Consider the following 144179-nt stretch of genomic DNA (forward strand, 5'->3'; position numbering starts at 1 on the left):
CTCTGTCTCAGAGGGCGGTGGAGGCCGCTTCTCTGGATACTTTCAAGAGAGAGCTAGATAGGGTTTTAAAGATAGCGTAGTCAGGGGATATGGGGAGAAGGCAGGAACGGGGTACTGATTGGGGATGATCAGCGATGATCACATTGAATGGCGGTGCTGGCTCGAAGGGCCGAATGGCCTACTCCTGTGCCTATTGTCTATTGTCTATAAGAGATGGCCAAATGACATAACTGCAGCAAATGTTCTTTTGGCAATATGTTTAAAGGTGTCAAAAAGCCACATTACCGGACATTCAGATTAGATGTATGTGTTGTGAACAGCAATGAAGATACCAAGTTTGTACGCACCAGATTAAATAACAAATTATTGATCGACGCTGTTTCCATCATTCCCACTGGCAATTGGGCAACCGTTAATTTCGAGCCCTGCTGTATGTTTTATCTTTGGTGTGCTAGTTGTAAATGTGCGCTGCATCTGCTAAATTATTTATTTTTTATGTACCCTGCTACCATATCTTTAATTTAAGTCCACAGTCTAGCATTTCCCTAATGCTGATGCCAGCCTAACTGATCTGCGGTTTCTCATTTTCTATCTCCCTCTCTCCAGAAATACTGAGGCGTCATTTGCTCTCTTCCAATTTGTGTGAACCATTCTGCAACCTACGGAATTTTGGAAGATGATGAACGGTGCGCCTGCCTGAAAGGCTACGGATCAAGTTCTGGAATTTGGGCAGCTATTTTCCAGCCGGCACGGACTCCATCTTCTATGTCGTAAACTCTACGATTCCTTGAAACTGGCAAGACGTCTGATTGGCACAACACAGTGGAAACCTGGAGCGATCTCCCCAAAAGGCTTTCTGGATGCTGTGGATCAGTTAGTACTTTCACTGCCATGTTCGATAAAATTTTGGTGGGAGGGTTAATGAGGGATTCAGAGCAAATGTGCATAAATTAATCTGAGCACAGGCCTTCCCTGACTAACAAATGGATTCCATTTGTACAGATGTTGATTTTTGTACGTCAGAAAATAGACAAAAATCACTCTATGTTTACCATTTTGTAATGAATGGCATTAAAAAACACATAATGCTGACAAGAAGGAACAATTGTTAAATGAGACAAAACTAGTTCTAACGTTCCTAGAAATGAACGTATGTATGTACATCGGACTTTTGAATTTAATAGTGGAGCTTTTCTGCATGTATGGGTTTCTCGTAAGTGGGGCATTTGTTACTCTGCGATGGCCTGTGTACTGCTCTGTCATTGTCTAATTGATTATGCTTTTAGCTTTGAAGGGGGATGTTGTGCAGATCATCTAATTGAGGTATAGAAAAGTATTTATGGCACGGAATATAATGTTATATTCAGGAGGGAGGGACGGAATGTTGAGGCACAACAAATTTGCCATATGCTTGTTTAGATTCTGTAATGAAGAATAAATTGTAATCTGGCAAGCAAAGTCATTAATGGATTGTCTCACGATTCCCAGGCATACTTTACACATGCCTGGCTATTTCACGTAATAGATCAAAAGTATTGCCTTTGATTCTTTTTCACTAAATCAGTATCTCTTGGTTGGAAACGTTTATGCCTTTGGCAAGACCCGTATATACGTGACCGATCTATAAACACTTATTTTAACCTTCTCTAAGCACGACAATCCCACTTACTTTGGATTTTTCATGGATGTGAAGCCTTTCATCTTGATACCATTCTTGTTGTTTAATGCAATCGAACAGACTTGTGTAGAAGTGATTTGTAAAAACGTAGCATACCTTGCTTTTATACTTTGCTTCTCTGTTCCAAAGGTTCTGTGTTCGTTTTTAAACTGACTACGCAACCAACTTGTTCTGCAATTGTTAAAAATTGCCTTTGTACATCTGCAGCGGTCTCTGTCCCAACATCCCCCATAAAATTGTACCATTTAGTTTACATGGAATTTTAGAGGTGAGAGCTGGTGTTACTGTTCCTTCTCCGTTGCTAATGTAGCACATCGTGCAGTGTAGCATTGAATCCACTGATGAGGTGATGTGGAATGCTTGGTTTTAGGTACTGGTCATTCCAACCAATGACAGGACTCAGTCACAAGTCATAGACAACTCTAGACTGTCATTAGAACATTGGACATTAAAAACTACTGTAGAATTGCATGTAAACATGGGTGACAAATTGGATTAATATTTCCCATCATTGCAAGCATCTGATAATGCCACAAAATACTCCTGCCAGAAATATGCAAAACACTTTTGCTTTAATTAAACTAATAATCCCATTAAAAAATCGCCTTACTTGCAAAGCCTAGATGTTTTTGTGTCACCGTCAGAGTGGTAAATGTGACGTATCCTTCCTGAGTAATTGATTTTAAATGCATTTACGTTCAAAAGTCATTCGAGTTTATTTAACCATTCGCCCCATTGAGTCTACTCCGCCATTTAATCATGGCTCATCTATCTTTCCTTCCCGGCCCCATTCTCCTACTTTCTCCCATAACCTTTGACACCCTTCCTAATCAAGAACATGTCAATCTCTGCTTTAAGTATACCCAATGACATGGCCTCCACAGCGTCGGAGTTGATGAAGTCGGTGATGGTGCTAGAGATGGTGGCCTGGTGCTCGTCAGTGGGGTCATGGTCCAGGGGTAAGTAGGAGGAGGTGTCCGAGAGTTGGCGCGTGGCCTCAGCTTTGTAGAGATCGACGCGCCAGACTACCACGGCCCCTCCCTTGTTGGCAGGTTTGATAACCCAGTCTGGGTTGTTGCGGAGTGAGTCGATGGCAGTACGTTCGGGGGGGGGGGGTGAGATTGGAGTGAGACGGGAGTGGAGAAGGTGAGGCGGTTGATGTCGCGACGGCAGTTTTGGAAAAAAAGTTCTAAAGCCGGAAGGCGACGATGGGGGGTCCACGAGGAAGGGGTTCGTTGGAGACGGGAAAAGGGATCATCGATAGGGGACGAGGACTCCCCGTGGAAGAATGCTGTGAGGCGGAGGCGATGGTAGAAGAGCTCCAAGTCGTGGTGGGCGCGCAAATCATTGAGGTGGGGACGGAGGGTGACAAAGTTAACGGCTCTGCTGAGGACCGACCGTTCGGTGTCGGAGAGGGGGAGGTCGGGGGGGATGGTGAACACACGGCAGGGATGGGGGTTGGGGCGGGAGGAAGGCTGGTGAGTGGACTGAGGACGAGGCGATGTGTGGTAGGGGGTGGTCAGGGGGTGGGGGGTATGAGAGCTGTAGTGTGGGTAGGGAAGACCATGGGTCAAATAGTTTGAGGGGGATGGGGAAGACACAGTGGAACAGCCACTGTGGTTAACAGGGTTGGGCAGACTGGCACTAGGACCCAGTGCCGTTAAACCCAGAGGAGTGGGGATCAGCAGCGTGGCGGCTTCAGGCCTAGTGCAGAGTCCAGTTTGCAGGTAAGGCGACGGCTGTGGGCTACTGGAGGAAGGTGGAGTGGCGAGGGTCGGCGGGCCCGATGGTAGGAGTCCGTGGGAAGTGGAGTCCGGGTCGGCGGGCGATGTGTGGGAGGTCCCGGTGGGCAGATGGGGCGGCTCGGTTCGGCCAAGCCGGTGAGGTGACGAGGTGAGTAGGGTGCGGTGCGGCGGCCATATTCGGGGAGCCCCGGTCCGGCGGCCATGTTCAGTTGGTCCGGTCCGGCGGCCATGTTAGGTAGGCCCGGTGCGACGGCAATGCTGGATGGGCCCGGTGCTGTTGTAATATTCGCAGGGCCCAGTGCAGCGAGAATGTCGGATTGGTCAGGTGCGGTTGTGATATTCGGCAGGCCCAGTGCAGCGGGAATGTCGGAGTGGTCGGGTGCGGTTGTGATATTCGGCGGGTCTAGTGCAGCGGGAATGTCGGATTGGTCGGGTGCGGCTGCGATATTCGGTGGGCCCAGTGCAGCGGGAATGTAGGATGGGCCCGGTGCGGCAATGAGGTTAGGCGGCCCCGGGGGCAGGTGAGGTTCGGCGGTCGCGTTATGGTCGCGATAGTCGGGGGAATCGGCGAGGGGGAGAAAGTCCGAGTTACCATTGAATCGGCGAGGCTGGGTGTCATCGGTGGGCAGGTGAAGATCGGTGGCAACAACGATGTGGAGGTTGGCGAAGACGGTGTCCTGGTGAGTACTGGAGGCCAAGATGGCGTCGCTGGACTCAGGCAGGCGGCGCGGGCCGGAGCCTGCGGGCGGTGGAGTCGCGGAGTGTCGGCGACGGGAGCGGCCTGGAGGCAGGCTAATTGCAGGTCCTTGGTGGAGTTAAGGTGGGCCAGGAATCGTTGATTGAAGAGGTGGATCTTCCGGCGGATGAAGTATAGTTGGGGTCCGTTGCAGGTCTGGGTGAGTGAGGCCCGAAGTTACGGGAGAGTCAATGCGAGGTCCTGCTGGTGCCGACGCATCGCGGCCAGGGTAGATCTCAGTGCCCGGTTAGAGAATTGTTGTGTATGCCGGTAGATAGCCAGTCGGTACCGATAGTCTGGCTTGGGTCCGTACTGGGAGGTAGGGAACTATCATATCTGGTAAATTGCTTATGACAAATGTGATTGAATTGTTGTTGGAGAAATTAGTTAATTCATGTTACTGTCATAATTAATCATCCCAACAGGATCAGAAACTCAACCACAAGTGATCATCATTTTAATACACCTTTGGTTTTGTTTATTAACTCCTGAATGTTCCTGATCCTATACCCACCTTTCTCAGCTGTGGTATTTTCACAATTGTTTATTGGTTCTTACAAATCATTTCTCCATGCTATTTGCTTTTAAGAACAAAGTCTTCCATGGGTGCCACGCTTTACCTACATACTTGTGCACTAGAGCATACTCCGAAAGGCATCATTGCTGTAGAGATGAGTTTTTAAGTAGAGATGGCCTCTTGGCTCCCGTCATCGTCTCACAAAAGACAGAGCACCTGCCTCGTAGTACATGTGATAATGTCCTGTTGACTTCTTGTCCTGCAAGTCAGTTATAAAAGCTAGTCCTAGCACAATGGAGGTGTGGGGAAAGAATATCTAGCTTGTTTCAGTGGAATGCAAAACAGGTGGGCTGCTTGGAATAATGATCTCAACTATGGGAATGCTGTTGGAGATGCATTAATTGATGCAAATGGATAGAATGCTATCAAGCTCCTGCCTTGCATCTGTTTGCAAACTTCGGGGCATGAGTAGATGGGTTACTACAATCCCTGACCAGCTCTTGTAGCCACAGTCATTGTGTTTGATCTAGTTGAGTTCTGGCCATTGACCACCCCAGAATGTTGGTGTGACTTGGCAATGCTAATGCGATTGAACATCATCTGCCTGCGGTTCGATTCTCCATTTTTGGAGCTGATCTTTGATTCTTCTGTGTATGAATGTTACTTGCCACTGTTTAGTCTATGCTAAATGTCATCCAGATTCAGCTGAATGCTGGACATGAACTAATTCATTTTCTAAAGATTATAGAGTGATACAGTGTGGAAACAGGCCCTTCTGCCCAACTTGCTCACACCAGCCAACATGTCCCAGCATTAGTCCCGCCTGCCTGTGTTTGGTCCATATCCCTCCAAACCAGTCCTATCCATGTACCTGTCTAACTGTTTCTTAAATGTTGGGAAAGTCCCAGTCTCAACTACCTCGTCTGGCAACTCGTTCCATACACCCATCACCCTTTGTGTGTTAAAGTTACCCCTGTAGTGGCACCAAACGTGGTGAATAAGGCCAGACGTCAGGCAGGTTCAAACAGTCGTTTATTCAGGTTCTACACATTAGGTTGGTGCGCTAACTATATTATAATTGCTGCTGTAGCTGAGCGAGGCTGTTTCCTCGGGCTCAGCTACCTGTTGACCGCTAAGATCTCGAGGTGAGATAACCTTAAGTAGCAGGACACTCCCTCCAGCTCATGACGTCACGCACCAGCCCTCGTACCTACTGACGAGGGTTCGACCATAAGTGACCCGTGTATTGGCTAATGCCACAGGATCCCCCCCAGAACCAGAGGAAGGAATAGAATGGCCGACATTCCAGTGAATATAAGCCCATTATCTCCCTCCTTCTGCATTGTATTTCACTCATTTTCTCTCATTATCTGACAGCTTTGTCTATTTTTTATTTCCAGTGTTTATCAGCCCATCCGCCAATAAAACCTTCTTGCCTGTATCCACGTCTAACTTGCTAGGCTTTGTCTCCTCCCACTTCTTTTTCAGATGGATAATAAAACATTAGGTTAGACCATTTTTCATTAAAAAGTTACAAATTAAGACCTGCAGTTTATTTTAATCTGGATAATTAGTCAAGCTGGATGATGAGTAGATTGGCATTATTTTTGTAAATGTTCACCTTATAAAGTAAGAAGCAACATTGAGGATATTAATACACATATCATGATTTAACATGGCACTGAAAATTCCTGGTAATATTCTTGTACCATATCTTATGTGCAAGATTGCAAAAAGCCAAAAATTACTTGCACCTTTTTCTCTCATGCTGTTTCCATGTCACAATAAAGTAGAATGAACAGCATTTGATTTTACACTAATGCTCCATTTCTAGAATTCAAGTCGCTCATCAAGGCCTATGCAATGAAACTAGAGAGAGCTAACTCTCTAAGGGGGTAGAGGAACTGAAATAAATTTTCATTAGGTGAGAAATAGTATTGGGTAGGCTAATGGGACTGAAGGATGACAAATCCCCTGGACCTGATGGTCTGCATCCCAGTGTCCCCAGGGAGGTGGCTCTAGAAATAGTGGACACATTGGTGATCATTTTCCAATGTTCAATAGATTCAGGATCAGTTCCTGTGGATTGGAAGAAAGCTAATGTTTTCCCACTTTTCAAGAAAGGAGCGAGAGAGAAAACGGGGAATTAAAAACCAGTTAGCCAGACTTCGATGGTGGGAAAGATGCTGGAGTCAATTATTAAAGAGGTAATAATGGGGCATTTGGATAGCAGTAAAAGGATTAGTCCAAGTCAACATGGATTTATGAAAGGGATATCATGCTTGAATAATTTTCTGAATTTTTTGAGGATGTAACAAGTAAAATGGATGAAGGGGTGCCAGTGGATGTAGTGTATCTAGACTTTCAGAAAGCCTTTGTTAAGGTCCCGCACGGGAGACTGGTGACCAAAATTAGAGCACATGGTATTGGGGGTAGGGTGTTGACGTGGATAGAAAGTTGGCTGGCAGAGTAGGAATGAACGGGTCCTTTTCAGGGTGGCAGGCAGTGGCGAGTGGAGTGTCGCAAGGCTCGGTGTTGGGGCCGCAACTGTTTACCATATATATTAATGATTTGGAAGAGGGAATTAGGAGCAACACTAGCAAGTTTGGGGATGATACAAAGCTGGGTGGCAGTTTGAACTGTGAAGAGGATGTTAGGAGGTTGCAGGATGACTTGGACAGGTTCAGTGAGTGGGCAGATGCGTGGCACATGCAGTATAATATAGATAAATGTGAGGTTATTCACTTTGACGGCAAAAACAAGGGGGCAGATTATTATCTCAATGGGGTTAGGTTAGGTAAAGGGGAGGTGCAGCGAGACCTGGGTGTCCTTGTACACAGGTCATTGAAAGTTGTCTGACAGGTCAGCAGGCAGTGAAGAAAGCTAATGGAATGTTGGCCTTCATAACAAGAGGATTTCAGTATAGGAGTAAAGAGGTTCTTCTGCAGTTGTATAGGGCTCTGGTAAGACCATATCTGGAATATTGTGTACAGTTTTGGTCTCCTAATTTGAGGAAGGACATCCTTGTGATTGAGGTTCACGAGATTGATCCCTGGGCTGGCGTGACTGTCATATGAGGAAAGATTGAAAAGACTAGGCTTGTATTCACTGGAGTTTAGAAGGATGAGGGGGAACTTATAGAAACATATAAAATTATAAAAAAGACTGGACAAGCTAGATGCAGGAAAAATGTTCCCAATATCCAGAACCAGGGGCCACAGCCTTAGAATAAAGGGGAGGTTATTTAAGACTGAGGTGAGAAAAAAACGTTTTCACCCAGAGAGTTGTGAATTTATGGAATTCCCTGTTTCTATAAGAGCCCCCTCATCCTTCTAAACTCCAGTGAATACAAGCTAAACTCCAATGAATACAGGATGCATGGTTTTACTGTCTTCGCCTATTGAAAGAATTAAACATAGCAGGTATGTGCAATATGAATTAGATAGCTGCTACCTAAAGATGCCAGTAAAATACAAATCAAGTCACATTCTTTCTGAATGGGGATTGTGCATTACATATTAAAACAAGTAAAGCTTACAGTTTGAAGAAAGATGCATGCAGTGATTTGTTCTTACCCAGTGACATAGTTCTCCAGCATTTTTAGTAGAAGCTTCTTTAAGAGAATATTTCGGTGCAGACAGGTTTTCTAACGTTGGTTCCTTGTCGTTTTCTTCAATTTAAAACCTTTTCTTATGTCGGACAGAATAAATTATTTTTCACACAAAGCGTCCTGTACAGTATTGCCATATCCCTGATCCTCGATTAGCAAGTGTACGGAAATAGTCTGCAGAGCCCGTATGCAAGAGGCGCCATATTTAAGTGCCATTTTAAAAGTCCACGCTCTCGATCTTATGACACATCCCGACACATCCTAGGCAGTTGTGGGCCTCCGGCCATCTCCTTCCTTGGACGGGGCCCGTTCCTTCTCTCCAGGGATGCTGACTGCGTGTGCTGCTTTTACTGTGGATCATGCATGGTATTGAAGATGCACCGAGCTGGCATGTCATCATTTTTGGACATACCTGAAGCTGCCCTTCTGCACTCCTCATTGAACTAGTCTTGATCCGCTGGCTTGACTGAAAAGAAGAGAAGAATGAGGAATCTGCTAAGTCATGACATTGTAGAATGTGGTGGGTTGTATTTCTGCTGATGCCCCACAGTAATTGTTGGAGAGTTAAGAGTGTTTAATTGTCGTACGTACCGGTAACAGAACGATTAAATTCTTGCAGCTAGCAGCTTAACAGGCTTGACTCACACACACAGATAAAACATGAATTAAAAAATGGAATACATTTATAACCATAATACTAGGTAGCCATAATAATGCAAAAGCGGGAGTCCTGCGCTCGGTCTTGCTGATATATAAGAGTCCACACCTGGATGGACTTGCAGAAAATGTGAATGTGCTCATGTATGAATGGCCACCTAGAACAGCAGATACAGTAAATGTGGTTGGAGGTGGTGCAAGTGAACCTCTGCCTCTCCTGATAAGGTTGTTGGGGTCCTTGGACGGAGTAAGTAAGGTTCTTTATTTGTCATTATAACATTTAAAACATGTACAACAAAATTAAAAATGCCAACCAGTCAGTGCACCATTCACACATTATCTAAAAGCTAACGATACGTAAAAGAGAAATATCTAAAATAAACAACTAAAGTAAATAACCTGAAAAAAAGCATAAACACACAACTATACATTCTTCTGTCGATTGCACAATCCCTTTGGTATGTAGCGCACCTGCGCTCATTTGGTGGCCATATTAAGTGTAGTTATTGCTGTGGGATAAAAACAGTTTTTGAGTCTGTTTGTCCTTATCCTCATTGATCTGTACCGTCTGTCTGACGGCAACAGTTCAAACAGGGAGTGTCCAGGGTGGGAAATGTCCTTTATAATGTTCTGGGATTTCTTGAGACAGTGGGAACTGTGTAGGTCCTCCAAGGTGAGGAGAGGGCAGCCGACAATCCTCTGGGCATTGTCAATAGCCCTCTGGAGCGCTTTCCTCTTAGCCGCTGTGCAGCTGGTGCACCACGCGCATGCACAGTATGTTAGGATGCTCTCTATGGAGCACCGATAAAAGGACAGCAGCAGTCTCTGGGTGATGTTATTCTTCCTGAGCACCTTCAGGAAGTGCAGTCTCTGCTAGACCTTTTTCAGCAGCGCAGAGGTGTTCACGTTCCATGTCAGGTCCTCCTCAATGTGGATTCCCAGGAAGCGGAAATCCGCCACCCTCTCCACACAGTCCCCTCTGATAATTAATGGTGTAATGTCAGTTTGCTTCTTCCTGTAGTCTATTATGAGCTCCTTTGTCTTTGAGGTGTTGAGGAGCAGGTTATTCTCTCCACACCACACTGTCAGCTGCTCCACCTCATCGCTGTAGGCGTACTCATCCCCCGCAGAGATGAGCCCCACCACCGTGGTGTCATCCGCGAATTTGACAATGGTGTTACTGTGGTGCAGTCATATGTATAGATGGTGTAAAGCAGGGGGCTCAGCACGCAGCCCTGTGGAGAGCCGGTATTGAGGCTGAGGGCCGTGGATGTGTGATGGCCCACTCTGACTCTCTGGCTGCGACCCGACAGGAAGCTATTTATTCACATGCATGTGTAGTGTGGAAGTCCCATGTCCCCCAGTTTGTCCACCAGTTTGTGGGGAAGGATGGTATTAAAAGCAGAGCTGTAGTCCACAAAGAGCATCCGCACGTAGCTCCCCGGCTGCTCCAGGTGGGACAGTGCAGCATGGAGGGCTGTGGCTACAGCGTCCTCTGTGGATCTATTCGCTCTGTACGCAAACTGGTGGGGGTCAAAGCTTTGGGGCAGGAGTGATGTGATGTGACCCCGGTCCAGTTTTTCAAAACACTTCATCACCACTGGTGTGAGTGCGACTGGCCGGTAGTCGTTGAGGCTGGAAATGTGGGGTTTTTTGGGCAAGGGGTCTATGGTGGAGGACTTCAGATAGGTTGGGACAGTGGATTGTGCCAGAGACTGGTTGAAAATCCTCGTAAAGACTCCAGCCAGCTGGTCTGCGCAGTCCTTCAGCACGCGTCCAGAGACGCTGTCGGGTCCAGTAGCCTTCCTCGGATTGATAGCCCGCAGCGTGCGCTTCACCTCATGCTCCTCTATTTTGAGGGTTAAGCTGCTGTGGACCATATGGTGTGAAGTGGCTGCCTCTGGTGCCTCCACTTCAAAGTGAGCAAAGAAGAGGTTCAGCTCCTCTGCCAACGAGGCGTCACCTTTAGCAGTTCCAAGGTTGGTCTTGTAGTTGGTGAGATACTGGATCCCCTGCCACACCTTCCTGCTGTTATTACTGTCCAGGTGGTCCTCTATCCTCTTCCTGTAGTCTAATATGGCCTCTCTGATGCCTCTCTTCAGGTTAGCTCCCGCCGTGCTGTATAAAGCCCTATCGCCAGACCTAAAAGCGGTGTTCCTCTCTTTTAACAGCCGCTGGACCTCCCGGGTCATCCAGGGCTTCTGGTTGGGGTAGGCCCGGATGCGTTTGTCCACTGTGAAAGTGTCCATGCAGTTTTTAATGTAACATAGTACACTGTCTCTGAACACCTCCAGGTCCTGGTGTTCAAACACATCCCAGTTGGTCCTGTCGAAGCAGTCCTGCAGCTGCTGAGAGGCACCATCAGGCCAAGTTGTGATGGTCTTTGTGATGCTAGGAGCAGTTTTCCTGAGGGGGGCATATGCAGGAATTAAAACCAGGGACATATGGTCAGACTGGCCCAGGTGTGGTAGTGGTCTAGCCCTGTAGCCCAGCATGATGTTGGAGTAGACCTTGTCCCGTGTGTTAGCTCCTCTTGTAGCACATTTAACATGCTGGTAGAATTTGGGGATCATTGCCTTCAAGTCCGCGTGATTAAAGTCCCCTGCTATGATGTGAACAGCGTCAGGATATGTGCTCTGCTGGCTGCTAGTGCTACCAAACAAATGTCCGATAGCCGAGTTAGCATTAGCATCCGGTGGTATGTATACAGCAGTTATCATGACGACAGTAAACTCTCTAGGGAGATAAATGGGCCTGCATTTAACAGTCACATACTCCAGGTCCGGGGCGCAGTGACTGTCTACAATCACTGTGTTAGTACACAAGTTGTTGTTCACGTACACACAGAGCCCTCCTCCTCTGCTCTTACCGGAGTCTCTTGTCCTGTCATGACGCTGTGCGGTGCAACCTGCTAGCTCGATAGCAGAGTCCGGAATGAATGAATGAAGCCAGGTCTCCGTGATCAGCAGAATGCAGCTGTCCTTCACGGCGTTGTTAGCTGCAGTCTGTAGCCTCAGTTCATCCATCTTGTTAGCGAGGGATCTGGCGTTGGTGAGAAACAGGCTGGGAAGCGGTGGTTTGAGTGGCTGCCTCCGTAGCCTGGCTAGCGCGCCGGCCCTACAGCCTCGCTTTTGCCTTCTCTCTCTGCGCCACCTTCGCCTCCTCCCCGCGGGGATGGTGATCCACGGAGAGCCGGGGCTCCTCGCTATGTCCACCGGGACCCTGTGAGAACGGACAAACTCCGCTCGTGACCAGCTCCAATCCTAAGGAGATCATGCTGGCCGTAGACGTTGTTAGCCCGACAGAAAGTACACAGGACAAAAAACAACACGTACACAAAAAGCACGAAGCACCGACCGAAAGAACATTGAGCTGTCGCAAATGTGTGCGGCGCCATCTTGTCCAGTGTGTTAGCTCCTCTTGTAGAGGAGGGAAGTATAGGTTCACCTCCTGCTCAGGTGTTCCAGGGGAAAGTACATGGAGAAGAGGAGGTTTGGGAAGGGACGAGTTGACCAGGGAGTTACAGAGGGAACAGAGGTCTCTGCGGAAAGTGGTGGAATTGGGAAGATGTGGCTAGTGGTGGGATCCCGTTGGACGTGGCGAAAATGTCGGAGGATTATCTGCTGTATTGGACGACCTGGGGGACTCTGTCCCTGTCACATCTGGGGGCGAAGGGGAGCAAGAGCGGAGCTGCGGGTTACCGAGGAAAGGTGTCTCTAATCAATGGGGACATCTCGGAGGTCCTGGTATGGAACACCTCATCTTGGGCTCAGATGCGGCGTAGGCGGAGGAATTGGGATGAGGGGATAGAGTCTTTACAGGAAGCAGGGTGGTAAGACATGTAGTCTAGATAGCTGTGGGAGTCATTGTCAGTTGATAGTCTATCTCCTGTGATGGAGACGGTGAGATTAAGAAAAGGTAGGGAGATGTAGGAGATGGTCCAAGTGTATCTTGAGTGCAGGATGGTAGCACCAATCCAGTCGTCAATGTAGCGGTGGTGGATGTGGGTGCTGCTCCTCTTGGCAGCTATGGCATTGCGTGTCTTAGCCCCATGGTGGTAGGGCAGGTGGCATGGTGCAGTAGTGGACCTGCAGCGGTCGATGTGAGGAGTGTCAATGGAGGGACTGGTCTGGAGACGTGCAAGCTTGTGATCCTTAGTGGAGCCCAGATAGGCACAGAAGCGTTTGTTGAGAGCGTGGATCTGGTATCGAATGAAGTAAAGTTCGGGTCCATTGCAGGACTGGTTTAAAATTGACGAGGTTTGTGATATATAGCGCGATGGTTGCTGCTAGTCTTGACCTGGAGGTCATGGTTTTCGGGCTCCTGTACCACTTACCTGGTGGTAGGCGTGAAATAAGAACATGGCCAGGGAGGTGTGGGTCTTTGATGAAAGTGCCTGCCCTTTTTGTGGCAGTGCCTCCAAAAAATCCCTTTGACGTTAGGGATGTTAGTATCTGTGATGATCCAGGCAGTGTCTACAGCACTCTGTAATCTCCATTCCTGGGCGTTTCATTTGCGAAACCAGGCCGCAATGCAACCAGTCAGTGTAATCTCTATCTGTGGACCTGCAATGGAGTATTTGTTGAAATAACAAATATCCTCAATCTTCCAAGGAAGTACTGTTGTTGATGAGCTTGCCTTGTGATTACATCAATGTACCAAGCTCAAGACAGATCTTCAGAAATATGAAGATTCCTGACCCAGGAACTTGCAGCTGTTGACTTTCTGATAGAAACTCAAAGAAACAGAAAATGCGGGAAACACTCAGCAGGTCAGTGAACATCTTTGAGAAGAGTAACAGAGTAAACATTTCAGGCCAAAGAGGCCAAGTCAAAACCAGTAAACTCGTGCATACCAAGTATTGAGCCTCCAGATTTATTCGGACTCCATCCCATTTAGCATGATTGCAGTGCCACATAACATGGAGTATGTTCTTGGTTTGACTTCCCAGCAATTGTGTAGTGGTCAGTACTCCCACTTAGGGAAGATGCATTGTCACAGTCCATTCTTGTGATGGTTGTTGAAGCAAGGCAGTTTTGAGTCATTTTGCTGGTGCGAAGTTGATTTGATTCATTATGCGGTGAAGATGATGTATTCATGCAGAATTGATTTGATGCCACGGACATGGCCACTGCTGCTGCCTTCAGAAAGGTCATCTTCCCCCAACAGTTTCTGAAATGTGTTACTGAGGGCAATGGCGACAGTACTGCCTGCACTGTGTGCCTCTTCCTTTGTCTTCCCTGTGGTCACAAAACTACCTGCAGCCTTCACTTTTTATAAATATAAAGAGCTTTCATTCAAACAAACACAAATACAGAATAATAATACAATCAAGATTACCATTGGCAAGTCACAATCAAACAGTTATCAAATTAAAATATTGTCAACTTCATCTCCAAACACTCGACTCCCCGTGGTGACCAACGTTCACGGAAGGCCTCTAGACTCCTCATGGATACCGTTTGCTCGCTGTGCAGGGACACATGGTCATGGACGTAGGCCCGTTAGAGGGTCAGGCAGTCGACTCGTGCAGAACCCTTGACTGCCCGCTGCTGGATCCGCGAATGGCCATCTTGGCCAGGCCCAGGAGCAAACCGTCAGGGTGATGCCACCTCCCTAACGACCCTACCCCCTCTACTGGGTGACCAAAGATCAGGAGCGTGGGGTTAAAGTGCAGCCAAAACTTGAGGAGCATCCCCTTCAGATACTCAAACGGGCTGCATGTAGACATGGAACACGGTCTCTTCCTCGCTGCAGAAGTGACAGGCGGCTGGCGAGTCCATGAGCCAACATAATTATCTGTTACATGCCACAGCTCTGTGGCACATAACAGATGCCACCCCACACATTCTCCACCCCAGGACCCCAATGATGCAGCCTTCATCTCTTTTTTTATTTTGAAATCTTTTTATTTGAATTTCACATCAATTTGCATACATACAATGATAACAGACAGTGACACTCAAAGCATAATTGTGCAACAGTATGTAAGCGACCCTCAAAGCCCTTACCCTTACCCACCTTCAACCCACCCGAATCAGGTCGGAACCAAACGGGACAAACAACACTCACATACGTACACATCCACACAAATACGTAGAGATAAACAAAACAAAATGTACTGGGCGGGGAAAACCCCCCCAAAACCCCCCCCACTATGAACAGTAAATAAGTAGGTAATTAAATAAATAAGTGTGGGGAGGGGGGGGGCTAAGGGGGGAGCAGCTGCAGTAAAGCAGGACAGTGATGGCAAGCACTCAGTCCTCTTCCGAATCTGGGGACAAGTTAAGAGATTTAACAAGTTCCAGGAAAGGGTTCCATGTGTCTGGGAATGTCTTGGTAGAGCCTTTGAGAGAGAACCTACGTTTTCAAGCTTTAAATTGTAGAACACCTCCTTAATCCAGCGGGCGTGTGTCGGGGAACAGGTGAGCCTCCAGTTAAGCAAGATCAGTCTCCTAGCTAACAAGGTTGTAAAAGCCAGAACCCGCTTCAACGTAACAGAGAGATTGGTGTTGGGAGGAATACCAAAAATGGCTGACAGTGGGTTTGGAGGAATAGTCTGGCCATAGGCTCTGATTATCACGTTAAAGCACTCCTCCAAAAGGCTGCTAGCTTAGGGCAAGACCAAAACATATGGCTATGGTTGGCAGGGGATTGATTACATCTGTTGCAGGTGTCCCTAACAGTGGTAAATTCTAGATAATCTTGCATTTGTGTAGTGGACTTGTGAAGGACTTTGCATTGGATTAGGCCATGACGGGCACATATGGAGGAAGAATGGATCAAATCCAAGGCAGAATCCCATTGCTGGTCTGTTAGTTTCGTATTCAGCTCGCCCTCCCACACAGCTTTTAATGAGGTATGAGGTTTCAATATAACCGACCCTAACAAGTTATACAAAACAGAGATGCAATTCTTCCGGTTGGGATCTAGAGCTAAGATGGTATCAGTCAGGGTTTCAGGGGGGCGATTTAGGAAATGGGGGAATGTCTTCTTCACAAAATCCCTAATCTGGAAAAAACGAAAAAGGTGGGAGTTTCGCAGGCTGTAGTTGGACGAAAGCTCCGCCAAGGACGAGAAAATGCCATCCTTGTATAGGTGTTTGATACTACTGATACCGTTACCATGCCAGGTTTTGAATGCGTGGTCTGTACTTGAAGGTTTAAAGATGTGATTTTTAAGCAGTGGGGTCAAGATGGAAGGGCCTTGTAAACCAAAGTTTTTCCTGTTGGCTCCATATCTTGAGCGAAAGGGACGCAATTGGGCCTGCACCCACAGATGTTATAGGAAGGGGGAGTTGGGAGCATAGGATAGACCGCAACCGGAGACGTGAACTTGCCTTTTCCATGTGTACCCAGGGCGGTAGGTGGTCGCAATCGTCATTCATCCAATACAGGAGTTTTTGCAAGTTAGCTGCCCAATAGTATCGCCTGAAGTCAGGAAGTGCCAGGCCGCCGTCACTCTTAGGAGACTGTAGTATCGCCTTTCGGATTCTAGCCGGTTTGCTACCCCATAAAAATTTAGATATTGTCCTTTCTAATTTATCAAAAAAAGATTTAGTGATAAGTGTAGGGACGTGCTGATAAAGATACAGGAATTTGGGTAGGACGACCATCTCGACCAGATTTATCCGGCCCGCGAGGGACAGCGGTAAAACTGACCAGCAGTCAAAATCTCTTTCAGCTTTCTCAACCAGAGGCAGAAAGTTTTTGCGGAACATATCAGATATAGGTGTTGTAATAAAAACGCCGAGGTAACGAAACCCGTCCTCCGCCCATTTGAATGAGGTTAAAGAGCGAGGGAGCTACTTTACAATTATACAATACAATACAATACAATACGGTTTATTTGTCACATTGCACATAAAGTGCAAGTGAAATGAATATGTCAGCAGCGGTACAATGATAAAGAACACACACAAAAACACAATAAAAATTTAACATAAACATCCACCACAGCTTTCATCACTGTGGTGGAAGGCACAGAACTTGGCCAGTCCTCCTCCATTTTCCCCCGTGGTCGGGACCTCAACCCTCCGCAGCCGTTGCTGCGGGCGTCCAGATGGTAAGAGGACAAGTTCCAGGTCTAGGTTAGTCCAGAGTCGGCTCTTCTCCACCAGAGACCGCGGCTTTAAGTTGGTGTAGGCCGCAGGCCGGCGGTCGAGATTTAAAGTTTAAAGTTCCCGCCGCGCCGCATCCAGAAGCACCGCAGGCCGCAGGGCCGGCGGTCGAAGCTCCCCTCCACGGGTGATGGTAAGTCGCCACCGCGCCCGCGGTGGAAGTTGGCCGCGGGCCGGCAGTGATGGCTTCTTCTTCCACCGGGTCCCCCATGAGGGATCCCGGGCTGTAGACGCAGCGCCAGCTGGAGCTGCGCAGATCACGCGCGGCTTCAGGCTGCCGGCTGCCCCGGGCCAGCGAAACGGAATGCTCCCCTCCAGCGAGGGCTCACCCACTCCATGCCGAGAGTCCACGCTGCGCCCGCCGCTGAAGCCCCGGGCGCGTCTCCGGGAAAGGCCGCGCCGATCCTTGCTGTTAGGCCACGGGGGAGGCGACCTGGAAAATGTCGCCTCTCCATGGACGAGGCGGCCGAAACGGTTTCCCCCACACCACCCCCCACACAAAACACACAAAGAAACATTAAAAACATACTTTAAAACATACTAAAAAAAAAAAAAAAAGTTGAAAAAACGAATGCGCTGCTGACAGGGCTGCTGCCATTGCAGCGCCCCCACCGTAATTGGTAATCGCTCACTTTTTTGGTAGTTAAGTTTATAACCAGAATACGCACCGAACCGTTCCAAAATATTCGTAATCACAGGGAGAGAGCTGACTGGATTTGAGATGTACAGGAGCAGGTCATCCGCATACAATGAGACTTTATGAGTTGTGTCGAACCGTGTAATACCTTTAACGCCCTTCTCTAAGCGTAACCAATCCGCCAAGGGTTCTATCGCGACTGCAAACAGAAGTGGTAATAACAGGCAACCCTGCCTGGTACCTCTCCGAACGGGGAAGTGGGGTGACAGTGTGCCGTTTGTTTGTACTGAGGCCACCGGGGACGAGTATAACAGACTGACCCAAAGAATGAAACTATTACCGAGGCCAAACCTGTCCATCGCCTCATATAGGTACCTCCACTCGACCCTGACGAAAGCTTTTTCGGCATCGAGAGAGACCACTATCTCCGGGGTCTCACTACTCGGTGAATGGATGATGTTAAGGAAACGCCTAGTATTGTGGGAGGACTGTCGGCCTGGTATGAACCCTGTTTGGTCTAACGAGATAATAGAGGGCATCACTCGTTGAAGACGGAGCGCAAGGGCTTTAGAGAGGATTTTGAGGTCCACATTCAGGAGTGAGATTGGTCTATAGCTACTACAAAGCAGGGGATCTTTCTCCTTTTTAAGAATTAGGGAGATAGTAGCCCACGACAAGGTGGGCGGTAGGCGACGATGTAGAAACGCCTCATTGTACATATGTCTCAGGACTGGTGCGAGGAGAGCAGAGCAAGCTTTGTAATATTCTACAGTGAAGCCGTCAGGGCCGGGCGACGTTCCGCTTTGCAACGCTGTGATGGCTGCTTGGACCTCAGCAACAGTTATGGGACCACCCAAGTCTCTCGTGGCTTCATCGTCAATTCGGGGAAACGTCATACTACTGAGCATGTCACCTGCAGTGGGAGGACAATCGGAAGCATATAGTTCAGCGTAGAATTTAGCAAATGCTTCATTAATTCTAAGAGGATCAGTATGAATCTCCCCTAAGCTGGATCTAATGGCTGGAATTAGCCGTGAAGTCGCCTCGGTTCTGGCCTGATGGGCCAGGAGCTTCCCAGCTTTATCCCCAGATTCAAAAAAGTGTTGCCTAGATTTAAGCAGTCGGAGCTTGGCTTTATTAGTAGACGTGAGGTCAAAGTCTGTTTGTAACCCAAGGCGTTCTTTATAAAGATTAGGGTCTGGGTCAGATGCATATTTGTCGTCAATGTCCTTTATTTTTTGTAACAGGTCTGCTGTTTGGGACGTCTCGGCTCTTTTCAGGTTGGAGACTAAAGAGATAAGTTGGCCCCTAATATAGGCTTTTGATGCTTCCCAGAGTATACCTCTTTCTATGTCGGCGAATCATTCAGCTCAAAATATAAAGTGATTTGGGAGTTCAAGAATTGCATGTAGTGAGCCTCTGCTAATAATGAGGAGCTGAACCTCCACTGTTTAAAGGGATTAGTTTGTTTACGAAAGTGGAGATCGAGGGAAGTCGCAGCGTGATCTGATATTACGATACTGTGATACTCGCTGGATTTGATTTTGGAGAGCAGTCTGTCATCTAAGGGGAAGAAGTCTATACGGGTATAGGTGCGGTGCACGTGGGATAAAAATGAAAATAATTGAGTCGTGGGAAATGTATATCTCCATGGGTCTGTGAGCCCAAGTTGTTTGGTAAAAGCATGCAGAGTCCTACCTGATTTAGTTAAAGTAGAGGCTTTGTTCGAAGATCTGTCCAGTATAGGGTCTTGGACCAGATTAAAATCTCCACCCACAATGATGTGGTGATTTTCAATATTTGTGAGAGATGTAAAAAATTTGGATACAAATGAGCTGTCATCCCAGTTGGGACCGTAAATACTGGCCAATATGACAGGTGTGTCTTGCAGTTTGCCAGACACCATGACAAAGCGGCCAGCAGGATCCTCCACAGTTTTCTGTAGTTCGAACATAACGTTCTTACGAATCAGGATAGCAGTACCCCTAGCCCTCTCATTAAATTTCGAACGAGACAAATCTAAGAGTGTCGTTTGTGTTGGCCATACTTAGCTATATCCAAGTGAGTGAACAGAGCGCTGTAGTATGCAAGTCGAGACGGAGACGGAAGAGCGCATCGATGCCAGCTGCGGAGAGTAGGTGTGGGGGGGGGGGGGGGAGGAGAAAAAAAAGATACATACGCACGTACACACACAACAAACAAGCGGTACACATATCACTTAGCCATCTTTCAAACCTGAGTCCCCGGACCTGAGATCTCCAATGTCCCAACTGAACCTTGAGTGCCCATTGCACCAAGGTGCGTTGTCCTCGCATCCGCATGGAGTTATCCGATCTTAACTCCCAATATTTCCACCTCCCAAAGCAGCAAAATCGCTCAGTCAGTAAAGTAACATGGAGTGAAATAAATATAGTAATAATAATAATAACAATGATAATAATAATGTGAAAAATAGAAAATAGAGATAAAGTAAAATAATCATAAATAAATAAATACAAAGTTAAAATTATAGCCATAGTAGTTGCACTGCCAATGACATTGCTAACTCTAAAGGTAATGATAGTAGTAATGATAGTAATAACAAGACAAAGCAAATTAACAAAATGGTGATACTAAATAAGCAAGCCAACGTATAAGTGAAACAAGAATAGCTTCCTTTGGTATTACATAGTATATCTTAAAGTCGACAAGGTATAAAGAAAGAGTAGCGTTAGAGAAATTAGCAAGTTGCAAACTGGGCTCTTGGGTTAAAGCACAGGGCAGAAGAACATCAATTAAGTATGGTTAAACAAAAACGCTGTAGGAGCAGATTGGTGTAACACAGCCTTGGCTGTAATGAGTTCTTATCAGCCCCAGACAGTCCGCTCGGAAGACTAGTGTAAACAAACCAGCCGAATGCTGGCAACGTTAGCAGCCAGCTGCTGAAAATAAGAAGGCAGGGACCAGACCATGAACCACAGAGTGGGTCCCTTAAGCCTAATGTTATAGCATGTGCAGGGGAAGAACCTTTCAAGTATGATTACACATAAACATTATAAGGAAAAGTTGGTATAACATAGTCACGAATCATGGTGAGTTCTTACCAGCCTCATACATTTCGAGACAGGGGTCTAGTATAATCAGCAAGGCCGAACGTTAGCAGTGGCTAGTTGCTAAGAGCAGTCAAGCTAAAGTTAGCCCATAGTGAAACCATAGATTAACCGGACCCCTGTGCCACTCGGATACAGACGTACCGAGCGAAGTCAGTCATCTGTGGGTCCCGGCCTGCGTCGACGGTGAGATGAGATGAAATCCTGAGCGTCTTCGGGAGACGTTAGCCGTCGCCTCTTTCCTTCCCCGGCCATGATGAACAGCTTGGCCGGATAATGAAGGGAGGGTTTGAGGCCCAGGTTGTCTAGTTTCTTCATAACGTCTCGGTATGCGGAGCATTGTTCAACTATCTCGGGACTGTAGTCTTCAAAAATGTGGATCGGAATATCCTTGTACTTCAGCTTACCCCTCTGCCTCCGAGCCTCACGCACCACCAACCCGCGGGTCTGGAATCTATGGAAGCAGATCACAACTGCTCTGGGTTTCTCACCAGGGCTTGGCTTAGCTGTTAGCGTACGGTGGGCTCGGTTTAGCTCCGGGGCTGATTCCAGTAGGTGTTCGGCAAGAGTCTCGAGCAGGAGTTGAGAAAAAAAAGCTGTTGATTGGGGTCTTCGATGTTCTCAGGGAGACCGACTATCCTTATGTTATTTCGGCGACTCCTGCCTTCCAGGCCGATAAGCTTAGACTTTAGCTTGGTGTTCTCTTCGGTCACCGTAGTTAGCATTGTCGCTATAGCTCGTATGTCTTGGCTGGTGGTATTGGCAAATGACTCCAATGACGAAAGACGCTGTTGGTGATCTAAAATAGTGGTCTGGATATTGTCCAGCTTCGTTTCCAGTTTGGTGAACGCTGCGTTGAATTCTGCGTTGAATTCTGCCAGTAGCGATACCTTGTTCTCTGTTAACATGGCCGCTAGCGCAGCCATGACGGTGCTGGTCGTCGAGTCTTCCATCTTTTGCTCCTCTTTCTTTCCTCTGCCTGGCATCTTTACGGCGTGGAGAGTTGCTGTTGATGGTGTTTAAATATTTATGGGTACTGAGCTATAATAAATGTTGGAGGTGAACAAGTCGGGAGCGTGGAAAAGTGCGACTACTCCAACATGTCGCCGCCCCCGGATCTCCTTCATCTCTTTTTTTAAAAACAAATATTAAATTCCAAAAACAAAATCAACATACAAAGTAGTATAGCATTCATATCAAAAGCTGCCTGTATCGGCAGTATACATACAAAACAAAAACAAAAATTAAAATCCCGCCGTCCTTGTCTATAATACACTCGACCTTCCGCGGCGACCAGCGTTCACGGAAGGCATCCAGCGTCCCCGTGGACACCGCGTGTACCCTCTCCAGGGACACGTAACCCCGGAAAAGGGGCAGGCAGCCGACCCCTGTGTGGCGTCGACTGCCCGCTGCCTGGACCAGCGAATGGCCATCTTTGCCAGGCGCAGGAGCAGACCGACAAGGAGACCCCCTCCTCCTTCCCTCTAATTTTGGTAGGCTCCATCACAATTCTGTGCATATAGGATACCATCCGTGGTCTCACTCGGCATGTGGACGATCTCCTTTGCTGTTTTCTTTGTAAGACTCCCTGTTCTGGGATGCTTCCGTGAGTTCATAAGTGCTAGGAGCAGAATTAGGCCATTCAGCCCATCAAGTCCACTCCACCAATCAATCATGGGTGATCTATGTTTCTCTCTCAACCCCATTCTCCTGCCTTTTCCCATTAACCCTGGCACCCATACTAATCAAGAATCTATCTATCTCTGCCTTAAAAATATCCATTGACTTGGCCTCCACAGCCTTCTGTGGCCACGAATTCCACAGATTCCCCACCCTCTGGCTGAAGACTAAAGAATAAGAATGAGGATAAGGTGGAAATACAATCTTGGGACCATGTGGGCCCTAAGGATCTCAATCTTTCAAAATGGTTTCAGCTTGGTGTTCTTAAGGCTGTTAAACTATTTATCCAGTTTTAAGTACCAGTTTTCATTGGTAACCCCTGAGCAGGGGCCGACCCATGCACCGGGATATTTCTCCATCTCCCCTGGTTTAATGTGATCGATTGAGCTCTTGTTTATTGTCCAGTTATTTAATGAATTGTAGACATGTCTTTCTCGTTGACCACATGGAAACCCTTGGTCTTTTTCACATTCATCTCAAGGCCCGTGCCCTGGCAGAAGGTTCATAAGTTCATGTCATAGGTGCATAATTTGCGCACTTGGCCCATCGAGTCTACTCTGCTGTTCAATCATGGTCATTGGTGCAGAATCATCTATCTTTCCCACTCAATCACATTCTCCTCCCTGTAACCTTTGACATCCTTACTAATCAAGAACATATCAATCTCAGCTTTAGAATTACCCAATAATGATCTGCACAGCCGTCTGTGGCAATGAGTTCCACAGATTCACCACCCTCTAACTAAAGAAATTCCTCCTCGTCTCCTTTATAAAGCTACGTACATTTATTCAGAGAGGGTTTGCAGGATCTTTTTTCAGTCATTCCAATGAATCATATAACCATATAACCATATAACAATTACAGCACGGAAACAGGCCATCTCGGCCCTACAAGTACGTGCCGAACAACTTTTTTCCCTTAGTCCCACCTTAGGATCACTTAGGATAGCAATCTCATCTGCAAAGGCCACAGTTGCACAGCTAACCTGCTGTTCTCTTCCTTTTATCCATATTTTGTTTCCTTTTTGTTGGATTGTACACATAAGAGGGTCCATTGCTACGTTGAAGTGGATAGTCTCCATGAATATCACCTTGTTCTGTAAATGATAGGCTCTGTTTTCTCCTGCCAGCTTCATCCACCGTGGCTGTTTCTGGGTATCGATCCTTAACGAGATCTATAAACCTTCACAGTAATCGGACACATTAGCAATCTATGTCCAACAGAATCAAATGCTGTGGACCGGTCCACAAAGCCAACCACCAAATCTTTGTATGCCTTTTTGGCTCCTTTCATGACGTTCTGCATATTTGAGATGTTTTTATTAGGTCAAGGGGTTTCTGCCATGATGTCTTGGACAAATATTGGTTACCGTGCAATCTTTTGGCTATGGGTTTTGTGAAACAGACATAGTCTGTTTAGCCCATACAATATATTCCACCCCTTAGAGCTGTTTGCCTACAGCACCCATACGTGGCCAGAGCGTGCCATCTGGGGGGGTTCTCTACATACATATTCTTCCACAGAGTCCTGAGACGGAGAGCCGCCACCTGGGTACGCACGCATACCAAGGACTGGACACCCTCCTCTAACGGGAGACTCGGGACCGCTGCGGAAACCCAGTGCTTCCTATTTCCCCAAAAGAAATCCACCAGCTTCTTCTGTAAACAGTTACAAATATAGAAGGCGAAACAAGAGTAGCCAGCCGGTACAATAACTTGGAGGCCACCAGCTGGTTTATGACCAACACCCTCCCCTGAAAGGAAAGAACTCCAAGCAGGCCTGACCAGCGCCCCAGCCGGGCAACCACTTTCATCTCCAACTCCTGCCAGTTTGCCGGCCAAGCATCCTCAGTGGAACTCAGGTTCACCCCCAGATAGAGGAGGTGCATGGTGCTCCACACATACATTGTCATCTCCTCTGGCAGGGAGTCTACCTGCCACTGACCCACTAAAAGTCCAGAGCACTTACTCCAGTTAATCCTGGCAGAAGATGCAGCCGAGAAATTCTTCTGGCAATCACGCATCCTCCGCAGGTCACCAGGATCAGTGAACGTAAGGAATACATCATCGGCATACGCCGAAAGAACCACCTCCACCCCCGGGCCAGGTAGGGCCAGGCCTGTCAACCTCCTCCTCCGAAGACATAGGAACGGCTCCACAGAGACCGAGTACAACTGACCCGACATGGGGCACCCCTGACGGACCCCCCTCCCAAAATGAAAGGGAGGCAACAACACACCATTAACCTTCACAAGACACTCCACTGCAGCGTACAGAAACCGGACCCGGGCCACAAAATGCGGTCCAAATCCGAACGCTTGCAACGTCCCGAAGAGGTATTCATGCTCTACCCTATCAAAAGCCTTCTCCTGATCAAGAAACAGAAAAGCAGCTGACTGACCAGTACCCTGGGCTAGATGAATCAGGTCCCTAACCAGCTGGATGTTATCCTGAATGGACCGGCCAGGGACTGTGTAGGACTGGTTATGGTGAATCAATTGAGACAGCACGGAGCCCAGGCGATTTGCCATCGTGCAAAAACTTTATATTCTGTGCATAGGAGAGAGACCTGGCGCCAGTTTTTCAACAAGCGGAGTTCCCCCTTCTTGGGCAGCAAGACAACAACTGCTCTACGCCACGAGAGAGGCATCTGCCCGATTGCCATGCTCTCCCCCAGAACCAACATGTAATCACCCACCAGGATATCCCAGAAAGCTCTAACAAATTCTACCGTCAACCCATCCAGCCCGGGGGACTTGCCCCTCCTGAGCTAGTGCAGGGCACAAGTTAATTCCTCCAGTGATAAGGGGCCATCAAGAAGATCGGCCACCTCCCTATCTACAGTCGGTAGACTCTCCCACAGGTCCCGCTGAGCCTCCCCGCTGAATCCATCCGCGGAGAACAGGGACCCATAAAAGGACCTGACCAAGGCACTGATCCTCTCCGGATCAGTGACAGAGGAGCCATGGTCCGCTAGCAGCTCCACGAGCTGCTTGCGGGCTCCCCGCCCTTTCTCTAGAGAAAAAGAAAGGCAAAGCCCGGTTCAGATCGTGCAGCATCTGGACCCGCGACCTCATGAAAGCGCCTCGGGAACGCTTGAGCTGCAGGTACCTCAAGTCTTCCTCCTTCTCCTGAAACTCTCCCCATTCGCAGGAGTCATCACCCACCCGATCCAGGTGAGACTCTGCGTCCAGCAGCTTCCTCTCAAGCCTCTCGACCGCTGAGTCCCGCCGTCCGGTCGACCCCCACGTGTATTCCTTACAAAAGAGTCGGACGTGAGTCTTCCCCTCATCCCACCACTGCCTAAGGGAAGAGAAGCACCCCTGCCTCTCTCTCCACTTCACTCAGAACCGGCTGAATGACTCCCGGAAACTCCGATCCTCCAGCAGCCGGTTGTTAAAGTGACTGTACGCGGACCCAGCCCGAGCACGCGCCGGATTAAAGTCCACACGCACCAGACAGTGGTCCGGGCACGGCACCAGCCGCATTGAGGCCACTGAGACACGGGAAACATACGCTCCGGAAATATACATGCGATCAATGCGGGAACCACCTCCCTCAGACCTCCGCGAAAAAGCATTGAAATCAGGGTGGAGGTTCCGCCATGCATCAACCAACTCAAAGGAGTCAATCAACCCTCTCAGCTTCTTCGCTACAGCAGGGGCACACTGAGTACCAGAACGCCTCAAGTGTGCAATTAAAATCCCACCCAATGAAGACACACTCTCCCCTATCAATAGTGCTCAACAGAGCAGTCACCTACTGAAGTAGGCAGGCCTGCATCGTGCTGGTGCTGAGGGCATACACGTTAATGAAATGCAACGGCATGCCATCCAGGCTCACAGCCAAATGGAGCAAACATCCTGGCACAACTTCTTGCACTTTCAAGACCTCTGACTGAAAATTCGGGGCCAACAGAAAAGCCACGCCACCCGAATTTGAGCTGAGATGGGTCATATAGACTCTCCCTTCCCACTCCAGTCGCCAGGTGGGTTCGTCACTGTCAACAGTATGCGTCTCCTGCAGAAAACACACTGCAAATGTCCCCTCTCTAAAGACTCATAAATGCTGAAATGTACAAAAACTTCCGTTTAAATTGAATGTGGCTACTCTGAATATGCAAACACACTAGGTTGGGAATTTTCACACTCCCCGTAGACTCGAAAACACTCTCCGAAGAACGCCAAAATGTCCCCAAACTGACACTTCTCAGACTCAGGAAGATCACTATCCTTGTTGCCAAGGATAGCCTCGGGAGTCTTAATCATACCTGGCCAATCAGCCCACCGTCTTTTTGCAGCATCCGTTTTTCTTCTGACGGTACGGCTTGTTCTCAGAAACTCCCACACCTCATGGATAACAACTGCTTGAGACACGGCCTTGGACCCTGGGCACTCGGTCAACCCACTCACACCTGAAACAACAAACTCTTCTGCACAGTGTTCACGGTCGTTGTCAGAATTCGAAGGACCACAACTCTCTGAAAATTCACTCACCCCACTACACAAGTTGGCCTCGTCACTCTCCCCCTCCTCCGGCATGACACCACCCCCAGGATCAATGCCGGGGGAGGATCCTGATACTCCTGACGGCACCAAGCAGCCCATTGAACGGCTGGGCTCCTGCACTCTCCCATCACCCTCCACGTCTGGGCCTGGGGAAGAAAAAACAAAAGGCACCCCCAGGACCCGTGGTGCACTGGCACCCCTGGAATCCGAAAGAAGATCGCCACCCGAAACAGCCCCGAACTACTCAGCACCCAGAGTACCCTCTCCACTTACAACACCCAGAGGATCTCCACTTGCTTTTGGACTCTCCCCTGCTACCTAAGCCGGTGAGGCAGCACACCCCCCAGCACCTCCACTGGTTCTGATATGGAGCACAGACTGGAACAAGAATGCCCCCCGAACCTCCCCCTTCGGACTCTGCTCATCTCCTGTCTCTGGAGACATACTACCAGGGGAGCTTACCGCATCATCTGGTCTGGTATTACCCGCAGAAGATTCCTGAAACAGAGGCCCAACCTCCAGCCAGAAGAAATTAGTAAATGACCACCAACCACATCAAGGGTGGAAGGTCTCGAAATAGGCATCCCCCTAGCTTTGGACCCACGACCTTGCTCTTCTTCAGCAGGCGCATGCCTCCTTTTTATACCTCTAACATTCCCTCTCCCTCTCCCCCTCTCTCCCTCTCTCCCTTTTGCTCCTGAGCAGAGTCACTGACATGTGATTTGAGAAAAGAATGAATAGTCTTGGTTTGTTGGATGTTGTACCTATTTCTAGACTTAATCAGGTTGTTTAATGTTTGAACAGATGCAATTGTGGGTGGGCTGAGGGTGGAGAGCCTCTCAAGATATGGGTCAAGGTAACAATTAAAATCTTCGCCCATTGGATGGAATTGCGGTCTGGAAGCAAACACTTATGCGGAAATAATTTGGATCATCAATGTTTGGAACGTATATATTCAGTTGTGTGACAGGAAATGAATTAATATTTCCAGTGATCATAATATACAGTGGTTTGCAAAAGTTTTCATACACCTTGAACTTTTCCACATTTTGTCACGTTACAACCACAAACGTAAATGTATTTTATTGGGATTTTATGTGATAGACCAACACAAAGTGGTGCATAATTGTGAAGTGGAAGGAAAATGATACACGGTTTTCAAATTTTTTGACAAATAAAAAACTGAAAAGTGTGGCGTGCAAAAGTATTCAGCCCCCCTGAGTCAATACTTTGTAGAACCATCTTTCGCTGCAATTACAGCTGCAAGTATTTTGGGGTATGTCTCTACCAGCTTTGCACATCTAGAGACTGAAATTTTGCCCATTCTTCTTTGCAAAATAGCTCAAGCTCAGTCAGATTGGATGGAGAGCGTCTGTGAACAGCAATTTTCAAGTCTTGCCAGAGATTCTCAATTGGATTTATGTCTGGACTTTGACTGGGCCATTCTAACACATGAATATGCTTTGAACTAAACCATTCCATTGTAGCTCTGGCTGTATGTTTAGGGTCGTTGTCCTCCTGGAAGGTGAACCTCCGCCCCAGTCTCAAGTCTTTTGCAGACTCTTAACAGGTTTTCTTCCAAGATTGCCCTGTATTTGGCTTCATCCATCTTCCCATCAACTCTGACCAGCTTCCCTGTCCCTGCTGAAGAAAAGCATCCCCACAGCATGATGCTGCCACCACCATGTTTCACAGTGGGGATGGTGTGTTCAGGGTGATGTGCAGCGTTAGTTTTCCGCCACACATAGCGTTTTGCATTTAGGCCAAAAACTTCAATTTTGGTCTCATCTGACCAGAGCACCTTCTTCCACATGTTTGCTGTGTCCCCCACATGGCTTGCGGCAAACTGCAAACGGGACTTCTTATGGCTTTTTTTCAACAATGGCTTTCTTCTTGCCACTCTTCCATAAAGGCCCGATTTGTGGAGTGCACGACTAATAGTTGTCCTGTGGACAGATTCTCCCACCTGAGCTGTGGATCTCTGCAGCTCCTCCAGAGTGGCTGCTTCTCTGATCAATGCTCTCCTTGCCCGGCCTGTCAGTTTAGGTGGACGGCCATGTCTTGGTAGGTTTGCAGTTGTGCCATCCTCTTTCCATTTTTGGATGATGGATTGAACAGTGCTCCGTGAGATGTTCAAAGCTTGGGATATTTTTTTATAACCTAACCCTGCTTTAAACTTCTTCACAACTTTATCCCTGACATGTCTGATGTGTTCCTTGGGCTTCATGATGCTGTTTGTTCACTAATGTTCTCTAACAAACTTCTGAGTCCTTCACAGAACAGCTGTATTTATACTGAGATTAGATTACACACGTGGACTCTATTTACTAATTAGGTGACTTCTGAAGGCAATTGGTTGCACTGGATTTTATTTAGGGGTATCAGAGTAAAGGGGGCTGAATACTTTTGCACATCACACTTTTCAGATTTTTATTTGTAAAAAAATTAGAAAACCATGTATCATTTTCCTTCCACTTCACAATTATGCGCCACTTTGTGTTGGTCTATCACATAAAATCCCAATAAAATACATTTACGTTTGTGGTTGTAACGTGACAAAATGTGGAAAAGTTCAAGGGGTATGAATACCTTTGCAAGCCACTGTATATATGCATCAACAGGTCAAACAGAATATTTTTGGGTTGGGTCTGATAAAGGGTCCTGCACACCTTTGGAATGTGGAAGGAAACAAGTTCTATGAAACCCGGAAATAACCCATGCGATCAAAGGGAAAAGGAGCAAACTCCATATAGACAGCACCAGTATTCAGGATCGATTCCGGGTCACTGGCACTGTTAGGCAGCAACTTTACGACCATAGTCTTGAAGTGAATTAAAACATAGCTGTTAAGGGGGACATAGTGTGACTTAGAGATTTAAGACTGAAAATAGATAGTTTAATTTTTAGTAACCAAAGTTATCAACGTTTTATTTTTTGCGTGTTGGAAATCAAGATATAGTGGCACAGCTAGTAGATTTGCTGCCTCACACGCCAGAGACCTGTGTTTGATTCTGTCCTCGAGCACTGTCCTCGGGCACATTCTCCCTGCAAGCATGTGGGATTCCTCCCACATCCTAAAGACGCATTGGCTTTGTAGGTTAATGTGTCTCTGTGAAATTGCCCCGAATATGTAGAGAGTGGGTGAGGAAAGTGGGATAACATAGAACTAGTGTGAATGGGTGATCGATGGTCAGCATAAACTTGGTGGGCTGAAAGGCCTATTTCCATGTTAAATATCTAATGGAATTATGCAAGAGACCAAAGTGTGAAGATGTACTGGAAACCTAGAGGGCTGAAAGATTGGAGGAGGTGGCGTGAATGGCAACATTCATGTTTCTTTTTAATCTACTCTGACGACCACAGGTTAGATGGATAAATCGCAATCTGTGTTGCTGGTATTACATTTCATTCTGGCAGTGAATGCCACATGCAAAATTAAAACAAAACACCATAGTCCCCCCCACCCCCATCACCCAGTTCCTTTCCCCTCATCCATCCACTCATCTCCCACCCTTCCCAATTCCAAGTCAACCATTTTTATCTCCAAATCCATGCTCGTGCCACCCCTGGTTCTACATTTTATGCCCCATTTGCTCCATTTTGTTTTCTGTAATTATTATCTCCAACTCAATCACCTGCCAATTAGTCCCTCCTCACCTGGATAGAGAAAAATGCTGGGTGTTTTGTTGTAGTTCAATGTATACATTCTGCAAATAGCTGAATAAATGTAATTTTGTAAAAAAGACAACAGACCATTTGTCTTCACTGGCACGTTGTATGAACAATGGTTCAATGGTGGTTTATTTGTCACAAATGCAACTGCACAGTGAAATTATTTTTGCATATATTACACAGGCAGGTAGAGCTCCTCTAGTATCTTTGGTGACGTCGCTGAGCGGACCACGTGACGCCCCAACACGTCATTGAATGGACTTCACGTGACTTTCCCGCCCTATCAACGGACGGAGCGACACGTGACGTCATTAATGCAGTCACCACGTGACGTGAAGGTGATGGTGAGGATGAGGGTGAAGGTGAGGATGAAGGTAAAGTGAGTGTGAAGGTGAAGGTGAGTGTGAGGGTGGGGGTGGGGGTGGGAGTTAGGGTGGAGGTGGGGGTGGGGGTGAGGGTGAGGGTGGAAGTGGTGGTGAGGGTGGGCGTGAGGGTGGGGGTGGGGGTGGGGGTGAGGGTGTGGGTGAGGGTGAGGGTGGAAGTGGGGGTGGGGGTGAGGGTGAAGCGGGTTTCTGCTCCACGTCCGTGTTCGTCTGTATCCACCGGTCCGCGGACGGGGCTCGTGGCGGGCGAGAACCAACTGGTTTAGAAATAAAATTTGTTGCCGTGAAGGACGATCCCTGCGTTTGGCCTGAAGAGCGAGGGGAGGGGTGGGGAGGGGAGTGGAGGGGAGGGGAGGGGTCGCAGCGGTGGAGTTGCTGCTGCCTGACAGACAGACAGACAGACAGCGGCCGCCACAGATGCGGGTTCGATCCTGACTACAGGTGCTGGCTGCACGGCCTTGGCTCCTTCCTTCTCCCCTTCCACCCCCCATGGCCTCTCTGGGTTTTCTCCGGTTTACTCCCACACCCTAAAGTCGTCAGTCATGGAGGATAAGTGTACACATCTCTCTGCCGTGTACAAACGATGATGGTAATAGTAGAGTGAGACTTCCACTGCTGAATCACTATCGCTGAATTAAAATATGTACTCATTCCAGATTCTTTCATCTTCCTTCAGTCTGTACAGTAATATCAATCGGCTAATTGTGCTACAGATTCCTGCCCCTCCAATGGTTGTACTACTGATCGAAGAGGAGGATTTACCAGGAACCCTGCTGCGGTTATGTTGCATAGGTAGGTTCAGAGGTGCCATGTGATTATATATCCCATATAAATTACATAATTAAAAATCTGGTTATACATGGTTTAAAATTAATTTGCACAAGTTGTCCTTGAAAGCGAATCAGATGGTCGACACACTTTTACACACTTTTGCCAACGTTACTGATTTGAATGTTGCCAAATCAACCTCAAAGTTGCTGTTGTTAAGCTAAAGTTGACTGACTAAAAGAAAGGAATAGAACAAAGAACATTATGGCCCCATGGCCCACAATGTCTGTGCCGAACATGATGCCAAGATAAACTAATCTCCTCTGCCTGCACGTGATCCATGCCCCTCCATTCCCTGCATATCCAGGTGCCAATCGAAGGATATCGAAGAATGCCATAGAACTGGCAAAAAAACTCATAAATAACAAATTGTCGAGTTCAGCATCTTAAATTGTTTTACTCACTCCCCTAACCAGCAGGTAGCGAATCAAAGTACAGGTACTGCATTTCAGTTGTTTAGTCTTGGCCTTGATGCTTCCTGCAGCACCTAGTGATAATTACAGTTCTATAACAGCAGCAGGATTCTCAATTTCACTGCCTACTAAGTTGGGAAGCAGTTTTGAGTGACGCTAAATATCTTGGCTTTGGATTAATTCCAGAGGATCCTCGAATGAAATTCAACTGTTGCAGCTCTACTACGACACACATTGTTTGTAAAATCTTCACCCTCTCCTCTGATTATCTCCTCTTTACACTCTCAGTCCTGGTGCAGGGTCTCGACAAGAGACAGATTATTCCCATGCTTCCACAGTACTTGGAAATACCCGCTGAGTTTCTCCAGTAATGTTGCAGTATAATAATGCTATTGTCAATGATACCAGAAATTATTTTCTCTCCACAGTCAAGGATGGACAGATTGCCTCTTTAAAGAACATTGGCAGGAAATGCGACACTCGTGCCCTGATGTCCAAGGTAAAATAGGGGAAAGCTTATTATTGGAATTAGCTTTTATTTCAATGTATTACAGGAGTACAATTTACTGTGCCGTTGTGTTGGTTACTGCACTGGAGCTATCACTTCATATTCACTTTGCCCCTCATCGTTTAACCTCCCCACCATCTTTCAAATGAAAGAAAAACATTGTGGACGTTCCCCCAAACAATACGAGAGATGAGGCAACAGATGGTGTAATGTCAATGATAATGAAGGGATGTTGCTCATTTAGTGGAGATTACAGACTTTGTTTGTCTGAAAGGTTTTGCATGTTTTGGTCATTGTTCAATTTCTTGATCACTTTTAACAGAAATTTTCACCAACCAGCTTTTAATATTCATAAATTTGGAGACAAATGGATTAATTTAGCAATAATTTGTGAATCTTGTCCTCTCCATAATAAAGGTTGCTTAGCACTAGTGTATGGAAATTGCCTCTAAATTACCTACTTGTTATCTCATTGATAGCTTTGTAAAAGTTGTTTTACTCTCACTAAATGGAAAAGTATATTATGGTTTTCATCTTTTCCCGAAGTAAAATTTCACATTTTTCTACCGATACTTAATCATTTTGAGAACTCTTCTAGTGTTTCCATATTTTTTTTAAACACAACACTGCATTTTTGAAATGTTGGTTTTGTCCCACTTTAAATATGTTAGATTTGTTTTTTGCTTGGACCTTTTAATCCACTCCATGATCTTTTGTATATTTGTAAGTCCAAATTCATTTCCCTTTAGATTCTTAGATAGCTAGCCTAGAATTTTGCCACATCAGAAAAACAAGTGTTGCAAAGTTGAAAATTGTATTAATGTGACATCATGTAATTTGGTGCATTATTTTAGTGAGTGATTTGTTAACCTAACATCCAGCTCAGCAAAATAATGGCAAATACCAAATTCATCTCCAGGGAGATTTTCAATGACATTGGTCTAAGTAACGACTGCCATTGATCACGGAGAAGAGCCAGCTTTTATTAATCAAGCTGAAACTGAATATCATTAAACAGCAAATCAATGTTCTTGTAGTCTGATTGTTGCATGCTGTAAGCATGTTTATAGAACTGTACAGCACAAGAACAGACCCTTTGGGCCACAGTGTCTGTGTTGAACATGATGCCAAGACCATCTCTTGCTTACCTGTGTATTGAATCCATATCCCTACATTCCTTGCACATTCATGTGCCGATCAAAAAGCCTCAAATGCCACTATCATTTCTATCTCATCCCCAACCTTAGGCACTCAACCTGTGTAAAAAATGAAATAAAATAGATCTATAAAGATTGTCCTCCACATTGCATTCAAACTTTGCAGCCCACACCTTAAAGCTATGCCCTCTAGTATTTGATTTTTCCATTCTGCAGATTAAAAAGATTCTGACTGTATCTGATCTATGCCACTCATTTTATATACTTCTATCAGGTCTCGGTGAAACCTCTGAAGTTCGAGGGAAAACAATCTTAATTCTGACTAACCTCTCCCTGTCGCAAATACCCCCTAACCCAGACAAACTTAACAATTCCAGACATTTGCAATCACAAATATCTTATAGTGCCCCTGGATCTTACACTCCTAATCATAGTTCGACGACAGATGGCACAATGGGCTAAGTGTTCGCCTCGCGACCGGAAGGTAGCCGGTTCGAATCCCGCTTGGAGTGCATACTGTCGTTGTGTCCTTGGGCAAGACACGTCACCCACCTTTGCCTGTATGTGAATGTGTGTGAGTGATTGGTGGTGGTCGGAGGGGCCGTAGGCGCAGTTTAGCAGCCACGCGTCCGTCAGTCTGCCCCAGGGCAGCTGTGGCTGCAGAAGTAGCTCACCACCACCGAGTGTGACTGAAGAATGTTTGAATAATGCGATGTAAAGCGCCTTGAGAATTCTAGAAAGGCGCTATATAAATCCCATCCATTATAGTTGTCAAGAAGTTAGTCCTCAAGACAACATAGGTTAGTAATTATTTCTGAAGAGGCGTAATTGAGAATATCATTTTTTACACAGAGAGTGGTGAATCTGTGGAATTCTCTGCCACAGAAGGTAGTTGAGGCCAGTTCATTGGCTATATTTAAGAGGGAGTTAGATGTGGCCCTTGTGGCTAAAGGGATCAGGGGGTATGGAGAGAAGGCAGGGATGGGATACTGAGTTGGATGATCAGCCATGATCATATTGAATGGCAGTGCAGGCTCGAAGGGCCGAATGGCCTACTCCTGCACCTATTTTCTATGTTTCTATGTTTCTAATTAAAATTTCAAAGTTACTGAGTTTTGATTCTGCTTCATATGTGGAAAGAAGTATGACTTTACATGGAAGCATTGGAGAGGATACAAATATGATCAACAGGTGTGGTACCAAAATTGGGAATTACTCCTCAATTTTGAACAATGAGTTAATTTGGCTGGGAACAACAGGAATTTAACAAGATACTTGGGTTCTCCATTTCACCCACAACCAACCCTTACAGACAACCATGGCTTATTCCAGACCCAACCATATGTCACTTTAACCACTTCTTTGCTGTGGCGAGCCAGGAAAGGGATGAGGCCCTCAATCAGGTTCCCAGTGTAGTAGTGGAGAGGGCAGCGACTCATGCCAAGTTCCTTACACAGCAGTGTCATCACTGACATATCTAAACAATAAAGCAATGATGATCTATTTTAGCATAATTCCACTCCATTATTCCATTCCTGGACATATCCTGAGCAGTAAACAAGATGCTGCGTAGCATCAATCCTTTTACTTAGATCCTTTCACTTTGTTTGATTCTGTGTGGCACTTTAATGAAGGCCTTCGAAACATCTCTGGTTCTGATGTATCTTTTGCAGGTTAAGAGTTGTGTAGACGAGGCGGCCATTTCACCAAACATTTTCGCTTGTTTCGCCAAGGCCTGCATCTGTTTTTTGTGCCCTCCCCCCTGTTCTGTCTTTTCTCCCCCCCTCCCCCCCCCCCAGATGCACTCTAATTTCTCCCACCATCTCCCTCTTCTTTAACCCTCTACGTCCTATCTATATAGAAACATAGAAAATAGGTGCAGGATTAGGCCATTCAGCCCTTGCAGCCAGAACCACCATTCAATATTATCATGGCTGATCATCCAGAATCGTAACCTTGTTCCTGCTTTCTCCCCATAATCCCTTGATTCCATAGTGCTATATCTATCTCTCTCTTGATTTGCCCTACACTGCCACCTGTGGCAGAGAATTCCACAGATTCACAACTCTCTGAGTGAAAAGGTTTTTCCTCATCTCAGTCCTAAATGGCCTACCCCTTATTCTCCCCCAACATGGGGAACATTTTCCTGCATCTAGCCTGTCCAATCCCTTAAACATGTTATGTTTCTATAAGATCCCATCTTATGCTTCGAAATTCCAGTGAATACAAGCCCAGTCTAAATTCCATTGAATATAAGCCCATTATCTCCCTCCTTCTGTATTGTATTTCACCCCTCTTCTCTCATTATCTGACAGCCTTGTCTCTTTTTTATTTCCAGTGTTTATCCGCCCATCTGCCAATAAAACCTCCTCGCCTGTATACACTATAACTTGCTAGGCTTTGTCTCCTCCCACTTCTTTTTCAGCTTTCTCACCTTCCCTATTACAACCAAAAAAAATCACCTATTAATTCCCTTCAGTGATGTAGCCTGACCTGCTGAGTTATACCAGCACTGTATCAGGGCTTTTTTCTCTGTTGCCAACCGGGCAACCTAGGCAGCTTTTTCAGTTGCCAAATGACAGTTTAGGTGGTCATTTAAGACGGCTTGCATGGCGTGTGCGGCAATGTGCTCGGACGAAGTGCACAGTTACCAGTCAGAATTATGCTCATTGAAGCATTCACATATTATTTCTGCTTCAAATAAAATCACAAACTAAACATATTCACCAATCAAGACATGATATATCCCATAATGACATGCAGCAAAATTATAATACAGTATCTCAACTCTTTTTACACGTTGCAATGAATGCAATTTCTATTATTTCTTTCTACTTCCAAACAAATGTGGTTGGATGATTCAGCATATGATCAACCCGTGTCAATAACTCCTGGACCATGGTAACATATATGCTTAACCATGCACACTACAGATTGATGCAAGCATGTTTTCTGTGAAGGACCGAAAATTATCATGACATGGCCATAGCATGGGTCGTTATTGGTACATAAACTCACTTGCTTCCCACATAATTTATCCACAACAAAATATACAGGTTGCAAGGAAATTTCTAAAAGCATTTTATGATAATAGCTGCTAAAACCGACGATACCCACCTGACAGGTTAAACATTACACTAACTGACAAGAACTGTCTTTGAAATTCTCTGTCTCAGAGGGCGGTGGAGGCCGCTTCTCTGGATACTTTCAAGAGAGAGCTAGATAGGGTTTTAAAGATAGTGTAGTCAGGAGATATGGGGAGAAGGCAGGAACGAGGCACTGATTGGGGATGATCAGCGATGATCACATTGAATGGCGGTGCTGGCTCGAAGGGCCGAATGGCCTACTCCTGTGCCTATTGTCTATTGTCTATAAGAGATGGCCAAATGACATAACTGCAGCAAATGTTCTTTTGGCAATATGTTTAAAGGTGTCAAAAAGCCACATTACCGGATATTCAGATTAGATGTATGTGTCGTGAACAGCAATGAAGATTCCAAGTTTGTATTTAAAAAAATATATATGGATAAACGCTGTTTCCATCATTCCCACTCTAGGTGGCCATTGGCAATTGGGCAACCGTTAATATCGAGCCCTGCTGTATGTTTTATCTTTGGTGTGCTAGTTGTAAATGTGTGCGGCATCTGCTAAATTATTTAGTTTTTATGTACCCTGCTACCATATCTTTAATTTAAGTCCACAGTCTAGCATTTCCCTAATGCTGATGCCAGCCTAACTGACCTGCAGTTCCTCATTTTCTATCTCCCTCTCTCCAGAAAAAGTGAGGCGTCATTTGCTCTCTTCCAATTTGTGTGAACCATTCTGCAACCTACGGAATTTTGGAAGATGATGAACAGTGCGCCTGCCTGAAAGGCTACGGATCAAGTTCTGGAATTTGGGCAGCTATTTTCCAGCCGGCACGGACTCCATCTTCTATGTCACCAACTCTACGATTCCTTGAAACTGGCAAGACGTCTGATTGACACAACACAGTGGAAACCTGGAGCGATCTCCCCAAAAGGCTTTTTGGATGCTGTGGGTCAGTTGGTACTTTCACTGCCATGTTCAATAGGAATTTTGGTGGGAGGGTTAATGAGGGATTCGGAGCAAATGTGCATAAATTAATCTGAGCACAGGCCTCCCCTGACAAACAAATGGATTCCATTTGTACAGATGTTGATTTTTTACGTCAGAAAATAGACAAAAATCACTCTATGTTTACTGAATATAACATTATATTCCGTGCCATAAATACTTTTCTATACCTCAATTAGATGATCAGCACAACATCCCTCTTCAAAGCTAAAAGCATAATCAATTCTGTTCCTCTAATATTTTTCTTGACATTAAATTACACAATGACAGAGCAGTGGATTCCATTTGTACAGATGTTGATTTTTTACGTCAGAAAATAGACAAAAATCACTCTATGTTTACCATTTAGTAATGAATGGCATTAAAAAACACATAATGCTGACAAGAAGGAACAATGTTAAAAGAGACAAAACTAGTTCTAACGTTCCTAGAAATGAACGTATGTATGTACATCGGACTTTTGAATTTAATAGTGGAGCTTTTCTGCATGTATGGGTTTCTCGTAAGTGGGGCATTTGTTACTCTGGGATGGCCTGGGTACTGCTCTGTCATTGTGTAATTTAATGTCAAGAAAAATATTAGAGGAACTGAATAGATTATGCTTTTAGCTTTGAAGAGGGATGTTGTGCTGATCATCTAATTGAGGTATAGAAAAGTATTTATGGCACGGAATATAATGTTATATTCAGGAGGGAGAGAGGGACGGAATGCTGAGGCACAACAAATTTGCCGTATGCTTGTTTAGTTTCTGTAATGAAGAATGAATTGTAATCTGGCAAGCAAAGTCATGAATGGATTGTCTCACGATTCCCAGGCATACTTTACACATGCCTGGCTATTTCACGTAATAGATCAAAAGTATTGCCTTTGATTCTTTTTCACTAAATCTGTATCCCTTGGTTGGAAACATTTATGCCTTTGACAAGAAGCGTATGTACGTGACTGATCTATGAACACTTCTTTTAACCTTCTCTAAGCACGACAATCCCACTTTCTTTGGATTTTTCATGGAAGTGAAGCCTTTCATCTTGATACCATTCTTGTTGTTTAATGCAGTCGAACAGACTTGTGTAGAAGAGATTTGTAAAAACGTAGCATACCTTGCTTTTATACTTTGCTTCTCTGTTCCAAAGGTTCAGTGTTCCTTTTTTAAACTGACTATTCAACCAACTTGTTCTGCAATTGTTAAAAATTGCCTTTGTACATCTGCAGCGGTCTCTGTCCCAACATCCCCCATAAAATTGTACCATTTAGTTTACATGGAATTCTAGAGGTGAGAGCTGGGTTCCTGTTCCTTCTCCGTTGCTAATGTAGCCCATCGTGCAGTGTAGCATTGAATCCACCGATGAGGTGATGTGGAATGCTTGGTTTTAGGTACTGGTCATTCCAACCAATGACAGGACTCAGACACAAGTCATAGACAACTCTAGACTGTCATTAGAACATTGGACATTAAAAACTACTGTAGAATTGCATGTAAATATGGGTGACAAACTGCATTAATATTTCCCATGATTACAAGCATCTGATAATACCACAAAATACTCCTGCCAGAAATATGCAAAACACTTTTGCTTTAATGAAACTAATAATCCCATTACAAATTGCCTTACTTGCAAAGCCTAGATGTTTTTGTGTCACCGTCAGAGTGGTAAATGTGACGTATCCTGCCTGAGTAATCGATTTTAAATGCATTTACGTTCAAAAGTCATTCGAGTTTATTTAACCATTCGCCCCATTGAGTCTACTCCGCCATTTAATCATGGCTCATCTATCTCTCCTTCCCGACCCCATTCTCCTACTTTCTCCCATAACCTTTGACACCGTTCCTAATCAAGAACATATCAATCTCTGCTTTAAGTATACCCAATGACATGGCCTCCACAGCCACCTGTGGCAATGAATTCCACAGATTCACCCCTCTCTGACTGAAGAAATTCATCCTTATCTTTCTATAGGTATGTCCTTTTATTCCGAGGCTGTGCCCTGTGGTCCGAGACGCTCCCACTAGTGGAAACATCCTCTCCACATCCACCCTATCCAGGCCTATCATTGAAACATAGAAACATAGAAAGTAGGTGCGAGAGTAGACCACCAGGTCCGTCGAGCCCGCACCGCCATTCGCTCATGGCTGAACACTAAACAGACACACTTACCCACAAACAGTAGACACAAGACACATAACACAAGACACTACCCTCCCCTTTATACCGCTATCACCCCTTTCCACCCCAAGAACCTCGTGATCTCCTGGGGGAGGCAAAAAACCGGATAAAAACCCAGGTCCAATTCGGGAAAAAAATCCGGGAAATTCCTCTCCGACCCCAATCCAGGCGATCGACACTTGTCCAGGAGATCACTCAGGTCTTACTATACTAACCATACCTAGGTCCATATCCTGCCCTCTCCCCGTAGCCCCTTATCCCCTTGGCAGCTAAAAAACCATCTATTTTAGTCTTAAATATATTTAAAGTTTCTGCTTCCACTGCTCCCTGGGGCAGTGAATTCCATAAATTAACCACCCTCTGGGTGAAGAAGTTCTTCCTCATCTCAGTTTTAAAAGAGCCCCCCCTTATTCTGCAACTATGTCCCCTAGTTCTAGTTTCCCCGATCATTGGGAACATCCTCAGTGCATCCACCCGATCAAGGCCCCTCACGATCTTATATGTTTCAATGAGATCGCCTCTCATTCTTCTAAACTCCAAAGAGTAGAGCTCCAGCCTACTTAACCTTTCCTCATATGTCAATCCCCTCATTGCAGGAATTAATCTTGTAAACCTTCGCTGCACTGCCTCCAGGGCTAGTACATCCTTCTTAAGTATGGACCCCAGAACTGTACACAGTATTCCAAATGTGGTCTCACTAATACTGTGTACAGCTGCAGCAAGACCTCCGTGTTTTTATACTCAATCCCCCTAGCAATAAAGGCCAAAACTCCATTGGCCTTCCTGATTGCTTGCTGCACCTGCATACTAACTTTTAGTGATTCATGTACTAATACCCCTAGATCCCTTTGCGTTGCATTACAACGCAGCTCCTCCTCATTTAGAAAATAACTTGCCCTATCATTTTTTTCCCAAAGTGAATGACTTCACATTTATTAGTATTAAATTTCATCTGCCAAGTTGTTGCCCACTCACCTAGCTTATCTATATCCTTTTGCAGACTCTTCCTATCCTCCTCATCCCCTACTTTTCCTCCCATTTTTGTATCGTCCGCAAATTTTGATATATTACACTTGGTTCCCTCCTCCAAATCATTTATATAAATTGTGAACAACTGGGGTCCCAGCACCGACCCTTGCGGAACCCCGCTAGTTACCGGTTGCCATCCCGAGTATGAACCATTTATCCCCACTCTCTGCTTCCTATTTGTTAGCCAATCCTCTACCCATGCTAATATATTACCCCCAATCCCATAATTTTTTATTTTTAGCAATAGTCTCTTATGTGGCACCTTGTCAAAAGCCTTTTGGAAGTCCAAGTATACCACATCCACCGGTTCCCCTTTATCCACCCGGGTTGTTACTTCCTCAAAGAATTCGAGCAGATTCGTTCAACAGGACTTCCCCTTCACAAAACCATGCTGGTTCTGTCCGATGAAGTCATGTTTATCCAAGTGCCCCGTTAGTGTTTCTTTAATAATTGTCTCTAACATTTTACCCACCACCGATGTTAGACTAACCGGTCTATAGTTACCCGCCTTCTGTTTACTTCCTTTTTTAAATATAGGTGTTACATTGGCCATTTTCCAATCCACTGGGACCGTTCCTGCCTCCAGGGAGTTTTTGAAAATTATCACCAATGCATCCACAATCCCCACCGCTATCTCCCTCAAGACCCTTGGATGTAATCCATCAGGCCCAGGGGATTTATCCTCCTTCAGTCTCATTAATTTCCCTAATACCACCTCCTTGGTGATCTTAATAGTATTTAGCTCCTCCATTCCTACCGCCCCCTGTTTATCCAGCGTTGGAATATTTTTTGTGTCTTCTATGGTGAAGACTGATACAAAATACTCGTTTAATGCCTTTGCCATTTCCATGTTCCCCACCAACAACTCTCCAGTCTCACCCTCCAATGGACCAACGGTCACCTTAGCCACCCTTTTTCTTTTTATATAGCTATAAAAACTCTTACTATTAGTTTTTATGTTGTTCGCTAAATTCCTTTCATAGTCTATTTTCCCCGTCTTAATTAATCTCTTAGTTATTTTTTGCTGACCTTTAAATGCTTCCCAATCCTCTACCCTCCCACTATCTCTGGCTACCTTATATGCCCTTGCCTTCAGCCGAATACTATCCTTTATAGTTTTACTGAGCCATGGCTGACTGTTCTTACCCTTACCCCTTTTTTTCTTCATAGGAATAAATTTTTCTTGAAGGTTATACAGTATACCCTTAAACGTACACCACTGCTCATGTACCGTCTTATTCTTGAGTCTGCTATCCCAGTCAACTTTGATCAGCTCAGTCCTCATACCTTCATAATCCCCCTTATTTAGACTAAGCACCCTAGCCTGAGTTTCAACCTGCTCCCCTTCTATTTGAATATGGAATTCGACCATATTGTGGTCACTTGTTCCCAACGAGTCCCTAACTATGACATTTTTAATTAATCCTGCTTCATTACACAGGACCAGATCCAAGATTGCCTCCCCCCTTGTCGGTTCTGTGACATACTGTTCTAGGAACCCGTCTCTAATACATCATTATTCTGAAAGTTTCAATTAGGTCCTCTCTCGTCCTTCCAAACTCCAGTGAGAGCAGGTCTTGAGTGGTCAAACGCTCATACGTTAACCCAATCATCCCCGGGATCATTCTCGTAAACCACCTCTGGATGTTGGCACAGCCGGTCCCCACCTCGGATGTAGGCCCAAAACTGCTCACAACACTCCAAATGCAGTCTGACCAGTGCCTTCTAAAGCCGCAGCATTACATCCCTGTTTTTATATTCTAATTCTCTCGAAATAAATGCTTTTAGATCACTTGCCAGGCTTTGTTTTCTCCCCCTCCCCCCTCTAGACAAGCCTGTTGGACACCTGCTTCACACTTATGTTCTGCCTCCACAATCAGCAATACTGAAAAACTGCAACTCTTCCCGCCAGTTTTTAAAACGTTTTTCTTGTTAAAAAGCGGACTTACTTCCAGCAAGATGGCTCTTCTCCCTCTGGCTTCAGTTTTTGCATTAGAAATAATAATAATAATAATAATAATGGACGGGATTTATATAGCGCCTTTCTAGAATACCCAATGATCCTTTGCTTCCATTGTGTTTGATACTCCCACACTCTGGCCAGGGACCCCATCCACATCTGTGCTTTCTGCGGATTCACTCTCATGAAGTGAGCTTGCATCTCCCAAAGTAACTGTTGGTGCAAGTGCATCCAACACTAGATGGATTAGTTCAAATTACTCAGCATCATATCTGGTAAGGTACACAAAAATGCTGGAGAAACTCAGCGGGTGCAGCAGCATCTATGGAACGAAGGAGATAGGCAATGTTACGGGCCAAACCCCTTCTTCAGACTGATAGGGGGGTGGGGGGAGGCGGGGAGAAGAAAGGAAAAAGGAGGAGGAGCCCGAGGGCTGAGTTAGGAAGGGGAGGAGACAGCAAGGGTTAACAGAATTGTGAGAATTCAATGTTCATGCCACCAGGATGCAGACTCCCCAAGCGGAATATGAGGTGCTGTTCTTCCAATTTCCGGTGTTGCTCACTCTGGCCGTAGAGGAGGCCCAGGACAGAGAGGTTGGATACGGAATGGGAGGGGGAGTTGAAGTGCTGAGCCACCACAGGTATGTCAGGTTGGTTAGTGCAGACCGAGCGGAGGTGTTGGGCGAAACGAGCGCCAAGCCTACGCTTGGTCTCACCGATATACATCAGCTGACATCTAGAGCAGCGGATGCAATAGATGAGGTTGGAGGAAGGGGTGGAGTGGCGGGGAAGGGAAGAATTGTCAAGATGGCACAATGGGCTAAGTGTTCGGCTGGCAACCGGAAGGTAGCTGGTTCGAATCCCGCTTGGAGTGCATACTGTCGTTGTGTCCTTGGGCAAGACACTTCACCCACCTTTGCCTGTGTGTGTCCTTGGGCAAGACACTTCACCCACCTTTGCCTGTGTGTGTGGATGTAATTATGTGAAGCACTTTGGGGTCAATGCAAGTTGACTAAAAATGTGCTATATAAATAAAGAAAACAAACAAGGGAATTGCGGAGGGAGCGGTCTTTGCGGAAGGCAAACGGAGGGAGATGGGAAGATGTGGCGAGTGGTGGAGTCACGTTGGAGATGGCAAAACTGATGGAAGACTATTTATTGTATGTGCCGGCTAGTGGGGTGAAAGGTGAGGACCAGGGGGACTCTGCCCTTGTGATGAGTGGTGGGGGGGGGGGGGTGGGGAGAGAGAGCTGTATTACGGGATATGGAGGAGACCCTGGTGCGAGCCTCATCTATAGTAGGGGTGGGGAACCCCCGTTCCCTGAAGAATGAGGACATTTGCGATGCCCTGGTGTGGAACACCTCATCCTGGGAGCAGATGCGGCGTAGACGGAGGAATTGGGAATAGGGGATGGAGTCAGTGGGTTTATAGAGGATGTCGGTCAGAAGTCTTATCTCCTGCGATGGAGATAGTGAGGTCAAGGAATGGTAGGGAAGTGTCGGAAATGGTCCAGGTGTATTTGAGTGCCGGATGGAAGTTAGTGGTGAAGTAGATGAAGTCAGTCAATTGTGTGTGGGTGCAGGAGGTGGCACCACAGCAGTTGTCGATGTAGCGGAGGTAGATGTCGGGGATGGGGCCATGGTACGCCTCGAACAAGGATTGTTCGATGCACCCGACAAAGAAGCAGGTGTAGCTGGGGCCCATGCGCGTGCCCATAGCTACGCCTTGTATTTGAAGAAATGGGAGAAGTCACACGAGAAGTTATTGAGGGTAAGGATCAACTCCGCTAGGCGGAGGAAAGTATCAGTGGACGGGTATAGGTTGCTACTCCGGTCGAGGAGGAACCGGAGGGCATTGAGACCATCCTGGTGGGGGATGGACGTGTAGAGTGACTGGACGTCCATGGTGAAGATGAGAGGATGGGGACCTAGAGAATGGAATCCGCAGAGACGACGGAGAGTGTCTGAGGTGTCTTGAACATAGGTAGGGTGGGATTTAACCAAGGGGGATAGGATGGAGGCATGTGGAAATGAGTTTGGTAGGGCACAAACAGGCAGAGACAATGGGCCTGCCAGGACAGTCAGTTTTGTGAATTTTGGGGAGAAGGTAAACTCGGGCCGTGCGGGGCTGGGGAACGATGAGGTTGGAGGCTCGGGGGGGCAGGGCGTCGGAGTTGATGAAGTTGGTGATGGTGCTAGAGATGGTGGCCTGGTGCTCGTCAGTGGGGTCATGGTCCAGGGGTAAGTAGGAGGAGGTGTCCGAGAGTTGGTGCGTGGCCTCGGCTTTGTAGAGATCGACGCGCCAGACTCCCTTGTCGGCAGGTTTGATAACCCAGTCTGGGTTGTTGCGGAGTGAGTCGATGGCAGTACGTTCGGGGGGAGAGTACGTTGCGGCTGCGATATTTGGCGGGCCCAGTGCAGCGGGAATGTCGGATGGGACCTGTGCGGCGATGATGTTAGGCGGTCCCGGGGGGAGACGAGGTTCGGCTGTCACGTTATGGTGGCGATAGTCGGAGGAATCGGCGATGGGGAGAAAGTCAGAGTTACCATTGAAGCGGCGAGGCTGGGCGTCATCCGTGGGCAGGTGAAGGTCGGTGGCAACATCGACGTGGAGGTCGGCGAAGGCGGTGTCCTGGTGAGTACTGGAGGCGCTCCTCGTGGCCAAGATGGCGTCCCTGGACTCAGGCAGGCGGCGCGGGCCAGAATTGGGGCTGTTGAGTCGCGGAGTGTCGGCGGCGCGAGCGGCCTGGAGGCGGGATAATTTCAGGTCCTTGGTGGAGTTAAGGTGGGCTAGGAATCGTTGATTGAAGAGGTGGATCTTCCGGCGGATGAAGTATAGTTGGGGTCCGTTGCAGGTCTGGGTGAGTGAGGCCCGAAGTTTTGGGAGAGTCAATGCGAGGTCCTGCTGGTGCCGGCGCATCGCGGCCAGGGTAGATCTCAGTGCCCGGTTAGAGAATTGTTGTGTATGCCGGTAGATATCCAGTCGGTACCGATAGTCTGGCTTGGGTCCGTACTGGGAGGTAGGGAACTATCATATCTGGTAAATTGCTTATGACAATTGTGATTGAATTGTTGTTGGAGAAATTAGTTAATTCATGTTACTGTCATAATTAATCCTTCCAATCGGAATAGAAACTCAACCACAAGTGATCATCATTTTAATACACCTTTGGTTTTGTATATTAGTAATAATCTTTCAAAACTCTTTAGATTCTGGAGTAGTTTCTGAGGATTGGCGGGTAGCAAACGTAACCCCACTTTTTAAGAAGGGAGGGAGAGAGAAAACGGGGAATTACAGACCAGTTAGTCTAACATCGGTAGTGGGGAAACTGCTAGAGTCAGTTATTAAAGATGGGTTAGCAGAACATTTGGAAAGTGGTGAAATCATTGGACAAAGTCAGCATGGATTTACAAAAGGTAAATCATGTCTGACGAATCTTATAGAATTTTTCGAGGATGTAACTATGTAGCGTGGATAGGGGAGAACCAGTGGATGTGGTGTATCTGGACTTCCAGAAGGCTTTCGACAAGGTCCCACATAAGAGATTAGTTTACAAACTTAAAGCACACGGCATTGGGGGTTCAGTATTGATGTGGATAGAGAACTGGCTGGCAAACAGGAAGCAAAGAGTAGGAGTAAACGGGTCCTTTTCACAATGGCAGGCAGTGACTAGTGGGGTACCGCAAGGCTCAGTGCTGGGACCCCAGCTATTTACAATATATATTAATGATCTGGATGAGGGAATTGAAGGCAATATCTCCAAGTTTGCGGATGACACTAAACTGGGGGGCAGTGTTAGCTGTGAGGAGGATGCTAGGAGACTGCAAGGTGACTTGGATAGGCTGGATGAGTGGGCAAATGTTTGGCAGATGCAGTATAATGTGGATAAATGTGAGGTTATCCATTTTGGTGACAAAAACAGGAAAGCAGACTATTATCTAAATGGTGGCCGACTAGGAAAAGGGGAGATGCAGCGAGACCTGGGTGTCATGGTACACCAGTCATAGAAAGTGGGCATGCAGGTGCAGCAGGCAGTGAAGAAAGCGAATGGTATGTTAGCTTTCATAGCAAAAGGATTTGAGTATAGGAGCAGGGAGGTTCTACTGCAGTTGTAGAGGGTCTTGGTGAGACCACACCTGGAGTATTGCGTACAGTTCTGGTCTCCAAATCTGAGGAAGGACATTATTGCCATAGAGGGAGTGCAGAGAAGGTTCACCAGACTGATTCCTGGGATGTCAGGACTGTCTTATGAAGAAAGACTGGATAGACTTGGTTTATACTCTCTAGAATTTAGGAGATTGAGAGGGGATCTTATAGAAACTTACAAAATTCTTAAGGGGTTGGACAGGCTAGATGCAGGAAGATTGCTCCCGATGTTGGGGAAGTCCAGGACAAGGGGTCACAGCTTAAGGCTAAGGGGGAAATCCTTTAAAACCGAGATCAGAAGAACTTTTTTCACACAGAGAGTGGTGAATCTCTGGAACTCCCTGCCACAGAGGGTAGTCGAGGCCAGTTCATTGGCTATATTTAAGAGGGAATTAGATGTGGCCCTTGTGGCTAAGGGGATCAGAGGGTATGGAGAGAAGGCAGGTACGGGATACTGAGTTGGATGATCAGCCATGATCATATTGAATGGCGGTGCAGGCTCGAAGGGCCGAATGGCCTACTCCTGCACCTAATTTCTATGTTTCTAACTCCTGAATGTTCCTGATCCTATACCCACCTTTCTCAGCTGTGGTATTTTCTCAATTGTTTATTGGTTCTTACAAATCATTTCTCCATGCTATTTGCTTTTAAGAACAAAGTCTTCCCTGGGTGCCACGCTTTACCTACATACTTGTGCACTAGAGCATACTCCGAAAGGCATCATTGCTGTAGGGATGAGTTTTTAAGTGGAGATGGCATCTTGGCTCCCGTCATCGTCTCACAAAAGACAGAGCACCTGCCTCGTTGTACATGTGATAATGTCCTGTTGACTTCTTGTCCTGCAAGTCAGTTATAAAAGCTAGTCCTAGCACAATGGAGGTGTGGGGAAAGAATATCTAGCTTGTTTCAGTGTAATGCAAAACAGGTGGGCTGCTTTGAATAATGATCTCAACTATGGGAATGCTGTTGGAGATGCATTAATTGATGCAAATGGATAGAATGCTATCAAGCTCCTGCCTTGCATCTGGTTGCAAACTTCGGGACATGAGTAGATGGGTTACTACAATCCCTGATCCTCTTGTAGCCACAGTCATTGTGTTTGATCAAGTTGAGTTCTGGCCAGTGACCACCCCAGAATGTTGGTGTGACTTGACAATGCTAATGCGATTGAACATCAGCTGCATGCGGGTCGATTCTCCATTTTTGGAGCTGATCTTTGATTCTTCTATGTATGAACGTTACTTGCCACTGTTTAGTCTACGCTGAATGTCGTCCAGATTCAGCTGAATGCTGGACATGAACTATTTAATTTTCTGAAGATTATAGAGGGATACAGTGTGGAAACAGGCCCTTCTGCCCAACTTGCTCACACCAGCCAACATGTCCCAGCTTTAGTCCCACCTGCCTGTGTTTGGTCCATATCCCTCCAAACCAGTCCTATCCATGTACCTGTCTAACTGTTTCTCAAATCTTGGGAAAGTTCCAGTCTCAACTATCTCTTCTGGCAGCTCGTCCCATACACCCATCACCCTTTGTGTGATAAAGTTATCCCTGTAGCGGCACCAAACGTGGTGAATAAGGCCAGATGTCAGGCAGGTTCAAACAGTCATCTATTCAGGTTCTACACGTTAGGTTGGTGCGTTACTATATTATCTTTGCTGTTGTAGCTGAGCGAGGCTGTTCTCTCGGGCTCAGCTACCTGTTGACCGGTAAGGTATCGAGGTGAGATAACGTTAAGTAGCAGGACACTCCCTCTAGCCCATGACGTCACGTGCTAGCCCTCGTACCTAGTGACGAGGGTTCGACCATAAGTGACCCGTGTATTAGCTAACGCCACAGGATCCCCCCCCAGAACCGGAGGATGGAATAGAATGGTCGACATTCCAGTGAATATAAGCCCAGTTTAAATTCCAGTGAATATAAGCCCATTATCTCCCTCCTTCTGCATTGTATTTCACTCATTTTCTCTCATTATCTGACAGCTTTGTCTCTTTTTTATTTCCAGTGTTTATCCTCCCATCCGCCAATAAAACCTCCTTGCCTGTATCTAATTCTAACTTGCTAGGCTTTGTCTCCTCCCACTTCTTTTTCAGATGGATAATAAAACATTAGATTATACCATTTTTCATTAAAAAGTTACAAATTAAGACCTGCAGCTTATTTTACCTAGTCAAGCCGGATGATGAGTAGATTGGCATTATTTTTTGTAAATGTTCACCATGTAAAGTAAGGAGCAACATTGAGGATATTAATACACATATCATGATTTAACATGGCACTGAAAATTCCTGGTAATATTCTTGTACCATAAGTTATGTGCAAGATTGCAAAAAGCCAAAAAGAACCTGCATCTTTTTCTTTCATGCTGTTTTCATGTCACAATCAATAATTCAAGTCGCCCATCAAGGCCTATGCAATGAAACTAGAGAGAGCTAAGAGGGTAGAGGAACTAAAATAAATTTTCATTAGGCGATAAATAGTATTGGGTAGGCTAATGGGACGGAAGGATGATAAATCCCCTGGACCTGATGGTCTGCTTCCCAGTGTCCCCAGGGAGGTGGCTCTAGAAATAGTGGACGCATTGGTGATCATTTTCCAATGTTCAATAGATTCAGGATCAGTTCCTGTGGATTGGAGGATAGTTAATTTTATCCCACTTTTCAAGAAAGGAGCGAGAGAGAAAACGGGGAATTACAGACCAGTTAGCCAGACTTCGATGGAGGGAAAGATGCTGGAGTCAATTATTAAAGAGGTAATAATGGAGCATTTGGAGAGCAGTAAAAGGATAAGTCCAAGTCAACATGGATTTATGAAAGGGAAATCATGCTTGATTAATTTTCTGAATGTTTTGAGAATGTGACAAGTAAAATGGATGAAGGGGTGCCAGTGGATGTAGTGTATCTATACTTTCAAAAAGCCTTTGTTAAGGTCCCGCACGGGAGACTGGTGACTAAAATAAGAGCACATGGTATTGGGGGTAGGGTGTTGACGTGGATTAAAAATTGGCTGGCAGACCGGAAGTGAAGAGTAGGAGTGAACGGGTCCTTTTCAGAGTGGCAGGCAGTGGCGAGTGGAGGGCCGCAAGGCTCGGTGTTGGGGCCACAACTGTTTACCATATATATTAATGATTTGGAAGAGGGAATTAGGAGCAACACTAGCAGGTTTGCAGATGACACAAAGCTGGGTGGCAGTGTGAACTGTGAAGAGGATGTTAGGAGGTTGCAGGATGACCTGGACAGGTTGAGTGAGTGGGCAGATGCGTGGCAGATGCAGTATAATATAGATAAATGTGAGGTTATTCACTTTGGCGGCAAAAACAAGGGGGCAGATTATTATTTCAATGGGGTTAGGTTAGGTAAGGGGGAGGTGCAGGGAGACCTGGGCGTCCTTGTACACCGGTCATTGAAAGTTGGCTGACAGGTACAGCAGGCAGTAAAGAAAGCTAATGGAATGTTGGCCTTCATAACAAGAGGATTTCAGTATAGGAGTGAAGAGGTTCTTCTGCAGTTGTATAGGGTTCTGGTAAGACCATATCTGGAATATTGTGTACAGTTTTGGTATCCTAATTTGAGGAAGGACATCCTTATGATTGAGGCAGTGCAGCGTAGGTTCACGAGATTGATCCCTGGGATGGCGGGACTGTCATATGAGGAAAGATTGAAAAGATTATGCTTGTATTGACTGGAGTTTAGAAGGATGAGGGGGGATCTTATAGAAACATATAAAATTATAAAAGGACAGGACAAGCTAGATGCAGGGAAAATTTTCCCAATGTTGGGCGAGTCCAGAACCAGGGGCCACAGTCTTAGAATAAAGGGGAGGTCATTTAAGACTGAGGTGAGAAAAAACTTTTTCACCGAGAGAGATGTGAATTTATGGAATTCCCTGTTTCTATAAGAACCCCCTCATCCTTCTAAACTCCAGTGAATACAAACTAAACTCCAATGAATACAAGATGCATGGTTTCATTGTCTTCGCCTATTGAACGAATTAAACATAGCAGGTATGTGCAATATGAATTAGATAGGTGCTACCTAAAGATGCAGTAAAATACAAAGCAAGTCACATTCTTTCTGAATGCGGATTATGCATTACATATTAAAACAAGTAATGCTTACAGTTTGAAGAAAGATGCATGCAGTGATTTGTTCTTACCCAGTGACATTGTTCTCCAGCATTTTTTAGTAGAAGCTTCTTTAAGAGAATGTTTCGGAGCAGACAGGTTTTCACGTTGGTTCCTTGTCGTTTTCTTCAATTTAAAACCTTTTCTAATGTCGGACAGAAGAAATTATTTTTCACACAAAGCGTCCTGTACAGTATTGCCATACCCCTGATCCTCGATTAGTATGTGTACAGAAATAGTCTGCAGAGCCCGTATGCAAGAGGCGCCATATTTCAGTGCCATTTTAAAAGTGCACGCTCTCGTTCTTATGACACATCCCGACACATCCTAGGCTGTTGTGGGACTCTGGCCATCTCCTTTCTTGGACGGGGCCCGTTCCTTCTCTCCAGGGATGCTGCCTGCGTGTGCTGCTTTTACTGTGGATCATGCATGTAATTGAAGACGCACTGAGCTGGCATGTCATCATTTTTGGACATACCTGAAGCTGCCCTTCTGCACTCATTGAACCAGTCTTGATCCGCTGGCTTGACTGAAAAGAAGAGAAGAATGAGGAATCTGCTAAGTCATAACATTGTAGAATGTGGTGGGTTGTATTTCTGCTGACACCCCACAGTAATTGTTGGAGAGTTAAGAGTGTTTAATTGTCGTACGTACCGTTAACAGAATGATTAAATTCTTGCAGCTAGCAGCTTAACAGGCTTGACTCACACAAACAGATAAAACATGAATTAAAAAATGGTATACATTTATAACCATAATACTAGGTAGCCATAATAATGCAAATGCGGGAGTCCTGCGCTCGGTCTTGCTGATATAGAAGAGTCCACACCTGGATGAACTTGCAGAAAATGTGAATGTGCTCATGTATGAATGGCCCCCTTCACTTTCTCTAGAAACTCAGCGGGTGAGGCAGGCAGCATCTATGGAGCGAAGGAATAGGTGACGTTCCGGGTCGAGATCCTTCTTAGAAACATAGAAAATAGGTGCATCTAGCCTGTCCAATCCCTTAAGAATTTTGTACGTTTCTATAAGATCCCCCCTCAATCTTCTAAATTCTAGCGAGTACAAGCCGAGTCTATCCTTTCTTTCTTCATATGAAAGTCCTGCCATTCTAGGAATCAGTCTGGTGAACCTTATCTGTACTCCCTCTATGGCAAGAATGTATTTCCTCAGATTAGGAGACCAAAACTGTACGTAATACTCCAGGTGTGGTCTCACCAAGACCCTCTACAACAACTGCAGTAGAATCTCCCTGCTCTTATACTCAAATCATTTTAGAATTAGAATTAGAATTAGATTCCTTTATTGTCATTCAGACCTTTCGGTCTGAACGAAATTATGTTGCCTGCAGTCATACACAGAACCAATAAAAACAAAACATACAATAAACTCTTCTTCTTATCGAGTCCACACACAAGATTAGAAGTTGTTCAGCCGGAGCTGAACACACTTCTCGACATCTGCACAATGGTGTCTGTCTTGCGCTTCTTGTGCTTCTTGTGCGTGGTGGTGGAAAGATTGGTTGAAACAGGGCCGCGACGTGAACGCTCTTTCCTTGACCTCATACAATAAACACAAATTAAACATCCACCACAGTGAGTTCACCAAGCACATCCTCACTGTGATGGAGGCAAAGTCTTAGTCTCCGTCTCTTCCCTCCTTGTTCTCCCTCTGCGCTGAGGCGATCGAACCAGGCCGGAGATGCCGCTCTCCAGTCCAGCGGACCTCCGTGGTGATGTCGCCGCCGCCGAAAGCCAGAACGCCGTCCCAGTTCCAGGCCGCCGCCCCAGCTCCGGGTCCCACAGTCTCCGCTCCGGGCCGCTGCCCCCAGCTCCGGGTCCCGCAGTCTCCGCTTCGGGCCGCTGCCCCAGCTCCAGGCCGCCGCCCCAGCTCCGGGTCCCGCAGTCTCCGCTCCAGGCCGCTGCCCCAGCTCCGGGTCCCGCAGTCTCCGCTCCAGGCCGCTGCTTCATAGTGATAAACCTCTGGGCCCCACAAACAGGCAGGCAGCATCAACACATTACCCATTACTCTGTCGAAGATTTCTTCAAGCGTCAGGTCATGGATTGTCTGAGCTACATACATTTATACCGGATCACGTCACTGACGCTTCTCACCTGCTGTTGCGTGGGAATTTGGATGGGGACTTACCTGGAAGAGCAACAAGGACGAGCATGGGATAAAAGACAGGCTGAATAGTTACGGGTAGACTGTATATCCGAGCACTTAAGCTGTACGAAGGATCAAAAATTGCATGGGCCCTATAGAAGACTCCCTTCGCCATGGCAGTAACATCCCAGTCTACCGTTTTCAGAGACCGACCCAGTTGTGTAACACCGCGCTCACTGTTCCCCGATTACACTCGGTGACATTCACTTCACTCTCTAATATTCTCGAATTCCTAAACATCCATCCAACATCCCACTTTATTGTCCACAGATTCCCAATGGTTTTCTCCGTCTGTGGAGCTGCTGCTCTGTGTCGGTGACGAACGGGATGATCTCACTAACACTCTCATATTCCAGCAACAGGAATGGTTTATATTGGCAACTGGGAAACCTCCGGTGGCACAACCGGGCTCCGTGTAGACTGACGTTAATCACACTCATTGAACAAACATCTACTGTTAACTCTTTTGTGTCCGGGCACAAAGTGCCTCACGGAAAGGGCACCAGTCATCATATGTGATGATATCCATTCTTTATGTTCTGTCTAGTGGACAGTTAGTGCCGGGGAGCAATCTAGAGGGCTGATGATAGAATCCACACCATCTCTCCGCAATCCCAATAATTATGAGCAGTCGCCTGAAATCGTAATGTTCAGATTAATCGTTTCCATTGACGAGTGCATTTCGGGAATCTTGAATCATTTAATCTGACATCTTGACATGGAGGACATGCATTCGAAAATTAAACAGACGGACATGCACCATTCATTATATTTAAATAATGGATTTGGGGCCCAGCCAACCATCCGTTAACAAAGACATCCATCAGATCGCTTTTTTAAATACTTTCCGCTAACCTCAAACCCTTGTCGTGTTGAAGATGATATTCCGACCCTGGAGTCAAAAGTCGATCATTGCTCCTACAAATGTCCTGATACATTTCTTTCTGGTGACTTCTCAACGTCCATGGCTGTAGGGAAGATGTCACGTACTCCAGTCTCAAGAATCAAGAGTGTTTAATTGTCATATGTACAGAGAACTCAACAATATTTGTTTCCTGTAGCAGCAGACCACATCTGTAAAGACAGCGCACGCACACAGATAACACAAAGAACAAAAGAAAGTTCAATGCTAAAATAATCAATATTTGGGCAAATCCAAAGCTGGAAGTCTCAAGCACAAACAACACATTTTGTAGTTAGTCCATAGTTTAGTCGGTGTTTATGGTGGTCAAGAGCCCGGTTGTTATGGAAATAAACAGTTCATGAAACTGGGGTGAGCACAGTTTGCAGACTCCGATATTCTTTCTCGGAGTTTGGAGAGAAACAAGACCATGGACAGGGTGGTGAGGGTTCCAGATGATTGATGGTCGCCATTTCATGACACTGCCTCTTGTAGATTCAGTAGATGGTGGATAGTTCAGGTGATGGATAGGACAGGTCAATGGCCACCAGGTTGTTTAATAACCTACATTCCTGGGATTTTGAAATGCCGAACCAGGCCCTGTGGCAACCGTTTAACATGGTATCTACGTTGGACCTGTAGAAGATCGAGAGAACATTCGTCATCACACCAATGTCCTTTCTGCTCAACTCTAACAAAGTCATGTCGGTTATTTATTTACTTGATTTAATTTCTTATTTTGATTGCTTTTATTGCGTGGCTATTATTTTTACTCATGTTTTATGTCTTTTAATTTATTGTTGTATTTCATATGTAATTTTTGCGCCTCATGTGAGCTGTTATGTTGTCTGTTTATGATGTCTTGTTTATTCTTCTGTACAGCACTTTGGTCAACATTGGTTGTTTTAAAGTGCTTAACAAATAAAGTTGGATTGGATTGGATTGGTTGACTTTATGATTCCATGAATTTTCTGGGTCCACGACAGATCTTCAGAAATATTCACGACGAGGAACATAAAGTTGTTGACTCCACCATCGAACCGTCGATGAAGACAGGTTAATCGATCCTTGACCTTCCACTTCTAAAATCAGCAAATTACCTCTTGCCCGTGGGAAACACATTGACGAAGAGGGTGTGAGATGTCTTGGATTGGACCAGAGGGATAGGATGGAGTCCAGGTATGTGGAAATTAATTCAGTGGGGCAAGAACACGCTGAAACAATGGGTCTACCAGGACTGTCAGAAGAAGCACGTTGGGACAGGGTGGCAAATGTTGTGCCTATTTTCAAGAAGGGCTGCAAGGAACATGTGGGGAACTATAGGCCGGTAAGGTTAACATCTGTAGTTGGTAAGTTGCTGGAGAGTATTCTGTGGGATAGGATATCAATGAATAAATGAATAAGTTTATTGGCCAAGTAATCACATACAAGGAATTTGCCTTGGTGAATTTACAGGCATTTGGGTGGGCAAGGGCTAATTAGGGATAGTCAGCATGGTTTTGTACGTTGGAGGTCGTGTCTCATAAATCTGATTGATTGTTTTGAAGACGTGAGCAAAAAGGTTGATAAAGGCAGAGCTGTAGATGTTGTGTACATGGACTTTATAACAAGAGGAATCGAATATAGGAGCAAAGAGGTCCTTCTGCAGTTGTCCAGAGCCCTAGTGAGACCACACCTGGAGTATTGTGTGCAGTTTTGGTCCCCTAATTTGAGGAAGGACATTGTTGCTATTGAGGGAGCCCAGCGTAGGTTTACAAGGTTAATTCCCGGGATGGCGGGAATGTCATATGCTGAGAGAATGGAGCAGCTGGGCTTGTACACTGTGTAGTTTAGAAGAATGAGAGGATATCTCATTGAAACGTATAAGATTGTTAAGGGTTTGGACACACTAGAGGCAGGAAACATGTTCCCGCTGTTGGGGGAGCCCAGAACCAGGGGCCAGACACAGTTTAAGAATAAGGAGTAAGCCATTTAGAACTAAATCGAGGAAACACTTTTTCTCACAGAGAGTGGTGAGTCTGTGGAATTCTCTGCCTCAGAGGGCGGTGGAGGCGGGTTCTCTGGATGCCTTCAAGAGAGAGCTAGATAGGGCTCTTAAAAATTGCGGAGTAAGGGGATATGGGGAGAAGGCAGGAACGGGGTACTGATTAGGGATAGATAGATAGATAGATATAATTTATTGCCACACAACCAGGGTTGGTGGAAATTTGGGTTGTCAGCAGCAGTACAATAATAAATAACACACAATAAAACTGTAACACAAACATCCACCACAGCATTCACCACTGTGGTGGAAGGCACAAAAATTTGGCCAGTCCTCCTCCATTTCCCCCCCCGTGTACAGGACCAGAGTCCAGAGTCAGTCCAGGATCGGCTCTTCCTCACCGGAGACCGAGGCTTTAGATTGTTGTAGGCCGCAGGCCGGCGGTCGAGATTTAAAGTCCCCGCCGCAGCCAGAAGCACCGTAGACTGCAGGGCCGGCGGTCGAAGCTCCCCTCCCGGGGTGATGGTAAGTCCATGCCGCACCCGCGGTAGAAGTTGGCCGCGGGCCGGCAGTGATGGCTTCTTTTTCCCCCGGGTCCCCAACGTGAGATCCCGGGCTGTAGATGCCGCACCAGCTGGAGCTCTGCAGACCGCGGCTTCAAGCTGCGACTTCAGGCTGCCGGCTGCCCTGGGCCAGCGAAACGGAGCGCTCCCCTCCAGCGATCCCCAGCGAAGGTCGCCCGCTCCACGCCGAGAGTCCACGCTGCGCCCGCCGCTGAAGTCCCGGGCGTGTCTCCGGGAAAGGCCGCGTCGATCCTTGATGTTAGGCCACGGGGGAGGCGACCTGGAAAAAGTCGCCTCTCCATGGAGGAGGCGACCGAAGCGATTGCCCCCACACCACCCCCCACACAAAACACACGAAAAATCACAAAATACACACTTTAAAACATACTAAAAAATAAAAAAAAGCTGGAAAAACTGACGCGCTGCTGACATGGCTGCACACAGAGGAGCGCCCCCATGATCACATTGAATGGCGGTGCTGGCTCGAAGGGCCAAATGGCCTACTCCTGCACCTGTTGTCTGTTGTCTATTGTCTAGTAAAGCGTTCGACAAGGTGCCGCAGAGTAGGCTGCTCTGGAAGGTTCGATCTTATGGCATCCAAGAAGAGATATCAGAATGGATAGAAAATTGGCACCATGGACGGAAGCAGAGGGTGATGGTGGAAGGTTGCTTCTCTGAATGAAGGCCTGTGATTAGTGGTGTGCCACAAGGTTCCATTAGAATAATACGTGGAAATGTACGTTGTATAGTTTGGATCAAATATTGCCCAACTCACTGCTGACCGCGGCCAACAACACGACCACCTGCGAAGGGAATATTAAGGTGGCGGATGGTCACGGGTTAGTCATTAACCCGTAGGCGGAAAGATATATCAATGTTCCACCATTATCGTTACTTTCTGGGCTGGACAATTTAAATTGCACACATTTCCCGTGAATTGAGTGGGAAGAAAGCCAGACACTGGGAATGTACCAAATCCAAGGAGGGTAAATTCCTACTTTAATCGGCAGAAGTTTGGTCCATTGGGAGTTTTCTTCTTGCATTTCCACATCTGACCTGTCTGACATCTACAATTTTTCTTTCTAATATGCCAACGCAGTTTGATGTTAAGAAGGATGAGGTTTGGGGAGTCGTGAAGTGTATTGGATAAAATCCGCTGCATCTATTTCGGGTTAATGAGTGACGAAGGAAAGGAGATTGCACGAACATTGAGGGGGGTCATTCTCGAACCACTGGCGAGGTCCTAGAATGGGAACCAGCTAATGGTGTTCCACTGTTTTAGTAAGGGTGCAGGGATAATTTACTGAAAGATAGGCTGGTGAGCATCATGTCACCAATAGGGAAGGTATTGTAGAGGATAATTTAGGAAAGGATTTACTCACATTTGGATGAAAATTCGTTAATTAGTGGCTTTGAACGCGGCACGTCGTGTTTTACTCATTTGATCCAGTTTTTTTTAAGGAGATAACACATGTAATGGATTGGGATAGGATGTAGAATGTCTGCGTAGATTTTTGTAGTAAGCCCCTGTCTCAAGGTGCGAGTCGACCCACGAGTGACCCCAAGTGAAAGAAACAATCAGACTCGTGGTTGTGTACGAGATTCCAAGTTTATGTTCAAGGGTTCAACCGGGTTCCCACGGGTTTGACTAAGTTTGCCGTTTACTTGTCATTTCTAGATGTTCCAAGTTCCTCTCCCGAGTTACCACGTTTTACTCCCGAGTTACCACGTTCCCCTCCCGAGTTACCACTTTTCTCTCCCGAGTTACCACGTTCCACTCCCGAGTTACTCTTGAGCCAACAACGACTACTGACGTGTGGAAAAATCATCACATGGTGAAAATGATGTCATGCAGTTTTTTTCACTATAAAAAGCCTCCCATAATTAAATTTCTTAGAGTTACGGAATGAAGGTATATGGGGAGAAAGCAGAAACTGGGTGTTGATTTTGGATGATCAAAACGGCATTTGATCAAGTCCCCCGTGATAGGGGGATCCGAGATTAAGATGCACGGGTTCTACAGTGTTTTAGTCGTATGGATTTAAAACTAATTCATTGATAAAAAGGCAGAGGTTTGCGGTGGGAGAACGATGTCCAGGCGGGAGATCTGTGACCAGTGGAGTAACAGCTAGATTGGTGCTGGGACCTCTGTTGATATGACTTTGACATGAAAGGAGATTACTAAATAGTTGGCCGTAGGTTGCCGACGCCTGTCCTAGATTTCAGGCCTCATTGTGATCCCCCATGTTTTAAAAGCGATTTCCGCTTTGAAAGCAGCAATTCATTCACATAAACGCGTGTTTTTCTTTTGCATTAGACGGACCTCTTGTCATTAAGACCAGTAATCTTTATATTTTGGTGTACAGGGACAACAGTGGAGACGTTGAAGCAGGCAGGGTCTGTACAGGTTTACAGAGACTGGTTGAAAATGTTGTATAGGCCAGTGCCAGTTGTTCGGCACAGAGCTAGAGGGAAAAGGAGGAAACATTGTCCGGTCCTGGAGATTTCCGGCTTTTCTTTCTTCTTAACAGCCTCTCCATCTCCTCAATTTCTATTGTTAGTGATGGAGAAGTGGTCAGGTTGGTGTTGGGCATCAAGGAGGGGGCAGATAGTGGACGATGGCCCAGTCTTTACAGATTGGAGTCAGGCTGTAAGTGGGAATTAAGTGGTGGTTGGGGAGGAGTGGGTGTGGAAGGGTCCAGTCATGCTGTGAGGAGATGTGAAGTGTTGTTTGGGGAGTGGGGATGGAGTATCAGAGTTACGTTTCTGTTTGTCGAACCTGCAGTAGAACTCGTTCAGGTCGTTGGTCATCTGATTCTTCATCTCAGCTTGTACTTGGCCTGCCTGTAGAGGTCTGCATCCCTGCTCCTGTAGGCCTCCTCTTTAGACTGTCGGAGCTGTCTGAGTTCTGCAGTGAACCAGGGCTTGTTGTTGTTGAACCAGGTCCGGGTCCTAGTGGAAATATAACCGTCCGCACAAAAGCTGACATATGATGATACAGTGTTTGTATGGTCATCGAGGCTTGTGGTTGCTACCCTGAACACATTCCAATCCGTGCAGTCAAAGCAGAACTGTACGTTCTCAATGTCCTTGCTTGTCCCACTTTTCATTGTTGTGTCCACAGGCGTAGCAGCTTGTAGTTTCTGCCTGTAGGTCGGTATAAGGTGAACTATGCAATGATTTGAGAGACTCAGAGCTGCCCGGGGAACAGTGATATGCGTTCTTGATTGAAGTGTAACGGTGTTCTCGACTCACTGGTGGGGCGAGTCTGTATTTTGGAAGGTCTTTGCTGAGGTTAGAAACATAGAAAATAGGTGCAGGAGTAGAGGCCATTCGGCCATCCGAGCCTGCACCACCATTCAATATGATCATGGCTGATCATCCAATTCAGTATCCTGTACCTGCCTTCTCTCCATACCCCCTGATCCCTTTAGCCACAAGGGCCACGTCTAACTCCCTCTTAAATATAGCCAATGAACTGTGGACTCAACTACCTTCTGTGGCAGAGAATTCCACAGATTCACCACTCTCTGTGTGAAAAATGTTTTCCTCATCTCGGTCCTAAAAGATTTCCCCTTTATCCTTAAACCGTGACCCGTTGTTCTGGACTTCCCCAACATCGGGAACAATCTTCCAGCATCTAGCCTGTCCAACCCCTTAAGAATTGTGTACGTTTCTATAAGATCCCCCCTCAATCTTCTTGTTAAAGTTCCCGAAGCCAATGACCATGGAGTCTAGGAAGTCACTCTCTACCCTCATTACCTGGTCAGCGAGTTGCGTAGTGCCTCTGTACGCAAGCTTGGAGGGGGGGGGGATGTAAACTCCAACAAGAATAACAGAGGTAAATTCCATCGGAGAAAAAAAGGGTTTGTAGTTTATAAAGAAGGATTCTAGATTGGGAGAACATATGTTAGACAGTACCGTGATGTGGCTGCCCCAGTCCTGGTTAGATTAGAAGCGTATTCCACCGCCTCTTGATTTCCCTGCTGCCTCTACTTCACCGTCCGCTCTATGTAGTTGAACGGCATTGTCCACGGTCACCACAATCTCTAAAGCCACCTCTTTCAGAATCCTAGGGTGCAGTCCATCCGGTCCAAGTGACCTATCCACCTTCAGCCCATTCAGCTTCCCAAGCACCTTCTCCATAGTAATAGCCACAACACTAACTCCTAACCCCTGACTATGTTGAATTTCAGGCACGTTGCTGGTGTCTTACACTCTGAAGACTGATGCACAAAAGTTATTCAACTCCTCTGCCATTTCTTTATTCCCCATTATCACTTCTCCTGCATCATTCTCTAGCGGTCCAACGTCCACGCTTGCCTCTTTCATACTCTTTGTGTAACAGAAGAAACTCTTGCTGCCTTGGTATATATTATTGGCTAACTTCCCTTCGTATTTCACCTTATCTCCATGTGTTGTCTTTTTAGTTACCTTCTGTTGTTAATTAAAAGCTTCACAATACTCTGGCTTTCCACGTATCTTTGCTATGTTACACGCCTTCTCTTTTAATTTTATACTGTCCTTGACTTCCATTGTCAGCCACGGGCGCCTCTTTCTCCACCTCGAATGTTTCTGAATCGTTTGAATGAAAAGATCCTGCATCTTCCGGATTATTCCCAGAAATTCCTACTATTGCTGTTCCATCATCACCCCTTTCTAGTCAACTTTGGCCAGCTCCTCCCTCATGACTCTGTAGTCCACTTTGCACAGATGTAATACGAACATATCCAAATTCATCTTCTGGCTGTCAAATCGCAGGTTAAATATTATCACATTATGGTCGCTACCTCCGACTGGTTCCTTTACCGTGAATTCCCTTATGAAATCCAGTTCATTACACAACATTAAATCCAACACTGCCTTTTCGCCGGTAGACTCCACTGCCAGGTGCTCTAAGAATCCATCGCGGAGGCCATGTACAAATTCACTTTCTTGTGGTTCAGTATCTGAAGCTGATTTTCCCAGTTTTCCTGCATATTAAAATATTCCATGACGACTCTAGCATTTTCTTTCTTACATGCCGATTGTGTCTTCTGATATAACTTGTAGCCTATATCCTGGCTACTCTTTGGGGGCTGTAAATAACTCCCATTATGGTATTTTTACCCTTACAATTTCTCAGCTCTACCCACAAAGACTCTACATCTTCTGATCCTATGTCACCCCTCGCTAAAGACCGAATTTAATTCCTTACCAACATAACTACCCCACCCCTCTGACCACCTGTCTGTCTTTCCGGTACAACGTATAACCTTGAATATTCAGCTCCCTGCTCTGATCCTCTTGCAGCCACGTCTCTGTAATTTCCACAACATCATACATTCATTAAGGTGAGGGGAGATAATTTAATAGGAATCTGAGGGGGTAAGCTTTTCACACAAAGGGCAGTGCATACATGGAACAAACAGCCAGCTGGGTTAGTTGAGGCTGGGACTATCCCAACGTGTAAGAAACTGTTAGATATGTATATGGATAGGACAGGTTTGGAGAAATGCGGGCCAAACGTGGGCAGGTGGGACGAGTGTAGATGGGAAATGATGGCCGTTGAGGGCAAGATTGGCTCAAGGGCCTATTTCCCCGCTGTATCACTCTATGATTATGACTCATATTTGAAACATCAGGTTGAATTGCGGTCTCCGCAATCATGAGAGCTTCAGGGAGTTGTACCAGAGTGCTGCAAGTGATGGTCTCTGCTGTCTGCGGGGAAAGTGCTCGGGCCCTTTAAACTGGAGGGAAATGAGTGGGCTCTGTTTGATGTTCACAAAACGACGAGGACTGTTGTGAGACTGGACACTTGAAAAACATATCGCCTTAGCACAGGTGTCCATAATCGGAGTTGAGACGCTTCAGGTGACGGTTATGTGGGCATTTAAGTAACGGTTATGCCACCCACCCTGAGCTTCAGGTATACAACATGTTGCCTGATTTGGTAATGGATGTCGGCACTCACAACACTTTGAAAAACAATATTTAGATGAGCTTATGAAACGCAATGATAAGTAAGGCTGCCATGCGAGTGATGGAAAAATGGAGAATTGCAGATTGCTACATGTTGGATGGTATTGGTACCTTGGGCAGAATGTGCTGCTTCTGAATGTCATTATCTGTGACCCTGACTCCAATTAGCTCACGAGAATATCAGCAACCCCAACCTACAATCTTTGTTAATCCGAGACATATTTCACGGCAACTCTGGTGATTTGAGTCGCCAGGAGCTGCTGTTAGACTTTGAATTCCATTCATGATTTCTGCTGAGCTAAATGTATTCCTTTGTGGAAAAACATTGCATGGGAGGTTTCCTGGAGGCAGCCCCGGTACTGTCATTAATGTAGTGGAAATATAGTTGGGAGATGGCACCAGTGTACATGTAGAGCAGGTACTGTTCAACGTCAAGAACAAAAAAGGCAGGCAGACCTGGGGCCCATCCGAGAGCCCATGGCCACATCTTTAACTTGAAGAAAATGAATGGAGTTCAAAGACAATTTGTTGAAGGCGAGGATGTCTGCCAGGTTGGGAAGAATACTAGTAGGGTGAAATCAATTTGGTCCTTATTCGAAGAAGAAACTTACAACATTCTTAAGTGGTTGGACAGGCTAGATGCAGGAAGATTGTTCCCGATGTTGGGGAAGTCCAGGACAAGGGGTCACAGCTTAAGGATAAGGGGGAAATCCTTTAAAACCGAGATGAGAAGAACTTTTTTCACACAGAGAGTGGTGAATCTCTGGAACTCTCTGCCACAGAGGGTAGTCGAGGCCAGTTCATTGGCTATATTTAAGAGGGAGTTAGATGTGCTCCTTGTGGCTAAGGGGATCAGAGGGTATGGAGAGATGGCAGGTACGGGATACTGAGTTGGATGATCAGCCATGATCATATTGAATGGCGGTGCAGGCTCGAAGGGCCGAATGGCCTATTCCTGCACCTAATTTCTATGTTTCTATGTTTCTAAGAACGGGAATGCATTGAGACCTTCCTCGTGGAGATAGACACAAAATGCTGGAGTAACTGAGCGGGCAGGCAGCATCTCTGGAGGATTCTGCCTGTCACCCTCAGTTTCTCCAGCATTTGTCTCTATCTTCGATATAAACCAGCATCTGCGGTTCCTTCCTATACTTTCCTCTTTGTGGATGAAGGTGTACGGGGACCGGACGTCCGTGGCAAAGATTGTCTGGAAATTGAAAGTTATTGAAGAGTTGAACGGCGTATTATGTGTCTCGCATGTACAAGGAAGGGATTTGACAAGGGGAGAGAAGCAAGAATCTGGAGGGTATGGAGATGAGGTCAGTGGGGCAAAGCAGACAAACGCAGTGGGTCTGCAAGGGAAGTTCTGTTGGTGTATTTTGGGGAGGCGATATAACCAGAGATGATGAGATCATCTGAAGAAGGGTTTCGGCCCGAAACGTTGCCTATTTCCTTCGCCCCATTGATGCTGCTGCACCCGCTGAGTTTCTCCAGCATTTTTGTGTACCTATTGATCATCTGTGGGGTCATGGTGAAGGGGTAGGTATGAGGACGTGACTGAGAGATGCCACGGTGGAGGTCAGACTGCCTGGCTACATTTGGCACCTCCCTTGCCGGCGGGCTTAAAAAATGTTTGTGGTTTGTTGCTGAGTGAGCTACAGATGGGGGGAAATTTGAGTGAGTTAGGGTAGTCGAGGTGTCGCCAAGGGTAGACACAAAATGCTGGAGCAATTCAGCGTGTTAGGCAGCATCTCTGGTGAAAATGGATATGTGAGGTTTCGGGTAGAGCACCATATCAATTTGTTCCAGAGATGCTGCTTGACGGGTTGAGATGCTCCAGCATCCTTGGGTCCAGGTCTATAGCTGCCTGACAGTGGAAACATGGATAGACAGAGTGGTATTTGGAGCACTGTGTGCATTTTTGATCGCCCTGTTTTTGGAAAGACATGGAGGTTTTGAGAGGGAGCAGAAGAGTTTTAATAGTGGGCTGTCTCGATTAGTCAGCATTAGGTACAAGGCAAGGTTGAACAAACTTGGATTGTTATCGCTGGAACTTCAGCAGCTGAGGAAGAACTGATAGCAAAATATAAAATAACAAGGCACATAGATAGGTCTCACAGTCGAAACTTTTTCCAGAATATAAATGTCAAGATCTAGAGACCTTTTAGCTTTAAAGTGAGGTCGTGTTTAAAGGAGATGTGCAGGTGAGGTATTTGCACAAACTCGCCAGCCCACACATACCACAACCCCACCCCACACACACCCCACAGCACACACACTCACTTCACACACACATAATCCCACACACATGCCCGCCACCACACACGCATACATATTCCACCCCCCCCACACACACACACACTCACCACCCCACACACACTCTATCCCACATCCACCGCACTCACACCCACACACACACACACACACACACACACACACACACACACACACACACACACACACACACACACACACACACACACACGCACACACACAATGCCACAGCCACCACACGCACATAACCATTCCACCCCCACACACACGCACACACACAAACACACACACACACACACACACACACACACACACACACACACACACACACACACACACACACACACACACACACACACACACACACACACACACACACACACACATACACACATACACACACACACACGATGCCACAGCCACCACACGCCCATACCCATTCCACCTCCCCCTTCCCCCCCACACAAACACACACACAACCCCACTCCCGCCACACACTACCTCACTGGCACAGGTGCCATGTAGTTGAAATGAGGTTCAGAGAGATATATTTTCCACACGGACATGGTGGATAGAACAGACCATTGTATTATACACCTTATGGTAAATCGAGGGAAACTTGATCACCCGGGAAAACGGACGTAGACACAGCATCAGGCCGAAACTCCCAGCTAAGGCAGTGATGGGATGTGTGCCTTCAGCAGCAAGAGTGAGAGAATGAGAGGAACTCAGTCAGACGCACGGGGTGGGGATATAATCCGTAAACGAATCAGGGAGAATATTTTTCATTTTACCGTGAGCTGACACTGGCAATGAACGACTACGTCCGAATCTGCTCCTGTTTTTGACCTCGTGGATTCCACTCCGTATCGACTTTAAGGATATTTGGATGGAGTTCAGTCGCATTGGGGCACAGACGGAATGACTGAGCGCTTGATATTAAGCAACAAAATGCTGGGATTCTCATTTGGAAAGAAGGCGACGTGATTTACCATTGGGCATTTACTCGTCTGACCATGCTTGTGGAGCGAGTCTTTGAAGAGACGGACCTGAGTCCCTGTGACAGCAGCGCCCGCTCAACATAGGGTTAGGGTTAGGGTTAGACCGGCAAACAGGACTGTCAGAAGAAGCACGTTGGGACTGGGTGGCAAATGTTGTGCCTATTTTCAAGAAGGGCTGCAAGGAACATGCGGGGAACTATAGGCCGGTAAGGTGAACATCTGTAATTGGTAAGTTGCTGGAGAGTATTCTGAGGGATAGGATATCAATGAATAAGTTTATTGGCCAAGTAATCACATACAAGGAATTAGCCTTGGTGAATTTACAGGCATTTGGGTGGGTGAGGGCTAATTAGGGATAGTCAGCATGGTTTTGTACGTTGGAGGTCGTGTCTCATAAATCTGATTGATTGTTTTGAAGACGTGAGCGAAAAGGTTGATAAAGGCAGAGCTGTAGATGTTGTGTACACGGACTTTATAACAAGAGGAATCGAATATAGGAGCAAAGAGGTCCTTCTGCAGTTGTCCAGAGCCCTAGTGAGACCACACCTGGATTATTGTGTGCAGTTTTGGTCCCCTAATTTGAGGAAGGACATTTTTGCTATTGAGGGAGCCCAGCGTAGATTTACAAGGTTAATTCCCGGGATGGCTGGAATGTCATATGCTGAGAGAATGGAGTAGCTGGGCTTGTACACTGTGCAGTTTAGAAGGATGAGAGGGTATCTCATTGAAACGTATAAGATTGTTAAGGGTTTGGACACACTAGAGGCAGGAAACATGTTCCCGCTGTTGGGGGAGCCCAGAACCAGGGGCCAGACACAGTTTAAGAATAAGGAGTAAGCCATTTAGAATGAAGATGAGGAAACACTTTTTCTCACAGAGAGTGGTGAGTCTGTGGAATTCTTTGCCTCAGAGGGCGGTGGAGGTGGATTCTCTGGATGCTTTCAAGAGAGAGCTAGATAGGGCTCTTAAAAATTGCGGAGTAAGGGGATATGGGGAGAAGGCATGAACGGGGTACTGATTGTGGATGATCAGCCATGATCACATTGAATGGCGGTGCTGGCTCAAAGGGCCAAATGGCCTAATCCTGCACCTGTTGTCTGTTGTCTATTGTCTAGTAAAGCGTTCGACAATGTGCCCCACAGTAGGCTGCTCTGGGAGGTTAGATCTTATGGCATCCAAGAAGAGATATCAGAATGGATAGAAAATTGGCTCCATGGAAGGAAGCAGAGGGTGATGGTGGAAGGTTGCTTCTCTGAATGAAGGCCTGTGATTAGTGGTGTGCCACAAGGTTCCATTAGAATAATACGTGTAAATGTACGTTGTATAGTTTGGATCAAATATTGCCCAACTCACTGCTGACCGCGGCCAACAGCACGACCACCTGCGAAGGGAATATTAAGGTGGCGGATGGTCACGGGTAAGTCATTAACCCGTAGGTGGAAAGATATATCAATGTTCCACCATTATCGTTACTTTCTGGGCTGGACAATTTAAATTGCACACATTTCCCATGAATTGAGTGGGAAGAAAGCCAGACACTGTGGGAATGTACCAAATCCAGGGAGGGTAAATTCCTACTTTAATCGGCAGGTTTGGTCCATTGGGAGTTTTTTTTCTTGCATTTCCACATCTGACCTGTCTGACATCTACAATTCCTTCTTTCTAATCTGCCAACGCAGTTTGATGTTAAGAAGGATGAGGTTTGGGGAGTCGTGAAGTGTATTGGATAAAATCCGCTGGCATCTATTTCGGGTTATTGAGTGACGAAGGAAAGGAGATTGCACGAACATTGAGGGAGGTCATTCTCGAACCACTGGCGAGGTCCTAGAATGGGAACCAGCTAATGGTGTTCCACTGTTTTAGTAAGGGTGCAGGGATAATTTAGCGAATAATAGGCTGGTGAGCATCATGTCACCAGTAGGGAAGGTATTGTAGAGGATAATTTAGGAAAGGATTTACTCAGATTTGGATGAAAATTAGTTAATTAGTGGCTTTAAACGCTCCCGAGTTACTCTTGAGCCAAAAACAATTGCCGACATGTGGTAAAAATGATGTCATGCAGTGTTTTTCACTATAAAAAGCCTCCCCTGATTACATTTCTTAGAGTTACGGAATGAAGGTATATGGGGAGAAAGCAGAAACTGGGTACTGATTTTGGATGATCAAAACGGCATTTGATCAAGTCCCCAGTGATAGGGGAATCCGAGATTAAGATGCACGGGATCAACAGTGTTTTAGTCGTATGGATTTAAAACTGGTTCATTGATAAAAAGACAGAGGTTTGCGGTGGGAGAACGATGTCCAGGCGGGAGATTTGTGACCAGTGGAGTTACAGCTAGATTGGTGCTGGGACCTCTGTTGATATGACTTTGACATGAAAGTAGATTACTAAATAGTTGGCCGTAGGTGCCGACGCCTGTCCTAGATTTCAGGCCTCATTTTGACCCCCCCCCCATGTTTTAAAAGCGATTTCCGCTTTGAAAGCAGCAATTCATTCACTTAAACGCGTGTTTTCTTTTGCATTAGACAGACCTCTTATCATTAAGACCAGTAATCTTTATATTTTGGGGTACAGAGACAATAGTGGAGACGTTGAAGCAGGCAGGGACTGTACAGTTTGCAGGGACTGGTTGAAAATGTTGTGTAGACCAGTGCTAGTTGTTCGGCACAAAGCTAGAGGGAATGGGGGAAACTTTGTCCGGTCCTGGAGATTTCCGGCTTTTCTTTCTTCTTAACAGCCTCTCCATCTCCTCAATTTCTATTGTTAGTGATGGAGAAGTGGTCAGATTGGTGTTGGGCAGCATGGAGGGGGTAGATAGTGGACGATGGCCCAGTCTTTACAGATTGGAGTCAGGCTGTAAGTGGGTATTAAGTGGTGGTTGGGGAGGAGTGGGTGTGGAAGGGTCCAGTCATGCTGTGTGGAGATGTGAAGTGTTGTTTGGGAAGTGGGGATGGGGTATCAGAGTTACGTTTCTGTTTGTCGAACCTGCAGTAGAACTCGTTCAGGTCGTTGGTCAGCTGACGATTGTCCGAGGAGCGGGGGACTTTCCTCCTGTAGCTGATGATACATTGCAAACCCTTTCAAACTGAAGAAGAGTCACTAGCTGAGAACTTGCTCCTCAACATTCCTTTCCTTTCCTTGGCAGCTCTGATTCCTCATCTCAGCTTGCACTTGGCCTGCCTGTAGAGGTCTGCATCCCCGCTCCTGTCGACCTCCTCTTTAGACTGTCGGAGCTGTCTGAGTTCTGCATTGAACCAGGGCTTGTTGTTGTTGAACCAGGTCCGGGTCCTAGTGGAAATGTAACTGTCGGCACAAAAGCTGACATATGATGATACAGTGTCTGTATGGGCATCGAGGCTTGTGGTTGCTACCCTGAACACATTCCAATCCGTACAGTCAAAGCAGGATTGTAGGTTTTCAATGCCCTCGCTTGTCCAACTTTTCATTGTTGTGTCCACAGTCTTAGCAGCTTTTAGTTTCTGCCTGTAGGTTGGTATAAGGTGAACTATGCAATGATTTGAGAGCCCCAGACCCGCCTGGGGAACAGAACGATATGCGTTCTTGATTGAAGTGTAACAGTGTTCTGGACTCACTGGTGGGGCAAGTCTGTATTTTAGAATGTCTTAGCTGAGGTTAGAAACATAGACAATAGGTGCAGGAGTAGAGGCCATTCGGCCATCCGAGCCTGCACCACCATTCAATATGATCTAGGCTGATCATCCAATTCAGTATCCTGTACCTGCCTTCTCTCCATACCCCCTGATCCCTTTAGCCACAAGGGCCACGTCTAACTCCCTCTTAAATATAGCCAATGAACTGTGGACTCAACTACCTTATGTGGCAGAGAATTCCACAGATTCACCACTCTCTGTGTGAAAAATGTTTTCCTCATCTCGGTCCTAAAAGATTTCCCCTTTATCCTTAAACTGTGACCCGTTGTTCTGGACTTCCCCAACATCGGGAACAATCTTCCAGCATCTAGCCTGTCCAACCCCTTAAGAATTGTGTAAGTTTCTATAAGATCCCCCCTCAATCTTCTTGTTAAAGTTCCCCAAGACAATGACCATGGAGTCTAGGAAGTCACTCTCTACCCTCATTACCTGGTCAGCGAGTTGCGTAGCGCCTCTGTACGCAAGCTTGGGGGGGGGGGGGAGATGTAAACTCCAACGAGAATAACAGAGGTAAATTCCATCAGAGAAGAAAAGGGTTTGTGATTTATGAAGAAGGATTCTAGATTGGGAGAACATATGTTAGACAGTACCGTGATGTGGCTGCCCCAGTCCTGGTTAGATTAAGGTCAAAGGTCAAACACTTTATTTGCCATTTGTGCTTACACACATAGGAACTCTTGTGCGGCTATTCAGAGAGTCAAGTCAAGTCAAGTTAAAAATTAAAATTAAAAATTAAAAAAAAATTAATTAAAAAGACACACAGAAGACACATAATCCATATAAAACACATACCACTCCAGAAAAAAAAAGAAAAGAAAATGCCTAAAACCCTGTACAAAGGGGAAAGTGAGAGCATTGTAACTTGCACAAACCCTATATCAGGACATCAGTTCATTTTGTTTTGTTTTGGCCAAGAGTCTCACTGTTGCAGGGAAGAAGCTCTTAAAAAAGCGTGTTCTATTTGTGGCGATACTGTCCGCTCGTCTGTGCCTGAGGTTGTATGTGCAGTTTTTGTGTTTGAGCAGGGAGTGAGCTGGATGTAGTGTATCTCTGATGATTCTCTCTGCTCTTTTTTGACAGCGCTGTGTGTAGATTGTGTCCATGGAGGGGAGTTCAGTTCTGATGATCATCTCTGCAGTCTTTATGACTCTTTGCAGAGCCTTCCTCTCTGTCTGTGTGGTGTTTCCACACCACACCGTGATGCCTGTGGTGAGGATGCTCTCTATCAGTCCTTTGTAGGCCTGGGTGAGAGGGCGACAGTGCAGACCAGCTTTTCTGAGCAGCCTGATGAAGTACAGTCTCTGCTGGGCTTTTTTCACTGTGGCTGCAGTGTTCAAAGTCCAGTTCAGATCTGATGTTACTTGTAATCCCAGGTATCTGTAACTGTCAGCCCTCTCCACCACAGTCCCCTTGATGATGAGGGGCTGCAGGGGGGGTGGATTTTTTCTGAAGTCCATTATTATTTCTCTTGTCTTGTCTGTGTTGAGGCTTAGGTCGTTCACCTCATCATAGGCAAGAATGTCGTTCACCAGACTCCTGTAGCCCGACTCGTCCCCCCCCCCCCTTGATGAGGCCCAGGATGGTGGTATCATCCGCATACTTAATAATGATGGTATTTTCCTGGGTGGAGACACAGTCGTGTGTGTACAGGGTGAAAAGTTTGGGACTGAGACAGCAGCCTTGTGGTGATCCTGTGCTGACGGTGAGCTCTGCAGACACCCTCCTTCCCATCCTCACCACCTGTGGTCTTTCAGTCAGGAAATCCAAGATCCAGTGGTGGGAGTCGGGACGCCGAGGTCTGTCAGCTTCTCAGTCAGCCTGCCCGGGCGAATGGTGTTAAAGGCCAAGCTGTAATCCAGGAACAGCGTTCTGACGTATGTTCCTCTGCTGTCCAGGTGTTGCAGGATGTGGTGTAAAGCAATGGCCACTGCGTCGTCTACTGAGCGGTTGGGGCGGCAGGCGAACTGGAGGGGGTCAATCGTGCCCGGGACCATGTGATTGATATGTGTGAGAACCAGTTTTTCTAGACACTTCATGGCAACTGGCGTGAGTGCCACTGGCCTGAAGTCATTCAGGGTGGATGGGTTTGTTTTCTTTGGACCTGGTACAATGGTGCAATATTTAAAAATTGATTAGAAACGTATTCCACCGCCTCTTGATTTCTCTGCTGCCTCTACTTCACCGTCCGCTCTATGTAGTTGAACGACATTGTCCACGGTCACCACAATCTCTAAAGCCACCTCTTTCAGAATCCTAGTGTGCAGTCCATCCGGTCCAAGTGACCTATCCACCTTCAGCCCATTCAGCTTCCCAAGCACCTTCTCCATAGTAATAGCCACAACACTAATGCCTACCTCCTAACTATGTTGAATTTCAGGCACGTTGCTGGTGTCTTACACTCTGAAGACTGATGCACAAAAGTTATTCAACTCCTCTGCCATTTCTTTATTCCCCATTATCACTTATCCTGCATCATTCTCTAGCGGTCCAATGTCCACGCTTGCCTCTTTCATACTCTTTGTGTAACAGAAGAAATTCTTGCTGTCTTGGTTAATATTATTGGCTAACTTCCCTTCGTATTTCACCTTTTCTCCACGTATTGCCTTTTTAGTTAACTTCTGTTGTTATTTAAAAGCTTCCCAATACTCTGGCTTTCCACTTATCTTTGCTATGTTACACGCCTTCTCTTTTAATTTTATACTTTCCTTGTCTTCCATTGTCAACCCCTCTGTCTCCACCTCAAATCTTTCTGAATCGTTTGAATGAAAAGATCCTGCATCTTCCGGATTATTCCCAGAAATTCCTGCCATTGCTGTTCCATGATCACCCCTTTCTAGTCAACTTTGGCCACCTCCTCCCTCATGACTCTGTAGTCCACTTTGCACAGCTGTAATACGAACATATCCGAATTCATCTTCTGGCTATCAAATCGCAGGTTAAATATTATCATATTATGGTCGCTACCTCCGACTGGTTCCTTTACCGTGAATTCCCTTATGAAATCCAGTTTATTACACAACATTAAATCCAAAACTGCCTTTTCGCCGGTAGACACCACTGCCAGGTGCTCTAAGCATCAATCGCGGAGGCCATGTACAAATTCACTTTCTTGGGGTTCAGTATCTGAAGCTGATTTTCCCAGTTTACCTGCAGATTAAAATATTCCATGACGACATTAGCATTTTCTTTCTTACATGCCGATTGTGTCTCCTGATATAACTTGTAGCCTATATCCTGGCTACTCTTTGGGGGCTGTAAATAACTCCCATTAGGGTATTTTTACCCTTACAATTTCTCAGCTCTACCCACAATGACTCTACATCTTCTGATCCTATGTCACCCCTCGCTAAAGACCGAATTTAATTCCTTACCAACATAACTACCCCACCCCTCTGACCACCTGTCTGTCTTTCCGGTACAACGTATAACCTTGAATATTCAGCTCCCTGCACCGATCCTCTTGCAGCCACGTCTCTGTAATTTCCACAACATCATACATTCATTAAGGTGAGGGGAGATAATTTAATAGGAATCTGAGGGGGTAAGCTTTTCACACAAAGGGCAGTGGATACATGGAACAAACAGCCAGCTGGGTTAGTTGAGGCTGGGACTATCCCAACGTGTAAGAAACTGTTAGATATGTATATGGATAGGACAGGTTTGGAGAAATGCGGGCCAAACGTGGGCATGTGGGACGAGTGTAGATGGGAAATAATGGCCGTTGAGGGCAAGATTGGCTGAAGAGCCTATTTCCCCGCTGTATCACTCTATGATTATGACTCATATTTGAAACATCAGGTTGAATTGCGGTCTCCGCAATCATGAGAGCTTCAGGGAGTTGTACCAGAGTGCTGCAAGTGATGGTCTCTGCTGTCTGCGGGGATAGTGCTCGGGCCCTTTAAACTGGAGGGACATGAGTGGGCTCTGTTTGATGTTCACAAAACGACGAGGACTGTTGTGAGACTGGACACTTGAAAAACATATCGCCTTAGCACAGGTGTCCATAATCGGAGTTGAGACGCTTCAGGTGACGGTTATGTGGGCATTTAAGTAACGGTTATGCCACCCACCCTGAGCTTCAGGTATACAACATGTTGCCTGATTTGGTAATGGATGTCGGCACTCACAACACTTTGAAAAACAATATTTAGATGAGCTCATGAAAGGCAATGATAAGTAAGGCTACCATGCGAGTGATGGAAAAATGGAGAATTGCAGATTGCTACATGTTGGATGGCATTGGTACCTTGGGCAGAATGTCCTGCTTCTGAATGTCATTATCTGTGACCCTGACTCCAATTAGCTCACGAGAATATCAGCAACCCCAACCTACAATCTTTGTTAATCCGAGGCATATTTCACGGCAACTCTGGTGATTTGAGTCGCCAGGAGCTGCTGTTAGATTTTGAATTCCATTCATGATTTCTGCTGAGCCAAATGTATTCCTTTGTGGAAAAACATTGCATGGGAGGTTTCCGGGAGGCAGCCCCGGTACTGTCATTAGTGTAGTGGAAATATAGTTGGGAGATGGCACCAGTGTACGTGTAGAACAAGTACTGTTCAACGTCAAGAACAAAAAAGGCAGGCATACCTGGGGCCCATCCGAGCGCCCATGGCTAACTCTTTAACTTGAAGAAAATGAATGGAGTCCGGACAATTTGTTGAGGGCGAGGATGTCTGCCAGGTTGGGAAGAATACTAGTAGGGTGAAATCAATTTGGTCCTTATTCGAAGAAGAACCGGAATGCATTGAGACCTTCGTCGTGGAGATAGACACAAAATGCTGGAGTAACTGAGCGGGCAGGCAGCATCTCTGGAAGATTCTGCCTGTCACCCTGAGTTTGTCCAGCATTTGTCTCTATCTTCGATATAAACCAGTATCTGCGGTTCCTTCCTACACTTTCCTCTTTGTGGATGAAGGTGTACGGGGACCGGACGTCCGTGGCAAAGATTGTCTGGAAATTGAAAGTTATTGAAGAGTTGAACGGCGTATTATGTGTCTCGCATGTACAAGGAAGGGATTTGACAAGGGGAGAGAAGCAAGAATCAATGTGTGTGGAGATGAGGTCAGTGGGGCAAAGCAGACAAACGCAGTGGGTCTGCAAGGGAAGTTCTGTTGGTGTATTTTGGGGAGGCGATATAACCTGGCACTGCGGGGCTGGAGACTGTTGAGGGAGATGGTCAGAGATGATGAGATCAGAAGCAGTTTGGGAGATGGTGGCGTGTTGATCGTCTGTGGGGTCACGGTGAAGGGGTAGGTATGAGGACGTGTCCGAGAGATGCCACGGTGGAGGTCAGACTGCCTGGCTACATTTGGCACCTCCCTTGCCGGCGGGCTTAAAAAAATATTTGTAGTTTGTTGCTGAGTGAGCTTCAGATAGGGGAGATTTGAGTAAGTTAGGGTAGTCGAGGTGTCGCCAAGGGTAGACACAAAATGCTGGAACAATTCAGCGTGTTAGGCAGCATCTCTGGTGAAAATGGATATGTGAGGTTTCGGGTAGAGCACCATATCAATTTGTTCCAGAGATGCTGCTTGACGGGTTGAGATGCTCCAGCATCCTTGGCTCCAGGTCTATAGCTGCCTGACAGTGGAAACACGGGTAGACAGAAAGTGTGCGTGTGTGTGTGGGGGGTGGAATAGGTATATGTGTGTGTTGGCGGGCATGCATGTGGGATTATGTGTGTGTGAAGTGAGTGTGTGTGGTGTGGGGAGTGTGTGGGGTGGGGTTGTGGTATGTGTGGGCTGGCGAGTTTGTGCAAATACCTCGCCTGCATATCTCCTTTAAACCCGACCTCACTTTAAAGCTAAAAGGTCTCTAGATCTTGACATATATACTCTGGAAAAAGTTTCGACTGTGTGACCTATCTATGTGCCTCGTTATTTTATATTTTGCTATCAGTTCTTCCTCAGCTGCTGAAGTTCACACGCCCACCCACACGTACGCGCATACACAGACGCACACACACACGCACACATACACATGCACGCACACACACGCACGCGCACACACACGCGCGCACATACACGCACGCACACACGCGCGCGCACACATACCCACACACGCGCGCGCACACATACACACGCACACCTACACATGCACGCACACACACACGCGCGCACACACACGCGCGCACACACACACATACACACGCGCACCCACACACATAAACACCCACACACACGCACACACACACACACACGCACACACACAATGCCACAGCCACCACACGCCCATACCCATTACACCCGCCCCCCCCCCACACACACACAACCCCACTCCCGCCACACACTACCTCACTGGCACAGGTGCCATGTTGTTAAAATGAGATATATTTTCCACACAGACATGGTGGATAGAACAGACCATTGTATTATATGGTAAGTCGAGGGAAACTAGATCACCCGGGAAAACGGACGTGGACACATCATCAGTCCGAAACTCCCAGCTAAGGTAGTGAGAGGATGTGTGCATTCAGCAGCAAGAGTGAGAAACATAGAAACATAGAAAATAGGTGCAGGAGTAGAGGCCATTCGGCCCTTCGAGCCTGCGCCGCCATTCAATATGATCATGTCTGATCCTCCAACTCAGTATCCTGTACCTGCCTTCTGTCCATACCCCCGATCCCTTTAGCCACAAGGGACACATCTAACTCCCTGTTAAATATAGCCAATGACCTGGCCTCAACTACCTTCAGTGGCAGAGAATAGTAAGATTAAACTAGAACTTAACAGTTTGAAGTTTGATCTTTATTTTATGAGGAGTAACGTTGAGTGATTACGTGAAGAACCCGCCAGGACGCATGCGTGTCAATCTTCAAAGCAGCGGTGTGAAATCACAGATGACAGTAAATGAACTGAACATAGTAAGATTAGAGAAATAGGATACCAGTTGAACTTTATGATCGAGGGTGGGCGTGGAGGGCACGTAATCCCTCAAAGTTACTCCTCGTTTAATCTTACTATTTTACTTCGGAGTCATGTGAGTGACTACGTGAAGATTTTAAAGCTCTGTGATTTCATGCCGTGGAAAAGAGTCCAGGCGTCATACACAGCACAAGTGGGCCAATGATGAGTGAACATTAATAGTAAGATTAAACGAGAACTTACCAGTATGAAGTTTGATCTTGATTTTATGAGGAGTTACGATGAGCGATTACGTGAAGAAGGGCCGTCCGTCTGCGTGCGCGTCAATCTTCAAAGCAGCGGTGTTAAATCACAGATAAAAAGAAGACCTGAGAATAGTAAGATTGAAGAAACTAGAACTTCCATGTGACCTTGATAGTATGAGGGTGGGAGCGGTGGGCACGTAAACGCTCATCGTAACTCCTCATAAAATCAAGATCAAACTTCAAACTGGTAAGTTCTCGTTTAATCTTACTATTTTACTTCGGAGTCACGTGAGTGACTACGTGAAGATTTCAAAGCTCTGTGATTTTACGCCGGTTACGAATCCAGGCGTCACACACTGAATGGATTGACCATGGATGCGTGTAATCATTAAAGCATTCAGACATTACGTAGTTAAGTAAAGACACTGATGCTTTAAATGAAAGAAAGTTTTTAAAACTTGTTCCCCCTCCCAACCTTGGGGGTAAACTAAGGGACAGAACTTAAAATGGTACGTGCAAACACCCCCAGTCTGGTAATAGGTTTGTTATCAAACCGGTGGACCGTTATTTCATTCGTCCATCCTGCAGCCACTAGGATGTCATCAAGAGGCACGTCCATTGCTCTTGCTGCCGACGTAGATGCAGCCGTGGTGTAGTGAGATTTAGCCATATGAATGTTCACTCTGTTACCGCCATTACCCCCTTTGACCATCTCGAGATGGTTTGTGTTAACACCTTCTGGTCTGTTCTGAACCTCTGTGGTTCTCCGTAACTCTCAGATAGTGGTGTTAGTATGTTACCACACACACAACCGTAGGTCATCTGGATATGCCAAGAACTGGATCTCCATCCTGGCATTCCTGGCCTGCTATGTTTTATCAGATTCCTGATTACGAATGTTATGTTGTTCATATTGGTGGTGATGTGGTCCAACCGTAGCTTCTGCAGTGTCTGGACTCTTTGTCAGTATACCACCTTCAGGGTTAGTTATAGGCGATCCCCACTGTCAAAGTAGGGTTAGTGCCATGCTCACATCCCATGTGTCCGTGTACCTTAGTCTTAGAGGTATTAAATTGTAAATTCCCTTCATGAATTTTGTTGTAAAGGGGTGCGTTCCTATCGACCCGTGCCCTGCTTCCAGCATCAGATAGGAGAAGAGTGCGCCTCTGGCACTATAGATTGCACTATAACTTTGTTTATAGTTATAGTACAGAGTTGATAGGAAACTCCAAGACATCTGTTATCCGAACTGTGTTGTATTTGTTCGGACAGTCCTATGCCTTGAAATGGCCTCCTCAGAATCTGCAGACCAACAAGTTAATACGTTCGTGTAGTGGATGATTACTCCCTGTAACTGGGTTCACTAGGAGGTCCCTGCTCTTGGGTACAGCCATAACTGGCTGGACTATAGTTCCTAAAATTTTTGGGAACCAGGCTTGAGTAGGCCAATCTGGCACTACCAATATGCCTGTGGCTTAGTCTTGCTTGATTTTGGTCAAGCATCGGTTTGTGAGACACATTTGCGGAAAGCATGCATAAACAATCCTCCCCAATTTAGGGAGAAAGCATCCACTGCCTTTGCTCTTGGATCCTGCTTGCAGGACACATATCTGGGTAACTGATGGTTTAGTCTAGATGCAAATAGATCAATATCTGGTATGTCAAATCGTGTATTTATTTCATTAAATACTGTCTGATTCAACATCCATTCTGTGTTGTTATTAAACATCCGTGATCGTGACACCGTGTTATATCTACCTTGTAGATTTCCCAAATATTCCTCTTGATACACCAGTGCCAAATGAGGTTCGTCAATCTGTCGTAAGATACAGATTTTACACCACCCTTGTTAATGGATATGTGCCACCACAGTGGTGTTATTAATCTGAATTTGAACAAGCACCGGTCCTATATTGCTACAGAAACCCTTGAGTCCAAATTTTGCCCCCAACAATTCTGGGTAATTGATTCCATATGTTGGGGAATTACAGACTCCTGCTCATTCCATCTGCCCCCACAGCTCTGGACTGTGTTAGTGGCTCCCCATCCTTAGCCGCTTGCATAGGTCTGAAGAACCCTCGATGGCTTTCAAGCAAATTTTACTTTTAGTTTCCTTACGTTCGTTATCCGTCATAGTTATTCAACAATGGCCTCTGCTGGCAATCCAAAGTTTTGCCAATTTGGCCTGCATGGAATCTGAGAATTTGTTCCTTTGCTCGCTGTAAATTCTGGTAATGCGAAGGCCCATACGTTCTGCTGGAAATGCAGTTACTATTTGCCAATTATACTCGCTGTTTGCCTGATAGATGGATAGTATTTGACTATCAGGTCATAGCAGGCTTGATTTATATAGTCGTTTGCCCCTAGGCAAAGTCACCAACATATTTACTGTTTTTGATAGTAAATTCAAGGTAATCAATTACCCTTGTAGGTGTCAATTTTGATTTAACTGGATGGATGAGGTAACCAATTCTATCAAACAGGGTTTTGGTTTGCTTTGACTGATGCTTCTGCCAATTCTTGGTGACTCCAAAATGAAATAGTCCAAATATGCCATTACTATGTGGTTCTGAGACCTTTGTAGGCCCAGAATTGGTTTCCGTAGTTTTGTCAATAGTCTAGGAGCTGATGTCAACCCATTTGGCAGATCCATACCATCCAGCTAAACTTCAAATATCTCCTGTTCTTAGTGAATACACCGAATAGTATGCATCTTTGAGGTCGATGCTTGCCATGTGACCATTTTATAGGATGCTCCTATAAAACAGTAGTTAGCCCGTTACAATATTACTGTTTCTAAAAGTTTGTACTGCACAAATGAGTTAAACCTGGATGAAGTGACATCCTCCATCTGTCACATGTCCTGAATGGGAGTCCTGCCCAGAAATACAGGGCCTGCCTCGATGACAATTCCAGTCCAAGTTCCAAGTCTGCTTGGAACCTGTGTATGTTGTGCAGTAAAAATTATCACATGTTATTATCTGTTTTAAAACCAGTTCTGAAATTTCATGTTATTGTCATTTTGAACAAGAACATAAGTGTAAATTACCAACATGTAACTGCTCCACAATCCCTTGTTTCAGTAAACCCAGACCCATCTACCTCCATGGCTACCGGTGGTCTTGTGGTAAGCCCAAAGGCCCCTGATGCGGGTTCCTTTTCTCTCCTTGATTGGGAGTAGGACTGGTAAGGAAGTGTAGATTCCATGTTTCTCCTGATCTCTGCTTGGGTCTGGTCTGAACCTCATCATACTGAACCTGCCTTGTAGGACAATTCTGGCCATTATTTTGAGTCTGACTTGAAAGACGACTCTGATCATATTTCCGTGCCCAGCTTTCAAGCTACCACCGGATTCAGTGAACAGCTTTCCCCTTGTGGAGGTGTGGGGTGTGTTGTCGCCTATGCGGATATTCTGCCAACTGCTGGCTCTTGAATCATATGCATGCTTCAGTAAATTCATACTTTAAATTCGAGATCAGTTACCTACTGATCATTCATACTCCCCTCCATTGAGAGTCAGGTTCGTAGGCAGCCCTGAAAACAGGTGCTGCCACAGGCCCCTGAGCATATCTGTGCTGACATGTTCCTCTCCTCAGAGCAGGAGGCATTTGTGCAGCCCTGGACACATGTGCTGCTGCCTGCTGGTTCTACATAATACCCGGGCTGTCAAGAGCTAGATTCCATCCAGGGAAGCACCCAGTGGACCTGGATGATTGCAGAAGCACTTATTTTCTGTTTGTTAGTATGGAAGCTTATTATTCCTTTTATGTAAAGCATTTTGGTGTTGACTTAAACAGTGCAATATAAGTAAAACGTACTTACTTACTTCCTTTCTTCTGCTTGTCCCTGGGAAGGTTTCCCCCCTCTTCTTTGTACTCTGATTCAGAGTGGTTTCTTCCACATGTAGTTCCCCCTCCAATGGGGAAGACATTGGGCTGCCCCATGTGTGAGGCTCCCGGCACCGGCAGGCCGTGCTGATACTGCTCCCTCCCTTGGAGCAGATTATTGTTGGAGCAACACTCCTGCCGATTCCTGTCGGCGCTAATGTCGGTAAGCGTTGCTTCATGTGGGAGAGTCGTCCTCAGACGCTCTCCGTTGAGGGAGGGTATCCCTCTTTCCCGGACTCATCAGAGTCAACGGGTTTGATAGACTTGCGGGTGGCATTACGCCCCGCAGGACAACCACGGAGCTCCTGCTCCCGCTCAAAGTCTCCTGCCGTGTTGGAGCAACTTCTCCATAAGTTGCTCCATGTGGGAGAGTCGTCCTCAGACGCACTCCGTTGAGGGAGGGTATCCCTCTTTCCCGGACTCATCAGAGTCAACGGGTTTAGACTTGCGGGTGGCATTACGCCCCGCAGGGCAACCACGGAGCTCCTGCTCCCGCGCAGAGTCTCCTGCCGACTCTGCTGTCGGCGCTAATGTCGGGAACAAGACCGTCGCCCGCTATTTGTAAAAGCTGCGGTCTTCGGCAGCCGACATCCCCGCGGGCCGTCTCCTCGACATCTGGGCTCTGAAAAAACTTCAAGCCCGAAAGAACGCAGGTAGGTAGTTCAACTTCCCTTACCTGCTCATCCCGACGGCTGGGAGGCCTTAGTGCCTGCCGGTCCGTCGCGCGCGTTGCGTTCAGACGTAATTGACGCGCACGCAGACGGACGGCCCTTCTTCACGTAGTCACTCACGTGACTCCGAAGTAAAATATAGCATTCAGACATGACATCGATATAGACATTTTGATGCTATTAATGAACAATAATGGGAATTGTAACCTCCCTCAACCTGGAGGAAGTATGAACTAATATAGAGTTGCCAAATACCCCCGATCTAGCAATTAATCTACAGATTAATAGTTTGACCATCCTGCAGCAGCTAGAATGTGATCCATAAGCCTGCTGCTGAGGTATAGCGGTCCTGGTAGAGTGGGACTCAATTTCAATGTACACTCCTGTATATGCCAGACCCATTTAACCGTCTGGAGAAGATTTGTAGTGATTCCTTCTAACGAGGTTTTATGTAACTAATAATATTGCTAGTCAGAGTCTATGAGGCTCTTAGGGACCTTGACATACTGGTGTAGATGTGTGTTCACACGCAACCCAAGGTCCATGGGATATGCAACATCTAGTTTGGTCTGTGTCCCTGTCTACTCTGCTTGACTAATCATAAACAAAACATGTTATTATAGCCCACAGATATGATCATTCTATCCAGTGTAGCAATGACTGGACCCGTAGCGCTGTACTCAATGCTATGGCATAACCACTAGTACGTGAGTTTGACCAAGGACAGGGATGTTGCTGGTGCCCATCGGCAAAGTGACGTAGCACAATGTTAACAACCCATATCTCTGTGTCCCTAGGCCTAGGAGGTTTTTAGTTGACGATACCCTTCATAATCTAGAAGTCAGAGGGTGAGACTGGAAAAAGAGGTTTATATTATTCACTGCCAAATGATGAGGAGGTACTTCAGGCACAGTAAATGGAATTTTAACTTGATGTTATAATCCCATAAAACTGAATTTTAATGTTTCAGTCATCCGTGCAGAGTTAAATGTAAAGAAGAATAAACAATACTTCCCATCTCCTATTCGGTTTGTTGCTATTTGGTGCTATCCCTGCAATCTGCAGTGGGTACTCCTAAGGCTTATGGCTAGACAACCCGAGCCGCAGGAAACGGTATCTCAGAGTCTGTAAGTCTATGAATTGATTATAGCATGCAGAGGATGGTATCAACATCACAACTGAACCAGCATCTTTTTTATCCGGAAATATCCATGTGTGGTTTTATGCTCATTCCCCACATCAGCAGGAATCGTGGGTATATAACCCAGGCAGGTACTATGAAACCTGGAAGCAGGAATCTTGCTGAATTTCGCAAGACCCGTCTATTGAGGCCAAATGGAGGAAGATATAAAGAACATTCCTCCCTTGTGTAGCAAGAATGCACCCTTTGCCTCTAATATGCCTTGTATTTTTGCAACGGTTCATTGAACCTAGATGCAAGCATCTTAATCGTTAGTGTTCCATCGATCCACAATGTTATTAAATGCTTTGTGATCACACATTCATTCTGTGTTGTCATTGATTTTGCATGATAATACACCAGTACTAAATACGGTTAGGTAAAACTATCACCAGATACTTAGATTTGATTGTACCTTTGTGATTAACAAATACCACCACCAAAGTGTATCACCTTGGACTTGTGCATGCAGGTTATGCATATCCACATGCCCTTTAATGCACAGAATGCACCTTGTGTCCATTGGTCCAAATGCACCTTGTGCCCACCTCTAGTTTAAATTCCAGTTGGAATATTTTGGAGGACCAAGAAACCAAGAACCAACCAAGGTAGTTGATACCATAACTGAACACTTGATACCTCATGCTAATCCCATCTGCCTCCGTAACTAGAGATGGTATTAGTAGATTTCCCATCTTTGGGCAATAGCATCAGTTTGGAAATGACTGAAGATTTACAGATGAGATGGTTTTAGAGGAGCAACGCTGAATACTGTTCGTCCATCATTGTGACTTTGTTAGTTTCAGCTGAGAATAGCAGAGGTCTAATCTTTTGTCTCTGAGCTGATCCCAGACAAATATATGGTTTGATTGTATCCCAATAATCAATAGTTTCAGTTGGTATCAACTTAATTTGAATTTAACTGGATGGGTGAGAACCTCAATTTCTCAAATATAGCTATGTGGCTGATAAGGCTAATTTAGTAAAATACAGTATGTCCAATATGTTCCAGATTGGCCAAGCCACTTATTTGTTAGCTCTGTGCAGTCGAAGCACTGATTGTAGTGATTTAGTAATAATCTGGAAACTGAAGTTGGCCCATTTTGCAACGCCACTGAGTGTATCATTGCCTCATCCAGTTAAATTTCAAATATCTTCTGTGAAAGGAAATGATCACCTGGAAGTTATTCAGAAATGTCTAAACTGCACTGTTGAGGCTGTTGACCTTGATCAGTCCACATCCCATATTGTGAGCCTGCCTTGAAAGGCAAACTCCGCCATACCTGTTGTGCAGTATAAACTAATCTTATGTTATCCCAAACCAGTGTAAATATTCAAACCAGTTTAAGATTACCAACTTGTATCCGTGACGGGAGACATCATTGATGTGGCTCCATACCTTTATCCGGATGGGAGGACTTATGCAACCCGACCCAGGAGCTGCCTCAACCATGTGTGCTTGATTTTGCTCTTCTGCTCCTGGGAGGTAGAGGAGCTCGAGTACGGGGTTGGCCCATCTTCCAGGAAGGCCGTTCTGGGTTATGGCCTAAAAAAGACCTTTGTTATGGTTGTACGGTCTTCAAGCTTTCACCAGCTTCAATGCATCGTGGTTTGCTGGTAGGTGCATAGGGGTGCTGCCGCCGGAGATGTGAGGTCTTTTGTGATGATGTGGCCTTCCTGAGCTCGATGGCCCTCGTCGAGGTCCTGCTGCTGATTGTGTTGTTCCTGCCCCCCCTGCACACTTGTAGTATTTTCAGCCAAACCCCTGTCTTCAGAGTCAGCCCAGAAGTGACTCATAATGCTCCCCTCTGTCGAGGGAGATGCATTATGCAGCCCTCAATAAGGTGCTGCCTTGGACGTCCTCGGGCCCCATGGTGACTAAACTCCACATACCGGAGCATGTCTCATTGAAGCCTCTGCTCCATCAACCGCTCCATGCGGGATATGCGATCACAGTTGCTCCCGCCGGCGGTGAGTCTTCACAGCCCGACTCGTCCGAGTCTTCGGCCTGTCCTACTTCTGCTTAGCCTTCCCACCAGACTGTGGTGTCGATTCCGACCGTGCAGGTGCCAGGTCAGAGACTGCTGATCAATAGCAATCCAGGTGCAGTCTACCACTGCTGACTGCCCGCAATTCCGCGGTTCTCCGCAGTCAGTCTGGATGTGGTCCATTCCTGTAACATATTCTCACAAAATAGCATAAAACGACCTTTGAGTAAGGAATTTACCTGCAAGTCCTTTTTCAACCGTCTGCTGCAGGGGCAAAGCTCTTCCCGAGCCTGGTCTGGTCTCGTGGTCGTAGTTTGTTACAGCTGGGGTTCCCTCTGTGGTCCTTGAGGAAAGGCTTCCATTGCGGGTATTTCTCCCCCGAGCTTTCTCTCCGCATAGCAGGGCTTCTCAGCGATGTTCTCCAGTCGGGGCTTCCCCCCCCAAAAAAAGATTTTAAAAAACTTACCTCAGGTTTGTTGCTGGCAGGAGAATCACGTCCAACCTGCCAGTCGTCACGCAATGCGATAGACGATATTACACGCATGCGTCCTGGCGGGTTCTTCACGTAGTCACTCACGTGACTCCGAATTAAAATTGTCCCTAGTGTGTGCGGGGTAGTTTAATACATGTGTATCGCTGGTTGACGTGGACGCGGTGGGCTGAAGGGCCTGATTCTGTGCTGTATCTCTAAACTAAACTAAAAAAGGTTCTGACTGTGTGGTTAAAGATATGAACACATGGGCTCACTGGTCTGAGGGTTATAGAAAGAATCTTGTACTTTGCTGACTTTCACAAGCAATGTTAAACTGAGACCAACGAGGTAACGGCAATAGTTTGTTTTAGAGAGATGGCGTGAAAACAGGCCCTTCTGCCCACCGAGTCCACGCCAACCAACGATCACCTGTACACTAGTCCTATATCCTTCACACTAGGGGCAATTTACAGACGTCACTTAACCTACACACCGGCACATCTCTAGAATGTGGGAGGAAACCAGAGCACCCGAAGGATACCCACGCGGGTCACAGAGAGAACGTACAAACTACAAGCACACGTAGTCAGGATCGAACCCGGGTCACTGGCACTGTAAGGCAGCAACACTCAGTCTATCGCTGCGCCACCATGCTGATCAATTCACTTGATGCTAAGGAAGTTGTATGTCAGCCCTCTGCAGACTTTAAAATCCAATGAGATGTTCCTTCTCCATTTGGCACATCAAGTCCTCTCCATCATTCAATCATATCTGGATTGGCATGGCTTAGAACATCAGAACAACTCTCTGCCACAGCCACTGATTTCTCAGGGACTACAAAGGGAAAATGTACTCCAGTAATCCCTCTCTGTGCTTTATATCTGTCTGTGAAGGTGTTCAGATTTGTCAAAGATTGAATTGCATTCCAACAATGGAGTCTTTAGGTTTATAGAGTTAAAGTGTGAAACTGATAAAACAGAAGTATTTTCGTGCCAGGAACAAACTACACACACTTTGACTATAGACAACTCTCATTTGGCAAATGTCAAAAATATTCTGCTGCTTTTAAAGTATTTTTCCCCAACATGGCAGTGTGGCTCAGGTGCTGTCTGTACAGAGTTTGTATGTTCTCCTCGTGACCCGCGTGGGTTTTCTACGGGTGCTCCGGTTTCCTCCCACACTCCAAAGACGTGCAGGTTTGTAGGTTAATTGGCTTTGGTAAAAACCCCCAGTGTGTAGGATAGTGCGGGTGTAGAGGTGAATACTGGTCGGCGTGGACTCGGTGTGGCCCGTTGCCACACTGTATCTCAAAATGAAAACACTTGAGATTTAATATTGTTTATTGCTGGAGTAACTCAGCGGGTTGAGCAGCATCTCTGGAGAACACGAGTGGGTGACGTTTTGGTTCAGGACCCGTCTTCAGGACCAGACGTCAACGAGTGCTGGACTCATCATGACGTAGAAACATAGAAAATAGGTGCAGGAGTAGGCCATTCGGCCCTTTGAGCCAGCACCGCCTTTCAATATGATTTTGGCTAATCATCCAAAATCAGTACCCCAATCCTGCTATCTCCCCATATCCCTTGATTCTGTTAGTCCTAAGAGCCACATCCAACACTCACTTGAAAACATCCAGTGAATTGTCCTCCACTGCCTTCTGTGGCAGAGAATTCAACAGATTTTCTGCGTGAAAATGTTTTCCCTCTTCTGAGTCCTAAATGGCCTAACCCGTTATTCTTAAACTGTGACCCCTGGCTCTGGATTCCCCCAACATCGGGAACATTGTTCCTGCATCTAGCCTTAACTCCTTTAAGAATGTTATATGTTTTCATAAGATGCCCTCTCATCCTTCTCATTTCCAGCGAATTCAATCCCAGTCGACCCATTCTTTCATCATACGTAAGTCCCGTCACCCCTCAATAGTAAGAATGTGCACTCCCTCAATAGTAAGAATGTCCTTCTGCAAATTAGGAAAGGTACAGGAGTGTGAAAACGCCCACCTCCAGATTCAGGGACAGTTTCTACCCAGCTGTTATCAGGCAACTGAATCATCCTACCACAACCAGAGAGCAGTTCTGAACTACTATCTACCTCATTGGTGACCCTCGGACTATCCTTGCTGGCTTTACCTTGCACTAAACGTTATTCCCTTACCATGTATCTATACATTGTAAATGGCTCGATTGTAATCATGCATTGTCTTTCTGCTAACTGTTTTTAACACGCGACAAAAAGCATTTCTCTGTACACGTGACAATAAACTCAATTGAACTGAGTTCCTTGTATCTAACACTTGAGTCCAGTTGGTTATAACCACTGTGACCTGTGGTCATATGGTGAAGTGGTTTATTCCCTTCTGGGCCGGCCTTCCATTCATAAGATCGCAAGTTTGTAAACCATCATAATCAGAGGTGACCTCATAATGTGCCTGGCCGGCGACATCACAATGAACTGCATCCGTAACCATGAGAGACGGACGGGCTCCATTCCATCCAGCAACTTGGTGTGGGTTCACTGTTTGCGAGATATTGAACAGATCAGAGCTTTAAAATTCACTCTACGTATTTAGAAACAATGGAACCTGTATTAAAAATGCCGGTGGAAAGTGCCAAGCAGGATGATAAAAGGAGATCTAAGGTAGATTTGAATCCGTTAATAGACCAAGATAAAAGGTGGAGTGACTCAGCGGGTCTTATTCTTAAACTGCGACCCCCTGGTTCTGGACCACCTACATTGGGGACATAGGGACGTAGGGCTCTACTGCCACCTCTGAGCTTTTCTTTATCGGAGAGAATCCTATCCATCCAGTGACAATCCTGTCTCCAGTCTTCAACATCACCCCCCCCCCCCCCCCCCCCCCCAGCCTCTCCCCCTTACCACCCGTCTACCCTCTCTGGACCTTTTTATATCCACTGTTGGTGCAACAACTGTCTTGGCTTCTCTACTCCACTGGCCCACTCAAACCGGAAGGGTCCTGACCTGAAACGACAAATGTTAGGGAGCATCTCTGGAGAACATCTCTGGAGAAGGATATTGAATTATGTGATGTAAGGGAAACAAGTAGAATAGCTATGGAAACTATGAGATTAAAAGAAGAGGAAGTACTGACAGTTTAAAAAAATATTAAAGTGGATAAGTCTTGAGGGAAGTTAGTGTAGAAATACAGGGGCTATGACAGAAATATTTCAAATGTCATTAGAAACGGGAATAGTGCCGGAGGATTGGCGTACTGCGCATGTTGTTCCATTTTTTAAAAAGGGTTCTGAGAGTAAACCTAGCAATTATAGACCTGTTAGTTTGACGTCAGTGGTGGACAAATCAATGAAAAGTATACTTAGAGATAATATATATATAAGCATCTGGATCAACAGGATCTGATTAGGAACAGTCAACATGGATTTGTGCCTGGAAGGTCATGTTTGACTAATCTTGAATTTTTTGAAAAGGTTACTCGGAAAAATGATGAGGGTAAAGCAGTGGATGTTGTATATATGGACTTCAGTAAGGCCTTTAACAAGGTTCCTCATGGAACGTTGGTTAAGAAGGTTCAATTGTTGGGTATTAATGGTGGAGTAGCAAGATGGATTCAACAGTGGCTGAATGGGAGATGCCAGAGAGTAATGGTGGATGGTTATTTGTCGGGTTGGAGGCCAGTGACAAGTGGGGTGCCTCAGAGATCTGTGTTGGGTCCACTGTTGTTTGTCATGTACATCAATGATCTGGATGATGGTGTGGTAAATTGGTTTAGTAAGTTTGTAGATGATACTAAGATAGGTGATGTTGTGGATAATGAAGTAGATTTTCAAAGTCTACAGAGAGATTTAGGCCATTTGGAAGAGTGGGCTGAAAGATGGCAGATGGAATTTAATGCTGATAAGTGTGAGGTGCTACATCTTGGCAGGACAAATCAAAATAGGATGTACATGGTAAATGGTAGTGAATTGAGGAATGCAGTTGAACAGAGGGATCTGGGAATAACTGTGCATAGTTCCCTGAAGGTGGAATCTCATGTAGATAGGGTGGTAAAGAAAGCTTTTGGTGTGCTAGCCTTTATAAATCAGAGCATTGAGTATAGAAGTTGGGATGTAATGTTAAAATTGTACAAGGCATTGGTGAGGCCGATTCTGGAGTATGGTGTACAATTTTGCTTCGGAGTCACTTGAGTGATTCCGTGAAGAACCCGTTCAGCACGCAGGCGCGGCATTACGTCCAGCAGAGCAACAGCGGCACAGCGGGAATCGGGCTCTCCCGCTATGGAGGTGAAAGAACGGGCCGTCAGGTAAGCTGACGTCAGTTTTCTTTCACAGGGAGCCTTCTGCTGTCCGGCAGAGAAGAAAGGCTCTGCAACAAACCTGTCCCCGCTCGACTCCACGGAGGAGCGTTCCATCGCGGGGGCAGCATCAAGGCGGCAGGACCGCTAACCAGCGCTCCGCTTCCCGACACTGCGCCGAGCCCAGCCCGCTAGCGCATCAGCAGCGGGCTGGAAAGAACGCCACGGAGGCGTCCGGCCGGTGGCTCCAACTTATCGGACGGGACGTCTTTCCACCCGCCCGGGAGGAAAGACAGCCGCCTGCACAGACCTGCCCCCGCTCGACTCCACGGAGGAGCGTTTCATCTCGCGGGGGCAGCACAAGGCGGTTGGACCGCTTACCGGGCGGTCCGCTACCGCGACACCGCGACCGAGCCCAGCCCCGCTAGCGCCTGAGTAGCGGGCTGGATGTGCCAAGCCAAGGAAGAGGCTTTCAGGCCGTTGGTTCCGACATCGGACGGCGACGTCTCTCCACCCAGGAGGGGGAGAGACAGCCGCCTGAGCTGCATGGAGCGGCTCTTGGGGCAGGAGCTCCAGCGAGGTGCACCCCAGGAGGGGTGCTCTCGCAGAGGGAGGTCAGGCACTCCCTCCACAGTGCCTTGTGCACTGTCCATTGCTTCCTCCTTCCGGAGGATAGCTTTGGTGACCAGGACTGGGCTGGTCAAGAACAGGGGCAATGGCTGAAGATCTCGGGAGTATGCAAGGGTGCAGGAACAGGAAGAGCTGCTAGGTGTGGTGGACAGCTACGTGGAAACCCCTCGTGAAGGAGGCCGTTAAAAGCCTGACGACAGCCATCACACCGTTTCTTCCTCGTTCCAAGGACAAATACGGAGATGACCACAACCTTCGTAAACAAGTCATAAGACCTGCCACAAAGTCCTACATTGCGGGGTTGCGCATACCCCAGCCACTGAGCCAGACCCACTGCTCTTTGGGGGGGGGGGGGTCTCACAAAGCATATGAAGAACATGCACAAGGTTTACAAAACTTTCGCTTCATGAGGGCAGGGCCGGGACGAGTAACCAAAAACAGTAATTCCTATGCAGCAGCACCCTATCGCATCCATCAGTCAACGTCTACCATATCGGACTGATGAAAGCTCGGGGTCTGCATCTATCACCGAAAGTCTTCTTTAGACAAGGGCCCAGAGCGGACCCCATGGAAAATGTGCCACCCCCCAACGTCACCGCCACGTCAGACGACGTGCAACATTCGTTGGACCGGTAGGAAACAGAAGAATACCCATAACCATAGAGGTAGGTGGGTCTGGTTCCTTCCAGTATATAGAGTAATACTAGCATGGGAGTCTATCACGAGTGATAGTATATACTCAATTGCATTAGTGAATACAATTCATACTAGAAACAATATTCACTAAACCCAAAAAAGATGGTGGATGTCGCATCATCATTAACTTAACTTCACTAAATATGTCTGTTAAGTATATACATTTTAAAATGGAACGGTTGTTACTGCCAAACAACTAAATTCCATAGGATACTTCATGGCAAGCATTCATCTTAAAGATGTTTACCATTTAGTATCATTCACTAGGATCATCGCAGATACCTGACATTTACCTAGATGGGGCAGCTATAGCAGTTTAAAGCGTTACCCAATGGGCTCACATCAGCCCAAAAGTGTTAGCCAAACACTAAAACCAGCTCTGGCAATATTCAGAAGACAAAAACATATTGTCATGGCATATCTTGATATATCCTAAATGGTAGGTAAGGCCATGAATTTGACTTGTTAGCTGTTTAACTACCAAACAGTTATTCGGAACCCCGGGGTTGTCTTGCATCCAGATAAATCTTAGTTGAAGCCATCCTCTTTCATGGACTATCTTGGGCTTCATAATTAATTTAGTCTACGTGACTGTAACGTTGTCAAGAGACAACATAGTTGAATTGGCACAATCATGCAACAAATTAATGGTCAACAAACTACCAACTACTCGACAACTAACAGAGTAATTGGGAAATGGTAGCAGCATTTCTGGCTACATAATTCGGACCTTAGTACCAAAAACGACATACAGGTCATTATTGATCGTTTCATGAGTTACCCACTGAAGTAATATCAGAACGACAGTGGTGGGCAAAAGACGTTTGACATAGGTTTCAGTCTATTATTATCACTAACCCTACGTCAGTTATCCAAACAGATGTCAGTACTGAAGACTGGGGAGTAACCAGCTCTATATCCAGCACAAGTAGTAGATGGACTAACCCAGAATCATTGTTACCACTTACACTGGGCATTAATTATCTAGAGATGTTTGAGTGAATTTTATGGTTAAAGCACTTGCATGTACGGTTATAAATAGACAATACTACGGTGGTGGCCTACATTAACCACATGGGCGGCATAAAATCAGTATCATGCGACAAGTTGGTCAACACAATTTGGCAATGGTGTGTCCAAAGACGTATTTGGCTATCAGTAATGTACCTGCCAGGTAAGCTAAATACAGTGACAGACACCAGGTCACATAAATTTAATGACAACTGATGTTTTAAAAACCCCAAAAAATATTTCACAAAAGTTATCAAGCAAAATGGCACGCCAGATATCGATTTATTTGCATCAAGGCTAAATCACCAGCTACCTATGTATGTCGCTTGGGAAACAGACCTTGAGGCAGCAGCGATAGATGCGTTCGCGCCGGATTGGGGAAATTCTTCTTCTATGCATTTCCTCCCTTCTGCCTCATCAGTCGGGGGCTGCGCACAGTACAAATGGACTCTGCTTCAGGTATTTTGATAGTCCCGACTGGCCTACGCAGCCATGGTTCCCAATACTCCATGACATGGTTGTTGAAACTCCGATGGTATTCCCCAGTGACCCAGAGTTATTAACATCCAGTGTCGGGCACAAGCCATCCGTGCCATGAAAAAATCAAACTCCTGGGTTGCAGATGCTGCACAAACCACTTCTGGGACTGGGATTATCATAACAAACCGTGAACACCATGTCAGCATTCCTCCGAAAATCCACTGAACAACAGCACTTGTCCAGCATCAAAAAATGGGAGAAGTACTGCTTGGATACAGGGACCACCTACTCAACCGCTACAATTACCAACGTACTGGAATTCCTGGTGAACCTTCACCACAATGAAGGATTTCGGCTACAGAGCCATCAACACAGCTAGAATTGCCCTGCCTGTCTTTTTCAAAACCAGCTCCAGGACAACAGGCCATGGAGTCCCACCAGCTGGTGGTCAATCTAATGAAGGGTATTTACAAATCTAAACCCCTAGACCAGGTACACCCATACATGGGATGTCAGTGTGGTCCTGACTTACCTCAGGGGATGCCCACCAGCCAGATCCCTCAACCTAAAACCATCTATGCTCTAAACATACATGTTGATGGCACTTGTAGCTGCACAGAGGGTCCAGTCACTACTCCTATTGCAACTGGACACCATGCTCACAGCTCCAGACTAGATCTCTGTCGTTGTCCAGGGAATGGTCAAACATAGCAGACCAGGAACACCTAATCCAGTCGTGGAATTCCGGGCTTACCCGCCAGAAACACGGTAATGTGCCATGACCCTATTATCCTACATAGACACAACCAAAATATTCGAGGGAGACGTAAAGCCTTGTGGGTCAGTCATAAAAAACCTTATGGTCGGGTGACGAGCCATTTCGGGATGGCTCAAGCAGGTGCTAAAGCTGCTGGGATAAAAATTAACATGTACAAAGTTCATTCCACCAGGGCAGCATCCACGTCGACGGCAAAAAGAATGGACGTGCCTATAAACCACATCCTGGCTACAGCAGGATGGTGGGGTGGGGAGGGGGTGGGGGGTGTAGAACGTTCAGAAATTTTATAATAAGCTGTTGACATTTGCAGGAAAGATTCCAGACTGCAAATATTTAATTTAAGCCCAGGGGAGCAATTTAATTTCTTCGTTGTTATTGTTAAAAAATACCATTGTGTTTTTCTACAAACAGATTCATTGGTTGATTACGATAACACACTTCCTCCCTCAAAGACTTCGGCAGTGATGTAGTAATAACTGTTAAACGGTTTGAAATCACAGAGCTTTGAAATCTTCACGGAATCACTCACGTGTCTCCGAAGTAAAATAGTAAGATTAAACGAGAACTTACCAGTTTGAAGTTTGATCTGTATTTTATGAGGAGTTACGATGAGGGATTACGTGCCCTCTGCTCCCACCCTAATTAATATGGGTCAAATTCATAAACTGATGTCTCCTTATCTTTACTATGTTTACTTCAATAACTGTGTCTATCTGTGATTCCACACCGCTGCTTTGAAGTATGCCGCGTCTGCGTGCTGAACGGGTTCTTCACGTAATCCCTCATCGTAACTCCTCATAAAATACAGATCAAACTTCAAACTGGTAAGTTCTCGTTTAATCTTACTATTTTGGTTGGCTAATTATAGGGAGGATGTCAACAAAATAGAGAGAGTACAGAGGAGATTTACTAGAATGTTGCCTGGGTTTCAGCAACTAAGTTACAGAGATAGGTTGAATAAGTTAGGTCTTTATTCTCTGGAGCGCAGAAGGTTAAGGGGGGACTTGATAGAGGTCTTTAAAATGATGAGAGGGATAAGACAGAGTTGATGTGGATAAGCTTTTCCCATTGAGAGTAGGGAAGATTCAAACAAGAGGACATGACTTGAGAATTAAGGGACAGAAGTTTAGGGGTAACATGAGGGGGAACTTCTTTACTCAGAGAGTGGTAGCTGTGTGGAATGAGCTTCCAGTGGAAGTGGTGGAGGCAGGTTCAATTTTATCATTTAAAAATAAATTGGATAGGCATATGGATGGGAAAGGAATGGAGGGTTATCGTCTGAGTGCAGGTAGATGGGACTAGGGGAAAATAAGAGTTTGTCACGGACTAGAAGGGCCAAGATGGTCTGTTTCCGTGCTGTAATTGTTATATGGTTATAACATGGATAGATGACATTTCACGGGGTGCTAGAGTAACTTAGCGGGTCAGGCAGCATCTGTGGAGAACATGGGTAGGTGACGTTTCACAGAGTACTGGAGTAACTCAGCGGGTCAGGCAGCATCTGTGTCGAACATGGATAGGTGACGTTTCACAGGACAATGAAGCTAGTTGGAGAATGGTGGCCGATTAGGAAAAGGGGTGATGCAACGAGACCTAGGTGTCATGGTACACCAGTCATTGATAGTAGGATGGCAAGTGCAGCAGGTAGTGAAGAAAGCAAATAGTATGTTAGCATTCATAGCAAAAGGATTTGAGTATAAGAGCTGGGACGTTCTATTGCAGTTGTACAGGGTCTTGGTGAGACCACACCTGGAGTATTGTGTACAGTTTTGGTCTCCTAATCTGAGGAAAGACATTCTTGCCATAGAGGGAGTACAGAGAAGGTTCACCAGACTGATTCGTGGGATGGCAGGACTTTCATATGAAGAAAGACTGGATAGACTCGGCTTGTACACACTAGAATTCAGAAGATTAAGGTGGGATCTTATAGAAACTTACAAAATTCTTAAGAGGTTAGAAAGGCTAGATGCAGGAATATTATTCCTGATATTGGGGAAGTGCAGAACTAGGGGTCACAGTTTAAGGATAAGAGGGAAGTTTTTTAGGACCGAGATGAGAAAATCGCGTGGTGAATCTGTGTAATTCTCTGCCACAGAAGGTAGTTGAGGCCAGTTCATTGGCTATATTTAAGAGGGAGTTAGATGTGGCCCTTGTGGCTAAAGGGATCAGGGGGTATGGAGAGAAAGCAGGAATGGGATACTGAGTTGGATGATCAACCATGATCATATCGAATTGCGGTGCAGGCTCGAAGGGCCGAATGGCCTACTCCTGCACCTATTTTCTATGTTTCTAACTAGGGTTGGGGATTGGTGGAGAGAGAGGGAAGGCAAGGGTTACTTGAAGTTGGAGAAATCAATATTCATATCGCTGTTGTAATCTGCCTGTCCCGCTGAGTTTCTGCAGCATTTTGTGTCTATCTTCAGTGTCATCCAGCATCTGCTGTTCCTGCAGATTTTGTCTTGCCCACGTTGACCAAGTTGCCCCATCTACACTAGGTCCTCCTGCCTGCATTTGCTCTGCATCTCTCCATACCTATCCTATCCATGTACCTGTCAAGAGTCAAGTGTATTTTATTGTCATATGTCACAAACTGAACTATTAAATGTTGACTTACGATACGATAGAACTTTATCTAAATGCGGGAGTAACTTAGCGGGACAGGCGGCTGTCTCTGGATAGGAGGAATGGGTGATGTTTCATGCCTATCTTCAGTGTAAACCAGCATCTGCAGTCCTTATATCACCCTCTCTATCTCTCGTTTGCCTCACCCCTGACTCTCAGTCTGAAGATGGGCCTTAACCCGTAACATCACCTACTCCAGCATTTTGTGACTATCTTAAATGTAGAGCAAGTTCGGAGCAAATGGCTGGAAGAGAGACAAGAATAAGATGCAATGTCAAATTCCCATCTACAGGGGATCAGTTCTTCTCATTATGGTGGTGTTTAGTTTGTGCCCAGTCTGTATTGGAAAACTTTATGCTTATTATTGTCATGTGTACTGAGATAAAGTGAAAAGCTTTGTTTTCAAAGGTTTCAAAGGTCTTTTATTGTCACCTGTACCAATTAAGGTACAGTGATATTCGAATTACCAATTCGCCGTACAAAAAAAGTAACAAGACACACAACTACATAAAAGTTAACATAAACATCCAGCACAGCGGATTCCTCACTGTGATGGAAGGCAATAAAGTCTAACATCGGAAATGTCCTCGTTCTTCAGGGAACGGGGATTCCCCTCCACCACCATAGATGAAGCTCACACCAGGGTCTCATCCATACCCTGTAACACTGCTCTCTCTCCCCATCCCCGCACTCGCAACAAGGGCAGAGTCCCTCTGGTCCTCACCTTTCACCCCACCAGCCGGCAAATACAACACATAATTCTCCGCCATTTCCGCCACCTCCAACGTGACCCCACCACTCGCCACGTCTTCCCATCTCCCCCCATGTCTGCCTTCCGCAAAGACCGCTCCCTCCGCAACTCCCTTGTCAATTCTTCCCTTCCCTCGCGCTCCACCCCCTCCCCGGGCACTTTCCGTTGCAATCGCAAGAAATGCAACACCTGTCCCTTCACCTCCCCCCTCGACTCCATTCAAGGACCTAAGCAATCGTTCCAGGTGCGACAAAGGTTCACCTGTATCTCCTCCAACCTCATCTACTGCATCCGCTGCTCTAGGCGTCAGCTGATTTACATCGGGGAGACTATGCGTAGGTTGGGCGATCGTTTCGCCGAACACCTCCGCTCAGTCCGCAATAACCAACCTGACCTCCCGGTGGCTCAGCACTTCAACTCCCCCTCCCATTCCCAATCCGACCTCTCTGTCCTGGGTCTCCTCCATTGCCAGAGTGAGCAACAGCGGAAATTGGAGGAACAGCACCTCATATTCCGCCTGGGGACCTTGCGTCCGGATAGCATTAACATTGAATTCTCCCAATTTTGCTAGCCCTTGCTGTCTCATCCCCTTCCTTAACCCTCTAGCTGTCTCCTCCCACCCTCCCATCCGCCCGCCCTCGGGCTCCTCCTCCTCCCCTTTTCCTTCCTTCTTCCCCCCCACACCCCATCAGTCTGAAGAAGGGTTTCGGCCCGAAACGTCGCCTATTTCCTTCGCTCCATAGATGCTGCTGCACCCGCTGAGTTTCTCCAGCAATTTTGTGTACCTGCAATAAAGTCTAACCTTCTTCCCTCATTTTTCTCCTGCAGTCGGGGCCGTTGATCGATGTGTCGGGGCGATCCAAGCCCCCGTGTCGAGGCACTAGTATGGTGAAGCGTCTCAGGCTGTGAGTAGAATAAAATAACACTGCATCTGGTTAACCCAGAGAACACGGTCCCTCATTGATGTGTGGGAAGGACCAGAACTGCAGATGCTGGTTTGAACCAAAGATAGACACAAAATCTGTAATATCTCAGTGGGGTCAGGCAGCATCTGTGAAGAAAAGGGATGGGTGACGTTTAGTGTCGAGACCCTTCTTCAGACTGAGAGTCAGGGGTGAGGGAAATGAAAGATATGGAAGACATTTGAAAGCAGATGATGATCAAGGAATAGTAGATTGGTTCATTCGAAGGTAGATACAAAATACTGGAGTAACTCAGCGGGACAGACAGCATCATCTGGAGACAAGGTATGGGTGACATTTCGGGTCGGGAACCTTCTGCAGACTAGGATGGTTCATTGTTGGCAGGGGAGAAGATGTCAAAAAGGCATACAATCAGTAAAATGAATCAGGACAGTGTAATCAAACCCGAAACGTCACCTGCCCCTTTTCTCCAGGGATGCTGTCAGTCCCACTGAGTTCCTCCAGCCTTTTGTGTTTATCTTCGGTTTTTCATTGATCTTTGACATTGCCCTCCATGGTGAATAGAGCCTTTTGTTATACAGGCCTTGTTTTCTCAGGACCGTATAATGCTGGGGAGGTCAGTATCCGCAATGGACCGGGCAGTGTCCACCACCTTTTATAATCTCCTTCTTACCTGGGCTTTCGAGTTGCCAAACCTGGCCGTGATGAAACCAGTCAAAGATGCTGCCATGTGTAGGTCCACCACCGATTTTCCAGCACCCTTGGTTCCAGAGCCTTTCTGGATTATCCTTTTTGACGGACAAAAAGAGGTCATGGTCTCGAGGGAGTTCAATGGTACTGGAGCCGTCCATATAGGCCACTGGTGGGCTGAGATATCGGCCGTGTAGGTGGGCAATTGGAACAGATCTGCCGGCTCTGGCCGCAGGGGGCAAATTCATCCCACCGATCGGCACAGAAGTCCTGGTGAGGTTAAGATAAGCCGCCTCACCCGGCCTGGGTACCACATTTTCAGGGGGAGTTCTGGGGGGCATTTCAAGAGTGCACTTGTAATTTTGCCTGGACCACCAGTTGCCGCAGAATCGGTGGTGGACCTGTACATTGTGTGTGTTTGCGTATGCGCTCTGCTTGATGTTAGCGTTTGAGGTATTTTTCCCGGGGTTGGGATGATTAGCCACTCATGGATTCAGTCAACACTGCATAACTATCTCTCCTGCCTAGAGTCACACAACATGCAAGCAGGTCATTCGGCTCAACTTACTGAAACTGACCAACATGTCCCATCTACACTAGTCCCACCTGCTTGTGTTTGGCCCATAACCTTCCTAAACCGTTCCTATCCATGTACCCGTCCATTATGCTTCACATATGATCCCTGTTAGAGGAAATATCTTGTCAATCTGGTGGAGAGGGAGCAGAGAAGATTCACAAAATGTTGCCAGGACTCGAGGGCCTGAGCTATAGGGAGAGGTTGGGCAGGCTAGGACTTTATTCCTTGCCGTGCAGGAGGCTGATCTTATAGAAGTGTATCAGATCATGAAAGGAATAGATTGGGTAAATGCACAGTCTTTTACCCAGAATTGAGGAAATCGAGAACCAGAGAACATAGGCTTAAGTTGTGGGGGGAGAGATTTAATAGGAACCTGAGGGGCCACTTTTTCACACAGAGGATAGAAGGTGTATGGAGCGAGCTGTCAGAGGGGGTAGTGGACTATAACAATATTTAAAACACATTTGAATGGATAGGGCAGGTTTAGAGGGATATGTACCAAATACAGGCAGGTGGGACTAGTGTAGCAGGGACATGTTGGTCGGTGTGGACAAGTTGAGTTGAGAAGCCTGTTTCCACACTGTATCTCTCTTTGAGCAGGTACTTTGAGTTATAAATTCACCGTTCCTATCGAACTATCCATGTGAAACCACTGCCTTACTTTTTTATGCTATTTCCGTACATCACACAGAGGAGAAATAATGCAGAGCTAAGGCAAGCGATGAAGTAATCAATTATTCCTACTCCTAAGCACGCCCAGTGTAATAATTAATTAATAGACGCTCTGTTCCATTCTGTGGCCATTTAGAATGCGCAAGGCATTTATGGCTGCAATCTTTCGAGATTTACTTTGGTAGTCTGAAGAAGGGTCACCCGAAACATCACCCATTCCTTCTCTCCGCTGCCTGAGTTACTCCAGCATTTTGTATCTATTTACGATGGATGTTGCCAGGACTTGAGGGCCTGAGCCATAGGGAGAGGTTGAGCAGGTTTGGTGTGCAGGAGGGTGAGGGGTGACCTTAGAGAGGTGTACAAGACCGTGAGGGGAATAAATAAAGTGAATGCAGTATGTTACGCAGGGTTTGGGAACCAAGAACCAGAGGACATAGGTTGAAGGTGAGATGGGAAAGATTTAATTTCAGTCCCGAAACATCACCTGCCCCTTTTCTCCAGAGATGCTGTCTGTCCCGCTGAGTTCCTCCAGCCTTTTGTGTCTATCTTTGGTTTTTCATTGATCTTTGACATTGCCCTCCATGGTGAGTAGAGCCTTTTGGTTCCAGAGCCTTTCTGGATTATCCTCCAAGACTTTACTGGAGAACCTACCTGATCTCCCGGTTGCTCAACATTTAATTCTCCTCCCATTCCCACACTGACCTTGGGACCTTGGCCTCCTCCATTGTCAGAGTGGGGCCCAGCGCAAACTGGAGGTAGGGTTAGGATGATCAAATTGAAATTAGCTTCCTTGATGTTGTTGCCAGGAGATCTGTTTGAAGAAGATTAAATAATTTAGTGGGTTTAGCGTGAGCTTTGGCTGCAGCTCACTGCATTGGTCATAATTAGCATGTTGGATACACGTAAATATGTATGATTCCTGAGGCCTGACATTAGGGTGGTTGGAGGTATCCAGTTGTCTGTTTTGCAATTACTGCTAGTCAGAGGGTGGTGATTGTGTGTAATTCTTTGCCACATAAGGCTGTGGAGGACGTCAATGGATATTTCAAAGGCAGAGATAGATAGATTTTTGTTTAAGAAAGAAACTGCAGATGCTGGAAAAATCGAAGGTGGACAAACATGTTGGAGGAACTGAGCGTGTGAGGCAACATTTATGGAGAGAAGGAATAGGCAACGTTTCGGGTCCTTCTTCAGACTGACAAAGATAGATAGATTTTTGATTAGCGCGGATGTCAGGGGTTATGTGGAGAATGCAGGAGAACAGGGATAGGAGGGAGAGATAGATCAGCCATGGTTGAATGGCGGAGTAGACTTGATGGGCCGAATGGCCTAATTCAGTTCCTATCACTTATGAACTGATGAACTGCACCTCTAATTTTGCCTGGGCAGCTTACAGTGGTATGAACATTGACTTCTCTAACTTTAAGTAGCCCTTGCTTTCTCTCTCTCTCCATCCCTCCCCCTTTCCAGTTCCCTCATTAGTCTTACTGTCGTTGACTACATTTTATCTCTGTGCCCACTCTCATCATCACTCTGAAGAAGGGTCTCAACATGAAACGTCATCCATTCCTTCTCTCAGAGATGCTGCTCGTCCCGCTGTGTTACTCCAGCATTTTGTGTCTTATCTTCAATTTAAAAGACATTTTGACAGGTCTGGAAATAGGAAAGGTTGAGAGGAATATGGGCCAAATGCAAGCAGGTGGAACTAGAGTTTGTACGTTCTTGCTGTGACTGTGTGTGTTTTCTACGGGTGCTCCGAAATCCCCCCTCATTCCAAAGATGTGCAGGTGTGTAGATTAATTCTGAAAATTGCCCCCAGTGAGTAGGGTAGATATAGTGTACGGGTGATCGCTGGTTGGCGCGTACTTGGTGAGCCTAATGGCCCGTTTCCATGCTATATCTCTAATGTAAGCTTAGAAGGGATGACAGTGCATCATTTCACCACGTTGAGCAATACTCTCTGTATCATGGACATCACCACAATCCCATTTACTTGTCCATCATATGTTAACACCTCAGGTAACATTGACCCTTCGCTCATAAGTTACAGGAGCAGAATTAGGCCATTTGGCCCATCAAGTCTACTCCACCATTCAATTATGGCTGATCTATCTTTCCCCATCAACCCCTTCTCCTGACTTCTACCCATAACCCCTGACACCCGTTCTAATCAAGAATCTATCCTTAAAAATATCCAATGACTTCGCCTCCACAGCCGCATGTGGCAATAAATTCCATCGATTCACCACCCTCTGACTAAGGACATTCCTCATCTCCTTCTTAAAGGAATGTCCTTTAGTACTGAGGCTCTGGTCGTAGACCAGGGGTTGCCAACCTTTGTCATCCCATTTACCCAGGCAACTTTAATGGCACATTACAATATTATTTCACTTATTTATGAACAACTAATGATGAACAGATACCAGTATACCAGAACCAAACACAATCAGTCAATGAGAATAAATATGTACAAATCCAGATTCAATAAATGTGCCCCCTGGGTAGGTGAAATGTACCTTCTGGGGGGTAAGTTTACCCCAGGCTGGGAACCCTTGTCCGAGACTCTCCCATGAGTGGAAACATCCTATCCACATCCATACTGTCCAAACCTTTCACTATTTGGTACATTTCATTGAACTCCAGCGAGTACAGGCCCACTGCCTTCATAAATGATCATCATAGATTAACCCGCCCATTCCTGGGATCATTCTCGTAAACCTCCTCTGGACCCTCTCCATAGCCAGCACATCCTTCCTCAGATATGGTGCATGAAATTGCTCACAATACTCCAAATGTGGCCTAACCAGCGCCTTATAGAGCCTCAGCATTACATCCCTGTTTTTGTATTCTAGCCCTCTTTAAATAAATGCTACTATTTCGTTTGCCTTCTTTATCACTGATTTGTCTAGCTGATTATTTTTTTGGGAATCCTGCAACAGAATCCCAAGTCCTTCTGCACCTCCGATTTCTGGATTCTCACTCCATTTAGAAATGAGTCTACGCCTTTTTTCCCCATTCATCTTTCTCTCAAAATATGTTTTATATCATCCATTGAACTCCAGTTTTTAAACATCTGTTCATTATTCATTCTGCCATAATTTGTTTCTGGCATCCTTATCCATCTCAATTAGCTCCCATCCCCCACATATGCTGAATCCTCCTTAGTTTAGTTTTAGAGCTACAGCATGGAAACTGGCCCTTTGGCCCACCGAGTCTACGCTGACCAACGATCACCCACACGCTAGTTCTACGTTATTCTACACGCTCTTGGACAATTCAAGGAATTCAATTTACATTAGAGCTGCTGCCTCACAGCGCCAGAACCCGGGTCAGTTTAGTTTATTGTCACGTTTACCGAGGTACAGAGAAAAGCTTTTTGTTGCGTGCAGCCAGTCAGTGGAAAGTCAATACATGATTACAGTCGAACTATTTACAGCGTACAGATGCATGATCAGGGAATAATGTTTAGTGCAAGATAAACCCAGTAAAGTCCGATCAAATATAGACCAAAGGCCATCAATGAGGTAGATAGTAGTTCTGCACTGCTCTCTGGTTGGGGTAGGATAGTTCAATTGCCTGATTACTGCTGGGAAGAAACTGTCCCTGAATCTGTGTGTTTTCACACCTATACCTGATGGGAGAGGGGAAAGAGGGAGTGGCCAGTATGTGACTTGTCCTTGATTATGCTGATGGCCTTGCCGAGGCTGGGAATGAGTTTGATGCTGTGTGCGTGTGGAGTTCGCACGTTCTCCCTGTGACTGTATGCCTTCTTCTTCGGCTATGTGTGTGTGTGGAGTTTGCATGTTCTCTCTGTGACCCATCCGGAAAGGCATGGCTTCTCCGGATGGTCATGCTGATGGATTGTGCTTCCTACTCGCAGGATCTTTTCAGACATGGCCACTGACGTGGCCAACGACACCTTCGCAGCCACAGCCGCAGACACCGCTGCCGACAACGCCGCCGACTCCGCCGCGCCAGGTACTGACACTGCCGCAGCCACCGGCACTGATAACACCTCCGCAACCACCGGTGTCGACACTGTCGCCAACACCATCGGAGCCGACACCACCGTCGACACTGTCGCCAACACCACCGTCGACACTGTCGCCAACACCATCGTCGACATGGCCGCCGATACCACCGTCGACAAGGCCGCCAACACCACCGTCCACACTGTCGCCAACACCACCGTCGACACTGTCGCCAACACCACCGTCGACAAGGCCGCCAACACCACCGTCCACACTGTCGCCAACACCACCGTCGACACTGTCGCCAACACCACCGTCGACACGGCCGTCGACACCACCGTCGACACTGTCGCCTACACCACCGTCGACACTGTCGCCAACACCACCGTCGACACTGTCGCCAACACCACCGTCGACACTGTCGCCAACACCACCGTCGACACTGTCGCCAACACCACCGTCGACACTGTCGCCAACACCACCGTCGACACTGTCGCCAACACCACCGTCGACAATGTCGCCAACACCACCGTCGACACTGTCGCCAACACCACCGTCGACACTGTCGCCAACACCACCGTCGACACTGTCGCCAACACCACCGTCGACACTGTCGCCGACACCACCGTCGACACTGTCGCCGACACCACCGTCGACACTGTCGCCGACACCACCGTCGACACTGTCGCCGACACCACCGTCGACACAGTCGCCGACACCACCGTCTACACGGCCGCCGACACCAGCGCAGACACCGCCGCCGATGACACCGCCAATGACACCGCTGTGGACCTGCCTGATGACGTGACCAACGATATGCCTGTGGAGCTGCAAAGAAAGGTAATGGAGACCCTCTGCCTCATGCACAGCATGGTGCCGCAGCCGGAGCATCGGCGCTACCAATATCCTGGTGGGGAGATTTGCAAATGTTACTGGGGAGACATTAAACTAGAACGGTTGGGGGGAGACTCAAATAGAGAAAGCTGTAAGGGGAAAGAAGAAAAAGTTAATAATCAGAAAATAAGAGGTGGTGGGTTTCTTAAATGTGTGAGCAGAGATACAGGGTGGTGCTAAATGATGGCAGAAGCAATAGGTAGCAAGGTGAAAAATAAAAGTGGCTGGCAGACAAATCCAGGGAAAAAATCAAAATGGTATAAGGAGTAAGGGTGTTGTAATAAACAAGCCTGAAGGCTTTGTGTCTCAATGCAAGGAGCATTTTTAATAAGGTGGATGAGTTGAATGTGCAGATGGCTATTAATGACAATGATATAGTTGGGATCACGGAGACATGGCTCCAGGGTGACCAAGGCTGGGAGCTGAACATCCAGGGATATTCAATATTCAGTAGGGATAGACAGAAAGGAAAAGGAGGTGGGGTAGCATTGCTGGTTAGAGAGAAGATTAACGCAATAGAAAGGAAGGACATTAGCTTGGAGGATGTGGAATCGATATGGGTAGAGCTGCGAAACACTAAGGGGCAGACAACGCTAGTGGGGAGTTGTGTACAGGCCACCTAACAGTAGTAGTGGAGTTGGGGATGGCATCAAACAGGAAATTAGAAATGCGTGCGACATAGGTAAAACAGTTATAAAGGGTGACTTCAATCCACATATAAATTGGGTGAATCAAATTGGCAGGGGTGCTGAGGAAGAGGATTTCTTGGAATGTATGTGGGATAGTTTTCAAAACCAACATGTAGAGGAACCAACGAGAGAGCAGGCTATTTTAGACTGGGTATTGAGTAATGAGGAAGGGTTAGTTAGCAGTCTTGTTGTGCGTGGCCCCTTGGGCAAGAGTGACCATAATATGGTTGAGTTCTTCATTAGGATGGAGAGTTACATTGTTAATACAGAAACAAGGGTTCTGAACTTAAAGAATGGTAATTTTCAGGGTATGAGACGTGAATTGGCCAAGATAGACTGGCAATTAATTATTAAAAGGTTGATGGTGGATATGCAAAGGAAGGCATTTAAAGACTGCATGGATGAACTACAACAATTGTTCATCCCAGTTTGGCAAAAGCATAAATCAGGGAAGGTAGTGCATCCATGGATAACAAGGGAAATCAGGGATAGTTTTGATACTAGGATACTTAGAAGATTGAGGGGGGGGGGGGGGTTCTTATAGAAACGTACAAAATTACGGGTTGGACAGGCTAGATGCAGGAAGATTGTTCCCGATGTTGGGGAAGTCCAGAACAAGGAGTCACAGTTTAAGGATAAAGGGGAAATCTTTTAGGACCGAGATAATAAAAACATTTTTTCACATGGGCAGTGGTGAATCTCTGCCACAGAAGGTAGTTGAGGTCAATTCATTGGCTATATTTAAGAGGGAGTTAGATGTGGCCCTTGTGGCTAAAGAGATCAGGGGGTATGGAGAAAAGGCAGGTGCAGGATACTGAGTTGGATGATCAGCCACGATCATATTGAATGGCGGTGCAGGCTTGAAGGGCCGAATGGCCTACTCCTGCACCTATTTTCTATGTTTCCATGTGACTTACTGCACTTTCAGCGCCGCAGACCTGGGTTCGATCCCGACAATGGGTACTGTCTGTACAGAGTTTGTACGTTCTCCCCGTGACTTACATGGGCTTTCTACGGGCTCTCTGGTTTCCTCTGGTTTCCTCCCACACCCCAAAGACATACAGGTTTGTAGGTTAATTGGCTTGGTATAAATGTAAATTGTCACTGGTGTATGTGGGGTGGTGTAATGTGCGGGGATTGCTGGTCGGTGCGGACTCTGGGCCGAAGGTCTTACTTCCCCGCTGTGTCTCTAAAACTAAAAAAATGAAACTATAGCCGTGAGAAACTGTCGATGCTTGCGTACTTTTAAAAAAAGATGTAAAGTGCTGGAGTAACTCAGCGGGGTGCAAGTGTCCCAGCCTGATGTTTCAAGCACTAAATGTTTTACGACGTGACTGTTCTAACTTTGTGAAAACAAAATGTTTTCCCAGAATACTGCCTGGATTAGAGGGCTTCAGCTACAGGGAGAGGGTCGGATAGACTTGGATTGTTTTCTGTGCCATGTCAGAAGATGAGAGGAGACTAGGCAATCGTAATTAAACACACTAACACTTCACAATTAATTTCCTTACAACCACACAGTTAAAATACAGTTACTTATGGATTACAAAGATTAAAGATGAGTTTTGCCTCATTCTTACAAAGTGCTAAAGTCAAAGTTCTAATCACACAATTCCAAACTACAGACACATAAAGGTAATTAATTGTCCCACTTGATTGCTTCTTCCCAAGCTCGGGTCTAATTTCATTCTGTATTACAACCTCCCCGTACTATCTCTGGAAGAAAATAATGTAAAAGCCTCTTCACTAAAAACATTCCTCACAACAAATGAAAGATTATCAAAACAGAGTTACTTTCTTAGTTTCTGGTAACCATAAGAAATCCTTTCGCAAAGGTCACACAACCATCACCAATGCCTTATCTCTTATCCCAACATAAACACATGTACAAAACAGCACAAACCATCCCACAGACTAGTATCTACCCTTGGTGCCTACAATCCAACATAGGCAACCATAAATCGCCTTAAATGACACAGCCAAACTCTGAGATGTGTCACAAAGGAAGAAGGATGGTGCCCATGTCATGGAGAAAGATCCCATTTAGAACTTCCATTATAAACAGCAACCTAAACCAACTACAATCTCTCACAGCATGATTATTGCTTCAAAGCAATAAATAAAGATATGCCCATTCAGATCAACATTTCCACGTTATGATAAGCCATCTGTTCTCCTGTGTGTGTTCTTTGTTCTTTATTTCCTTGTGGAGGCATGTATTTCTGATAGCCCCAACTCCAAACCCTTCTTTTGCAACTTAACACAAGTTCCTTAAGAACTTATCATTTGAGCAATTTTATTATATATTTCCTCAAGTGGAAGGACAATACAGGATTACAATCAACCCACCCATAGTGTACAGATATAGGATTAAGGGAATATCGATTAGTGCAAGATAAAGTCTGATTTAAGATAGTCTGAGGGATAGTTTAAGAATAAGGGGTAAATCATTTAGAACGGAGATGAGGAAAAACTTTTTCACACAGAGTGCTGAGAGTCAGTGAAATTCTCTGCCGCAGATGGTGGTGGAGGCCGGTTCTCTGGATGCTTTCAAGAAGGAGCTGGACAGAGCTCTTAAAGATAACGCAGTCATAGGATACGGGGAGGAACAGGGTATTAATTGTGCATGATCGCCATGATCATGGTGAATATGCTGGCTCGAGGGGCCGAATGGCCTACTCCTGCACCAATTGTCTATTGTCTTCAATGAATAATAATGAATGAATAAAAATGTTATTAGCCAAGTATGTCCACATACAAGGAATTTACATTGGAGCTTTGCTCGCATGTAACAACAAGATATTCAGTAGACAATTAAAAACAAAACATTATAATTTAAACATGTGAAAATAAAGTACCGGAGTAAAAAGAGTCTTTTGGCTGTTGAATAGAGTTACTGCTCGTGGGAAGAAGCTGCTTTTATGTCTGACTGGCAGCTTTGACAGTCCTGAGTCGCCTCCCAGAGGGAAGTGATTCAAAGAGTTTGAGGCAGAAGGTGAGATCGGCAAAAAACCTCTGCATCTGCGGTAGATGGTAGGTGGGGACTGCTCTCTGGTTGGTAATTGGGTGGTTAGTACGTAGGACAGTACAGCACAAGAACGGGCCCTTCGGCCCACAATGTTTGTGCCTGAACATGATCCATATCTCTCTCTCCTCTCTAATTCCACAAGCCCATCTAAAAGCTCCTTAAACACCCCTCTCATATCTGCCTCCACCACCTTCCCAGGTCAGGCATACCAGGCCCCCACCACTGCCCCGCTCATCCCCATTAAACTTCCCCCAACTCTCCTTATAGCGATACCGTCTAGTCTTGGACATTTCCAGCCTGGCATAAAAAGATTTTGAGTGTCTACCCTAACTGTGCCTCTCATCATTTTATATACTTAATAGACTAAGTGAGACCCGTTGGGTCCCAGCTTCACACGGGAGGGCTGGTCCCCCAACACAATATTCCACCTCTGCACCACTTCCAATATTGCTGACCAGTGGGGGCGGGGGGGGGGGGTATCTGGAGTGCTAGTATGAACCATTTTAGAACCAATAGACATGTTTTGCAAGATTTAGATCCAATAGACATGTTTTGCAAGCTTTAGAACCAATAGACATTTTTTGCAAGCTTTAGAACCAATAGACATTTTTTTGCAAGCTTTAAACCCAATAGATGCTTTGCAAGCATTAAAACCAATTTACACTAGTTTTGCAAGCTTTAGAACATTTAGAGACACTTTTTGGATGCTTTAGAACCTATAGAGACACTTTTTGCAAGCTTTAGAACGAATAGACATTTTTTGCAAGCTTTAGAACCAATAGAGATACTTTTTGCAAGCTTTAGAACCAATAGACATTTTTGTGCAAGCCTTAGATCCAATAGACACTTTTTTGCAAGCTTTAGAACCAATAGACACTTTTTTGCAAGCTTTAGAACCAATAGACACATTCTGCAAGCATTTTAGAACCACTAAGGGCACTTACATTTGAGTAGACATGTGTTCAGTGTTATTCACAGCTCAGAGAAACGTGACCGTCTGCCTTCGTCCATCTTGAAGAGACTGTGAGGCACACCACTTCCTGGTTTTATAGTCCCTCCCCCTGCCGCCAGCAGGGGCAGATGAGAGAATGGGGAATTTTGTAAAAACATTAATATCTCTGACATTTTTCATCGACGGGAAAAATCCTCGGCACACATGCGGCGATGGGGGGGCTGTGAGCAAGGTGGCCAAAAATGATGGCCGTAGGTGGCGGCGTTCTCTCGGAAATCGCAACACAGATGGCCTAAACCGATCAAGAACAGACTTTTAGTAATATAGATAGATAACTGGTCTCCTCTGAACCTCTGACATTGCAGAAAAAAACAATGCAGGTCTATCCAACCTCACTCTGTAACTAAAGCCATCGAATCCAGGCAACATTCTGGTAAAACATTTTGTTTACAAAAAGTTAGAACCTTTTCCTCATAAAACGTTTTGTGCTGCGCACGTCCGTCTTACGCGTTCTAATGAGGGGTGGACGCAAGGAATTGCAGATGCTCGTTTATATAAAAAGACAAATTGCTGGAGTATCTCCGCAGTCGCTGGTTGCCTGGTCTGGAGAAAGGCAGGTTTGTGATCCTTAGAATGTGCAAACTCCGCATGGACAGCTCCTGAGGTCAGGATAGAACCCTGGTCTCTGGGTCTGTGAGGTAGCAACTAATCTCATGATTTTATACACGTCTATAAGATCACCACATCCTATATAGAGGATGGGAGCAGCCTGGCTTGAGGATAGAACTGAAAAATTGGATTAGAAATATCTAAATACCCATCCTTATTGTTTTGTTTTCCAGCAGAACGAATCATTCCAATCGATGGGCAAGGCCTCGCGACTAAGATCATTTCTTCGCAACATTTTTTGCTGGCCTTGCTGCCTGAATAACAACAAAGGCACCATCTCGGGGAGTTCCCGCAGCTCCACACCATCACTTCCTCGGTCGATGGAAAATGTCATAATTCGGGTCCGCCTCGAAAACGGCCATGGAAAGGTGTCCAAAAGAATTATGGTAGGTGCATGGCATTCTTCCACGGCTCAGATAATACTTTATAGCAGAAACTCAGCATGGAAACAGGCCCTTCGGCCCACTGATTCCGTGCTGACCAACGATTGGATAGGATGCACTAGTTCCTGCATGCTGGGGACAATTTACTGAAGCTAATTAATCTACAATCCCAAATATCCTTGAAGTGTGGGAAGAAACCAGGGCACTGGTGTTAGTCAGGGGTTATGGGGAGAAGGCAGGAAAATGGGGTTAGGAAGGAGATAAAGATCTGCCATGGTTGAGTGGCAGATTAAGCTCGATAGGCCGAATGGCCTAACTCTACTTCTATGACCGTATGAGCACCCGAAGAAAATCCCATGCGGTCACAGGGAGAACATACAAACTCCCCACAGACAGCAGCCACAGTCAGGATGGAACCCGGGTCTCCGGCGCTCTATGGCAGCACATCTACCATTGCTGCAATATATTTGTGACTTCTGAATAAAACATTTGGAAATGTGAAAAGTTGAAAACACAGGAGCTTGTTTCCGGCTTGTTTAGTCCAAAGTCTACAACAGACGCAAAATTTAATGAGATTCTGGTTTCTCTCATAAGGGGCAAGAGTCAGAGGATATAGAGTGATGCAGTGTGGCCCTTTGGCCCATCTTGCCCACACCGGCCACGTGTCCCACCTGCCTGCATTTGGCCCATATCCCTCCAAACTTGTCATATCCATGTACCTGTCCAATTGCTTCTTAAACGTTGCGATAGTCAATGCTTCAACTTCCTCCTCTGGCAGCTCGTTCCATACACCCATCTCAATGTGAGAGGGGAAAGATTTAGAAACATAGAGACATAAACAATAGGTGCAGGAGTAGGCCATTCTGCCCTTTGAGCCTGCACCGCCATTCAATATGATCATGGCTGATCATCCAACTCAGTATCCTGTACCTGCCTTCTCTCCATAACCCTGATCCCTTTAGCCACAAGGGCCACATCTAACTCCCTCTTAAATATAGGCAATAAACTGTGGCCTCAACTTCCTTCTGTGGCAGCGAATTCCACAGATTCACCACTCTGTGTGGGACCTGTAATAGGGACCTGAGGGGCAGCTTTTTCACACAGGTGTGTGTAGTGGTACAGAAGGCTGAGGTGATCATATCGAGGTGTATAATATCATGAGGGGAATACAAAGAGTGAATGCCGAGGGTGTTTTATCCCGGGAGGTGAATCAAGACAAGATGACATGGGTTTAAGGTGAGAGGGGAAGATTTAATAGGAATCTGAGGGGTGTTAGGTTTTGGGTGCGAGCTGCCAGAGGAGGTAGTTGTGGCAGGAACTACACAATATTTAAAAGTCAACTGAACAGGTAGCTTGGTAGAAAATGTTTCAAGGGGTATGGGGCAAACGTGGGCAGATAGGACTGGCGTAGAAAATGGGCATCTTGGCTGGTTTGGGTAAGTTGGGTTGAAAGGCCTGTTTCTGTGGTGCATGGTGCTAAGGGTATAATGGTTTGAAAGATACACAAAATTGCTGGAGGAACTCAGCGGGTGCAGCAGCATCTATGGAGCGAAGGAAATAGGCGACGTTTGGGGCCGAAACCCTTCTTCAGACTGATGGGGGGTGGGGAAAGAAAGAAGGAAGAAGGGAGGAGGAGGAGCCCGAGGGCGGGCGGATGGGAGGGTGGGTGGAGACAGCTAGAGGGTGAAGGAAGGGGAGGGGACAGCACAGGCTAGCCAAATTGGGGGAATTCAATGTTGATGCCATAAGGGCGCAAGGACCCCAGACGGAATATGAGGTGCTGTTCCTCCAATTTCCGCTGTTGCTCACTCTGGCAATGGAGGAGACCCAGGACAGAGAGGTCGGATTGGGAATGGGAGGGGGAGTTGAAGTGCTGAGCCACCGGGAGGTCATGTAGGTTAAGGCGGACTGAGCGGAGGTGTTCGGCGAAACGGTCGCCCAACCTACGCTTGGTCTCACCGATGTAAATTAGCTGACATCTAGAGCAGCGGATGCAGTAGATGAGGTTGGAGGAGATACAGGTGAACCTTTGTCGCACCTGGAACGACTGCTTGGGACCTTGAATGGAGTCGAGGGGGGAGGTGAAGGGACAGGTGTTGCATTTCTTGCGGTTGCAACGGAAAGTGCCCGGGGAGGGGGTGGTGCGGGAGGGAAGGGACGAATTGACGAGGGAGTTGCGGAGGGAGCGGTCTTTGCGGAAGGCAGACATGGGGGGAGATGGGAAGATGTGGCGAGTGGTGGGGTCACGTTGGAGGTGGCGGAAATGGCGGAGGATTATGTGTTGTATTTGCCGGCTGGTGGGGTGAAAGGTGAGGACCAGAGGGACTCTGCCCTTGTTGCGTGTGCGGGGATGGGGAGAGAGAGCAGTGTTGCGGGGTATGGATGAGACCCTGGTGTGAGCCTCATCTATGGTGGCGGAGGGGAATCCCCGTTCCCTGAAGAACGAGGACATTTCCGATGCCCTGGTATGAAATGTCTCATCCTGGGAACAGATGCGGCGTAGGCGGAGGAATTGGGAGTAGGGGATGGAGTCTTTACAGGGGGCAGGGTGGGAGGACGTGTAGTCCAGATAGCCATGTGAGTCAGTGGGTTTATAATGTATGTCGGTCAGGAGTCTGTCCCCTGCGATGGAGATGGTGAGGTCAAGGAATGGTAGGGAAGTGTCGGAAATCGTCCAGGTGTATTGGAGTGCCGGATGGAAGTTGGTGGTGAAGTGGATGAAGTCAGTCAGTTGTGTGTGGGTGCAGGAGGTGGCACCAAAGCAGTCGTCAATGTAGCGGAGGTAGAGGTCGGGGATGGGGCCCTGGTACGCATCGAACAAGGATTGGTCAACGTACCCGACAAAGAGGCAGGCGTAGCTGGGGCCCATGCGTGTGCCCATAGCTACGCCTTGTGTTTGGAGGAAATGGGAGGAGTCAAATGTAAAGTTATTGAGGGTGAGGACCAACTCCGCTAAGCGGAGGAGAGTGTCAGTGGCTGGGTAAAGGTTGCTCCTCTGGTCGAGGAAGAACCGGAGGGCTTTGAGGCCATCCTGGTGGGGGATGGAGGTGTAGAGTGACCGGACATCCATGGTGAAGATGAGGGGGTGAGGGCCCAGAGAGTGGAATGCGTGGAGGCGGCGCAGAGTGTCTGAGGTGTCTAGAACAAAGGTGGGGAGGGATTTGACCAAGGGGGATAGGATGGAGTCAAGGTATGTGGAGATGAGTTCGGTGGGGCACGAACACGCAGAGACAATGGGTCTGCCGGGAGAGCCGGGTTTGTGTATTTTGGGGAGAAGGTAAAAACGGGCCGTGCGGGGCTGGGGAACGATGAGTTTGGAGGCTTGGTCAGGTAGGGCGTGGGAATTGATGAAGTCGGTGATGGTGCTAGAAATGGTGGCCTGGTGCTCGTCAGTGGGGTCATGGTCCAAGGGTAAGTAGGAGGAGGTGTCCGAGAGTTGGCGCGTGGCCTCAGCTTTGTAGAGATCGACGCGCCAGACTACCACGGCACCTCCCTTGTCGGCTGGTTTGATGACCCAGTCTGGGTTTTTGCGGAGAGATTCGATGGCAGTGCGTTCAGAGGGGGAAAGATTGGAGTGGGACAGGGGAGTGGAGAAGTTGAGGCGGTTGACGTCGCGGCGGTTTGAAAGATGCTCTGTATATGACTCCTGGAATGTGATTGGGGACACTCTTATCTTTCATTGCCTTGGACTCCCTGTAGTTTGAAATGGGAGGAGAGAATATAGATCCTAATATCAAGTAGGGTTAATTATATGTTCAAAAGATGATCCTTTGCCAAACATGGTGTGAAGGCATCAGAAAAATCAATCTATATGTCAATAATTTTAAATTAACGAGTCCTTTGCCTACTGCAGTGGATGTTGTAACTACATTAGACTTACAGTGTTGGAAACAGGTCCTTTGTCCCACCGAGTCCACGCCGACCATAAATCACTCCGTACACTAGCACTATACTACACACTAGGGACAATGTACAATTTACAGAAGCCAATCAACCTGCAAACATGCACGACTTTGGAGTGTGGGAGGAAACCAGGGCACCGGGAGAAAACCCACACGGTCACAGGAAAACGTACAAACTACGGGCAGACAGTACCGGTAGTCAGGATTGAACCGGGTCTCAGGTGCTGTAAGGCGGCAGCTTTGTACCGCCCATTTGTTAGCAACCTTATCCGCATCTGTTGTAGACCAAGTAAACAACAGAAATATTTCAACTCCACCCGATTCGTTTCTTTGTAATACAGTCCACTTTAATTTCTGTTGCCACAGAGGCTGTAGATAGCAATGTTACAACATTTTGCGATTTAAAAAATCAAGTCTGCAATTTATCCCATCAGATAAAGCACAAAAAGAAGTTTAATTTGACACCTAATTCACTTTCATATCTTCAGTATTAAAAAAAGTTATGGCCATTTTTATACTCGGAAATTAGCATCTTGTTCCCTATTGCTTTTCCATTGACTTAACTCAAAAGCTGTGACAGTCAAAAGCCCACATCTTTCTTAAAAATTATGAGAACTGAATGAAATGTTCAGTTATTATAGATTGAAGCATTCTGAAACAAATATGAAACAATCTTACTTGGATTACCTGAAATTAAAGCATATAATTAGTTAGTTACCTAATTGTAGCTAATTACAAAATTCAATTACTAGATCTAAACATCTATCCATTTCTTAAAAGATTAACATTTTTAAATAGCCTAAGTGTCCAAATAACATTCACACATGAATTCGCAATATAACATGATTTTTATATCTCATTGTCATGAATTTATAGGCCAAATGGAAGGAATTCAATGTTTAATTCCCGTAAATTAATGGGCATTTAAATCATCTTGTGAGTGGGTTATAGTTTGTGTAACGCGATTGATTGGAACGTTGTGGTTGCAGTGAATTTGAACACCATATCGGCAGGAAAAACACTGCCGGGTTCGTATGGAGCCAAAGTCCCATTTTCGCCGATTACTTTGGTTTAAAGTAATCAGAAGAAGCAAGTTATATGTAAAATATATGACTTACATTATGTTTTGTCCCCTACTTGAGAAATATCTTTTTATTTTACTCCAGCGATTAAATTGTCCCGCAATTTTTTTTTTAAACTTCCGAGAATGGAAGTCCAGTCGATTGTTCTGCAGCAGCTGGCAGCCTGAGGAAGTTCGCCTCCGACGGGCAGGAGAAAACTGCATTTTAATCCCTCCCCCTCAAAGCCACCAAAGTGGCTCACATGGCCAGTGGCAGAACTGCAGCGCCGCTGAAGATAAGATTTGTAACATCGCTAACTTAGAGGCCAAGTCAGTGGATATTTTTAAGGCATAGATAGATTCTTGATTAGTATGGATGTCAGAGGTTATGGGGAGAGGGCAGGAGAATGAGGTTACGAGAGAGAGATGATCAGCCATGACTGAATGGCCTAATTCTACTCCTATTCCTTATGAACACGGCAGCAGACAGCATCCGTAGTCGGGGTCGAACCCAGGTCTCTGGTGCTGTACGGCAGCAACTCTGCTGCTGCACCACCGTGACTCCCTACATTTCCTTGATTTTCTGCCTTGTGGCTCTTTTGAAAGATTACTGGTATATTATCTAGTTACAAACTGAAACCAAGAACCCTGCAGAGGATCCAGGGATGTCGTCTTGGTTCGCTAATTGAATACCTTTTTATGGCCGATTTTTCAGAGTAAATTACTTCTACTTTGCAGGAAGCTTAGTTTAATTTATTGTCATGTGCCCAGTAAAAAACTTTTGTTGTGTGCTAACCAGTCAACAGAAAGACAATACATGATTACAATCGAGCCATCCACAGGGTAAAGAAACATGATAAAGGGAATAAAGTGAATAACGTTTAGTGCAAGATAAAGTCACGAAAATCCGATTGAAGATAGTCCGAGCATCTCCAATGAGGAAGCGAGTAGCTCAAGGCCACTCTCTGGTTGTTGGTGGAATGGTTCAGTTGACTGATAACAGAAAGTGGGATAACATTATAATAATAATAATAATAATAATACATTTTATTTATGGGCGCCTTTCAAGAGTCTCAAGGACACCTTACAAAAATTTAGCAAGTAGAGGAAAAACATGTAGGCGGAATGAAATAAATAGTAGAGACATGACTAGTACACAAATTAAAGACAGAATTCAATACAAAACAAAATATGAGGCAATTCAAGCACAGATGAAAAGGGAGGGGGACGTGGGGCTAAGGATAGGCAGAGGTGAAGAGATGGGTCTTGAGGCGGGGCTGGAAGTTGGAGAGGGACACGGAATTGCGGATCAATTGGGCGAGGGAGTTCCAGAGCCTGGAAGCTGCCCTGGAGAAGGATCTGTCCCCAAAACTGCGGAGGTTGGATTTGTGGATGGAGAGGACACCGGCTGATGTGGATCTGAGGGACCGTGAGGGTTGGTAGGGGGAGAGGAGGTCAGTGAGATATGGGGGGACCAGATGGTGGAGGGCTTTGTAGGTGAGGACCAGGATTTTTTAAGTGATCCGGTGGGAGATGGGAAGCCAGTGAAGTTGTTTGAGGTCTGGAGTGATGTGGTGCCAGGATTTGGTGTGGGTGATGAGTCGGGCGGCTGCGTTCTGGACCAGTTGGAGTCGATTGATGTAGATGGAGCTGATGCCAAGGAGAAGTGAGTTGCAGTAGTCCAGACGGGAGGAGATGAAGGCATGGATCAGTCTTTCAGCAGCGGGAGGTGTGAGAGAGGGTCTGATTTTGGCGATGTTGCGGAGATGAAAGAAGGAGGTTTTAGTGACATGGCGGATGTGAGGCTCAAGGGAGAGGGTGGAATCAAAGATCACGCCAAGGTTGCGGGCCTGGGGAGATGGGGAAGACAGTGGTGACGTCGATGGTGAGAGTGGGGTTATTGATTTTGCTGAGAGTGGATTTGGAGGCTATGAGGAGGTATTCAGTTTTATTGCTGTTGAGTTTGAAGAGTTATGTTGCATCCAGGTTTTTATAGCTGACAAACAGGAGTTGATATGGGAGAGGGGGGGGGGGGGCGTTGTGGGGGGATTTGGTGCCGAGGTAGATCTGGGTGTCATCGGCGTAACAGTGGAAGTCCAGGTTGAAGTGGCGGAGTATGTGACCAAGGGGGAGGATGTAGATGATGAAGAGGAGGGGGCCGAGTATGGAGCATTGGGGAACGCCTTGAGTGAGTGTGGCTGTAGCAGAGGTGTAGTTGTGCAGAGAGATGAAGTGGGATCTGTTGGAAAGGAAGGAACAGAGCCAGCTGAGTGCAGAACCTTCAATGCCAAGGTCCCCAAGTCTGGTAAGCAGGATTTTATGGTTCACTGTATCGAAGGCTGCACTCAGGTCGAGGAGGATGAGGATGTTGAGGGAACCAGTGTCAGCAGAGGTGAGGAGGTCGTTGAGGACTGGTGTGAAAGGGTATTCAATGTATGGTGTGAACTTGATGGTCTGAAGGGCCTGTTTCCATTCTGTATCTCTAAACTTAACTGACCGCAGGCCTGAGGATTGCAAACGACTGGTCAAATAATGGGGTAGCATTTTTCTAAGATACACACAAAATACTGGAGTAACTCAGCGGGTCAGACGGCATTTGAGGAGAGAAGGAATGGGTGACGTTTCGTGTCGAGACCCTTCTTCAAACTGAGAGGCAGGGGAGACGGAGTCTGAAGATATGGAAGGATGAGGAGTGAAAATGACAGATCAAAGCAGACGATGCGGATTGAAGCGGGGCATTTTACTAACACTTGTTTGTTTTCTGGTAAGAGGTTGTAAAATTCCTTTCAGTAGAACCTCAGTGCCACCCCACTCAATACACCTAGCATCTGAAGTAAACACTTTTTCCCTTCCTCTCCAGGTGACCGACGAAGAAAGATCCCCAGCCGTCATCCAGAGAGCCATGGCTAAATTCAATCTGGATGGCGACTGGCAGGATTATCATCGTGTCCTGATCGTCACCAAAGACAGAGGTGAGGAATAAAACATAGGTTGCTTGATGCTGGAAGATGTACAATATTCCTCCTAAACTCAATGTGTTGGAGGAGCTCAGCATATCAAGGTTATTATATTAAGCACTATGTTCAGCATATTAAGTTACAGAGAAAGGTTGAACAAGTTAGGTCTTTATTCTTTGGAGCGCAGAAGGTTAAGGGGGGACGATAGAGGTCTTTAAAATGACGAGAGGGATAGATAGAGTTGACGTGGATAAGCTGTTCCCATTGATAGTAGGGAAGTTTCTAACAAGAGGACATGACTTGAGAATTAAGGAACAGAAGTTTAGGGGTAACATGAGGGGGAACTTCTTTACTCAGAGAGTGATGGCTGTGTGGAATGAGCTTTCAGTGGAAGTGGTGGAGGCAGGTTCGATTTTATCATTTAAAAATAAATTGGATAGTTATATGGACGGGAAAGGAATGGAGGGTTGTGGTGTGAGTGCAGGTAGATGGGACTAGGGGAGAATAAGTGTTTGGCACGGACTAGAAGGGCCGAGATCGCCTGTTTCCGTGCTGTAATTGTTATCTGGTTGTATTGTTATATGGTTATAAGGTGGCACAGCGGTAGAGTTGCTGCCTGACAGCATTAGAGAACCCATTTCCATCCTGACTCCAGGTGCTGTCTGTACGGAATTTGTACGTTCTCCCATGACCGCAGGGGTTTTCTCCGGCTGCTCCGGTTTACTCCCACCCTACAAAGACATGAAGGTTTGTAGGTTAATTGGCTTCCATAAAATATTTGTCTCTGGTGTGTAGGATAGTGCTAGTGTACAGGTGATGGCAGGCCCACATGGACTCGATGGGCCAAAGAGACTGTTTTTCCATGCGTGTGACTACTAAAATACTGAACAAAATGAAACTAAATTATCTGTGGAGGGAATGGGCAGGTGACATTTCAGGTTGAAACCTTTCATATTGGATATGGAACCCACATCCAGTTCGGGTTGAGATTGAAGAAGGGCCCCAACACAAAACGTCACCTGCCCATGCCTTCCAATGCGTGGAAGCAGGCACTTTGGCCTTACACGCCCATGCTGACCAACATGCCACATCTACACTAGTCCCACCTGCCTGCATTTGGCCCATGGCCCTCTAAACCAATGCTATCCATCTAGCTGTTTTTAAACATTGTGATACTTTTCTTTAGAGATACAGCATAGAAACCATTGGCCCATTGAGTCCACGCCGACCATCCTTCACACTACTTCTATGTGATCCCACTTTCTCACCCACACCATACACAATAGTGACCATTTTTACAGAGGCCCATTAACCTACAATTGTAGATGGGATATGAAGGAATCAGAGCACCCGGAGGAAACGCATGCAGTCATGGGGTGAAAAGGTGGTCAGGATGGAACCCGGGTCTCTGGCACTCTTGGCAGTGGCTCTGCCTGCTGAGCCTCTGTGCTGTACACAGAAACAGGCCTTTCAGCACACCAAGTCCACGCTGAACATCGATCTATCTGTCCACACTAGTTCCATGTTATCCCACTTTGTCATCCACTCCCCCCTACTACTACTACTTCTTCTTCTTCTTCTTCGGAGGAGGCGGAGGGGCGGCGGAGGGAGGGCGAGGAGGAGGCGCAGGCGGCGGCGGAGGCGGAGGCGAGGAGGCGGGAGGAGGAGGAGGAGGACGAGGCGGCGGAGGCGGAGGCGGGGGGACGGGGGGAGGAGGTGGAGGTGAGGTCGGATAGGAGCGAGGAGGCGCCGGATGGGCCGTAGGAGGCGAGTCGAGGGGGTGCGTCTTAGGGGAGGAGGAGGCGGCTCTTCGGGTATTAGGAGGTTGTCAGTCTGTCTTACTCGTTCTTCCTTCTTATTTCTGTCTTCTTCTTTTCTCTTCTTCTTCTGTCTTCTTCTTCTTTTCTTCTTCTTCTTCTTCTTCTTCTTCTTCTTCTTCTTCTTCTTCGTGTTTTTTGGCGGTTGGCAAACAACTTTTTAGTGCATTGCCGCCACCAACTGGTATGGAGTGTGGATCAAATAACATTATTACATATACTAATAACCTATATCTTTCTGAACAAATTGGTTACCCTGAGAAAAAGCAATAGGATTTGATAGCACTTATATGAATTTTTTTGTAAAATATCTATTAAATCAAATTGTACTTTTTCTTTTCTGAATTGTTCACTCATTTATCTTCTTTCTTCCTCATACCTCTCACAATGTAATAATAATAATAATAAATTTTATTTAATGGGCGCCTTTCATACATCTCAAGGACACCTTACATAGTAATCGGAATAAAAACATATAATCGGAGTAAAACAAGTAATTAAAGACATCACAATGACACAAATTAAAAACAGAATTCAATCCAAAAACAGAAAATCAAAAACACAGTGTGAAGAGAGAGCAGCGGCAACCAACTCGTGCCAGCGTCCACTCTCTCTTCACGGCAGCCATCTTGGACACAGACCTACAAGACTACAGTTAGACAACAAAAAAAAATCATCCCCCCACAGTGGATAGCACTGTGGAGGAAGGCACAATGTCCAGTCCCCACCCCATGTTCACCCCAAAGTCAGGCCTATTGGGGCCACCGCAGTTGCCTCTACGGAGGCCCGATGTCCCTGGCCGTTCTCACCGGGTGGTCTTGCCCCGGCGTCGGGAGAGTCCTTTCGGCGGCTGGGCCACTTGGAACGGCCGCTTCCTGGTTGGAGCCCGCGGCTGCCGAAGCCGACAAGGCCGCGTCGGTTTGGCGCTCCTAGGCTCCAGATGAAAAAGTCGGCGCCCGCTCTCCTCACTGCCGCCTTGCCGCCTCTACGCACGCCGTCTCTCCGCACGCCGCCTCTCCGCTCCGCAAACCCGCAGCCCGGAGATGTTGCTCACGGCGGTCCAGCTCGCCAGAGCTCCAGCGCGGCGACCCAGGCAAGGCATCGCCCGCTCCGCTCCGCTCCGCTCCAGCGCTCCAATGCTGTGCCGCCACCCAGGCCGAGGTGCTGGGTGGTTCCCGCCAAGAAACGGCGCTCCAAGCCCGCTGGTAGGCCACGAGGACGGGTCGACGGGCAGCCGGAAAAAAGGCTGCCACACCGACCAGGTAGGGACCTATAAATAAAGTAACACATACCCCCCCCACATTAAAAGACCATATCCCCTACAAACAAAAAAACAGGACTCACTAAAAACTAAAAAAAAAACGAATTTAAGACGGACGGCTGCTGCTAGCAGCCGTTCACCAAGATGGCTCCTCCTCACCACAATGACATGCTCTATTGTCTCTTCTTGCCCACAGTATTCACATCTGCCTGTATTATGCTTGCCTATTATAAAAAGTGTACTGTTCAGACCAGTGTGTCCAAATCTGATTCTTGAAATTACTGTCTCCTCTTTTCTGTTTTTTCCTGCACATCTCATTTCTCCCACTTTCCTCTGGACTCTGTAGAACCACCGTCCTTTCCGCTCTTCCTCCCATTGTTTTTGCCATCTTTCCTTCATTCTTTGCTTAATAATGTCTTTGATTTCAGTTTTACCTATGTTAATACTTAAATCAATCTTACTTCTTTTTGTTACCTCTTTTGCTACCTTATCTGCCATTTTGTTTCCTCTAATGCCAATGTGTGCTGGTACCCATAAAAATATGACTGTAAGCCCCATCATTTGAATTCTGAATAGTATTTGTTGTATTTCAATCAAAATGTCTGGTCTACTGTCTGAATGGCTGTGCCATCCACTCCCTACTCACTAGGGGCAATTTACAGAGACCAATTAAACAATTAGTGAAAATTTACAGAGACCAATTAAACAATTGAAAGTAGGCATGCAGGTGCAACAGGCAGTGAAAAAAGCCAATGGTATGTTAGCATTCATGACAAAAGGATTTGAGTATAGGAGCAGGAAGGTTCTACTGCAGTTGTACAGGGTATTGGTGAGACCACACCTGGAGTATTGCGTACAGTTTTGGTCTCCAAATCTGAGGAAGGACATACTTGCCTTAGAGGGAGTACATAGAAGGTTCACCAGACTGATTCCTGGGATGTCAGGACTTTCATATGAAGAAAGACTGGATAGACTCGGCTTGTACTCGCTAGAATTTAGAAGATTGAGGGGGGATCTATTAGAAACTTACAAAATTCTTAGGGGGTTGGACAGGCTAGATGCAGGAAGATTGTTCCCAATGTTGGGTGTGAGATATATTGTTTGTGCTCACAATCACTACTCAGAGACTAAATCGTGGAAACAAGAAATGCTTTATTTGCGAGTCTGCAGAATCGGGTGCCTCTCCAAGTTGAGACACACCGAGCTAAGGAAAAACGTCTATTTTTATACAATTCAGTATACAGTCTTTATTGATCGGACTACTCCCCTTCTGACCCCTTCCAATCAGGGTACCGAGGTTCACAATCTTCCAACCCTCTCCTCCGTGCGTCATCAATCATTCCCTCTCCTCCCACATCATACATCGCATGTACATTTAAATTAGGTTCTTTGTCATGAGGGGCGTAAAGTTAATATTCATTTAACTGATTAAGCATGCGCAGTATCTGTGCCCTAACCTACTTAATTGCCTTTGACCTAAAGAATAGCTTGTGTGTTGTCAGCTACATTCCTTACCTCATCTTGTTATGGGACATTGTTATCAACAGCTCTGAAGGTCTGACTGTTTGTTCGAATCACAAGGTTGGTGTTTCCAGTTACTCGGCCCATCACAAGGTCGGTGACTACAACCGTTTGGCCCCTCACAATGGTGGTGGTTTAATCATCTTATCCCTCACAATGGGGAAGTCCAGAACAAGGGGTCACAGTTTGAGGATAAAGGGGAAATATTTTAGGACCGAGATGAGAAAAACAGTTTTCATGCAGAGAGTGGTGAGTCTCTGGAACTCTCTGCCACAGAAGGTAGTTGAGGTCAATTCACTGGCTATATTTAAGAGGGAGTTAGATGTGGCACTTGTGGCTAAAGGGATCAGGGCGTATGGAGAGAAGGCAGGTACAGGATACTGAGTTGGATGATCAGCCATGATCATATTGAATGGTGGTGCAGGCTCGAAGGGCCGACTGGCCTACTCCTGCACCTAATTTCTATGTTTCTATTATAATATTATTGAGTGTAAATCCAAGTGATGTAAACCCTTTTGTAGTGTGCTGCAAGATTTGAGTGTATTGCAAATAAGCCCCACTCTGAATCATTTAGAATTCTATAACTTCTACAGTACATACCTTTATAAAGGAAATGAGGAGGATTTTCTTTCGCCAGAGGGTGGTGAACCTGTGGAATTCATTGCCACAGATGACTGAAAAGGCCAAGCCAATGGATATTTTTTAAACTGAGATTGCCAGATTCTTGATTAGTGCAGGTATCAGAGGTTATGAGGAGAAGGCAGGAAATAGGGTTGAGATGGTAAAATAGATTAGCGATTATTGAACGGCAGAGTAAACCTGATGAGCCGAATGGCCTAATTCTGCTCCTATAATTTACAAACTTATTCACTGGAAATGTCGCTTTCTATTCACAAAGCAAGACTGCAATGTAAATAAATGTAAAAACAAAGAACTACAGATGCTGGTTTAATATCAAAGATAGACACAAAGTTCTGGAGTAATCCAGCGGGTCAGGCAACATCTCTGGAGAAAATGGAAGAGGAACATTTCGGGCCGGGACCCTTCTTCAGACTGAATGTAGGTGGGGTGGGGGGCAGGAAGAGGTGGAGAGCTGGAGGTGAGAAAATCAGGAGCCATCAGGGTCGGCCACAAATGAGCTCGGATGGGGCGGTGCCTGGTAGTCCATTGTTGGCTAGTTGAAGGTGTGATCTCAAGACGACAATATGAAGAACTGTGGCGAAATGACTAGGGAGGAGCAGGGGGGGGGGGGGCAAGGGTGGAGGGGGAGTGGGTGCAAGATAAAGTTAGTTAAAATTAGACAATTCAATGTTCATAGAGCAGTCCTGAACTATCTACCTCATTGGTGACCCTCGGACAATCCTTGATCGGACTTTGCTTGCTTTACCTTGCATGAACATTATTCCCTTATCGTGTATCTATACACTGTAAATGGATCGTCGTGTATTGTATTTCTGCTGTCTCGTTAGCATGCAACAAAAAGCTTGATGCTGTGCCTCGGTACATGTGACAATGAACTAAACTGTAACTAACATGAAGCTATGTACAAGTTGCCCAAGTGAAATATGAGGTGCTGTACCTCCATCTTGTGTTTGGCCTCACTCTGGCAGTGTAGGAGACCCAGGCCAGAAAGCTCAGTGTGGGTCAGGAATAGGAGTAGGATAAGACCATTCGGCCCATCAAATCATACCCCGCCATTCAATCATGGTTGATCTACCTCTCCCTCCTAACCCCATTCCTCTGCCTTTCCCCCATAACCCCTGACACCTGAACTAATCAAGAGTCTATCTCTGCCTTGTTCATTGACTTGGCCTCAACAGCCTTCAGTGGCAAAGAATTCCACAGTTTCACCACCCTCTGACTAAAGAAATGTCTCCTCAGCTCCTTCCTAACAGAACATCCTTTAATTCTGAAGGGGTGTTCAAAGCTGGGATGAAGGTATAAGTTATATGCCTTCTATCACAGTGGGGAATGTGAGGTTGCTGAAACCAACAAGATGGTGGTGCTGCCTGCACTGGTGAGGACTCAGAGGGAGTGCGGTGTGGGCAGTGATCTCGCTGTTTATGGGGTCATGGCGCCATGTGAACAGCCCGGTGTCTGGGCAGCTTTCTGACTGTTCGTGTGGACAGGGACGGCAGAGAGAGTGTGGTAGCGGTCCATACAACTCTGGTCACATCATGGTGAAGGAGCGTGTGTGTGTGTGTGTGTGTGTGTGGCCCGAACATTAAACTGATGGCTGTGGATCTCCGCTTATGCTGTGTGGCCTGGGGATTCTCACACGCCGCTGTGTGGCTGTTTATGTTTAATTTTTAAGTAGTTTTGTATCTTGTTGCTTTTTTGGTGTGACTATAAAATAAACCAAATGTCACTGTACCTCGGCACACGTGCCAACAAAGGACCATTGAAATGTTTGTTAGACGGGCGATCACGTGGGCCTCGTAGGCCTCGTGTTCAGTGAGACGGTCGCCCAGTCTACGTTTGGAAATGTACTGATTGTTTATTTTCTCTTCTGTCCCCAGCGGTGGTCATTCCTGACGACGCCAACATATACTACGCGGTGGGCCCCGTTGCCAAAGTTCATTTTGTTCTGAAGAAAAAGGACAACTGCAGTCAACTCGGAAACGGATCGGCCAACTGTGGTGTGTAAATGTGGTGTCAAATGGTGTCAACATTCTGGTCAGCTTTGTATAGAACGGTTATTTGGTGTCGACATTGTGATCTGTGTCATGGAGGGGCAGTCGCAACTATCTGGAAGGTGGCATTTATAACTTTTCTCCCTTTTCTGGGATAATGTTGGTGTGTTCTGCATAATTCTAACACACACACACACTCACCCACTCACTATCCCACTATCTTACCAACTCTCTCACTCACCCACTCAATCTCACTCCATCTCACTCCATCTCACTCCATCTCACTCCATCTCACTCCATCTCACTCCATCTCACTCCATCTCACTCACTCTCACCCACTCTCACCCAACACCAACCATCATCACGCGTCACTCCCCAATCACCCGTCACTCACCCGTCAGACACTTGTCAATCACCCGTCACCTACCCGTCCGTCGCCCGTCATTCACCCGTCATTCACCCGTCATGCATTTGTCACCTACCCGTCACTCATCCGTCTGGAACACGTTCAGCACCCGTCACTCACTCGTCACTCACTCGTCAACCACTCGTCACTCTCAATCACCCGTCACGCACCCGTCACTCACTCGTTTTCACCCGTTACGCAACCATCAATCACCCGTCAGTCACCCGTCACCTACTCTCACTCACCAGTGTTGCCAGATTGAAATTGTAATTTAAAGCCAAACAACACTGGGGGAAAAAACATAAAATACCCAAACAATACCTGAATAAAAAAGGCCACACAATCCTGCCTCGCCAGGACCACAGAACCTCACCGCCTCTCCGGGCCTCTCCATCTCACCGGGCCTCACCAGCTCAATGGGACCACTGAACCTCTCCACCTCACTGCCGAACCTCTCCGCCTCACCGGAGCTCACCACCTCACCAGTACTCGCAACCTCACTGGGCTTGCTGAACCTCGTTGCCTCGCCGCCTCACCTGGGCCTGCTGAACCTCTCCGCCACACTGTACCTCGCCGCCTCACCTGGACTGCCAAAACTCTGCCACACCGGGCCTTGCCGGCTCAATGGGACCACAAAGCCTCTCCGTCTCACTGCCGAATCACTTTGCCGCACCACCGGACTTTGCCACCCTACCTGGACCGCTGGTCCCCTTTGCCTTACTGGGCCTCACCGCCTCACCGGGCCTTGCCAGCTCAATGGGACCACCGAACCTCTCCGCCTCACCGCCAAACCTCTTTGCCTTACCAAGCCTCGCCACCTCATCAGGATCACCAAAACTCTCCGCCTCACTGCCAAACTTCTTCGCCGCTCCACCAGACTTTACCGCATCACCGGGCCTTGCCACTGCACCAAGACCACTGATCCTCTCTGCCTTACCGGGCCTCGCCCCCTCACCGGGACAGCTGAACCTCTCCGCCTCATTGCCGAACCTTTTCGCTTCACTGTGCCTCTGCCTCAATGGGACTGATGATCCTCTCCGCCTCACCGAGCCTCGCCGCCGCTCTGGGACCGCCGAACCTCTTCAGCTCACAGGGTCGCACTGGGACTGCCAATGCTCTCCGCCTCACCGGGCCTCGCCTCTCTGGGACCGCCGAACCTCTTCAGCTCACAGGGCCGCACTGGGACTGCCAAAGCTCTCCGCCTCACCGGGCCTCGCCTCACCGGGACTCGCCTCCTCGCCGGGCCCCGCCTCCTCGCCGAGCCCCGCCTCCTCGCCGGGCCTCGTCTCCTCGCCGGGCCTCGCCTCACTGGGCCACGCCTCCTCGCCGGGCCCCGCCTCCTCGCCGAGCCCCGCCTCCTCGCCGGGCCTCGTCTCCTCGCCGGGCCTCGCCTCACTGGGCCACGCCTCCTCGCCGGGCCTCGCCGCACCTCGCCGGGCCTCGCCTCCTCGCCGGGCCTCGCCTCCTCGCCGGGCCTCGCCTCCTCGCCGGGCCTCGCCTCCTCACCGGGCCTCGCCGCCTCGCCGGGCCTCGCCTCCTCGCCGGGCCTCTCCTCACCGGACCTCCTCACCGGGCCTCGCCTCCTCACCGGGCCTCTCCTCACCGGGCCTCTCCTCACCGGGCCTCTCCTCCTCGCTGGGCCCCGCCTCCTCGCTGGGCCTCGCTGGTGCAGGTGCTGGTGCTGGTGCTGGTGCCAGGACCAGACTTCACAACTCTTTACTGGCTACCCATGCACCATAATCATGGATGACATCCTGATCACCGGTCGCAACGCACAGGAACACGACTCAAACCTGAAACAAGTCCTGGATCGTGCCAGATACGTCAATCTCAAACTCAACAGCAGGTTACGGGTCGAGGAAGTGACTTATGTGGGCCACATGTTCACCAACAACAGACTCAGGCCAGACCCATCTAAAACCATTGCCATCAACAAAATGCCAGCACCTACGGGTGGGATGTGACGGCTCTAGGCACGGTAAACTACCTGGGAAAATTAATCCCAAACTTCAGCAAGCTGTCAGCCCTGCTGTGACAACTGGCTCACAATCATACACACTGGTCCTGGCACCAGCACCAGCACCAGCACCAGCACCAGCACCAGCACCTGCACCAGCACCAGCACCCGCACGCTGAGCTGAATTATCAAGGACTTCATCTCTGGCGACCCGATCACGGTTGAAACCGATCACCAGCCCCTGGTCAGTATCCTCAGTTAACTGATCCACACGGCACCAGTGAGTTTACAACACATGATGATGGAACTACAGAGATATGGCATCAGCCTAAACTACAAACGCGGTTAGGACATGCACTTAGCTGACACCCTCTCATGGGCACCTCACCCAACCTGTCTGATGATGAGCATGAGGGGTACACGGTTCTGATGGTCTCTTGCCTTCCATCTGCGGACTTAGACATCCTAGTGGCAAAAACAGCTGCAGACGAAACGCTACAATCGCTGGACATTGTCGCCCACTGTGGCTGGCCAGACAATCAGCACCACCTGCCTCAGGCTGTCCACCCATTCTACCCTGTCCGAGATGAACTGGTCATTCAAGACGGCATTATAATGAATGGACATAAGGCAGTTATCCCGACATCTCTTCACAGCAAGTGCGTTGATATTGTCCATGGGGGGGGGGGGGGGAATCCCACTGCAGAAATAACCCTCCAACATGCAACAGTTATGCTTTTCTGGCCTGACACGGCTGACTACATTCTCGAGAAAGTTGCTGCCTGCCTGATTTGCAATAGCCTGACCCCGCACCAACAGAAGCAACCACTTCTTCCGCACCACACACCGGACTTACCCGGGTCCACAGTAGCAGCCGACATCTTTGAGTAGCACAGCAAACAATACCTGGTTCTCATCAATTCATAGAAACATAGACAATAGGTGCAGGAGTAGGCCATTCGGCATTTCGAGCCTGCACCGCCATTCAATATGATCATGGCTGATCATCCAACTCAGTATCCTGTACCTGCCTTCTATCCATACCCCCTGATCCATTTAGCCACAAGGGCCACATCTAACTCCCTCTTAAATAAAACCAATGAACTGGCGTCAACTACCTTTTGTGGCAGAGAATTCCAGAGATTCACCATTCTCTCTGTGAAAAATGTTTTCTTCATCTCGATTCTAAACGATTTCCCCCTTATCGTTAAACTGTGACCCCTTGTTCTGGACTTGTTCTTGTACCGGTACATTCTTCCTGCATCTAGCCTGACCAACCACTTATGAATTTTGTAAGTTTCTATAAGATCCCCCCTCAATCTTCTAAATTCTAGCGAGTACAAGCCGTGTATATCCAGTCTTTCATCATATGAAAGTCCTGACATCCCAGGAATCAGTGTGGTGAACCTTCTCTGTACTCCCTCTTTGGCAAGAATGTATTTCCTCAGATTAGGAGACCAAAACTGTACGCAATACTCCAGGTGTGGCCTCAACAAGACCCTGTACAACTGCAGTAGAAGCTCCCTGCTCCTATACTCAAATCCGTTTGCTACTCAGGATGGTATGAATTCGACTTGCTCAGTACCCTGACCTCAGCCATGGTCATTCAAAAACTGACTCGCTACTTCTCTGTCCACGGAGCCCCCCTAAAGCTGCTCTCAGACAATGGAATTCAATTCTCCAGTCAGCTCTTCAGGGATTTGGTGAAACGCTGGGACTTTCTCCTCACCATCAGCAGCCCCGATTACCCACAGTCCAACGGCCTGGCCGTGCGTGCGGTAAGAAGTGCAAACTAACTAATGGAACGCTCACACAGGGTTGTCTCTGATGTCTATCTCGACTTACTCAATCAACGGGACATTGTCCGTTACCCTCTCCTGGGATCTTCGGCCGAATGACCCGTTGATATAAATGAGACTGTGGGTCCCCATCCTACTCCTTGCAAAGAAGTCCCTTTTGGCCTTTTTTATGGCCTTACCAAGGTTGTATCTGGACCTCTTGTAGACCACTGTATCATTGGAGGTGAATGCCCTGTGTCTGGACTTCAGCAGAGTGCAGATCTCAAAGTTCATCCAAGGTTTCTGATTGGGAAACACTCAGAAGGTTTTTGTAGGGATGCAGTCCTCCACACATTTATTTACGAAGTCTGTAACGACTGTGGCGTATTCGTTCAAGTCCGCTGCCGAGTCCTTGAACATTGCCCAGTCTACAGATTCCAAATAGCCCTGGAGTTGTTCCTCTGCCCCCCGACCAGCTCTGTACTGTTCTCACCTCTGGGGTGCACTCTTAAATTGCTGCCTGTAGGCAGGAAGAAGCAGCAGTATGGTCGGATTTACCGAAGTGAGGGCGTGGGACAGAACGATAGGCATTCTTGATGGTGGTGTAACAGTGGTCGAGGGTGTTAGGTCATCTGGTGAAGCAGGAGACATGTTGGTGGAAGTTAGGGAGTGATTTGTTTAGGTTTGCCTTATTGAAGTCCCCAGCAATGGTGGTAAATGCCTCGGGGTAAGATGTCTGGTGTTTGTTGACCACAGCATGCAGCTTCTCCAGTGCCAGACGGATGTTTGCTTGGGTGGGATGTAGACCACGGTCAGGATGATGGAGGTGAATTCCCTTGGGAGGTAGAAGGGACGGCACTTCACCACCAGATGTTCCAGGTGTGGAGAGCAGGAGCTGGACAGGACTGCCACGTCTGAGCACCGCACAGAGTTGACCATGAGGCAGACATCCCCTCCTCTCCCTTTCCCAGATGCCAGTGTACGGTCCATACGGTGGATGGAGAACCCTTCAGGCTGGACCGCTGAGTCTGGGGAGCTGGGGGTGAGCCATGTCTGTGTGAAACAGAACACAGAGCATTCCCTCAGCTCCCTTTGATAAAGCAGCCTTGCCTTTAAGTCCTCCACTTTATTTTCAAGGGACTGTACATTAGCCAGTAGGATGCATTTTAACCTGCGTTTAACTATTTATACTGTTCCATCAGGGACTGGATTGTTTTTAGTGTTATTATGTGTGAAATGTTTTAAATTTCATGTGCGGTGCTCCAGTATTCCCTGGGAAACGTCTTTTCATTTTGCACTGTACAACTGTTGCTTGCAAGATGACAATAAAGGTTGATTGATTGATGGTAGGGAGAGGGGGCCGAAGTCCCCTGCGCTTCATTCTGACCTGAAGTCCTGCCTGTCTGCCACGTTTCCGGACACAATGGAGGCTTCCCCTTTGTTTCCAGGTACAGTGTTTACTGTACCTGCTGTTTCTGCGGACCTGCGCTGGAACGGGGAATCGTTCACAGACAGCAGCTCCAGCTCCGTTACAGACAGGGGTTCCCCCAAAGTCAGCAGCTCCAGCTTCATTGTTTCTGGGAGATCCAGCCCGTCGGCTCTGGAGGTCATCCCAGGTACCGTACCTGGGATCGTCAGTCGGGTTGGGATTTTCACAGCCAGCGTGGGAAAGTTTAAAGTCCGGGGCTCCCGCAGCTGCGGGAGTTCATGAAATTGCCAGCGCTTTCAGCTGCCCAAGCAGCTTGTATGAAACGGCACCGATTACTGCCGTTTCCCTGATGCAGGTAAGTTGGTAGAAGTTGTAGGTGAACCTTTTATGTTCTGGTGCTCCGCAAAAGTCGCCACAGGCAGGCGCCATCTTGGGTTTACAGCTGTGTAGTACCGTAATACCATGTAAAGGGTGGCATGCATGTATGTGTAGTGAAGTTTATAAATGGTTCTTTGTTCTTGGTTTCTTGGTCCTCCAAAATATTCCGAATGGAATTTAAACTGGAGGTGGTGGAGGGAGGACTTAAGCCAGAAAGGGTTATTGGGAAGAAAGAGCTACTTTAAATTTAGTTGCATCTGGTTGGGTAACTATAGTTGGGTGGAGATTCCATGCTTTAATTGTGCTGGGGGAGAACAAATTGCTGTACACATCTGTCTTTGTAGCTGGAATCACAAATTGGATCGAATGCCCTCGTCTGCTCCTAATTGGTTTGGTTTGGTGTAGGTCTTGTAATCTATGTCGAGCTGACCATTTAACATTTTGTAAAAACAGGTCAAACAGTGAACTTCACGTCTGTCTTGTAGAGGGTTCCACCCCAGACAATTCAGAAGTTTGGTGCCACACGCTTTTCTCTCATAGGTGTTAGTAACAAATCGAGCTGCCTGTCTTTGGACACGTTCGATGGATGAAATGTTTGTATTTGTGTATGGGTCCCATGCTGCAACTGCGTAGTCCAAATGAGGTCTAACGAGGGTGAAGTATAGCTTCTCCTTGACAGAAGTTGAACAATGCTGAAAGTTGCACCTCAGAAAATTCAGGACACCTGTTACTTTCAGCGTTGCATGATGAGTCTGACCATTCCAACGCAGATCATTCTGAAAAATGGCAATAAGGGTTAATCTACAAACCCTCACTTTTCATTATCTCCTTCATCGATTTGGCAACTGCCAACTTTCAGATTCAGATTCAACTTTAATTGGGCGCTCAGTTGCTCTGACAAGCTCAGGAGGAAGACGAAGATCGCCCAGAAAGTTGTTACAGCCGCAGGAACCGAAGTCCAGAAGTTCCTGTCGGCTGTACAGAGTGGATACAAGACTGCTCCGAGTGAGCAGCCTTGAAACATGTAGGGGAATTGTCGCTATATTTCCCATTCTTGGGAGACACGGGGCATCGCGATGTGCCCGCGCCGCCGCCATTTAAAAAAAATGTTGTGGCTAGTTCAAGGTGTCCTTTTCGTCACGTCATCTCTTCTTCTTGTCGCCTCATCTCTTCTCTCAGCTATTCTTATCGTCGCTCAATCTCATGTTTCTTCTCCAAGGTATTCGATTCTATTGAGAGGGCAGCTAGATCAACTTCAACTTCCATTCGAGCAGAGGCCCTTGATGCTGAACTGGTTATAGAACCAGATGTATGTCCTGATCTTTGTGTAAATATATTTGAAATACTATCTTATGGTGGTGTAATCACCTCTTCCATTCCAGGATTACTATGTGGTGTAATCACCTCTTCTATTCCAGAACCTTCTTGTGTAGCTCTTTCAAATGTTGAGCACGGAAATTCTCACGATTCTGGGCAGTGGGCAGGTGCTATATACCTGCACGGGAAGGTAGACGTTCCCGCCCCCACGAGTCTCGGGCAGATGGGGCTCCTCAGCCTGGGAAGGCAGTCCATCTAGGAGAGGGAAAACTCTGATTTAAAACCTCCACTGCCTTGTGGCGATAACCTGTAATGGAAAAGGCTGCAGGAGTAAACCTGGCTGGCGAGATCTATTTTCTTGAGTTCCTCTTCCAAGGAACCAGCTTTCAGTTCCTCTTCTGCTACAATTTTCCGTGCGTAATCTCCCCCCAGAGATCCAGGCCAATCTTCTGTCCCTCTTCTCCCACCTCCTGACTGTAAGGTAGCTTTCGACTCGATAATAATCGCAGATTATTATATTGTTCAAGGAACTGTTCCCTCTAGTCACTAGGAGAAGACACCAATCAATCAATCAACCTTTATTGTCATCTTGCAAGCAACAGTTGTACAGTGCAAAATGAAAAGACGTTTCCCAGGGAATAGCGGAGCATCGCACATGAAATTTAAAACATTTCGCACATAATAACACTAAAAACAATCCAGTCCCTGATGGAACAGTATAAATAGTTAAAAGCAGGTAAAACACAATGTTAAAATACAATAAACCAATCATAAAAATGTCCGGGGCAGTTGATTTGAGTGGCCAGTGCCAGTTATTAAAGTGGCCAGTGCCAGTTATTAAAGTGGCCAGTGCCAGTTATTAAAGTGTCCGTGCCAGCCGCAGAATCAAGTGACTGTGAGTACAGAGTGACTGTTTAGCAGCCTCACAGCCTGTGGTAGGAAGCTGTTTAGCAGTCTTGTAGTCCGGGCTTTGATGCTTCGATATCTCTTGCCTGATGGCAGGAGATCCAGGTGTATGTGGAGGGGGTGCAGTTTGTCCTTAGCAATTATCTGAGCTTTTTTCAGACAGCGGCTCTGGAACAGTTCTTGTACCGTGGGTAGGGAGACGCCAATGATCCTCTCTGCTCCCCTCACTACCCTCTGCAGAGCCTTCCTGTCCGAGCAGTTGCAGGTGGAGTACCACGTATTTATGCAGTACGTGAGTACAGACTCCACCGTACCCCTGTAGAAAGTCCTGAGGATGTTGGTGGGGAGTGAGGCCTGTTTTAGTTTCCTCAGGAAGTGCAGTCGCTGATGGGCCAGTTTGACGGTCCCAGTGGTGTTCCTGGACCAGGTGAGGTTGTCTGTAATTTGCACACCGAGGAACTTTATGCTCTCCACTCTCTCCACTGCAGTGCCACTGATGTTGAGGGGTGTATGCTTTGGCTGCGCCCTCCTGAAGTCGACAACCATCTCCTTCGTTTTGTCGACATTTAATTCTAGATTATTTTTGCTGTACCAGTCCACTACTTGTTTTACTTCCTCCCTGTACATTGATTCGTCATCTCCGCTGATGAGTCCCACCACTGTTGTGTCATCCGCGACTTTTATGATCTTATTGTCCCTGAATCTGGCAGCACAGTCATGTGTGAGCATGTGAACAACAGTGGGCTGAGCACACAGCCTTGAGGGGAGTCGGTGCTCAGCGTGATAGAGCCTGAAGTGTTCTTGCCAACACGGACTGACTGCGGTCTCTCTGTCAGAAAGTCCAAGATCCAGTGACACAGGGTGGTGTTGAGGCCCAGCAGGGTTAGTTTCTCCACAAGCCTCTGTGGGATGATGGTGTTAAACGCTGAGCTGAAGTCAATGTACAGGATTCTGGCGTATGTGTTTTTGTTTTCCAGATGCGTGAGTACTGTGTGCAGCGTAGTAGAGATGGCATCCTCTGTAGAACGGTTTGGGCGATAGGCAAACTGGAGGGGGTCTAACGATGAGGGGAGGCTGGCAGTAATGTGGGGTTTCACCAGGCGTTCAAAACACTTCATTATTATTGGGGTCAGGGCGACAGGGCGGTAGTCATTTAGGTAGGCAACCACTTGTTTCTTCGCTCTGGGGATTATCGTGGAAGTTTTGAGGCATGTGGGGACAATGGCTTGACTAAGGTAGATGTTAAAGATGTCTGTTAGCACATCTGCTAACTCCTCAGCACATTCCTTGAGCACACGTCCTGTGATGTTGTCGGGTCCGACTGCTTTCCACGGGTTGACCTTAGACAGGATGCTCCGTGTGTCCATTGAGTCTATGGTCAGGACTGGCTGGTCGGTTTGTAAGCAGGGGCTGGCTCTCCCCTTGGGTGTGGTGTTTGCTGCATCAAAATGTGCAAAGAAGTTATTCAGTTTATCTGGGTGAGAAGTGTCCGTGTCGGTTACCTGCTGCCTTGCCTTGTACCCCAACAGTGTTTGGATTCCCTTCCACATCCTCCTGGTGTCTCCTGTGTTACAGAGGTGTCCCTGGATTTTCCCCGCGTAGGCACGTTTCGCTGCCCTGATTCCTTTTTCCAGTGCAGTCCTGGTAGATCGAAGAGCGGCTGTGTTACCGGCTCTGTAGGCTGCATCACGGGCCCTCAGCAGCGAGCGCACCTCTGCTGTCATCCATGGCTTTTCGTTTCCACGTGCAGTGAAGGTTTTCATGATAGTGACATCCTCGGTGCACTTGGCAATGTAGCTGGTTACAGTCTCTGCGTACTCCTCGATGTTGATGAGGTCATCATAGGATGCTGCTGTCCTGAACACATCCCAGTCAGTGTGCAGGAAGCAATCCTGCAGTGCTGAGGCTGCTCCCTCTGGCCAGACCCTGGTGTGTTTTCTCTCCGCTCTGACTTGTTTTTGCAGAGGTCTGTAGGCTGGTGTTAAAAACACTGAAATGTGGTCCGAGTGGCCCAGGTGAGGGCGTGGGGCTGCCTTGTAAGCCTCTGGGGTGTTGGTGTAAACCAAGTCCAAGATGTTCTCTCCCCTGGTCTCAAAATCCACATATTGCTTAAATTTTGGGAGCACAGTCTTAAGGCTGGTGTGATTAAAATCCCCGGTCACCACAATGAAGCTATCAGGATATTTGGTCTGGAACTCACTGATGGCATCATGCAGAGTTCCCAGTGCTTCTTTGGCTTTAGAATTTACATTAGCACTTGTAGCAACATATACAGCCACAACAAAAACAACGGAGAATTCCCTCGGCAAATAGAAAGGCCGACATTTCACGATGAGGAATTCTATCAGCGGAGAGCAGTGTTTCCCGGCTATCATAGCGTTCACACACCAGTCCTTGTTTATGTACAAGCACAGGCCTCCACCTCGGCTCTTACCAGAGTTAGCTGCCTCTCTGTCCGCACGGAACGATGTCATTCCCTCCAGCTGTATTGCCGTGTCCGGGATATTGCCGTGGAGCCATGATTCCGTGAAAACAAACACACAGCAGTCTCTTATATCCCTGTATGTTGTCTTGAGAAGACGCAGTTCGTCAAGTTTGTTGTCCAGGGAGCGGACATTAGAGAGGAGAAGCGAGGGCACTGCAGGTCGGGTGGGGTTAGCTGTTAACCTAGCGTGAATGCTTGCTCTTTTCCCCCATCTCCGCCTCGTGTAAGAGCCTGCTCTTTTACCCCGTTTCTGCCTCCTCTCACACCGCTTGCGCCTCCTCCTCCTCCTCCCTCTCCTCTCCCGCCTCCTCCCTCCGGTCGTATTCATCTCTGCGGCCGATATGTTTGACTTCGCAGCCGGCAGTAGTAGTCCATAGCGGCGTATTTGGTCTAAATCGCACCAAAACGCGCCCGTACTACTACCGTGGTTTGCCCCGATGTTTAGGAGCATGTTCCTGCAGTACATATATCTTGGACAGACTGGACAAAACACACAACACTCACTTTTTAATGCTCCGACTATCTCCCGAGGGGCCGCTGCGACTGTGCGCGCCGCCATCTTGGATCCAAAATGTACTTATCAAGAAGAAGTGAGCACATCTACTCATGGTATGAGGAGATAGCGTTGTTTTACCAATGGGAGCTCTTCACGAGACATTCAAAGCCGTGGAAAGATAAATCATCAACACACACTCTCTTGATTAATAGTTTATTTATTGTCAAAGTAAAACAGTCAGATATTCATCCAAACCTCTTCTTGATAAGTACATTTTACCCTTGGTCAAACTCCAGCATGTGGCTCCGAAACATTACAAAATGTCTTTGGTGTTGGAAAGCTCCGACCATTGGTCGAAAGCTATACCGTCCCACCATGCTTCCTCCGAACTAAATAAACTGCAAGCTTCTTCCAAGAATCCCAGCAGCAAACACGCCTCCAACTACATAATATATCCCACCCACATAATTACAGGCAGACAACATTTGAAGGCAAATTCCATCATTTATCACACAAAATTAAACCAAACGGCCACTACACTCACTCACTCACTCACTCACTCACTCACTCACTCACTCACTCACTCACTCACTCACTCACTCACTCACTCACTCACTCACTCACTCACTCACTCACTCACACTCTTCACTCACTCATCTACTCACTCACTCACACTCTTCACTCACACTCTTCACTCACTCATCTACTCACTCACACTCACTCACTCTCACTCACTCATCTACTCACACTCTCACTCACACTCTCGCTCACTCTCACTCACTCACTCATCTACTCACACTCTCTCTCTCACTCACACTCTCGCTAACTCTCACTCACTCACTCATCTACTCACACTCACTCACACTCACAAATCATTCACTAACACACTCACATTCATACTCTCTCACTGTCTCACTCACTCACTGTCACACTCTCTCTCTGTCTCTCTCCGTCTCTCTCTGTCTCTCTCCGTCTCTCTCTGTCTCTCTATATCTCTATCTCCAGTGAGCAAGTGTCCGTAGAAGCTCACATACAAACATCTGGAGTTCCTACTCTTTTTACTCTCTCTTCCTTCATGCGATGTAACTTTGCTGAAACACCAGTAACTCATATGTTCATCAGACACGGACTGCCCCGAACCACCATATTGGACACAGATGTTAAACACAAATTGCCTGCGGTGTCAGTGAAAACCTTCTGTATGTATATTTTTGTAAATAGTTTTCAATATTCCTTGTTTTTAATTAGTTTTTAAGAAATAGCTATTATTAATGAATTTCTGTGCAACTATTTGTTTTTTGAAATAAACTTTTGAGAGATTTAACGCTCTTGGCTTTGGTGGCTGTTATTTTTCTGCTCTGACCTTAACCACTGCTCTCTGCGTGTTGTTTATTTGTTCTGAATTTACTTCCATGGTATGGATTAGGTATTGGCAGTACTGCCATCTCTTACACATCACTGATCCAAGCACAAGCCTGATTTGCCAATAAGCTGTTCATGCACTCTTTATGGTAACTCCCTTCAATAACATTATGGAGATAGACACAAAGTGCTGGAGTCAGTCAATGGGCCAGGCAACATATCTGGAGAAAAACGCTGGGTCATTTTGTTTAGTTTAGAGATAAGCACGGAAACCGTCACCTTCAGCCACTGAGTCCACGCCGATCAGCGATCCCCACACACTAACACTATCCTACACACACTTACTTACTTAGACTTAGTTCCGCCCACACTGTTGAGTGAATTGGGCAGCAAGCTTTGGCCATTCTGTTTGGTTATGTGCGACGTCTTCCACCCTCGATAGGCTAGCGTCCCGGGCTTCCAAATCCCACCAGAATGTTCACCTCATGTGAGTTTTGGTCGGCCTCTTGTCCTTCTTCCGTCAGCTTGCCGTGTCATTGCTATCTCAGGTGCACGTTCTAGTGACATTCTGAGTACATCCTGCAGATTTCATCCTGCGTCACTCCATGTCCTGGCTGAGGGGCTTTGTTGCAGTTTCCCGGTAGATTTCCTCGTTTGTGATGTGGTCTCTAGCTTGTCTTCAGGAACCTTCTCAAACAGCGTTGTTGGGTTGCATCTAATTAGTTTTTCATTTTCACATTGATTTTCCATGTCTCACTGGCTCACACAGAGGGCTGTAGGGAGGACTGCGGACTGGAAGAGTTTGACTTTTAGCATCTAGGATATCCCACAACTATACCATATTGGCTGCATTGGTCTGAAGACTGATGCAGCTTTACCAATTCGGGGTAATTTATCATTTTTACCGAAGCCAATTAAACCCGCGCATCTTTGGCGTGTGGGAGGAAACCGGAACACCTGGAGAAATCCCATGAAGATTACGGGGAGAACGTAAAACTCCGTACAGACAGCACCCATATTGTGGATCGAACCTTGGTCTCTGGCGCTGTAAGGCAGCTGCTTTAACGCGGGTGACGTTTCGGGTCGGGACTCACTTCAGACTGAAAATAGAGGGGAGGGACTAGAGGTCAGAATAGACTAGAAACATAGAAAATAGGTGCAGGAGTGGGCCATTCGACCCTTTGAACCAGCACCGCCATTTAATATGATCATGGCTGATCATCCAGAATCAGTACCCTGTTCCTGCTTTCTCCCCATATCCCTTGATTCCATTAGCCCTAAGTGCTGAATCTAACTTTCTTAAACACACGGACCAGTATTGAACAAATTAGGGCCGGCAATAGATGACCAAGGAAGGGTGGAGCCCATAATGGCCCATTGTTGGCTTGTGAAGAGGTGATGACAAAGTCAACATGGATTTGTGCCTGGAAGTTGGACTAATCATCTTGAATGGTGCCGGAGAATTGGCGTACTGCGCATGTTGTTCCATTATTTAAAAAGGGTTCTAAGACTAAACCTAACAATTATAGACCTGTTAGTTTGACGTCAGTGGTGGTCAAATTAATGGAAAGGATACTTAGAGATAATATATATAATCATCTGGATAAACAGGGTCTGATTAGGAACAGTCAACATGGATTTGTGCCTGGAAGGTCATGTTTGACTAATCTTGAATTTTTTGAAAAGGTTACCGGGACATTGATGAGGGTAAAGCAGTGGATGTTGTACATATGGACTTCAGTAAGGCCTTTGAAAAGGTTCCTCATGGAAGGATGGTTAAGAAGGTTCAATTGTAAGTTATTAATGATGGAGTAGCAAAATGGATTCAACAGTGAGAGAATGGGAGATGCCAGAGAGTAATGGTGGATGACTGTTTGTCAGGTTGGAGGCCTGTGACTAGTGGGGTGCCTCAGTGATCTGTGTTGGGTCCACTGTTGTGTGTCATGTACATCAATGATCTGGATGATGGAGTGGTACATTGGATTATTAAGTATACAGATGATACTAAGATAGGTGGTGTTGTGGATAATGAAGCGGGTTTTCAAAGTCTACAGAGAGATTTAGGCCATTTGGAAGAGTGGGCTGAAAGATGGCAGATGGAGTTTAATGCTGATAAGTGTGAGGTGCTACATCTTGGCAGGACAAATCAAAATAGGAGGTACATGGTAAATGGTAGCAAATTGAGGAATGCAGTTGAACAGAGGGATCTAGGAATAACTGCTTAGTTCCCTTAAGGTGGAATCTCATGTAGATAGGGTAGTAAAGAAAAGTTTTGGTGTGCTGACCTTTATAAATCAGAGCATTGAGTATAGAATATGGGATGTAATTTTAAAATTGTACAAGGCATTGGTGAGGCCAATTCTCGAATATGGTGTACAATTCTGGTCGCCATATTATAGGAAGGATGTCAACAAAACAGAGAGAGTACAGTGGAGATTTACTAGAATGTTGCTTGGGTTTCAGCACCTAAGTTACAGAGAAAGGTTGAACAAGATGGGTCTTTATTCTTTGGAACGCAGAAGGTTAAGGGGGTACTTGATAGAGGTATTTAAAATGATGAGAGGGATAGACAAGTTTGACATGGATAAGCTTTTTTCATTGTTAGTAGGGAAGTTTCAAACAAGAGGACATGATTTGAGAATTAAGGAACAGACGTTTAGTGGTAACATGATGGGGAACTTCTTTACTCAGAGAGTGGTATCTGTGTTGAATGAGCTTCCAGTGGAAGTGGTGGAGGCAGGTTGCGATTTTATAATTTAAAAATAAATTGGATAGGTATATGGACGGGAGAGGAATGGAGGGTTATGGTCTGAGTGCAGGTAGATGGGACTAGGGGAGAATAGGTGTTCGGCACGGACTAGAAGGGCTGAGTTGGCCTGATTCCGTTTTGTAATTGTTATATGGATGCAATTAACATTATTTCTGACCCAAAACATTGTCTATCCATGTTCTCCAGAGATACTGTCCACTCAGGTATTTTGTGTAGACCAGCATCTGCAGTGGAGCAGTCTGAAGAAGGGTCTCGACCCAAAACATCACCCATTCCTTCTATCCAGAGATGCTGTCTGACCTGCTGAGTTACCCCAGCATTTTATGTCCAGCATCAGCAGTTCTTTGTTTTCACATTCTCCCTTCTACCCATTCCTCCCCCACTTCCAATTCCTCCGTCTGCACCGCATCTGCACCCAGGATGAGGTGATCTAGACCAGGGCATCGGAGATGTCCTCATTCTTTAGGGAACGGGGGTTCCCCTCTTCGATTATAGATGAGGTTTTCACCAGGGTCTCCTCTATATCCCGCAGCTCTGCTCTCACTCCCCATCCCCCTACTCGTAACAAGGACAGAGTCCCCCTTGTCCTCACCTTCCACCCTATCAGCCATCGCATCTGCGCCCCCACCTTCACCTCCTTTCCCCATTTTGTACCGACATTTGATACAGTAACATTTAAACGACATAGGAAGGAACTACAGATGCTGGTTTACATCGAAGATAGACACAAAAAACAGCGGGTCAGACAACATCACTGCAGAAAAAGAACAGGTGACATTTTGGTCCAGACCCTTCTTCGGACTCGAGTCTGTTGCCATCTGTAAAACATCTTTCATGTTTCAATGGTAGACTTCCAAAATATATTGGACTTTTGGGCACAATTCTAGAAAGTTTAGTTTAGAGGTAAAGCGCAGAAACAGGCCCTTCAGCCCACTGAGTCCATGCTGACCAGCGATTACTCGCACACTAATACTAGCCCACAGACTGGGGACAATTTACCATTTTACCGAAGCCAATTAAGCTACAAACTTGTACGTCTTTGGACAGTTGGAGGAAACCAGAGGCCCCGGAGAAAACCCACTCAGTCACGGGCCGAACGTACAAACTCCGTACCAACAGGACCCGTAGTCAGAATCAAACCTGGGTCTCTGGCGCTGTGAGGCAGCAACTCTACCGCTGTGCCATCCCTGAATGTATCCAACTGTAAATCCTTGCGGTTGTACCTGAATGAGCTTTCTAATTGCACAGAGTGGCGTTCTCTGTTTCAGGATTCTCAGTAGGATTTACATTAGAGTGCAAGGATTTTTGCTGCCCATTGCTATGAATCCAGCAGTTTTCCTTGCTGGTTCTGGTTAGACAGATGTTTCCCATAAATAGTCTAATGACCCAAATGAATTGGAGAAGTGAGATTCACAACTCACAATGCAGTCCTGAAATCAGTTGAGCATTTTGATTAATATGTTCTTTTAAACATGATTAGTGATGGAATGTGCAACTTCTCATGTATGGTCTGTAAACTGTTCCTATATTGTGATCTAATTATGTTTCTAAACTGCTAGCCAAACAATGTTTAATCCCGATGAACTGTAATGATCAAAAATGGCTGATGCAAAACGTTGCAAAAGTCATGCTACATACCTTTGAGTTTTGCTTCTAGAGATACAGCGTGGAAACGGGCCCTTCGGCCCACCGAGTCCATGCCGACCAGCGATCACCTGTACACTAGTACTATCCTACACACTAGGACCAATTTACAGAAACTAATAATCTGTACATCTTTGGATACCCATTCTAATGACTTTGCCTGCCCATTCCTTCCACAGATGCTGCTTGAGTTACTCCAGCACTTTGTGTTTTGCTCAAGATTCCAACATCAACATTCCCTGTGTTCACATTCTATCCTCACTTGGTTCTCAGATACATTAAAACGTTTAGACGTTGGAGATTTCTCCACCTTATTTCCTCTTACATCTTCAAGCTTTGCAAAGCCAAATAATTAGTTTAGTTGTGTGATACAGCGTGGAAACAGGTCCTTCATCCCACCGAGTGCACGCCGACCAATGATCATCCTACACACTAGGGACAATGTACAGAAGCCAATTAACCTACAAACCTGCGTGTCTTTGGGATGTGGGAGGAAACCAGAGCACCGGGAGAAAACCCACGTGGTCACGGGGAGAACACAGGAACTCCGTACAAACAGCACCCGTAGTCAGGATCGAACCAGGGTCTGCCGTACCAAAGGTACTTAAGGATAGACACAAAGTGCTGGAGTAAATCAGCAGGTGAGCCAGCATCTCTGGAGAACATGGATAGGTGACGTTTCACAGAGCGCTGGAGTAACTCAGCAGGTCAGGCAGCATCTCTGGAGAACATGGATAGGTGACGTTTCACAGAGTGCTGGAGTAACTCAGCAGGTCAGGCAGCATCTCTGGAGAACGTGGATAGGGGACGTTTCGGATCAGGACCCTTCTTCGGACTGATTGTGGGTGGGATGGGGTGGATTGGAAGCAAGTAAGGACCAGGACAACTCAGATTACCTCAGGCAAGGAGGACCCCTCATACAGAAACATAGAAAATAGGTGCAGGAGAATGCCATTTGGCTCTTCAAGCCAGCTCCACCATTCAATATGATCATGGCTGATCATCCCCAATCAGTACCCCGTTCCTGCCTTCACCCCATATCCCTTGATTCTGTTAGCATAGAACTATATCTAACTGATAGGCTGATTATTTGCTAGGGATGGTGTGAATCTGGGGCACATGTTGTGAACTGTGGAACTGGTTAAATGACTTTTAGTGGAAGAAGGGGGTGGGGGTGGAGGGGGGGGGGGAGAAGGGGAGCATATGTAGAAGTTTCCTTAACTCAGAGTTTACATCACTGGGCAGTGAGTTGTTCCTCCATGTTGTGTACAGCCTCAATCTGGCAAAGGAGGAGGCCTGGGACACATTTCTTATGAAGTAAGTAAGTAAGTATGTTTATTGGCCAAATATTCACATACAAGGAATATGCCTTAGTGCTCCACCGACAAGTAACAACATGACACACAGTGACAGTTATGAATGACTCAGAAAACACTAAACATTAATAATAATAAAACATTATTGAGAACAGACTCTACAATGGCCGTGTAGAATTGGACCATCATTACCTGTGGCAGATTGTGCTTCCTCAGCTGCTGAAGGAAGTACATCCTCTGTTGTGCCTGTTTGACTGTGGAGTCGATAGTAGCCCCCCACTTAAGGTCCTTGGAGATGATGGTTCCCAGGAACTTAAAAGACTCCACAGATGTGACTGTGGTGTTGTTGATGGTGAGTGGTGTGAGGGGAGGGGGAGCTCTCCTAAAGTCTACAATCAATTCCATATATGTACATGTATGTATCTGTACACTGTGAATGGCTCGATTGCAATCATGTATAGTCTCTCCACTGCAAAAAGATGTTCATAAGTCACTGGAGCAGAATTAGGTCATTCGGCCCATCGCTACCACTATGCCATTCAATCATGGCTGATTAAGAAAGAACTGCAGATTCTGGAAAAATCGAAGGGAGACGAAAATGCTGGTGAAACTCAGCGCATGATGCAGCATCTATGGAGCGAAGGAATAGGTGATGTTTCGGGTCGAGACCTTTCTTCAGACTGATGTGGGTGGTGGGGGCCGGTAGAAGAAAGGAAGAGGTGGCGACAGTGGGCTGTGGGAGAGCTGGGAAGGGGAGGAGAAAACCAGGAGCAAAGATCTCCGCTCTATGATCTTTGGCCAGGCCTAACCCCACT

General features: G+C 46.6%; 1 long non-coding RNA gene across 1 annotated transcript; it reads left to right on the forward strand.

The window, feature by feature from the left end:
* The first annotated feature begins 31781 nt into the window (after positions 1-31781).
* Positions 31782-118290, forward strand: LOC116967972. The gene is made up of 5 exons (XR_004410372.1): positions 31782-31822; positions 32700-32770; positions 37713-37975; positions 97350-97426; positions 117792-118290. It is a non-coding gene; the product is annotated as an uncharacterized LOC116967972 (long non-coding RNA).
* The last annotated feature ends 25889 nt before the right edge of the window (positions 118291-144179 follow it).

This window comes from Amblyraja radiata, chromosome 43, assembly GCF_010909765.2.
Source record: "Amblyraja radiata isolate CabotCenter1 chromosome 43, sAmbRad1.1.pri, whole genome shotgun sequence".
In the NCBI taxonomy this organism is placed as follows: domain Eukaryota; kingdom Metazoa; phylum Chordata; class Chondrichthyes; order Rajiformes; family Rajidae; genus Amblyraja; species Amblyraja radiata.